General features: G+C 44.5%; 2 protein-coding genes across 7 annotated transcripts; one reads left to right on the forward strand and one right to left on the reverse strand.

Annotated features, from left to right (window-relative positions):
• Nucleotides 1–27,942: 27,942 nt before the first annotated feature.
• Nucleotides 27,943–48,114, reverse strand: LOC138645029 (uncharacterized). 5 transcript variants are annotated; one of them, XM_069734031.1, is made up of 7 exons: nt 47,932–48,075; nt 36,436–36,510; nt 36,172–36,259; nt 30,377–30,579; nt 30,141–30,297; nt 29,824–30,017; nt 27,943–28,330 (listed from the first exon to the last, which is right to left on the reverse strand). In XM_069734031.1, the coding sequence occupies exons 4-7, from the start codon at nt 30,459–30,461 to the stop codon at nt 28,092–28,094; spliced, it is 675 nt and encodes a 224-aa protein (XP_069590132.1). In that variant the 5' UTR covers nt 30,462–30,579; nt 36,172–36,259; nt 36,436–36,510; nt 47,932–48,075; the 3' UTR covers nt 27,943–28,091. The 5 variants fall into 5 exon arrangements, with proteins under 5 accessions (XP_069590132.1, XP_069590129.1, XP_069590128.1 ...); XM_069734028.1 differs by lacking the exon at nt 47,932–48,075 and adding an exon at nt 48,084–48,114 and having other exon boundaries at nt 27,943–30,017; XM_069734027.1 differs by having other exon boundaries at nt 27,943–30,017; nt 47,932–48,086.
• Nucleotides 48,115–48,186: 72 nt separating this feature from the next.
• On the forward strand, nt 48,187–107,914 carry ATF7IP2 (activating transcription factor 7 interacting protein 2). 2 transcript variants are annotated; one of them, XM_069734032.1, is made up of 12 exons: nt 48,187–48,301; nt 78,908–79,712; nt 81,312–81,400; nt 84,198–84,332; nt 86,520–86,627; nt 87,464–87,615; nt 89,330–89,391; nt 90,393–90,454; nt 90,614–90,674; nt 92,272–92,477; nt 93,115–93,285; nt 105,554–106,231. In XM_069734032.1, the coding sequence occupies exons 1-12, from the start codon at nt 48,272–48,274 to the stop codon at nt 105,953–105,955; spliced, it is 2,283 nt and encodes a 760-aa protein (XP_069590133.1). In that variant the 5' UTR covers nt 48,187–48,271; the 3' UTR covers nt 105,956–106,231. The 2 variants fall into 2 exon arrangements, with proteins under 2 accessions (XP_069590133.1, XP_069590134.1); XM_069734033.1 differs by lacking the exon at nt 93,115–93,285 and having other exon boundaries at nt 105,554–107,914.
• The last annotated feature ends 10,497 nt before the right edge of the window (nt 107,915–118,411 follow it).

The following is a 118,411-nucleotide window of genomic DNA, read 5'->3' on the forward strand; positions in this document are numbered from 1 at the left end:
CCACCAATTTTCTGTTTCCTTTTTGGGCACAAGTACAACAGTTTAACACTGATTCAGTGCAGTTATGTATTAATATTATGCTGTATTGCAATTAAAGTGTACTAATATCATTGCCTGTGGGCTTTGGTGTCACATAATTTCCATTTCTCAGATATGCAAATACACTAAGGCATCATACAGCATCCCTGCTCAAAGAGCAATGTGCTGAGGAGGCTTTGTATATATTTGTAGAGTCCTTGCACAAAGTAACATAAAGCCATAGCCACTGTGTATTGTTATTATAATTATTATTTATTATTATAGCGCCATTTATTCCATGGCGCTTTACATCTGAGGAGGGGTATACATAATAAAAACAAGTACAATAATCTTAAACAATACAAGTCATAACTGGTACCGGAGGAGTGAGGACCCTGCCCGCGAGGGCTCACAATCTACAAGGGATGGGTGAGGATACAGTAGGTAAGGATAGAGCTGGTCGTGCATTGGTTTGGTCGATCGGTGGTTACTGCAGGTTGTAGGCTTGCCGGAAGAGGTGGGTCTTCAGGCTCTTTTTGAAGGTTTCGATGGTAGGTGAAAGTCTGATATGTTGTAGTAAAGAGTTCCAGAGAAAGAGTGATGTGCGAGAAAAATCTTGTATGCGACTGTGGGAAGAGGAGATAAGAGGGGAGTAGAGAAGGAGATCTTGTGAGGATCGGAGGTTGCGTGCAGGTAAGTACTGGGAGGCAAGGTCACAGATGTATGGAGGAGACAGGTTGTGGATGGCTTTGTATGTCATGGTTAGGGTTTTAAACTGGAGTCTCTTGGCATTGGGGAGCCAGTGAAGGGATTGACAGAGGGGAGAGGCCGGGGAATAGCGGGGGCACAGGTGGATTAGTCGGGCAGCAGTTTAGAATAGATTGGAGGGGTGCGAGAGTGTTAGAGGGGAGGCCACAGAGGAGGAGGTTGCAGTAGTCAAGGTGAGAGATGATGAGAGCATGGACTAGGGATTTTGCAGATTCTTGGTTTAGGAATGTACGGATCCGTGAAATATTTTTGAGTTGTAGGCGGCAGGAAGTGGAAAGGGCTTGGATATGTGGTTTGAAGGAGAGATCAGTGTTAAGGATTACCCCGAGGCAGCGAGCTTGTGGGACTGGGGAGAGTGGGCAGACATTTACTGTAATTGATAGGTTAGTTGGGGGGATCGTGTGAGATGGGGGAAAGATGATGAATTCTGTTTTGTCCATATTAAGTTTTAGAAATCTAGCAGAGAAGGATGAAATAGTGGACAGACTTTGAGGGATTCTGGTTAGTAGGGAGGTGATATCTGGTCCAGAGATGTAGATCTGTGTGTCGTCAGCATAGAGATGATACTGAAAGCTGTGAGATTCTATGAGCTGTATATGGTGTTCATGATATTGGAGGTTTACCGGAGCACAAGGGGTCTTTGTTAATCCTTGAGCTATTTTGCTGCCCGTTCCATTATACACAGTTGAGTACCACCAATAGCAGCAGACTATGGGGCCTGTCAGTTTAGGGTCCCCGTGCCGAGCAACACCAAATTCCTAACAGTTTTCTCAATTTCAGTGCATCTACATCCTCATGATGCAGATACAGTTGAATCAAGTGGTGGAACATGCAACTGTCAGCTCCCTGCTCCACTAATCTGCTTATGGACCTGAGCCTCAGCGTATCAGGTGTGATGATGTGACTAGATTGCGCCTGCTGTTCGGAGTCTCATTTGTCACAGAACACAGACCAGAGCAGCACATCTGACTAGGCATTAGTTTTACTTTATCAGTCAGAACTTGTGATGGCGGCCAGGCACTTTGCTGCCTTATAACGTTTGTGGGAGATCCATGTGGGCATTATACTGTGGGGGGATATGTACTGTTGGAGCATTATACTGTATACTGTTTAGAGTGTCACTGTTTGGTCATCATGGTATGTAGAGAGTTTGGGGGCACCACGGTCAGTGGGATACACACCAAGACCTATAAAATAACCAATAGTAGAACACAGAGAAACAGAATAGGTCATAGAAATGGGGATCACCACTAATTCGGATATGGCAAAAATTAGACACAGTTTTATTTATGTAGAAATGTACAAACACAAGGCAAAACACACACATTAAAAACATTTAAAAAGGGAACATATTTATGCCCTATACAAAACAACCCCTGATAAGGCTAGAGCCTGCACATGACACAGAGGTACAATGGAACCATAACCTCCAATAAGGTGCCTATATAGACCGCATGGCCAAAGTGTGGATGTAATGTATAAAAACAGCCCATATATACAATGACGTTGTGGTAGCTTGAAAGTACAATAACTATATACCTAAAGAGGTATATCAATAGAACCGTGCAGCATAATACCAAATCCACCAGTGGTATGATGGGCTACTAATAGAAAACCAAGATGCAACGCATAATAGAAAAGCAGGACTGCTTATTGCACATAATATATCGACCACACACCCAAATAGATCTGGGGACTAGAGAAGGGAATATCAAAGCAGCATGCCTGCCTCCGAGAATGCCCCCTCAATAAACAACCACATGTAATGCCATGAAGAAACCAAAGACCTCACAGAGTCAAGTGCGGGCAGTGTGGATACCCAACACGTGTCGCCACCATCTGGGAATTATACTGTGTGGGGGACATTGTGGGGGTATCATACTGCAGTGGAAGCACTGTGGGGAAATTATACTGTGTAGAGGGGCATTGTGGGGGCATCATACTGCATGGGAAGCACCTTTGGGGAATTATACTGTGTGGGGGACATTGTGAGGTTATCATACTGCATGGGAAGCACTGTAGGGGAATTATACTGTGTGGGGGGCATTGTGGGGGCATCATACTGCATGGGAAGCACTGTGGGAGGATTATACTTTTCTTGGGTCAAATTATGTAGAGGAAATTTCTGTGGTGCTATCATACAGTGTGTGTAGTGGTATCATACTCATGGGAGAAGCAACACACTGTATTGGGGCAGTGAAAGGAGTATCGGACTGGGTGAGAACACCAAGGCACTTCAGTATGGGCACAATTTCTATGTGTGTAGCGCAGTACACGTCCCTCTCCCTGTTTGTAAAACTTGGGAGTTAAGCCATTCTATGGCTCCACTTATGCACCCTGACCTGGTCTACGCAGTTGAATAATTTTTTAAATTACTTTTGGTGAGGGCTCACTTTGAACTATTGCTATAGAACCCCATGATTTCTATGTTAGTTCCTGGCTACATAGTATCCGAAAAAAAAATCACAATTATTATTCTTGCATTAAAATGAAAAAAAAAAAGGATTCTGTAATCCATAGAAGCAATTAAGATTTACAGTTGATAAGTCAGTAAAAGCAAATCCCTAATTGGTTAACACAGGCATCTACATACATTATGCCATAAGAAGTCTAGGTAGAGTCCTTTAAGAACACACAGCACAGTGTAGTTATAATGGAATTTGCACTTAGCCTTGCAAAAGCGATGGATCGTTAGGATTTACATTCGGTTCTCCTAGGTGACACTATTACAAGCTTCACTGCATACACATATGCCAGCTAAGATTTGTCCAAAACGAAAACAAATAAATGTCAGTCATTCTGTTCAAATTGAGTCTCTCTTAATAATCATTGACATTTCCCATCCAAATATGTGTTATCTTTCTAAAGTATCTATTAGCCAGAAAATACTTGGCTTCTGCTGTTTTTTCATTAAAAAAATATACAAGTGAATTTTTCTAAAAAATTTTAACATTAATGGCACTGGCTTGCAATCACGGGAAAATAATAGTATCATAAAGTGAATTGCTCTTTCAGCCTGCTGCTCGCGCTACAGTACTTTAGTATATGCGCTGCTTGTGCTGAAGGTCATTGGTGCAGCACCTGAAGGTGAGCCAAGCAAACAGCTGTTATATCCCAAGTCCTCTGAGAGTAAGTATTAAAAAAAAATAAAAAACATTTGGAATAGAAAGCAGACTCGGAACTATCAATGGGCATCGAGTGTTAATTACATCCAAAATTCATGCTTTCTGAAAACCCTGAAGTGGAGCAGTCTGTCAATATCATATCATAACCTAAGCTAATTTGAGTGGTAGAACAGGCAAGCTGCACACATTATCATTAAAAAAATATTTAACAAAATTGGAAAAAAAATGTAATACTTAATTTATGCAGTTATTAAAAATGATCTCTATATACAAAGAACATCAAGTTCTTAAAGATAAGTTGTCAGCTTGATTGTGTTGCCCTGTCTGCTGGCAGTACATAACACAGCAGAAGGAGCTGAACAGATTGACATAGTTTTATAGGAAAATAGGCAGTAAAACTTGTCATTTATTCAATAAAATTCCAGTTATTCTGGGCTTAGGAGTCCAGTGGGTGGTCCTCATGGGCGGGCTGGCAAATTTTACCATGGGATGGGACCCATGAGTTGTGGCAGTCCATTTTTAACCTGTATAAAACAGCAGAGGTAGCAAGGCTTTAAAAAAAACAGCGGTTGATGTTGTTTTCATACTGGAATCACATACAAGTGCAATCCTAGATACATTGTCAAGCTGTTAGTAATATCACGAATCACGATCATATAGAAGAATTATTATTGTCATTTATTTTGCATTAAACATAGTTGGTGTAGTGTAGTTCAGTGACAGAAGACCAAAATAACATTATGATATAACTAATTGTGTCAGACATGCAACATCGCCAATCCAAATACAAATCTTGTAGTCCACTACACCAAAGTCATTATTGAGTGTACTAGCTATATCACAATCTATATAGAAATATTTTCACTATGGATGCAACATACAGGTATACAATACAGGAACAGAACGAGCTTAACAACATAGATACAAGAACAGAACCAAGATTACTACATAGATACAGGAAGAGAATTGAACTTACTACAAAGATACAGGAACAAAACTGAGCTTACTACATAGATACAAGAACAGAACCTTACTACATAAATACTGCGACGACAGTAGATGTGGATCCCCTGCACCACTGGCTGCGTTGGTTTTACCTGGAGGGACATAACTATGTGGTTGCCTTACCTTAACTAAAACTTCTGATGGTGAAGTTAGGCTTGGGACCAAAGGGTAGCCACTGGGTACCACTCCAGGCCAGTGCCCTGACCTGCAGCATCTGACCAACAGGTCAAGGCAATTATATGAGGTACAAAGGATGTAGGCAGAGTAAGGAAGTTCAAGGTCTGTGCAAGCAGGACAGGTTCAAAATACATAGCCTGGGTCTGGAAAGGAGAGCTCAGACAAAACAAAAAGACAAGTGTGGTTGGTAACAGGAGGAACAAACAACTAAACACTTTGACTGGGAACTAGATGCAAACTGCAAACTGGAACCAAAGCTCAGACAAGGAGTAAGGGGAGAGCTGCCTGATATTTCCCATTCTGGCAGGGAATATGCAAGGTAAGCTAACTTCTGCAGGACACAGCAGGGTTAAATGCCTGAAAAGTCTGTCCAGTGTCGGACTGGCCCACCGGGAGATCGGAGAATCCTCTGGTGGGCCTGCCTCCCAGTGGGCCCTCCCCCTCACCAGCAACAGACTCTGAGTCCTGCCTCATTCATTAGTGCATTCTCTGCCCTGTATTAGGATTGAGTGCACCCAGTGGTGAGTTCATTATTCCATACCCGGTGCCAGCAGTCTGCACTGCTCAGCAACAAGTGATGTGAGCGCTTTCTCATCATTTGCTGTGGCTTCTACTGATCTCGTGGCGCTCACCGCTCTATCAGCTGTGGCGTGCTGAATGAGATCAATAGAAGTGGCAGCAGCAGGTGATGAGAAAGCGCTCACTTCACATCAATTGTTGCTGAACAGTGCAGACAGCCGGCACCGGGTGTGGAATAACAGACCACGCACAGCACAGAGCTACAGGCTGTGAGACTGCACACAGCACAGAGCCTCTCTAGAGCGGAGTTGATTTTTTGAGGGCAATGGCATGATGTCAGCGGAAGGGGCGGGGCCTCCATCAGACCAGTGACCAGGAAGCAGCGTTGTTCTGAGGCTGCTGGAGAGGAATGAAATGAGAGGCTGCACAATGGAACTGTGTGAGGAGAGGACTGAGGGGCTGCACAATGGACCCTTGAACAAATAGGAATGAAGACCCAGGATTCAGTGACAGTGGTGAAAGGATGTATTTTGGAAAGGGTTGATGTAACTTGAGTGGGGCTTGTATAGAGAAGATGATGAGGGGCTGTGTGGAGAAGGGGAGATGATATTGACTGGCTGCATGGAAAAAGGGTCATGATGAGGGGCTGTGTGAAAAGGGGGATGATGATGGGGCTGTATGGAAAAGGAGGGATGATGAGGGGCTGTGTGGAAAAGGGGGGGTGATGAGAGGACTGTGTGGAGAAGGAGGGATGATGAGGAGCTGTGTGGAGAAGGAGGGATGATGAGGGGCTGTGCACAGAAGGAGGAATGATGAGGGGCTGTGTGCAGGAGGGATGATGAGGAGGGTGTGTGGAGCAGGAGGGATGATGAGGAGCTGTGTGCAGAAGGAGGGATGATGAGGAGCTGTGTGGAGGAGGGATGATGAGGAGGCTGTGGAGAAGAAGGGATGATGAGGGGCTGTGTGCAGAAGGAGGGATGATGAGGAGGCTGTGGAGAAGGAGGGATGATGAGGGGCTGTGTGCAGAAGGAGGGATGCTGAGGGGCTGTGTGCAGAAGGAGGGATGATGAGGGGCTGTGTGCAGAAGGAGGGATGATGAGGAGGGTGTGTGGAGAAGGAGGGATGAAGAGGAGGCTGTGGAGAAGGAGGGATGATGAGGAGCTGTGTGCAGAAGGAGGGATGATGAGGGGCTGTGTGCAGAAGGAGGGATGATGAGGAGCTGTGTGGAGAAGGGGGGATGGTGAGGAGGCTGTGGAGGAGGGATGATGAGGGGCTGTGTGCAGAAGGAGGGATGATGAGGAGCTGTGTGGAGAAGGAGGGATGATGAGGGGCTGTGTGCAGAAGGAGGGATGATGAGGAGCTGTGTGGAGAAGGAGGGATGATGAGGAGCTGTGTGGAGAAGGAGGGATGATGAGGGGCTGTGTGCAGAAGGAGGGATGATAAGGAGCTGTGTGGAGAAGGGGGGATGATGAGGGGCTGTGTGGAAAAGGGAGGGTGATGACGGGTTGTGTGGAAAAGGGAGGGTGATGATGAGGGGCTGTGTGGAGGAGGGATGATGAGGCTGTGTGGAGGAGGGATGATGAGGCTGTGTGGAGGAGGGATGATGAGGGGCTGTGTGGAGAAGGGGGGATGATGAGGGGGCTGTGTGGAGAAGGGGAGATGATGATCTTTGTGGAAAAGGAGGGTGATCACGGGCTGTGTGGAGAATGGGGGAGTGAGAAAAAGCATCTTGGTACATTGCTGAGTTTGCCAATAGAAATTACTCAAAGTGAACTGCTGTGAACTCACCTCTGCACTGTGGGACTTTCTCACTGTGCTAGTGGGGATCTCACCAAGGTCACCGCAGTTCAAGGGCCCAGCTGGGAACACAGCCTCAGTGACCTGCTGTAACCTCGATGAGGTTAGCCGACGCCAGTGACCAGAGGTAAACTTTATACCTCCGATAACAGCTGCGGGCTCACATCATTTGACATCATGTGGACCTCAGCTGGTCTAACTGACGGGGATGATTTTACCGCCGATCAGCAGCCGTGTTTGCCGCACTGTCTTGCACCTCACAGAGTGGTAAACACAGGATGTTTGGGCCCCCCATTCAAGTGAATGGGGTGCGGGTACTGTTCTGTACCCGAACCAGGACTTTTTTTTAACTGTTCGGCCGGACCTGAACATCCAAGGGTTTGCTCATCTCTAATCCTGTGTCTAGTGTGTGACTGGTGTTTGTATGCTGCGTGAGTGTGTCATGTGTCTAACGTGTGACTGGTGTGTGTCACGTGTATGTATCCTGTGTCTAGCGTGTGACTCGTGCGTATGTGTCATGTCTAGTGTGTGTATGTGGCACATGTCTAAATAATAAAATCTTTCTGTTCTTATAGAATATCATTGTTCTCGGCAGCACTTGTCTTGTTTACCCAAAATTATCTGCTGTAGATAAGGGTGCTTGACTAGATGGAAGCTAAGGGAAAACTCTGCAGCTAGTACCCCTTAAAGGGAACCTGTCACCCCGTTTTTTAAAGATTAGATAAAAATAGTGTGAAATAGGGGCAGAGCTGGGCTTTACATTAGTGCCTTTTTGGAGCCTTTATTCCCCCTGTTAGGCTCCCGAAATACCTTTGTGAACTGGCCGTTCTGTCCTGTCACTCACGTTGGTCAGGTCGGATGGGCGTGGTCAAATAGCGGTTCCTCCCCCACCTCTTGCGTTTCCCTGCGCAATTTAGTCCCGCCGTTGGCGTTGTGTTTAGCACCTGCGCAGTAACGTCTAATTTGGCGCCTGCGTATTATGCTTTGCCCAACTGTGGGCATAGCATAATTTACATCACTGCGCATGCGCGGGTCGTAACTAGTGTTGAGCATTCCGATACCGCAAGTATCGGGTATCGGCCGATACTTGCGGTATCGGAATTCCGATACCGAGTTCCGATACTTTTGTGGTATCGGGAATCGGTATCGGATCCATATTAATGTGTAAAATAAAGAATTAAAATAAAAAATATTGATATGCTCACCTCTCCGGAGGCCCCTGGACATCGCCGCTGGTAACCGGCAGCCTTCTTTGCTTAAAATGAGCGCGTTTAGAGCCTTCCATGACGTCACGGCTTCTGATTGGTCGTGTGCCGCTCATGTGACCGCCACGCGACCAATCACAAGCCGCGACGTCATTCTCAGGTCCTAAACTTCTCATTCTAGGAATTTAGGACCTGAGAATGACGTCGCGGCTTGTGATTGGTCGCGTGGCGGTCACATGAGCGGCACGCGACCAATCAGAAGCCGTGACATCATGGAAGTCCCTAAACGCGCTCATTTTAAGCAAAGAAGGCTGCCAGTTACCAGCGGTGATGTCCAGGGGCCTCCGGAGAGGTAAGTATATCAATATTTTTTATTTTAATTCTTTATTTTACACATTAATATGGACTGGGTGCCCCGGAAGTGATCATATGGGCATAGTGTTTATCTGGATGCCGGTAAAATTTTCTCAGCCCGAACTGCGAGCGTAATTTTGGCACCAAACTTACGCTCGCAGTTCGGGCTGAGAAAATTTTACCGGCATCCAGATAAACACTATGCCCATATGATCACTTCCGGGGCACCCAGGCTAAAGTTACGACCCGCGCATGCGCAGCGATGTAAATTATGCTATGCCCACAGTTGGGCAAAGCATAATGCGCAGGCGCCAGAGGCGAATTCACTGCGCAACTGCTAAGAAAGAGCGCGATCTGTGCGATTCACAGATCGCGTTTACGACAGACACGCCAAGAAGCAGGGGGGAGGAACCGCTATTTGACCACGGCCATCCGACCTGACCAACTTGAGTGACAGGACAAAACGGCCAGTTCACAAAGGTATTTCGGCAGCCTAACGGGGTAATTATGGCACCAAAAAGGCACTAATGTAAAGCCCAGCTCTGCCCCTATTTCACACTATTTTTATCTAATCTTTAAAAAACGGGGTGACAGGTTCCCTTTAAGCATGGTGGGCTCTTAGAATGATGTTCTCTGATGGGCCCAAGCTACTCCAGTCCGACGCTGAGTCTGTCTGTGTCTCCCTATAGCCAGGAGGGAACAGCAGGAGGAAGCAGCAATGCTTAGAAGTGCTACAAGAGGCAACTGAGCGAGACAGCCTGACACAAGGAGAAGCAGAGTGGTGATCATAGTGAGTGGGACAATGCTGAGAAGCAGTGCAAGTTACCGACGTGACAGACACAGGAACAGAACTGGTTTCAGAAACATAGGTATGTGGTCTGCATTTTATCCTCATAGTTTATATCATATTCAAACTGCTTGTTTTCTCACTACTCTTGTCACATGACCACACCATATGTAATGTATACTTACAATAAAGAGTCAACCTCTTTTTATTCTATTTCGCTCAGAGGTTAATACAATTGTAGGTTCCTGATCAGCTACATGCAAACTGAAAAAAAACATGTGACGGCAGCAGAGAGAGTGAAAACAATGGTATGCTAACAGAATGTTACAAATTGTTAGCATTCTGCATGTAAGGCCGGTTCACACATTCAGCATTTGGTATTTCACATCAGTATTTGTAAGCCAAAATCAGGAGTGGAACAATCAGTGGAAAATTATAATAGAAACACGTCACCACTTCTGTATTTTTCAGCCTCTCCTAGCTTTGGTTTACGAATACTGATGTAAAATACTGAAAAAATAATGAACATGTGAACGTGGCCTTGTAGTCAGTGACGCATCCGATAAATGTCTCAGACACAATATTTCACAACAAAATTGCACCACCATTGTAAAACATAAATGCAAATTATCTGAAACAGCCTATAGTTTACATACAGTGCATATCATTGTTTGTAAGAAACTCTGATACAGTTAAAAACATTGTAAGAATCCAGAATAGAGGATTCTCTACATTAGAATCGTAGCAGAAAACAAGTGAATTTATTTGTGAAAATTCACATAACAGAATTCACTCTGCATAATGAATCAATCACTTCAATAATGCTTACATCCAACTATCTTTTTGTCAAGTATACTTTTAGCAGTAGTGTATATGCTGTGCTATGCTATACTTTAAAAAATAAGTGTTTATCTGGAATAAAAAAGGTCAAACGTAAGTACGGATGTATAATGTCGAGCCATCGACTGTTATAGTCAAAGGGTGACTGATTACCTTATTTGTATTTTTCTTAAACGCACAAGCGCAGCCGAAGATAGATGATAATGTCCTTACTATTTTAGGAACTGACAGGTAGAACTGATGTGCAAAACAAAGGACCCCTATGCTTGAACTTGTGTCAGTAAGAACTCATTCACACATCCATGTTGCACATTGCTAAATCTATTTTTTTCACAAACACATTCCCATTCTAATGTATGGTGCTTTCTCAAATGTCCGTGTTTTTTCATGGACCGTGTGTCCATGCAAAAAACTTCAAAATTCACAGAGGTGTCTGTTTTTCTCCATTATCAGGAATGAAAAGTGACAAAACAAGTCTAGCAGTCTGTGAAAAATGTGTATGGATGGCTATTATTAAAGGGAACCTGTCACCCCGAAAATCGCGGGTGAGGTAAGCCCACCGGCATCAGGGGCTTATCTACAGCATTCTGTAATGCTGTAGATAAGCCCCTGATGTTACCTGAAAGAGGAGAAAAAGACGTTATATTATACTCACCCAGGGGCGGTCCCGCCGCTGGTCAGGTCAGATGGGCGTCTCTGGTCCGCTGCGGCGCTTCCCATCTTCATTCCAAGACGTCCTCTTCTGATCTTCAGCCACGGCTCCGGCACAGGTGTACTTTGTCTGCCCTGTTGAGGGCAGAACAAAGTACTGCAGTGCGCAGGCGCCGGAAAGGTCAGAGAGGCCAAGCGCCTGCGCAATGCAGTACTTTGCTCTGCCCTCAACAGGGCAGACAAAGTACGCCTGCGCCTGAGCCGTGGCTGAAGATCAGAAGAGGACGTCTTGGAATGAAGATGGGAGGCGCCGCAGCGGACCAGAGACACCCATCCGACCGGACCAGCAGCAGGACCGCCCCTGGGTGAGTATAATCTAATGTCTTTTTCTCATCTTTCAGGTAACATCGGGGGCTTATCTACAGCAATACACCCGCAATTTTCGGGGTGACAGGTTCCCTTTAATGCTCAGGGTTGTAGCATTCAATCACTATGTGATCTGGTCATGATGTTGTAGTATTTTTGCCTTGTATGTGGTATTGTTTGTTCATTTTGTGGTGGTAATATGTGGTTCGGTCATGTTGTGGCAGAATTTATTCCTTGTTTGTGGTATTATTTTGTCACTATTTGGTCCGGTCATGGTGTGATGGTATTTATCCCTTGTATGTGGCATTATTTTGTCACTACGTGGTGGTAATATGTGGTCCGGTCATGTTGTGGTGGTATTTGTCCCTTGTATGTGGTGTTATTCAGTCACTATGTGGTCTAGTAATGGTGTGGCGGTATTTGTCCTGGTATGTGGTCTGGTCATGGTGTGGCAGTATTTGTCCTTGTATTTGGTCTTATTCCGTCACTAGGTGGTCTGGTCATGGTATGGTGGTGTTCGTCTCATACGTGTTAATATTCATTCACTATGTACAGGTAATATGTGATCCGATCATGGCAAGGTGAAGGTGGCATTTGTTTTTATATATTCGTTCACTATGTGGTCCTGTCATGTGTTGCAAAATTTATCTTGTATGTAGCATCTTGTATGATGTGCAAATTTGGCTGCCATTGTAATATAGCCTTTTTTTGAGCTGTGCCATTTTATATAGCATTTACCATGCATGCTAGAGTAAGCCTCAAAACCCCAAAAACAAAAAAAGTTTGAATTGCTATATTGCTACAGCAGTGACATTTTATAAGGCATTTATTGTACCTGTCACCCTGCACCTGTCATTGCACACTTGCAACCACCGTCAGTAACCACGTCCACATCCTTGTCCCAGCGCAGCGTTCAATTGTCCCTACTCCAGTCCTTGGAACGCAGGCATAAATACGCAGCCAACCACCCACATGCTACATTGCTAAATAGCCACATTTCCAGTCTGCTTGCCTTGCAATTGTTGCTGTTTAGGCTTGTGGAGACGGAACCTTTTCGCAATCTCATGATGGCGGCCGTCCCTCGGGAATTGGTCTCCAGCTGCCACTATTTCTCCCGGTGTGCCATCCCCGCCTTACACAAGAAAGTGTCCCATAGAATCAGCCGTGACCTGACTGTGAAGGACCAATTAACCACGGACACTTGGAGAAGCGCTTGTGGTCAGGGACATTACATTTCTCTAATGACACACCGAGTGAACATTGTGAAAGCTGGGACCCAGTCAGACCCTAGGATCGAACACGTACCATCGGCACTGAGGATTGCGGGCACTGGTTCAATGAGGGTTACCTCATACCTTCTACTACAGTTCCGGCATCTCCTCCTCACCCTCCCTCTCACAAATGTCAACATTAAAGTTGAGCGACTTTAACTGTTAATCTTCCTTCCCTAACTATATTTCCTTCTTCTGATGAAGCTGCAGCAACCTCTCCCTATGCTAAGATCGGCAGAAGTAAGATGGTGGTCGGCGTGCACGCCCCTTTATAGCCCCTGTGACGCCGCAGAAAGCAAGCCAATAACTGTCATGCCATTCTCTAAGATGGTGGGGACTGAGACCTATGTCATCACGCTGCCCACACTCTGCGTCCTCATTCATTGGCTGAAAAATGGCGCTGAAATCGTCATACGAAATGCAACTTTTGCGCGCAGATCGCCGACCTCATGGCTGATCCCACACTAGGATTGGGTCGGGTTTCATGAAACCCGACTTTGCCGAAAGTCGGCGATTTTTGAATTTGTCCGATCTGTTTCGCTCAACCCTAGTCAATATCAGTCGCAAGCAGAAAGCACTGCAGCACTGACTCGGCCAAACGGCAATAAGCTGTACTGAAGCTAATCTGCTTAGGTGACAAACTGCACACCACCATGGAGTTGGTATAACAGACCAGAATTCTGGTCTGCCTCTGCACATAAGAGCTGATGAGTGGGCATGGATGTTTGACATATGTGTGGTTCTGCAAAACTTTGAGGACTCAACGCCATATTCAGCGTCACCATCCCACTTCTCTATTTACTGAAATGTTCGCTTCTCACAATTAAACAGGAGCCTTTGCAGGCAGAGCAAGATGAGATGGAGCAAGAAGCTATACTGGGTGATGCTATAATAATCCAGCCTCATCTCATCTTCTCAACGCGGATTATGTAACAATGAGGAGGAGGAACAGGAGCTGGTTGCCTGTGCTACAGATGGTAGTACCCACACAGCCTTCATCTTGTATGTCCAGTGTCCAGCGTGGATGGCCTGAAGACGAGGAGAGGGAGGATGAGGAGGACAACATGAACAGGCGCCCTCTTGGTGGGAACAGTGAAGTCTTGGCTGCTGGCAGTATGGCACATATGGCTGAGTTTATGTTCCGCTTCCATTCACGTGATCCTCACGTTGTATTCGTTTTGGCAAACACTAGTTACTGGTTGGTCACCCTTCTAGACCCACGCTACAAGGAAAACTTTACACCTCTCCATCCGGTGATGGATAGGTCTAATAAAATGTTGCAGTACCAGAAGCCTTGACGCATCTGAGGAGAGATATTCTCTGTTAATGTTTGGCGTCTGTGCCACCAAACGCAGCTCGCATTGAGGCCAGGAGAATCAGCTCCTGTGCGACTACATATCACATGAACCAGTAAAAACCTCCTGATGTACTCACAGAAATAAATGGGCGAAACGTGTTGAGGTGTAGGGGGTTCATCATCAAGTCCCAGACCGCTACAAGCAGCTGTGAGTTTATCTAGGGATTCTATGCAGCCAACTTTTGCAAAATTATCAGCGGCCTTGTGACCTAACTAATATTATGTAGAGATTCTAGGCAGGCAGTGTCACGAGTCATTTTGGATTGGTGGCAGTTCTGGCTCTGCAATAATTTAAATGTAGCTTTTTTCCTTTCAGGCCAGCAGGGGTTAACTGTCAGTTTCCTTACTGGCAGCTGCTTTGATTGCTAGTCAGCTGATGTGGGTGGTTACCACTTCTACCATCCTTTAAAAAGTCACATGACGCATCAGCTGTCGGTGATAGAACAATCTATGTTGTCCAAGCCTGGAGTAAGAAGCTCTCTAGATGCAGTGGTGCTTCCTCTGTGTTCTTGGAGTTCATGGTCCTGCTGCCTTTCCTCTGCTGTGCGGTGCTTTGCAGCACAGACAGTTGTTAAGTTCCCCTTTTACTGTCTGACTTGTTGTTGTCCCTCTCCCTGTGTTATTCACCATCTGCAGTGCTGAGGCTAGCATCCTTGCCGGCCAGTGCACTAGCCAGGGAAAAGTGAGGAGACAAACAGGGTTTAGGCACGAGACGGCACCAGGGAAAAGGACCCGCTTAGCGCATTAAGGGAGTTTAGGGACAGGCACAGGTTGGAGTTTAGGAGGTGCCCCTTTCCTTGTTCCCTACGGTGAGGGACTTCCTCTCCCCATTCCATCAGGTTGTTTGGTACGTTGTGTTGTCCTCTAGACTTAACTGTATTGGTTCATGACATGCAGCTTTTGCTCAATTATCAGCTGCCCTGTGACCTGGCTAATGTCTAAACTGGGAGCTAATGTGAAAGCAGTTCCATACTGACTGAGCTACAAAGTGACTAGAAATGGTGTTATATGCACTGAATTGCTCTGATATCATGGCCATAGTGCAATATAGATGACATAGTGGGCAACGTTCAATACATTTTGAGATACAGCTAGAGGCTGGAGAATGATACTTGGTAGCCTTACAGCATTAGTGATGCAATAAATTGGTATGCATGGTGTTTTTATTTTAAATTAATCTATTATCAGTATCCATATCTGATTTAAATGGACGGATCGGATTAGACTTCTAAATAGTATTGTGGAATTAATATATTTTTTTTGCGTTGTTAATAAAAGTTACATTTTAAATTAGTGAGTCCACCAAAGTCAGTGATTCCTTTAAAACACGTGGACTCCAGCATATTGGAGTCTTAAGGTCCCCATTAAGTGATTTTTTTTGTATCCGCACCATATCCTCACTCACCATACTGTGTATGCACCCATCCCCCCACTTAGCATACTGTGTCCTCACCCATACCCCATACCGTTTCCTCATACATGCTCCATCTACACTCTTGCTCCCCATATTATGTCTGCACCTATCCCTTCCTTGCTCTTCAAACTGTGTCCTCAAATCTCCCCCACACTTAATACCCCCATCCCCACACTAAATATCCCACACACACTAAATACCCACATCCTAAGTCTCCACACACATTAAATAACCCCACTCCTGCACTAAATCTCCCCCATTACACTTAATCTTTGGAGAACTTAACACTGATGTTCTTCACATGCCTCTGCGCACCGGCGAGTGATGTCATACGACCTGGTCACACTGCTGATGTTGCTCTGATCCAGTGGTCAGAGTTTCAATTGTACTGGCGTCTTTAAGATGCAAGTATAATTGTTCACTGAGAGCCGGCATGCTGCATCTTCAATTAGCCGGCTGTCAACTTGACAGCCGTCTTAGAGAATGGCCGACTCCTGCCCCGTGTCTCCATCCTGCCCCGTGTTTCCATCCTGCCCCCGTGCCTCCATCCTGCCCCGTGTTTCCATCCTGCCCCCGTGCCTCCATTCTGCCTCAGGCTTCCTGCTTTCAGAAAAAATAAAAAAACATTTTCTCCTTACCTGGCTGCGCTCCAGCGCCGACGTTCCACCACAAGCATTTCAAGCGCGTACTCATCGGAAAATGACAATGATGTCATATGCTGGTGACGTGCACGCTGATGTCAGCTGCCAGCCTCTGATTGGCTGGCGGCTTTTAACTATTGCCGTGTGGACCAGCATGGCAATAGAGTTTAACTGAACCTGCATCTGCGATGTGGGCCCCCTCTGCTCACTGGGCCCCATAAGCAAGTCAGGGCAGTAATTCACTGATTACAAGCACTTTCTACTATTGTGTCCCCCTATTTCCTTATAGATTGTAAGCTTGCGAGCAGGGCCCTCACCCATCCTGCAACTATTGAACTGTGTTACTTTGTATTGTCTTTATTGTTTGTACATGTCCTCGCTTAATTGTAAAGTCTTGTGGAATTTGCTGGAGCTACATAAATAAACTTATTATTATTATTATTATTATGGTTACACACAGGAAAATTAAAGAGGCATTTGCAAACAGTATCTTGCTTGCAGAAGTGCGCTTAAAACAGGAATAGAAGAGATGTATAGGCAAACTGGAACATGAAAATTTGGTTTTCCATAGGAATTTCAGGGATACATAGGTATTCTGCTGTCTTGTAGAAGTTATGCAAATACACACAGGAATAGCAGAGTTGTAAGTATAGAACCAGAAAAAAATGGATTGATCTTGGAAGTAGGTACTGTTTTCTGGATTACAGTCAGGAGTATCTGAGAAAAGATGTTTATCTAGTACATTGATAGCTGAGATGGTTTGTAACAATGTAACTCAACACAACTGAGCTGAGACCGCAATAACACCAGGATTATCCAAACTGAACTTGGAAATACACAATGATTGCTGTAAGAGTAGCTGAAAAGATAATTAGACACAAGTTTAGAGATCAATCAAGTGACGGGGAGGCAAACTCCTGAAAAAGCACATGGTAGCATGTTTTACTTCCTGAACACTCAGGTGGCTCACAGCCACCTGAGCTGGCCTTAAAAGCCCTTGGTTAATAATATTAGAGCTGTTTTCCAGATTAACAAAGTAACCCTGTATGGACTAGCACAAAGTGAGCTGGTCATAAGGGAAGGAAAGAACGCCGGCACTGGATTCAGGACAGGTGAGTAATACATTTAAGGTAACTGGACGTACAACTGAAATAATTTCTTGGAAGAAAATTAAAACTGGAATAAATGTGAATGTTATTTGTTTTAAAGGTATCTTAAATTACTTAAATATCCAAGACTCTCCCTTCCAATCCCCTATTCAGGAACAAGTTTTCAACCTATGGCACAGCGAATATTAATTGCAGGGTCACAAATAAGCTTTTTTTCAAACTGACATATTTCCTGAAGTATTTAAAATATTATTCCATTATATATACTGTATATACAGTATATACTATATATATATATGTATATTATTCCATATTTCCATATCCATATTTTAAAATATTATTCCGTATATCCTGTGGTACTTATTATTTATTACGGCGCAATTTATTCCATGGCGCTTTTCGTGTGAAAAGGGGTATACATAATTAGAGATGGACAAACCCAAATTGGAAAGTTCGGGGTCCGTAAGAAACGCCTAGAGCATTTTGGCACCCAGATTAGCTTTGGCAGAGCCTGTTGCCGCTTGGCAGAGGCAGTGCTTCCAGCTTGCGAGTGATGTTGAAGTTTCAGAGATGGAGGGTGAGAAGGGGATGCAGGAACTGCTGTAGAAGGTGGGTGAAACCCTGATTGAATCAAGGCGCGCAATCCTCGGTATCAGTTGCACGTGTTCTGTCCCAGGGTCCTACTGGGTCCTGACTTCCACTATGTTGAGCCAGTGTGCCATTAGGGAAATGTAGCGTCCCTGGCCACAAGCACTTGTCCATGTGTCCGTGGTTAAGTGGATCTTCCCAGTAACAGCATTGGTCAGGGCACGGCTGATGTTATGGGACACGTGCTTGTGTAAAGAGGGGACAGCACACCGGGAGAAATAGTGGTGGTTGGGGACCAACTAACAAGAGATGGCTGCCGCCTACAGATGTGAAAAGAAATGTCTGCCTTTGTGAGGTTGCGGAAAGCTTCCGTCTTCACAAGTCTAAATGGCAGCAATTCCATGGCAAGCAGTCGTGAAACAGTATGTTGCTATTTTGTATTGTGCGCTCAAGGGCCTGCTTTGATATTTATTATAAGATACTTGCTATGCCGCAAATATATTCCCTGCCTTTTTAACAGGGAGCACAGTATTCACTGTGAATATTATCAATACCATCATGTTGCGTCTTTGTATAGTTTACTGAATGTATTTAATTATTCATGTGTCCTTCATATATATAATGTATAAATATGACCAAATTGCACCTCTACTGACACCGGCAGCAATATATATCTTAAAGCTTTTTGTCTAGTTAATGAATGTATCTCTGCTCTGTGATATAAGCAGGTTGCGCTACACTACGTTCTGGTACACAGAGCGGGTACATAGTGAAGATATACGGTCTCCAGACATGCGCAGTCATGTGATGGGGTTGCTTGTGCCCCTAGCGATGCAAGGGCCGGCCGTGTCTCCTATCACATGGAGCGTGGGCATCAGCTTGTTTAGCATCGTGGGCTGACATGCGCAGTAATGTCTCCATTCCGACATCACGTGGTGTATTCGCGCACTTCTGGACATGCGCAATGACATTGGCACCTTCATCTGCAGTCCAGCTGACACGCACGCTGACTGCATATCCGATACAGCGGCGTGCTAGAGGTATGTTCATTCAAAAACAGCAGTCAGCGTTTGGACTGGTGTATATGCTAACTGACTGCTGTATGAGTCTGGGGTGAAGTGAAGAGTACTGAAAACATGGGGTAAAGAGGCCAAAGTACTTGGCAGGTTTGATATAATCTGATTGTGATGGCTCCGCTTTAATGGCTTTTAGAAATCTGCCTCTACTGTTTGTAGGAAGCACCGTCCCCTGTATCTAAGGCAATGTATATATAGGGGCACATGTTCTGATTTCGTGTAGCATCCACATATCACTGCCTCCTGATGATCCGTTTAGGTGAAACACGTTGAGGCGTGTTAACCAGCATATACGATGAGTATCTGTCCTCACTTTCTGTTATCATCTATACATATGTAATGTCAGCTATTAGGGCTGAATATTACTTTTGATTTTTTCTGCCTTACACTTATGACATGGCTACCAGATTGGAGCTCATCATTTAAACATTTTCCATGGGAAAATAGGTACTTATAGGGTCTCCAAGGGTCAGCCGCCTTGGAGTAGGGGCGCCATATCCTCTGACCAGTAGGGCGCCAACCCCCACAACTAGGTACGCCTTGATATCAGCAGGGAACAGAGATAGTGAGGTTGTTTTTATTCACAAGCACTTTTGCACTTTGTTGTTGTCAGTGTCTTCCACCCTGCCACAATTTGTATTTTAGTCAACAGCGGCTTTTTTACAATTCTCTAACTTTCCTGTTATGCATATTTGATGGCCCAAACGAGACACTAAATTAGGGCACATATAGGAGATTTAGGGTCAGCTGATGTTGAGCGGGGGCGTCAATCTCGTGGTTATATACAGGGTGCCAACCTCCGCTGACAGGTAGTGTTTATTAGGTTTCTGTGGTAGGGATTATCTAGGTTGCACAGTTGTGTGTTTAGTTGTTTATGGCTGTTAAATGGTCTTAAAGTATAAATTAAAGGTTGATTTTAATCTAGGTTATCAATAGTTTACAAGGTTGAATTTTTTTGTTTAGTATTGTGGCCTATGGGTGGGTGGCTGTGTATTTACGCTTATGTTTCAAGGTCTGGGGAAGGGACAACTGAATGCTAAGCTGGTTCAAGGATGTGGATGTGGTTGTTGACAGTGGTTGCAAGTGTGCAACAACAGGTGCAGGGTGGGAGGCATCTTTTCCTGTGCCATGGACAGGGGAATAGCATGCAAGTAGAACAGGAGAAGAGGCAGTGGTGTCACCTGCAGACACTGTTTCTGGATCCTGGGGTTTGGTCTAGGTAGTCGGGTGCTTTGTTGTCATGTGCCTAAGCATGCTGGTGGTGGTCAGGTTGGTAGTTGTTGTGCTGAACCTGCTGATGTTGGCATGGCAGATGATGCAAATGGACTTTTTGGAGTTCACTGGACTGTGTTCAAAAAAGCACCAGACTCTGGACCACCTAACCCTAGGCATGGCAACTTCACTTGTATTGATGCTCTGGGTAACAGTTGCTTGCCTTGTGTCTCTGGCCACCTCACTGCCTCTTCCTGCCTGTTGTGGTGCTGTGGATCCCTTCCCCTGTGTGCTGCTGTACTCGCTCAACATGTCACCTTCCTAGGTTGGGTCAATGACTTCATTGTCCACCACCCTCTCTTCCACTTCCACACCCTGGTCCTCCTCCTGACTTGTTGACACAACATCAGTTGTTGGCATTTGTGTCTCATTAGTATACACCACTTGCAACAGTAATTGTAGTTTCCCACAGTCGCCTTCTTGAGCATCACTAGATGTGATCTCCTCATGTCCCGCTTGAAACAAGCAGGGTGAGAGGCCATAATCTATAAAAGGAAATGTGAACAGCTCTTCGGAGTGTCCAAGTGTGGGATAACTTGTCTCTAGGCACTCGGCATGGTGGGAGGAAGTAGGATCAGGATGAGGATTATGCGGTCCAGAATCACGGATACCGAGACTGGACCATGTGGAAGAAAGGGTGGTGCTGGCAAAGTGAGTGGAAGCATTATCTGCTACCCATCCAACAACCTTTTCACACTGGTCTGGCTTCAAGAGTGATGTTCCACACCCCCCTATAAAGTTGGACAGGAAGCTAAATTGACATGATTTGTGTTTGTTGTGCTTCCGTAGCAGGCACAGTTTTACCTTACCCACGTCCATGGCCTCTGTGCTCACCATCAGCATCACGTCCACGTCCCTGTCTCTTACCACACGCCTTGCCTATTTTAAATTACGTATGATATATTCCTGATGAAAAAACTTTGCAGGAATATAGCAGGAAAATTTGCCCACCTCAGATGGACTTGTTACAGTGCAGTAGCAATATAGCAATGCTATTGCTAACCAACCATGTCTGGCTGTATGCTTTTGATGCACAACTGACACAGTATCAATGGCATATAACATTTTCCTGTTTAAAAAACTTTATAGGATTACTATCACAGGAAAATTTGCCCACCTCAGATGAACTTGAAGTGCTTTTGGTATGAGTTGCAGGAGAAACGGCGTACGATTTACCCTATCCAGTCCTAAACTATCCCTTTAGCAAAATCTCTCCCAATATTTATATTGATTATAATTAGTCCTAATAAGGGCTGTTGTTGCAGTTGAAAAAAATATTACCGTTGTCTAATCCCTACCTAAATGAAAAACTCTGTCCCTAGCTCAGGAGCGCAGTACCTCTCCCTGCTCTGCCTGTGTCCGTTGCTACACTTATATAGACCTAATGATGCTATGCGGCCAGCCAATCACAGTAATGCCACAACCAAGATGGCTTCTGCATTACAGTGACTAGCAGGCAATGCCCACATGTTTATCGGCTGTATAAAAAGCGGCAAACATGCGGGGCGGGGACTCAAACTTGCAAGCGAGCATTCAAAAATACTCGCTGAGCAACGAGCATCTCGATCACACTGATGATCGAGCGAGTAACGAACAGTGATGAGATGAGTATGCTCACTTATCACTATTGATTAGTTAACACCTGTGGCATGCATCTGATGAACAGGAAATCTAATCAGACTAGCTGATGTATTAATATGTGCAAATATATAAAACCAAGCTTAAGAAATATGTAATACTTCATTAGAATAAAAATAATACCAAGAAATAACACAGAACATGACATATAAAAAGTGCACCAATCCAAGTTCTTTTTAAATATTCAATATTCATACCCTGCATTGTCTATGCACTCATTTAAACCATCTGGTTCAAGTATGGATAGTTTGGAAATCAATAGGATTCTCTGTTGATAAGTCTTTGCAGTCTATTTGGTATATGTTCGGGAATATGTTCAAGGATGATGAGTTTCAGGTTAGTGTTTATTTTTAATATTCTGTTAAAAAATGCCTGGACAGACTATGGCATATGATGCTCTTTCTTATGTTATACTGTGCGCATTAATATTATTATGTATTGCTTGGGACGTACATCCTGCATATTGCAAATTGCACTCGCACTCCAGTAAATAGATTGCAAAATCATTGTTGCAATTGACAAACTGATAGGGATCACTCCTTCTGTGGAAATGGAGAAGAACTTGCGTCCATTTACAATCATTTTGCAACAAAGACAGTTTTTAGTATTGCAACGGGAGGACCCTATAATTGGGGATGGCACAGATAAAAAGGATGAATGAGATCTCTGCGGTATGTTTGATCTTATTCTGCTCGGGCAGTGTGATTTTTGGGTTCATGTTCCTCTGAAAAATGATATTTGGCTGGATGGTGATATTCCCCGATGATATAAGGTCATTGGTAAGGAGCGCCCAATATTTCGAAAGAGTATGTCTTATTACTTTATGGGATTGATTGTAGGTTGTTATGAAACTGTATTTAATTTTGTTTTCTTTCATGAATCTCCACGTGAGGTCACTAACGTCACAATTCTAGACAAACTAGAAAAAGCAAATACAGCAAATAGTGGAATCCAAAAATGCTAGTAAATTATATATCGTTCTGGATTAAAACTCAACCTTTACTTTAAACCCTGTTAAAATGGTAAATCCGAAAATATAAAAAGTGCAAGGTGCATAAGACAGACGACACTTAAAGTCTATGCGGGGTATGCACTATATCAATGGGGTAGTTTAATCCCCAATAATATGTTCCTTAAATCTCCAACCCCTATCTTGGCTGTTTGTACAGAGATTCACTCGTATGGGGTATAAAAAATTATTTCATGGAACAGAATAATAAGGGAATGTCCATCCAGGGTCATACCCCTTCAGTGCAACCTCCACACATTGAGATAGTCAAACTCCTGTACTCTATACATCAATACTCAAGAAACCTGAGTCCACAGAATACTTGTACTCCAATGGGAGTGACCTCCATATATGTAAGGGCCCTATAACCACATTTGGGTCCGAGTATCATCCACAAATAAGACCTTCATCAAAAACCCCATATATTGTCCCTTAGGGTCAAACAGATGATAAGGTCATCAATATCAAATGTGTCAAGAAACATGTGGTGTTACCTTATGATACAACTACCAAACAAAATGAGTGCATACTCAAAGATTTATAGTCACCACTTTCTCCTTTAAACATATTAGGAGATTGACACCGTTGAGACAGTAGGCATATAATAAAACTGGAAAGGTCTCACCCGCATTGATGCCACTCAGGACATAACCTTCATTCAAAAACAGGTGGTGGATCCTATCAAACCCCTCTCTGACGCAATTCGCTCTGCTCATCAGTGGATGTACGTGGGGCCAGCATAGTAGTGTCGTTACCAAGCTGCTGTCAGTGTGTGTGATGCACGATGCACGATACCATCTTAAAATGGTTTAAATTTAAGGTTGAGTTTTAATCCAGAATGATACAAACTAGAAAAAGCAAGGTAGGTACTAACAACACTTCTATATCAGAAATACCTTCAGTATCAGAACAGACATTTATTTTATGATCATGCATGTGATCAAGTGTGACAATTCCCTCTTCTACTTACTCCATCTCCATTAGTCCTTTATTTCCTGAAATCTAACACACTGAGCGGGCACCAATGACCCTGCAGAAAGTCTTCTGCTCTCGTTACGCAAATCTTTGGGATATTGAATGTCAATTTGGGGGTATAAGCAATTTTAACATAAACTGTTGTGAATTCTGTTGTCGAACTCCCTCCTGTGGTTGTGAATGGTACTTCGGCGAGTTCTGTCTATGGGCTCCCTCTGGTGGCTATGAATGAAGCTGCTGCTTCTGAGGTTCCTTACACAGGTGACGTGGGTTATCCTTTGGTTGACTTCTCTATTTAACTCCACTCAGATCGTTACTCCATGCCAGCTGTCAATGTTTTAGCATTGGTTCAGTTCGCTCCTGGATCTGCCTGGTGACCTGTCTTCTCCTGCAGAAGCTAAATTCCTTATTGTTATTTTTGCTCATTGTTTCTTTGTCCAGCTGGTTATCCTGATTTTGTCTTGCTAGCTGGAAGCTCTGGGATGCAGAGTGGCACCCACCGCACCGTGAGTCGGTGCGGAGGACCCTTTTGCACACTCTGCGTGGTCTTTTCTAGGTTTTTGTGCTGACCGCAAAGATTCCTTTTTATCCTCTGTCTATTTAGTAAGTCTGGCCTCCCTTTGCTGAAACCTATTTCATTTCTGCGTTTGTGACTTTCATCTTTACTCACAGTCATTATATGTGGGGGGCTGCCTATTCCTTTGGGGAATTTCTCTGAGGCAAGTTAGGCTTTATTTTCTTCTCTAGGGCTAGCTAGCTCTGAGGCTGTGACGAGGCGCCTAGGGAGCGTCAGGAGCGCTCCACGGCTATTTTTAGTGTGTGCGATAGGATTAGGGCTTGCGGTCAGCAGAGCTCCCACATCCCAGAGCTCGTCCTGTATGAGTTTAACTATCAGGTCGGGTGCTCCTAACCACCAGGTCATAACAGTAAACTATACTAAGACCAAACCCCTAATATATCTCTACCAAGCCCTGATGTTGAATATGCTAAGAAATATTTTCCATTCAAATAGCAATCTAGATGCCTCAAGTCAATGGGAGTCAATGTTGCCCCGACAGAAAACAAAAACCTGACCAACACCTCCATGCAATATGAATAGGTGCAAGCTGCAATGACTGCACAATATGCAAAAAGAGAGCACAGCATAACTCTATAAGGGCCAAAGTATATGCAAACACTAAATACCGTATATGAAATCTAAAATGTATTGTTGCTAAATAAAATGTACTTACAAAAATGAACTAGCAAAAATGAAGGTTCTTAGCGCATAAATTAGCCAATTCATGTGTGGCCATCAACCACGGCAAGGTGACACTTCTCTGATGGGCAACTACTCTGATACTTATCAGAGAATACTTCTTCCAGCTTATTCACTTCTGTGGCCCTCGTCCTGTACTTCCTTCTTCTTCCTTGTCGGCGGCTGACCGGGGTGCGTGCACGACGTGCATATCCTCGGGCACTGTGCACGTGCATACTTCCTCGTTCTTAAAGGGACCGTATGTGCTGTCCTAAAATGTTCCCCAGCTATTGGCTTGGGTACACTTACTATTTAAGGCACCTCCTCCTGCATTGAGTTGCCTGAACAACATGGTGAGTCCTTAGCACGCTTGCTAGTGGTCAGGCACCCCAGTGCCCCATCAGCATAAAGATGGTCCTAGAAACTACTGTAAATCTGGTGATGGTTTGTCCAATGGGAGCAGTGTAGAGAGAGATGAAGAGGGCGCCTATTACTGAAGCCTGAGGAATCCCGACAGTAAGGCTACTTTCACACATCAGGTTTTTGGCACCTTGCCGATTCCGGCGTCGCACCGCAGAGCCGGCGTAATTTGTGAAAACCGTATGGAACGGATCCGGTTTACCGCCGGATCTGATACTCGGATCCGGCGGTAAACCGGATCCGTTCCTTACGGTTGGCATCTGTTTCTTCATCCGGTTTTTAACAGATCTGGTTTTTAAAAACATCCCTGGGAGGCTCCAAAATGTGATTGGCCCCCTGAAAACTATATATACAGTGTTGCTTCAGCCCATCTGTGACAGGTTGTAGAGGAGCAAGTGTTTGGAGAGCAAGATGGATGTCGTTATTTTGCGAATATTCTGAAGATCAACGTGGATTTTACTGTGGAGGCGAATCGCTTGAAAACAATTGCTCTGGAGAAGGAGCGAGAGAGACAATGCATCATGTGTTTGTGGATCCACCCCATCACTGCACAGAGAATGACATGTAGGGTGTTTTCTGCACTGTACATGGAGCTACGAGGAGACCCAGAGAAATTTTTCTCATATGTGCGGATGAAAGCGGAGAACTTCGATCTATTGGTGAACCCAATTGAACATCTCATCCGAAGGAGTGATACGTATTGCCGATTCTCTATTTCACCAGCGGAGCACCTGATGGTCACTTTTCGGTATGCCATTATTATTGTATCTCATCCTGTAAAGCAGAGGTGTCAAACTGCATTCCTCGAGGGCCGCAAACAGGTCATGTTTTCAGGATTTCCTTGTATTGCACAGGTGATAATTTAATCACCTGCACAGAATGATTCCAGCACCTTGTGCAATACAAGGAAATCCTGAAAACATGACCTGTTTGCGGCCCTCGAGGAATGCAGTTTGACACCTCTGCTGTAAAGCATACTTTAATGTTGTTGCTGGTATTTTTTTTTAGAATAGTTTTTAGTGATTTTTTTAAGTATCTCCTACGGTTTAATGCTGCCTTATAACTGTAATGTTATTGCTGGTATTTTGTAATAATGTTTGTCTTGCTTTTATTCACAGATTCCTTGCAACTGGAGAATCCCTTTCATCACTACATTTCCAGTTCAGACTTGGGATTTCCACCATCTCTGGAATTGTCAAGCACACCTGCCGTGCACTGTGGGACAGTTTTGCACAGTGAATTTATACCACATCCCACAATGGAGAGTTGGTTGGAAGTAGCCGAGAAATTCCAGCAAGTGTGTCAGTTTCCCAATTGTGTGGGCGCAATGGACGAGAAACATATCCGCACCTTGAAACCGGCTGGTTCTGGCTCGGAATATTTCAACTCTAAAAAATACTTCTCCATTGTGCTGATGGCCATCGCCGATGCGGAGTAAAAATTTATAGCGGTAGATATTGGGGCGTATGGCCACTCCAATGATTCCCAAGTTTTCAAACTGTCTGCAATGGGGCGTCATCTGTATGGAAACACCTTCCAATCCCCCCCCCTCTCCCCCCCCCCCCCCAAAACCACTGCCTCAAACCTTTGGGCCAATTCCTTTTGTTTGTGTTGGGGATGAAGCTTTCCAGCTGTTGGAACACCTGCTGAAACCCTACTCTAGTAGTGCATTAACGCAAACTAAAAGAATTTTTAACTACCACCTCACAAGAGCACGGAGAATGGTGGAGTGCGCTTTTGGGATTTGGATTTTGACCGCCAAATGGCAAGTTCTATTGACAGCTATAAACTTGCAGACTGACACTGTTGATGAGGTGGTGAAAGTGTGTGTTGTCCTGCACAATTATGTGATATGCAAGGAACATATTTCCATTGAAGACCACTCTGAAGAAACCACCTTGGCTGATTATAACAACATTACGTATAGAAGTTCTGTGGCAGTTTCCCGAATGAGGGACCAATTCGCAGAATACTTTATTTCACGAAAGGATGAGAGAGTTTGAACAATTTTTCTTGGACCTTGTAACCGTATTTTACCTTATTGTACTCAAGTTGTGTACCTGTTTGTGTTGCCCCCAAAGTATTTAACCTTTAACCTTATATTACCAAAGTTTGGTACCTGTTTGGGTTGTACCCAAAGTATTTTACCTTCTTTTACCAAAGTTGTGTACCTGTTTGGGTTGTACCCAAACTATTTTATCTTCTTTTGCCCAAGTTATGTACTGTAACGCCCACAGGGTGGGACAAGGTATAGTGGACTCACTAGACCACTGATGGTGCAGTGGCGGCTATATACCCGATACTCAAAAGACAGGAGAGTGGATCTCATAAACCAAAAGCTATTTATTAACATAGTAAAAACAAAAAGGAAAACTGAGTCAGAGGGAAAGAACCTCTGGATCATAACACTGTACCACGTAGTGGAGCACCGGGCTAGGTCTACCCCTATACAGGGATTCCCCCGTCACAACATCAGGTGCCCTGAATACCACGAAACCAAGACCAGAGGACGACCCGTACTGACAATCTAGCAACACAGTAGAATACTTGGGCCTGCTGGTGGAGAGAATCCCCGGAGCTCCATGAAGTCCAGAAATGTTGATCCCACCGGTAGCAGGGACAGGAAGGTTCCGTGAGAAGAGGCAAGACAACTTGGAGTGGGAACCGGAGAGACCAGAGGAGTCCAGGATGGGAATCGCCAGAAGAGGACTCTGTGAAAATAGAGGTATCATTAAGGTGCAGAGCACAGCAGAGTGTGGCCTGAAGCTGGGGCAACTATCCAGAGAATGAACACGTTGCCTGAGCACGTCCCTTAAGGGGAGGGTGCTTTTTATGCACAGAGCATCATGACACAGACAGCCCTAATAGCAAACAGGTGTCCTGCTGTTTTAAGTATGTGCAGGAAGCGGGGCGCACCTCCTAAGAGCATTTCCAGGCTACCTGCCAAGAGGATGCAGGTTCTTAGCAGAGAAAGGAGCTGCTGAACGTCTGGAGCCATGGACAGGGTGAGCAAAGCTGTGTAATAGGCGCCGGCCTCCCTGCGCAGCAGAGACCGGACCTGCGGCTGAGGGCATGACATGTACCTGTTTTGGTTGTACCCAAAGTATTTTTCCCTCTTTTACCCAAGTTATGTACCTGTTTGAAGTATTTAACCTCTAACCACATTCTTAAATGTATTACTATATATTAAAATACAAATTTTGTTTTAACAAAAGAGTTTTATTAAACATATTTTTTTAACAAAAATAACTTTCATAAGTTAGCATAATTTGGGGTGGATATTGCTGGAGGGGCTGTCAGATTGGGACACTTCTACAGTGGGAGTGTTGAGAGAGGAATGTGGTGGTGGTGAAGGATCAGTAGGTAGCGGTGAAGGGGTGGAGAAAGAAAGTGAACAGGAAACTGGGAGTTGGATTTGGAATGATGGAGGGGTGTAGTTGATAGATTGGGAGGCAGAAGAGGTTATGGGTGAAGAGGGTTGGGATAGTGACATGATGTGTGAAGGAGACTGATGGTAGTGGGCAGGGAGAGGAGGCGCGGAAGATGTTGTTGGGAACTGGTATGGGGCGGGATGTTGGTAGGGGTCAGGATGCTGGGACGGGGCACGAGCAGAATGTTGGCACGAGTCAGGATGCTGGGACCGGGTACGATGCTGGTACAGGTCAGGATGCTGGGACCGAGTACGATGCTGGTACGGGTCAGGATGTTGGGACGGGGTATGGACAGGATGTTGGTACGGGGAAGGATGTTGGTATGGGTCAGGATGATGGTAGTGGCTGGAGTGAGGGACAGTGGCTGGAGGGGGGCAGGTGGAGGAGGGGGGCAGGTGTGGTGGCTTGAGAGGTAACAAGTGCTAGAGTAGACTGGCACAATTGCATTACTTGCATCTGCTGTTCAGGAGATAGCTTATCCATGCGCTAGAGTACCGACCGGAAAAAAGTGTGGTTCGGTGAGTGACTTGCTTCTGAATGCATCCGTAGCAGAAGTGTATACAACTCGAGAATGCTTTTATTTACCAAATTGAAACCTGCGGCCATTTGCTCGGAAAAAACTTTCAGACAGCTCTGGAAGGATGTGTTCAGGTGCAAGAACTCGGGCGCATAGCTCTGTCCCTGACCCCTCTGCCACTGACAACCCGAAGCCACAGGTGTAGTAGAGGTGGCAGCATCAGAGGGGTCGGTTACAGGAAAAGCTATATCCTCACCAGCAGATTCATGCAATGCAGGCGGCCAGGATGCTCCAGCGCTGGTAGATGGGACCAAGGCATCAGATGCGAGGGAAGGCTGGGAAGGTGCGGAGGGGCCGGGACTGTCGAAGTGTCCCGCGGTGGCGGACTCCTGAGGGATCGCCCCAGAAGGGTTCAACTCTGCTGCAGGCTCCCGAGTGCTCCCGACAGTGCTGTGGAACAAAGAGAATAAAATATATAATTAATATACTGATATTGCATGGCCCTGGCTGAAACAACAAAAGCCGGTTAGACATGTAAAACATTGGTTTTTAAATGTGGTGGGTAATATTTACCTTCGGCTCACCATCGTTGACCTGAGGAACAACAGGGCTTGGGCATATTTATATCTGCTACTGCGTCCTCCAGATCCACTCGGGGCCTGCATCTCTTTGTTGAACTCCTTCTTGAAGCGATCCCTGATCGACCGCCACCGCTTGACAATCCTCTCACCTAAAAAAAAAAGAAAACACAAATTGGTTTGGATACAACACTTTAAATCCATCAACATAACTGAACTGTGTATACTTACGTGCTTGATTCTGGGCCCAAACATCGAGATCCTCCCAGTTGTCTACCAGCTGTTTGCAGACTTGCTCCCAGAGCCGACGTGTCATCAGCGTGGCGGTGGTCACCCATGTTCCACAGCGGCTCCCTCTCTCGGATGAGATCGATGAGGAGGTCGATATTTAGCCCGACCTCCTCACCGCCCGACTCAGGAGCACGATGTGAAGCCTGTTAAAAAAGAAAAAAAAATTAGATTCACAACAACATAAAGTTTAACCCCTTTACCCCCAAAGGTGGTTTGCACATTAACCCCTAAATAACCAATACGTCTTTTAACTGACCTGAGATATAAGAGAATAGCCTCCCCATGCAGGTGACAATCCAGCAGCTGTCGGCTGTACACTATAGCTGACAACTTGTTGCATCACCAACGATCAGTGTTTGCACCGTCCAAATCTGTTTAACCCCTTAGATGCTGCTGTCATTAGTGACTACATCATTACAAATGGTAAACAGAGTGTGGGGGCTTCCTCTGTATCCCAATCAGTGCCCTCAGATCATCATTTTGTGGTCCTGATGTTTGCCATGGCAATTCATGACCAAATAGTGGCCTTAGAGTCGGCCGGCTGTAGTAATCTGTTCAGAAGTTAGCGGCATTTAGGTGATAAAAATACACATTTTCATTTCTGTCATACCACTTTGCATTAATTCCTGTAAAGCACCTGAAGGGTTAATAAACTACCTGACTGCAGTTTTCAATATGTCAGGAGGTGCTGTTTTTAAAATGGTATCACATTTGGGGGTTTCCCAATATATGGGACCCCTAAAGCCACTTGAAACATGGATAGGTCCCTAAAAATAAATTTTGTATATTTCCTTGAAAAAATGAAAAATTACTGCTACATTTTTAAACCTCCTAAAATGCTAACAAAATAAAATAACATTTTACAAATGGTTCTGATGTAAAGCAGACATGTGGGAAATGTTATTTATTAATGGTTTGCTATCGTATGACTATCTGGATTAAAGGAATAATCATTCAAAGTTTGAAAATTGTTAATTTTTAACTTTTTTCTCACATTTCTGATATTTTTTATAAATAAATACAAATCATATCGACCTAAATTTACCATTATCATAAAGTATAATGTGTAATGAAAAAAACATCTCAAAATCACTGGGATTTGTTGAAGAATTCCAGATTTATTGTCACATAAAGTGACACTGGTCAGATTTTAAAAATTTGGCTCCGTCACTAAGGGGTTAATGACCGGGCAAATTTTTACAATTCTGACCACTGTCCCTTTATGAGGTTATAACTCTGGAACGCTTCAACGGATCCCGGTGATTCTGACAATGTTTTCTCGTGACATATTGTACTTCATGATAGTGGTAAAATTTCTTTGATATTACCTGCGTTTATTTGTGAAAAAAACGTAAAATTTGGTGAAAATTTTGAAAATTTCCCAATTTTCCAACTTTGAATTTTTATGCAATTAAATCGCAGAGATATGTCACACAAAATACTTAATAAGTAACATTTCCCACATGTCTACTTTACATCAGCACAATTTTGGAATCAAAAATTTTTTTTGTTAGGGAGTTATAAGGGTTAAAAGTTGACCAGCAATTTCTCATTTTTACAACACCATTTTTTTTTTTAGGGACCACATCTCATTTGAAGTCATTTTGAGGGGTCTATATGATAGAAAATACCCAAGTGTGACACCATTCTAAAAACTACACCCCTCAAGGTGCTCAAAACCACATTCAAGAAGTTTATTAACCCTTCAGGTGTTTCACAGGAATTTTGGGAATTTTTAAATAAAAATGAACATTTAACTTTTTTCACAAAAAATTTACTTCAGCTCCAATTTGTTTTATTTTATCAAGGGTAACAGGAAAAAAAATGGAGAACTTTGAACCCCCAAGTGTTTCACTACAGTTTATAATGCAGAGTCGTGAAAATAAAAAATATTTTTTTTCCACAAAAATTATTTTTTAGCCCCCAGTTTTGTATTTTTCCAAGGGTAACAGTTGAAATTGAACCCCAAAAGTTGTTGTCCAATATGTCCTGAGTACGCTGATACCCAATATGTGGGAGGGAACCACCGTTTGGGCGCATGGCAGAGCTCGGAAGGGGAGGAGCGCTATTTGGAATGCAGACTTTGGCTGCCGTCACACTAGCAGTATTTGGTCAGTATTTTACATCAGTATTTGTAGCCAAAACCAGGAGTGGAACAATCAGAGGAAAAGTATAATAGAAACATGTCAACACTTCTGTATTTATCACCCACTCCTGGTTTTGGCTACAAATACTGATTTAAAATACTGACCAAATACTGCTAGTGTGAAGGCAGCCTTAGATGGATTGGTCTGCAGGCGTCACGTTGCATTTGCAGAGCCCCTCATGTAACTAAACAGTAGAAACCCCCCACAAGTGACCCCATATTAGAAACTAGACCCCCCCAAAGAACTTATCTAGAGGTGTTGTGAGAACTTTGAACCCCCAAGTGTTTCACTAAAATTTATAACGCAGAGCCATGAAAATAAAAAATCCTTTTTTTTCCCACAAAAATTAATTTTAGCCCCCAGTTTTGTATTTTCCCAAGGGTAACAGGAGAAATTAGACTGCAAAAGTTGTTGTCCAATATGTCCTGAGTACGCTGATACCCCATATGTTGGGGTAAACCCCTGTTTGGGCACACTGGAGAGCTCGGAAGGGAAGGAGCACTGTTTTACTTTTTCAACGCAGAATTGGCTGGAATTGAGATCGGACGCCATGTCGCGTTTGGAGAGCCCCTGATGTGCCTAAACAGTGGAAACCCCCCAAATCTAACTGAAACTCTAATCCAAACACACCCCTAACCCTAATCTCAACAGTAACCCTAACCACACCCCTAACCCTGGCACACCCCTAACCATAATCCCAACCCTATTCCCAACCGTAAATGTAACCCAAACCCTAACCCTAACTTTAGCCCCAACCCTAACTGTAGCCTTAACCCTAGCCCTAACCCTAGCCCTAACCCTAGCCCTAACCCGAAAATGGAAATAAATACATTTTTTAAATTTTTTTATTTTTCCCTAACTAAGGGGGTGATGAAGGGGGGGTTTGATTTACTTTTATAGCGGGTTTTTTAGCGGATTTTTATGATTGGCAGCCGTCACACACTAAAAGACGCTTTTTATTGCAAAAAATATTTTTTGCGTTACCACATTTTGAGAGCTATAATTTTTCAATATTTTGGTCCACAGAGTCATGTGAGGTCTTGTTTTTTGCGGGACGAGTTGACGTTTTTATTGGTAACATTTTTGGGCACGTGACATTTTTTGATCGCTTTTTATTACGATTTTTGTGAGGCTGAATGACCAAAAACCATCTATTCATGAATTTCTTTTGGGGGAGGCGTTTATACCGTTCCGCATTTGGTAAAATTGATGAAGCAGTTTTATTCTTCGGGTCAGTACGATTACAGCGATACCTCATTTGTATCATTTTTTTATGTTTTGGCGCTTTTATACGATATAAACTATTTTATAGAAAAAATAATTATTTTTGCATTGCTTTATTTTGAGGACTATAACTTTTTTATTTTTTCGCTGATGATGCTGTATTGTGGCTCATTTTTTGCGGGACAAGTTTTTCAGCAGTACTATAGTTATTTATATCCGTCTTTTTGATCGCGTGTTATTCCACTTTTTGTTCGGCGGTATGATAATAAAGCGTTGTTTTTTGCCTTGTTTTTTTTTTTACGGTGTTCACTGAAGGGGTTAACTAGTGAGACAGTTTTATAAGTCGGGTCGTTACGGACGCGGCGATACTAAATATGTGTACTTTTATTGTTTTTTTTTATTTAGATAAAGGAATGTATTTATTGGAACAATATTTTTTTTAACCCCTTCATGACCTTGGGATTTTTCGTTTTTCCGTGTTCGTTTTTCACTCCCCTCCTTCCCAGAGCCATAACTTTTGTATTTTTCCGTCAATTTGGCCAAGTGAGGGCTTATTTTTTGCGGGACGAGTTGTACTTTTGAAAGACATCATTGGTTTTAGCATGTTGTGTACTAGAAAACGGGAAAAAAATTCCAACTGCGGTGAAATTGCAAAAAAAGTGCAATCCCACACTTGATTTTTGTTTGGCTCTTTTGCTAGGTTCACTAAATGCTAAAACTGACCTGCCATTATGATTCTCCAGGTCAGTACGAGTTCATAGACACCTAACATGACTAGGTTATTTTTTACCTAAGTGATGAAAAAAATTCCAAACTTTGCTAAAAAAAAAAAAAAAAAAAAAAAATTGCGCCATTTTCCGATACTCGTAGCGTCTCGATTTTTCATGATCTGGGGTCAGTTGAGAGCTTATTTTTTGCGTGCCGAGATTACGTTTTTAATGATAGCATTTTGGTGCAGATACGTTCTTTTGATCGCCCGTTATTGCATTTAATGCAATGTCAAGGCAACCAAAAAAACGTAATGCTGGCGTTTCAAATTTTTTTCTCACTACGCCGTTTAGCGATCAGGTTAATGCTTTGTTTAATTGAAAGATCGGGCGATTCTGAACGCAGCGATACCAAATATGTGTAGATTTGATTTTTTTTTATTGATTTATTTTGATTGGGACGAAAGGGGGGTGATTCAAACTTTTATATTTTTTTTATTTTTTTTTAACTTTTATTTTTACTTTTGCCATGCTTCAATAGTCTCCATGGGAGGCTAGAAGCTGGCACAGCACGATCGCCTCTGCTACATAGCATTGATCTGCTGTTCGCTGCTATGTAACAGAAAATCAGGTGTGCTGTGAGCGCCGACCACAGGGTGGCGCTCACAGCCACCGGTCATCAGTAACCATAGAGGTCTCAAGGACCTCTATGGTAACAATGGAGAAGCATCGCCGACCCCCGATCATGTGACGGGGGTCGGCGATGACGTCATTTCCGGTCGCCTGGCCGGATGCGGTAGTTAAATGCTGCTGTCTGCGTTTGACAGCGGCATTTAACTAGTTAATAGGTGCGGGCAGATCGCGATTCTGCCCGCGCCTACAACGGGCACATGTCAGCTGTTCAAAACAGCTGACATGTCCCGGCTTTGATGCGGGCTCACCGCCGGAGCCCGCATCAAAGTGGGGCTTCTGACCTCGGACGTACTATCCCGTCCGAGGTCAGAAAAGGGTTAATTATTTATTTAGGAATTTTTTTATTTTTTTTTTCACACATGTAATTTTTTGTTTCTTTAACTTTTTTACTTTGCCCCAGGGGGGCACATCACAGTAAAGTGACAGATCGCTGATGTGACACTTTGCTGTGCACTGTGTCAGATCAGCGATCTGACATGCACAGCAGGGAGGCTTCCCGGCGCCTGCTCTGAGCAGGCGCTGGTAAGCCACCTCCCTGCAGGACCCAGATGCAGACCCGCGGCCATTTTGGATCCGGGCCTGCTGCAGGGTGGAGGAGGTAAGAGACCCTCGCATCAACGCGATCACATTGCGTTGCTGCGAGGGTCTCAGGGAAGCACGCAGGGAGCCCCCTCCCTGCACGATGCTTCCCTATACCGCCGGAACACTGCGATCATGTTTGATCGCAGTGTGTCGGGGGTTAATGTGCTGGGGCCGTGACCGCTCCTGGCACATAGTTCTGGATGTCAGCTGCGATAGTCAGCTGACACCCGGCTGCGATCGGCCGTGCTTCCCCCGTGAGCGCGGCTGATCGCTCTGGACGCACTATTCCATCCTTGGGAAGTAGGGCCCACCCCACATGGACGGAATAGTATGTCTAATGACAGAAAGGGGTTATAATAACATTAAAAAAAAAAAGACGTGCCTATAGGATGATGGCCGCCCTGAGTCTCACGCCGACGACCCTGGGAACCGCTGTGAAAACCTCTGGATCGAGCACTGGATTCAGAAGACTATGGAAAAACAAAAATTGTGCTTGTATGTTGCCTTTTTATGTGTTGTGTGCAGTGTGATGTCTATAATGATCATTTTGTATGTGTTGTATATTGTGTGAAGTCTGTAATCATCAGTTTGTATGTGTTGGGTGTAGTATGAGGTTGTGGTTCCGGGATGCATGCAAGAAACTTACCAACTGCGATCCCGCTCCAGGTCTCTCTCCATCCCTTCGGTCTTCGTCTGGAAGCACCTCTTCTGCTGCAGCTTCCTACAAAAATGAGAGATTGATAAATACATTAATAATATATATATACAGTACAGACCAAAAGTTTGGACACACCTTCTCATTTACAGATTTTTCTGTATTTTCATGACTATGAAAATTGTACGTTCACAATGAAGTCATCAAAACTATGAATTAACACATGTGGAATTATAGACTTAACAAAAAAGTGTGAAACAACTGACAATATGTCTTATATTCTAGGTTCTTCAAAGCAGCCACTGTTTGCTTTGAGGACTGCTTTGCACACTCTTGGCATTTTCTTGATGAGCTTCAAGAGGTAGTCACCGGGAATAGTCTTCCAACAATCCTGAAGGAGGTCCCAGAGATGCTTAGCACTTGTTGGCCCGTTTGCCTTCACTCTGCAGTCCAGCTCACCCCAAACTATCTCGATTGGGTTCAGGTCTGGTGACTGTGGAGGCCAGGTCATCTAGCATAGCACCCCATCACTCTCCTTCTTGGTCAAATAGCCCTTACACAGCTTGGAGGTGTGTTTGGGGTCATTGTCCTGTTGAAAAATAAATGATGGTCCAACTAAGCGCAAACCGGACGGAATAGCATGCCGCTGCAAGATGCTGTGGTAGCTATGCTGGTTCAGAATGCCTTCAATTTTGAATAAATCCCCAACAGTGTCACCAGCAAAGCACCCCCACACCATCACACCTCCTCCACCATGCTTCACGGTGGGAACCAGGCATGTAGAGTCCATCCGTTCACCTTTCTGCGTCGCACAAAGACACGGTGGTTGGAACCAAAGATCTCAAATTTGGACTCATCAGACCAAAGCACAGATTTCCACTGGTCTAATGTCCATTCCTTGTGTTCTTTAGCCCAATCAAGTCTCTTCTGCCTGTTGCCTGTCCTTAGCAGTGGTTTCCTAGCAGCTATTTTACCATGAAGGCCTGCTGCACAAAGTCTCCTCTTAACAGTTGTTGTAGAGATGTGTCTGCTGCTAGAACTCTGTGTGGCATTGACCTGGTCTCTAATCTGAGCTGCTGTTAACCTGTGATTTCTGAGGCTGGTGACTCGGATAAACTTATCCTCAGAAGCAGAGGTGACTCTTGGTCTTCCTTTCCTGGGACGGTCCTCATGTGAGCCAGTTTCTTTGTAGCACTTGATGGTTTTTGCAACTGCACTTGGGGACACTTTCAAAGTTTTCCCAATTTTTCGGACTGACTGGCCTTCATTTTTTAAAGTAATGATGGCCACTCATTTTTCTTTACTTAGCTGCTTTTTTCTTGCCATAATACAAATTCTAACAGTCTATTCAGTAGGACTATCAGCTGTGTATCCACCAGACTTCTGCACAACACAACTGATCGTCTTAACCCCATTTATAAGGCAAGAAATCCCACTTATTAAACCTGAAAGGGCACACCTGTGAAGTGAAAACCATTTCCGGTGACTACCTCTTGAAGCTCATCAAGAGAATGCCAAGAGTGTGCAAAGCAGTCATCAAAGCGAAAGGTGGCTACTTTGAAGAACCTAGCATATAAGACATAATTTCAGTTGTTTCACACTTTTTTGTTAAGTATGTATTTCCACATGTGTTAATTCATAGTTTTGATGCCTTCAGTGTGAATGTACAATTTTCATAGTCATGAAAATACAGAAAAATCTTTAAATGAGAAGGTGTGTCCAAACTTTTGGTCTGTTCTGTATAAATATATATATATATATATATATATATATATATATACAATAGATAGATATGGGACAGATAGATAGGGCTGCCGATGCCGGGGAGGGCTCCCAGAAGAAGACATGGCTGATGGCTGGCTGATGGCTGAGATGCTCTCTGGCTGGCAGGCTCTTTGCCTGGCAGGCTAGGCTCTCTGCTGGCAGGCTCTTAGCTCTCTGGCTGGCAGGCTAGGCTCTCTGCTTGCAGGCTCTTGCTCTCTGGCTGGCAGGCTAGGCTCCCTGCTGGCAGGCTCTTGCTCTCTGGCTGGCAGGCTAGGCTCTCTGCTGGCAGGCTCATGCTCTCTGGCTGGCAGGCTAGGCTCCCTGCAGGCAGGCTCTTGCTCTCTGGCTGGCAGGCTAGGCTCTCTGCTGGCAGGCTCATGCTCTCTGGCTGGCAGGCTAGGCTCTCTGCTGGCAGGCTCTTAGCTCTCTGGCTGTCAGGCTAGGCTCTCTGCTGGCAGGCTCTTAGCTCTCTGGCTGGCAGGCTAGGCTCTCTGCTGGCAGGCTCTTGCTCTCTGGCTGGCAGGCTAGGCTCTCTGCTGGCAGGCTCTTGGCTCTCTGGCTGGCAGGCTCTTTATGGCTGGAAATGAGTGAGGGCCTCACTGGCATTGCTTGTATATGTGTCCTGGGGTCAGGCCAATAGGTTCTGAGCATGCTCAGATTAAAAAGCCAGATCAGGTCGCCGGATCCGGCTTTTTGCGGCATCCATAGACATGCATTGTAGCAAAAAGCCGGAAACGCCGGATCCGGCCTTTCTGGCTTTTTCGCCTCAGACAAAAAATGTTACTGTAGACGTTTTTCCCAGACGCCGGAATCGAAATTTTCACCGGATCCGGAAAAAAACCGTCGTAAAATAGCGGTCCGTCGTGCAGAGAAAACGTTCATTAGAACATTTTGTGGACGTCGGTAAATCAGTCAGCGACGCATCCTGCGCTGCCCATCGTCGGCTCCAATGGAAGCCTATGGGCGCAGGATCTGTCGCTGACCGTCACACGCAGGAATCCAGCGACGGATCCAGTTTTTCCCTTCTGAGCATGCCTGGAAGGTTTTTCAAGCACGGGAAAAAGTGTCTCTCTCTCTCTCTCGTCCCCGGACATTTAATTGCCGGAATTACTCTATGACGGATCTGTCATTACACTTGATTCGTCGCACACGCTTTTCCCTATTTTCATGACGTCTGTCTACACGTCATTTTGCTGCACCACGACGGACCCCTGGAAAACAGAAGTGTGAAAGTAGCCTAAAGGTACCTTCACACATAACGATATCGTTGCAACGTCACAATTTTTAAGACGTAGCAACGATCCCGCTAACGATCTCGTTATGTGTGACAGCGACCAACGATCAGGCCCCTGCTGGGAGATCGTTGGTCGTTGGGGAATGATCAGGACCTTTTTTTGGTCGCTGATCACCCGCTGTCATCGCTGAATTGGCGTGTGTGACGCCGATCCAGAGATGTGTTCACTGGTAACCAGGGTAAATATCGGGTTACTAAGCGCAGGGCCGCGCTTAGTAACCCGATATTTACCCTGGTTGCCATTGTAAAAGTGAAAAAAAAAACACTACATACTCACATTCCGATGTCTGTCACGTCCCCCGCCGTCAGCTTCCCTGCACTGACTGTCAGCGCCGGCCGTAAAGCAGAGCACAGCCGTGACGTCACCGTTGTGCTCTACTTTACAGCCGGTGCTTACACAGTCAGTGCTGGAAGCTGACGGCGGGGGACGTGACAGACATCGGAATGTGAGTATGTAGTGTTTTTTGTTTTCACTTTTACAATGGTAACCAGGGTAAATATCGGGTTACTAAGCGCGGCCCTGCACTTAGTAACCCAATATTTACCCTAGTTACCCGGGGACTTCGGCATCGTTGAAGACAGTTTCAACGATGCCGAAATCTTTCCCCTGATCGTTGGTCGCTGGAGAGAGCTGTCTGTGTGACAGCTCCCCAGCGACCACACAACGACTTACCAACGATGACGGCCAGGTCGTATCGCTGGTCGTGATCATTGGTAAGTCGTTTAGTGTAATGGTACCTTAAGGGCAAGAGGAGGTGAAGAATTCAATTCAATTCAATTGATACATTGAAGGAACGCTTAGAGATGTAGGAGAACAAGAGAGAATGGTGTCCTTGAAGCTGGGAGAGCGGAGCTTAGTGAGGAGGAGGTGTTTGTCAAGAGTATAAAATGTTGCAAAGTGATCCAGGCAAATCAGCCAGAAGTAGTGGCCATTAGTTTTAGCTGTTAGTGGATCCTTAGTGTCATGATCCCAATGGCAGGGGATCACAAAAGGACAAGCACAAAAAATAAAACAAGCTCTAGGGTGATGGAAACTGAGCTGACAGCGATCCTGAACCGCAACACACAACTAGCTGTAGCCGGGGAACGTGCCTACGATGATTCTAGACATCTCGCGCCAGCCGAAGAACTAACTTTCCCTATTAGAAGAAACACAGACCTCTCTTGCCTCCAGAGAAACACCCCACAGAAATAGCAGCCCCCCACATGTAATGACGGTGAAATGAGAGGAAAGCACATACGTAGTTATGAAAACAGATTCAGCAAAATGAGGCCCGCTAAAGCTAGATAGCAGAGGATACAAAAGTGAACTGCGCGGTCAGTGAAAAACCCTACAAAAAACCATCCTGAAATTACTAGAACTCATGTTCCAACTCATGGAACATGAGGAGTAATATCAGCCCACTAGAGCAACCAGCAAAAAGGAATCACATATCTGCAAGCTGGACTAAGACAAAAATTAAGCAAAACGTGGAACAGGAAAATCAAAAACTTAGCTTGTCCTGAAGAATACAGAAGCGGGAAGCAGAGGTAACAAGACACACTGATTACATTGATAGCCGGTGAGGAAATGACAAGAAAGCCAGGTTAAATAGGAAACTCCCATATCCTGATAGAACAGGTGGACACCAGAGACCGCAGAGAACACAAGTCACCCAGTACCATCTGTAACCACCAGAGGGAGCCCAAAAACAGAATCCACAACAGTACCCCCCCCTTGAGGAGGGGTCACCGAACCCTCACGAGAACCACCAGGGCGACCAGGATGAGCCCTATGAAATGCACGGACCAAATCAGCAGCATGAACATCAGAGGCAACCACCCAAGAATTATCCTCCTGACCATAACCCTTCCACTTGACCAAATATTGGAGTTTCCGTCTGGAAACACGAGAATCCAAGATCTTCTCCACAACATACTCCAATTCTCCCTCCACCAGCACCGGAGCAGGAGGCTCAAGCGAAGGAACAACAGGTACCTCATACTTCCGCAACAACGACCGATGGAACACATTATGAATAGCAAACGATGCCGGGAGATCCAAACGAAACGACACAGGGTTAAGAATTTCCAAGATCCTATAGGGACCGATGAACCGAGGCTTGAACTTAGGAGAAGAGACCTTCATAGGAACAAAAGGAGAAGACAACCACACCAAGTCCCCAACACGAAGTCGAGGACCCACGCGGCGACGGCGATTAGCAAACTGCTGAGCCCTCTCCTGGGACAACTTCAAATTGTCCACCACATGACTCCAAATCTGATGCAACCTATCCACCACCATGTCCACTCCAGGACAATCAGAAGGCTCCACCTGACCAGAGGAAAAACGAGGATGAAACCCCGAATTACAAAAGAAAGGAGAAACCAAGGTAGCAGAACTAGCCCGATTATTAAGGGCAAATTCGGCAAGCGGCAAAAAGGTAACCCAGTCATCTTGATCAGCAGAAACAAAACACCTTAAATAAGTTTCCAAGGTCTGATTAGTTCGTTCCGTCTGGCCATTCGTCTGAGGATGGAATGCAGACGAAAAGGACAAATCAATGCCCATCTTAGCACAGAACGTCCGCCAAAATCTAGACACAAACTGGGATCCCCTGTCAGAAACGATGTTCTCCGGAATCCCATGCAAACGAACCACGTTCTGAAAAAACAGAGGGACCAACTCAGAGGAGGAAGGCAACTTAGGCAAGGGTACCAGATGAACCATCTTAGAAAAGCGGTCACACACAACCCAGATGACGGATATTCTCTGAGAGACAGGGAGATCCGAAATAAAGTCCATGGAAATGTGCGTCCAAGGCCTCTTCGGAATAGGCAAAGGTGACAACAATCCACTGGCCCGAGAACAGCAAGGCTTAGCCCGAGCGCAAACTCCACAAGACTGCACAAAAGAACGCACATCCCTCGACAAGGAAGGCCACCAAAAAGACCTGGCCACCAAGTCTCTAGTACCAAATATTCCAGGATGACCTGCCAACGCAGAAGAATGGACCTCGGAGATGACTCTACTGGTCCAATTATCCGGAACAAACAGTCTTTCAGGCGGACAACGATCAGGTTTATCCGCCTGAAACTCCTGCAAAGCACGTCGCAAGTCTGGGGAGACAGCTGACAAAATCACCCCATCCCTAAGGATACCAGTGGGCTCAGAATTTCCAGGGGAGTCAGGCACAAAACTCCTAGAAAGAGCATCCGCCTTCACATTCTTTGAACCTGGCAGGTATGAAACCACAAAATCGAAACGGGAGAAAAACAGTGACCAACGAGCCTGTCTAGGATTCAGACGCTTGGCAGACTCAAGGTAAATCAGATTTTTGTGATCAGTCAAGACCACCACACGATGTCTAGCACCCTCAAGCCAATGACGCCACTCCTCAAATGCCCACTTCATGGCCAAAAGGTCCCGATTACCAACATCATAATTCCGCTCAGTGGGCGAAAACTTTCTAGAAAAGAACGCACATGGCTTCATCACTGAGCAATCGGAGCTTCTCTGTGACAAAACCGCCCCCGCTCCAATCTCGGAAGCATCAACCTCAACCTGAAAAGGAAGCGAAACATCTGGCTGACACAACACAGGAGCAGAAGAAAACCGGCGCTTAAGTTCCTGAAAGGCCTCCACAGCCGCAGGAGACCAATCAGCAACATCAGCACCCTTCTTAGTCAAATCCGTCAAAGGCTTAACAACACTAGAAAAATTAGTTATGAAACGACGATAAAAATTAGCAAAGCCCAAGAACTTCTGTAGACTCTTAAGAGAAGTAGGCTGCGTCCAGTCACAAATAGCCTGAACCTTGACGGGATCCATCTCAATAGTAGAAGGGGAAAAAATATACCCCAAAAAAGAAATCTTCTGGACTCCAAAGAGACACTTTGAACCTTTTACAAACAAAGAATTGGCCCGCAGGACCTGAAACACCTTCCTGACCTGCTGAACATGGGACTCCCAGTCATCCGAAAAAAACAAAACATCATCCAAATACACAATCATAAATTTATCCAGATATTCACGGAAAATATCGTGCATAAAGGACTGGAAGACAGAAGGAGCATTAGAAAGTCCAAAAGGCATCACCAAATACTCAAAATGGCCCTCAGGCGTATTAAATGCGGTTTTCCACTCATCACCCTGCTTTATCCGCACAAGATTATACGCACCCCGAAGATCAATCTTAGTGAACCATTTAGCCCCCTTAATGCGAGCGAACAAATCAGTCAACAATGGCAAAGGATACTGATATTTAACTGTAATCTTATTCAAAAGACGGTAATCTATACAAGGCCTCAAGGAACCATCTTTTTTGGCCACAAAAAAAAAACCTGCTCCCAAAGGGGACGAAGATGGACGGATACGTCCCTTTTCCAAGGACTCCTTAACATAATCCCGCATAGCAGTATGCTCTGGCACTGACAGATTGAACAAACGACCTTTAGGAAATTTACTGCCAGGAATCAAATCTATAGCACAATCGCAATCCCTGTGAGGAGGAAGCGAACTGAGCTTAGGCTCCTCAAAAACATCCCGATAATCAGACAAAAATACCAGAACCTCAGAAGGAGTAGATGAAGCGATAGAAATCGGAGGTGCATCATCATGAACCCCCTGACATCCCCAGCTTAACACAGACATTGTTTTCCAGTCCAGGACTGGGTTATGAGTTTGTAACCATGGCAGACCAAGCACTAAGACATCATGTAAATTATACAGTACCAGGAAGCAAATCACCTCCTGATGAACGGGAGTCATACGCATGGTCACTTGTGTCCAGTACTGAGGTTTATTCATAGCCAAAGGTGTAGAGTCAATTCCCTTCAAAGGAATAGGGACTTCCAGAGGCTCCAGACTAAACCCACAGCGATTGGCAAATGACCAATCCATAAGACTCAGGGCAGCGCCTGAATCCACATAGGCATCGACGGAAATGGATGATAATGAACAAATCAGCGTCACAGACAGAATGAACTTAGACTGTAAAGTACCAATGGCAACAGACTTATCAACCTTTTTTGTGCGTTTAGAGCATGCTGATATAACATGAGCTGAATCACCACAATAAAAACACAACCCATTTTTCCGCCTATAGTTTTGCCGTTCACTTCTGGACTGAATTCTATCACATTGCATTGTCTCAGGTGCCTGTTCAGAAGACACCGCCAAATGGTGCACAGGTTTGCGCTCCCGTAAACGCCGATCAATCTGAATAGCCATAGTCATAGACTCATTCAGACCTGTAGGCGCAGGGAACCCCACCATGACATCTCTAATGGCCTCAGAAAGGCCATCTCTGAATCTTGCAGCCAGGGCGCACTCATTCCACTGAGTAAGCACCGACCATTTCCGAAATTTCTGACAATATATTTCTGCTTCCTCTTGCCCCTGAGAGAGAGCCAATAAAGCTTTTTCAGCCTGAATCTCTAGGTTAGGTTCCTCATAGAGCAAACCCAATGCCAGAAAAAACGCATCCACATTGAGCAACGCAGGATCCCCTGGTGCCAATGCAAATGCCCAATTCTGAGGGTCACCCCGCAGGAAAGATATAACAATCTTGACTTGCTGAGCAGGGTCTCCACAAGAGCGAGATTTCAAAGAAAGAAACAACTTGCAATTGTTCCTAAAATTCAGAAAACTAGATCTATCTCCAGAAAAAAACTCTGGGATAGGAATTCTAGGTTCAGACATAGGAGCATGTACAACAAAATCTTGTATATTTTGAACCTTAGCAGCAAGATTATTCAGGCTGGAAGCCAAACTCTGGACGTCCATGATAAACAGCTGAGGTCATAGCCATTCAAGGATTAAGAGGAGGTAAGACGCAGCCAGGCTGCAATTAAGGCTAGGCAGCAAACTCTGAGGGGAAAAAAAAAAAAACTTCCTCAGACTACTTTTCCTCCTACTTCAGCCAATACGATTACCACTTTTAGTCCGGCTATACTGTCATGATCCCAATGGCAGGGGATCACAAAAGGACAAGCACAAAAAATAAAACAAGCTCTAGGGTGATGGAAACTGAGCTGACCGCGATCCTGAACCTCAACACACAACTAGCTGTAGCCGGGGAACGTGCCTACGATGATTCTAGACGTCTCGCGCCAGCCGAAGAACTAACTTTCCCTATTAGAAGAAACACAGACCTCTCTTGCCTCCAGAGAAACACCCCACAGAAATAGCAGCCCCCCACATGTAATGACGGTGAAATGAGAGGAAAGCACATACGTAGTTATGAAAACAGATTCAGCAAAATGAGGCCCGCTAAAGCTAGATAGCAGAGGATACAAAAGTGAACTGCGCGGTCAGCGAAAAACCCTACAAAAAACCATCCTCAAATTACTTGAACTCATGTTCCAACTCATGGAACATGAGGAGTAATATCAGCCCACTAGAGCAACCAGCAAAAAGGAATCACATATCTGCAAGCTGGACTAAGACAAAAATTAAGCAAAACGTGGAACAGGAAAATCAAAAACTTAGCTTGTCCTGAAGAATACAGAAGCGGGAAGCAGAGGTAACAAGACACACTGATTACATTGATAGCCGGCGAGGAAATGACAAGAAAGCCAGGTTAAATAGGAAACTCCCATATCCTGATAGAACAGGTGGACACCAGAGACCGCAGAGAACACAAGTCACCCAGTACCATCTGTAACCACCAGAGGGAGCCCAAAAACAGAATCCACAACACCTTAGAGACTGTAGTAAGGGTAGTTTCAGTAAAGTGTAAAGAGCGGAAATCAGATATTAAAGGTTCACAAAGAGGGTTATCTAAGTGAGGATTAGATAAACGTGGATCAAATGTTCCAGGAGTTTAGAGATAAAGGAAAGAATAGAGACAGTTCTGTAGTTGACAGTGCAGTTCTGATTGAGGGACTTTTCTTAGTAATGAGTTAATGATGGCATGTTTGAAGGAGAAGGGAAAGTTACTGGAAGAGAGATGTTAAATATTTTAGTTAGGTAGTTAGTGACAGCTGGGGAGAGAGATTGAAGAAGTTCAGAAGGAATATGGTCACTGATGCAGGTAGTAGTGTGAGAAGATCTCCATCAAAACAGATAGAAGTAGACAAATATGGTGCTGGTCACCAAGATGCTCATCCCAGTTAAGAGTTAGACTGTGGCAGAAGTTCAGAAGTGAGAGGTGAAACTGCAGGATTTGAGGCATTGCAGGCCTATGGGCTGAAAGGTCACAAATTGCCTTGATAAGCCTACGTTGGCCCACAAGAAGTTGCATAACCAGTCCATATAAGTTGTCCATAGCCAACAATGGCAACAGAGCTGATGCCAATGCACCTTTGGAATCCATGGTCTGAGTATTCTGATGTAGACTCACCTGATGACGTGGATTCTCTAAGCCATAAGTCAGGCTAAGCAACATATGCCGAATGCGATGGCACAGAGGGCAGGGCTTGCTAGATACCATGTGGATCAACAAAGACCAGGACAGCAGGGTATGCAGGATGACAGGCAGTCAAACAGAGCAGGAAACACCAGAAGACAGAGGCAGGTGTGTATATTAGAGAATCTGCAAATTTATAAACAGTCCAGAACATGCTGCAAACAAACGGTTAATAGCAGAGTTGAATGCTATCAGCAGACAAATGGTCAATGCCAGAGAAGTATGTAACCAGCAAACCATTTTTGCTCATTGCAAAGAAGCAATCGAATGGTTAAGCATAAGTGATAAAGAGGCAAAATTAATTATTGCATGCAGAAAAGATGACACTCAATTGCAACAGCGTTGTAGCATGACCAGCAGTATAAGAGAGAAGAGTTTTTATACTTAAAGCAGACTAATGGTTAAGGGCAGATGTGCACAGGCTTGTAGGGATGATTACATACTGTGTCAGAGACCTCCCAGAACTTTCCGGAAGGCAGACGTCCCCTAACCCTTCCTGTGCGTGGCGCCATACTTCTTCACCATCTGATGGAGCCCAAGCTCGAGGATCCAGAAAAGAAACCATGTTCCTGTATGGCAGAACTGAGCCAACAGATCATCACCTTTCATCCCATGAGATCATCTCATCAATAGCGATCACCCCATGAGGAAGGGGCTCTCCTTGTCTCTCTGTTATCAGCCAGGGCATTACGACCTCCAGGGTTGATGTTCTCATAGGAACAGCCATGGGCCTAACACAAGCCCCAGGACGGCCTAAATAACGATCAACTCCAATATACTACTATTAAATAGCTCAGATTTCCTAGTGGGACAAATACATTTAAATAAAAGTTTATGAAAATTCATGTAATGGAAAAAGTTCTGATAAAAACTTTAACTCGTAACATAGAAAAGCGTTCTATGGATTTGGCGATGCCGTCATTGTAAAAATCATTGTAATAAGGGGTTAAAATATCCTCGCAGAAAGTCGCAACAAATGTCATGTGACAACAATTCTTACATTAAAAAACTAAAAAATGTGAAAAAAATAGCAGTGACCTAAGTTAAGTGACGTTAGGGAAACTCAGCCTGGTGCCGACAGGGGGAGCTCTTCCACAAAACATCTCCTCCTGCCATACAGCGTCAGGTCTGGGAGCAGCGCGCACTCGCTGTCGGCTTTTTTCTGTGTCGTGCGTGTCTTGCTCACTTACGGCACATTATTATTACCCACAATCCCACGGCTGGAGAGTTGGATCCGATCACGTGACTCGCGAGGCGGACACGCCCTTCTGCTCGTGACGCACAGCTGAGGGGCGTGGCTTTAACTGTTGACTAAGTTTGGCACCAAACGGATACTGTCCGCCACGTGATCTGATTACCGGAGCGGCTGAGGCGAGGCATGGAGGCGGCGGTGTCGAGTAATGACGAGGTGAGGGGAGGACATGCGGGGCGGTGTGTGTCTGTGTGTGTGCAGAGAACGGAACTTGCCCTACTTTACATGAGCGCCTTGTTCTGCGCGCCCAGCGGCCCTTGTCATAAGCCGGGCTTTGTAAATAAAGATTTTTAGAGTCAAAGTTATCACGAGGCTGTGGTAGTAGGCTCCGGATAGAGAGGGCTGAGCTCTGGGGGCGCTCTGCACCGTCCACTCATCTCTATGCTCCTCTCTGTACCGTCCACTCATCTCTATGCTCCTCTCTGTACCGTCCACTCATCTCTATGCTCCTCTCTGTACCGTCCACTCATCTCTATGCTCCTCTCTGTACCGTCCACTCATCTCTATGCTCCTCTCTGTACCGTCCACTCATCTCTATGCTCCTCTCTGTACCGTCCACTCATCTCTATGCTCCTCTCTGTACCGTCCACTCATCTCTATGCTCCTCTCTGTACCGTCCACTCATCTCTATGCTCCTCTCTGTACCGTCCACTCATCTCTATGCTCCTCTCTGTACCGTCCACTCATCTCTATGCTCCTCTCTGTACCGTCCACTCATCTCTATGCTCCTCTCTGTACCGTCCACTCATCTCTATGGTCCTTTATGTGAATTTAATGCATCTTCTCTTTTGTCCTCCATTATTCTCAGCCCAGTGCAGATGGAGTATGCCATGGTGGGGCTCTGTGCGTTTCCTCTGTCTGCTGGTTCCGCTCATCGGCATGGTTCTGATTCTCGGGGGCGTGCGTTTGTTGGTCTTGCACCCGGGCACCTTACTATGCCGTTCGGGCCCTGTAGTGTCATGCACAGTAGCTGGCAGCGCTGTGAGGGCCCTTTGACGCATTCGGTGGCCCCATCGGGATTCGGACTTGTGCACCGATGGGACCATTGACTATAATGATGCAGAAGGAGTCACCGTGTGCGCTGTCATGCATCATCTTCAGTCATATGCGCCTATTGGAGGCGGTGACTCCATCTGCACCTTTAACCCCTTCAAGACCCAGCCTATTTTGACCTTAAAGACCTTGCCGTTTTTTGCAATTCTGACCAGTGTCCCTTTATGAGGTAATAACTCAGGAACGCTTCAACGGATCCTAGCGGTTCTGAGATTGTTTTTTCGTGACATATTGGGCTTCATGTTAGTGGTAAATTTAGGTCAATAAATTCTGCATTTATTTGTGATAAACACGGAAATTTGGCGAAAATTTTGAAAATTTCGCAATTTTCACATTTTGAATTTTTATTCTGTTAAACCAGAGAGATATGTGACACAAAATAGTTAATAAATAACATTTCCCACATGTTTACTTTACATCAGCACAATTTTGGAAACAAAATTTTTTTTTGTTAGGAAGTTATAAGGGTTAAAATTTGACCAGCGATTTGTCATTTTTACAACGAAATTTACAAAACCATTTTTTTTAGGGACCACCTCACATTTGAAGTCAGTTTGAGGGGTCTATATGGCTGAAAATACCCAAAAGTGACACCATTCTAAAAACTGCACCCCTCAAGGTACTCAAAACCACATTCAAGAAGTTTATTAACCCTTCAGGTGCTTCACAGCAGCAGAAGCAACATGGAAGGAAAAAATGAACATTTAACTTTTTAGTCACAAAAATTATCTTTTAGCAACAATTTTTTTATTTTCCCAATGGTAAAAGGAGAAACTGAACCACGAAAGTTGTTGTCCAATTTGTCCTGAGTACGCTGATACCTCATATGTGGGGGTTAACAACTGTTTGGGCGCACGGCAGGGCTTGGAAGGGAAGGAGCGCCATTTGACTTTTTGAATCAAAAATTGGCTCCACTCTTTAGCGGACACCATGTCACGTTTGGAGAGCCCCCGTGTGCCTAAAAATTGGAGCTCCCCCACAAGTGACCCCATTTTGGAAACTAGACGCCCCAAGGAACTTATCTAGATGCATAGTGAGCACTTTGAACCCCCAGGTGCTTCACAAATTGATCCGTAAAAATGAAAAAGTACTTTTTTTTCACAAAAAAATTCTTTTAGCCTCAATTTTTTCATTTTCACATGGGCAACAGGATAAAATGGATCCTAAAATGTGTTGGGCAATTTCTCCTGAGTACACCAATACCTCACATGTGGGGGTAAACCACTGTTTGGGCACATGGTAAGGCTCGGAAGGGAAGGAGCGCCATTTGACTTTTTGAATGAAAAATTATTTCCATCGTTAGCGGACACCATGTCGCGTTTGGATAGCTCCTGTGTGCCTAAACATTGGCGCTCCCCCACAAGTGACCCCATTTTGGAAACTAGACCCCCCAAGGAACTTATTTAGATGCCTAGTGAGCACTTTAAACCCTCAGGTGCTTCACAAATTGATCTGTAAAAATGAAAAAGTACTTTTTTTTCACAAAAAAATTATTTTCGCCTCAATTTTTTCATTTTCACATGGGCAGTAGGATAAAATGGATCATAAAATTTGTTGGGCAATTTCTCCCGAGTACGCCGATACCTCATATGTGGGGGTAAACCACTGTTTGGGCACACGGCAGGGCTCGGAAGGGAAGGCGCGCCATTTGACTTTTTGAATGGAAAATTAGCTCCAATTGTTAGCGGACACCATGTCGCGTTTGGAGAGCCCCCTGTGTGCCTAAACATTGGAGCTCCCCCACAAGTGACCCCATTTTGGAAACTAGACCCCCCAAGGAACTTATCTAGATGCATATTGAGCACTTTAAACCCCCAGGTGCTTCACAGAAGTTTATAACGCAGAGCCATGAAAATAAAAAATAATTTTTCTTTCCTCAAAAATGATTTTTTAGCCTGGAATTTCCTATTTTGCCAAGGATAATGGGAGAAATTGGACCACAAATATTGTTGTCCAGTTTGTCCTGAGTACGCTGATACCCCATATGTGGGGGTAAACCACTGTTTGGGCGCACGGCAGGGCTCGGAAGGGATGGCACGCCATTTGGCTTTTTAAATGGAAAATTAGCTCCAATCATTAGCGGACACCATGTCACGTTTGGAGAGCCCCTGTGTGCTTAAACATTGGAGATCCCCCAGAAATGACACCATTTTGGAAACTAGACCCCCAAAGGAACTAATCTAGATGTGTGGTGAGGACTTTGAACCCCCAAGTGCTTCACAGAAGTTTATAACGCAGAGCCATGAAAATAAAAAAAAAAATTATTTTCTCAAAAATGATCTTTTAGCCTGCAATTTTTTATTTTCCCAAGGGTAACAGGAGAAATTTGACCCCAAAAGTTGTTGTCCAGTTTCTCCTGAGTACGCTGATACCCCATGAGTGGGGGTAAATCACTGTTTGGGCACATGCCGGGGCTCGGAAGTGAAGTAGTGACGTTTTGAAATGCAGACTTTGATGGAATGCTCTGTGGGCGTCACGTTGCGTTTGCAGAGCCCCTGATGTGGCTTAACAGTAGAAACCCCCCACAAGTGACCCCATTTTGGAAACTAGACCCCCAAAGGAACTTATCTAGATGTGTGGTGAGCACTTTGAACCCCCAAGTGCTTCATAGAAGTTTATAATGCAGAGCCGTGAAAATAATAAATACGTTTTCTTTCCTCAAAAATAATTATTTAGCCCAGAATTTTTTAATTTTCCCAAGGGTAACAGGAGAAATTTGACCCCAAAAGTTGTTGTCCAGTTTCTCCTGAGTACGGTGATACCCCATATGTGGGGGTAAACTACTGTTTGGGCACATGCCGGGGCTTGGAATTGAAGTAGTGACGTTTTGAAATGCAGACTTTGATGGAATGCTCTGCGGGCGTCACGTTGCGTTTGCAGAGCCCCTGATGTGCCTAAACAGTAGAAACCCCCCACAAGTGACCCCATTTTGGAAACTAGACCCTGAAAGGAACTTATCTAGATGTGTGGTGAGCACTTTGAACCCCCAAGTGCTTCATAGAAGTTTATAATGCAGAGCCGTGAAAATAATAAATACGTTTTCTTTCCTCAAAAATAATTATTTAGCCCAGAATTTTTTATTTTCCCAAGGGTTACAGGAGAAATTGGACCCCAAAAGTTGTTGTCCAGTTTCTCCTGAGTACGCTGATACCCCATATGTGGGGGTAAACCACTGTTTGGGCACACGTCGGGGCTCAGAAGGGAAGTAGTGACTTTTGAAATGCAGACTTTGATGGAATGGTCTGCGGGTGTCACGTTGCGTTTGCAGAGCCCCTGGTGTGCCTAAACAGTAGAGACCCCCCACAAGTGACCCCATTTTAGAAACTAGACCCCCCAAGGAACTTATCTAGATATGTGGTGAGCACTTTGAACCCCCAAGTGCTTCACAGACGTTTACAACGCAGAGCCGTGAAAATAAAAAATCATTTTTCTTTCCTCAAAAATTATGTTTTAGCAAGCATTTTTTTAGATTCACAAGGGTAACAGGAGAAATTGGACCCCAGTAATTGTTGCGCAGTTTGTCCTGAGTATGCTGGTACCCCATATGTGGGGGTAAACCACTGTTTGGGCACACGTCAGGGCTCGGAAGTGAGGGAGCACCATTTGACTTTTTGAATACGAGATTGGCTGGAATCAATGGTGGCGCCATGTTGCGTTTGGAGACCCCTGATGTGCCTAAACAGTGGTAACCCCTCAATTCTAACTCCAACACTAACCCCAACACACCCCTAACCCTAATCCCAACTGTAGCCATAATCCTAATCACAACCCTAACCCCAACACACCCCTAACCACAACACTAACCCCAACACACCCCTAACCCTAACCACAACCCTAATTCCAACCCTAACCCTAAGGCTATGTGCCCACGTTGCGGATTCGTGTGAGATATTTCCGCACCATTTTTGAAAAATCTGCGGGTAAAAGGCACTGTGTTTTACCTGCGGATTTTCCGCGGATTTCCAGTGTTTTTTGTGCGGATTTCACCTGCGGATTCCTATTGAGGAACAGGTGTAAAACGCTGCGGAATCCGCACTAAGAATTGACATGCTGCGGAAAATACAACGCAGCGTTCCCGCGCGGTATTTTCCGCACCATGGGCACAGCGGATTTGGTTTTTCATATGTTTACATGGTACTGTAAACGTGATGGAAAACTGCTACGAATCCTCAGCCAAATCCGCACCATGTGCACATAGCCTAATTCTAAAGGTATGTGCACACGCTGCGGATCCGCAGCAGTTTCCCATGAGTGTACAGTTCAATGTAAACCTATGGGAAACAAAAATCGCTGCACACATGCTGCGGAAAAACTGCACGGAAACGCAGCGGTTTACATTCCGCAGCATGTCACTTCTTTGTGCGGATTCCGCAGCGGTTTTACAACTGCTCCAATAGAAAATCGCAATTGTAAAACCGCAGTGAAATGCGCAGAAAAAAACGCGGTAAATCCGCCATAAATCCGCAGCGGTTTAGCACTGCGGATTTATCAAATCCGCAGCGGAAAAATCCGCAGAGGACCAGAATACGTGTGCACATTCCTAACCCTAACCCTAGCCCTAACCCTAGCCCTACCCCTAACCCTACCCCTAACCCTACCCCTAACCCTACCCCTAACCCTAACTCTACCCCTACCCCTACCCCTAGCCCTAACCTTAACCCTAACCCTACCCCTAACCCTACCCCTAACCCTAACCCTATTCTAACATTAGTGGAAAAAAAAAAAATTCTTTATTTTTTTATTGTCCCTATGGGGGTGACAAAGGGGGGGGGGGTCATTTATTATTTTTTTTATTTTGATCACTGAGATAGATTATATCTCAGTGATCAAAATGCACTTTGGAACGAATCTGCCGGCCGGCAGATTCGGCGGGCGCACTGCGCATGCGCCCGCCATTTTGGAAGATGGCGGCGCCCGGGAGAAGACGGACGGGACCACGGCTGGATCGGTAAGTATGATAGGGTGGGGGGGGACCACGGGGGGGGGGGATCGGAGCACGGGGGGGGGAATCGGAGCGCGGGAGGGGTGGAACGGAGCGCTGGGGGCGTGGAACGGAGCACGGGGGGGCTGGAATGGAGCACGGGGGGGTTGAACGGAGCACGGGGGGGGTGGATCGGAGTGCAGGGGGGGTGATTGGAGCACGGGGGGTGATTGGAGCACGGGGGGAGCGGACACGAGCACGGGGGGAGCGGAGCACTGGACGGAGGGGAGCCGGAGCAGTGTACCGGCCAGATCGGGGGGGTGGGGGGGTGATCGGAGGGGTGGGGTGGGGTCACACTAGTATTTCCAGCCATGGCCGATGATATTTCAGCATCGGCCATGGCTGGATTGTAATATTTCACCCGTTATAATGGGTGAAATATTACAAATCGCTCTGATTGGCAGTTTCACTTTCAACAGCCAATCAGAGCGATCGTAGCCACGAGGAGGTGAAGCCACCCCCCCTGGGCTAAACTACCACTCCCCCTGTCCCTGCAGATCGGGTGAAATGGGAGTTAACCCTTTCACCCGATCTGCAGGGACGCGATCTTTCCATGACGCCGCATAGGCGTCATGGGTCGGAATGGCACCGACTTTCATGACGCCTACGTGGCGTCAAAGGTCGGGAAGGGGTTAAGGCTATATTTCCACGGTCAGTATTGGCAGCGCTTTGGACGCACCTCCGTCCAGAGCGCTGCCAGGTTTTGTACACACAGTGATTCCACATGTGTTCATTTAACCCCCGCGTCCTATACATTGGATGGTGATATTGATCTTGTGGAGACTGAGCGTCTCTGCAAGATAAATAGCCATGCTGCAGTCTAGAAAGACGCGCCGCATGCGCGTATACGCAGGGAAGCCGGAGGCGTCCCTGTACACATAGTGGAGATGAGATTTCATAAAATCCCCTCCACTATGCTGTAACATCTGGCCACTGCGGGTTGAACGCTGAGGCTGTATGCAGCATCCAACCCGCAGCTTTTACTGTCCATGGCCCCATCGGCGCATACGTTCGAATCCTGTTTTTTGGGGGTTTAGACGTAAGCCTTAAAGTGGGGTCACTGAACATGGGAGAAAACGCTGTGTGAAAGCACCCTTAGGCTACCATCACATGGGTCTGTACCTGTACTTTTTTCATTCAAATATCCAGAAATTCTTCCCGACATAATTGACCTGTGGTGCCGATTATTCGGCTGGAGAGATACAGATCACACGGCCGAGAATCACTGTGTGCTGTTGCTATATCACAAAATAATGATGGCATCACATTGCGATCAGCAGGGTGATGCCACCGCACCCAGCAAGGGAAGAAGTTCAGCCGTTCTTAGTTTTTGTACCTTGTGCAGCACACTGTCACCCCATTCACTTGCATTATGCTGCAATTTAGCAGCGGCGTACAGCGTCCTTTGGCCACTCATTACAAGCCTTTAAGCACCACTCCAGCAGTTTTTCTTTAATGTCCATGTTGGAGTAATGCCAGTAATGTAAGTTCCCTGTCCCTAGTCTTATACCTACCAAGCGCTGTTTCCAGCTGTTCCCTTTACCGCTCCAGTCCCTTGGTGCCATCTTCTGACCGAAACTTCTGAATGACCATCAGAGGTAAGTCACAATCTCTGAATGTAAGACCGAGCTGCATTTTGACCTCCTTCTGCCTTTGATAGACTTATATTGAGTAGTGACATCCGGTTGACCCTTTAAATACTGGAGTCATCCAGCAGGTCACATACTGTAGAAGACAACAGGAGGAGCACTAAGAAGATGGCGCTGGTATGTATGAGACTAGAGAATTTTGATTAGTAGCACCACTCCAGCCCTCCAGTGAAAAAAAAAAAAAACCCCACTGGAGTGGTGCTTTAGAGCAGGGGTCCCCAACTCCAGTCCTCAAGGCCCACCAACATGTCATGTTTTCAGGATTTCCTTAGTCTTGCCCAGGTAATAATTGCATCACCTGTGCAATGCAAAGGAAATCCTGAAAACATGACCTGTTGGTGGGCCTTGAGGACTGGAGTTGGGGACCTCTGCTTTAGAGGACATGTCACTAGTAGTGATGAGTGAACGTGTGCGGATATGGTACTATGTGAGCATGCTCGGGTGCTAACCGAGTGTCTTCGGCGTGCTGATGTCTCACAGCTGTTAGAAATCAGCTACACATGCAAGGATTGCCTAACAAACAGACAATCCATGCAGGACATAATTGTCCTAGAGATCAACTTCTGGAAGCCCTGCCTACGATTCAGAAGGCAGCAGAGTTTCTGGCAGATGCGTCTTTGGATAGCATTAGGTTGGCTGCCCTCTCTTGTGCTCTTTCTAATTCCGCACGTAGAGCTTTGGATTAAACACTGGTAGGTGGATTTTCATTCCAAAATGAAACTTTGTGCTAGGCCCTGTCAGAGGGGTTACTTGTTTGGCCCTGCTCTGGATGAAATTTTAGAGAAAGCAGCATATAAAAAAAGAATTTCCCTACGTTTTTTCCTAGATTCAAAAGAGTCTTTCAGGGCTCTGGGTGAAACCAGAGGAATGAGAGCAGGAGGGACAGACGTATCTGGATAAAGAACGAAATGTAGGGCACAAGATTCTTGTTCAGTAAACCGAACTCTAATAATGGGAGACCTGTGCAACCATGATTCCAGGGTCAGTGTTGGGAGAAGGCGAAAGCGCTTTTCAGATCAGTGGGCCTACTTCCCGATGGGTCATTGATACTGTCTCCCAGGATCTTGGGCTTTTTTTTTCCTCCACCCCATCAAGAGGAATGGTCGTAACGTGGATACGGACAAAGGACCAGTGTTCGTTGGAATTTGAAGTTCAAAAGCTTTTGAAAGTCAGGTACTAGTCAAAGTACGAGAATCAGAAATCACAACAGGATTTGACAGCAATCTGTTCTCAGCAAACTATCTAGGAGCTTTAAATTACTATTTAACGACTACAGAATTCAAAATGGTAACCCTGAAATCCACCATAAGGCTGTTTTATACCTATTTTATTCATTGGGTTTGATAGACCTAAAAGCTGCATATTACCACATCCTGATTCATCAGATCATCAATAATTCCTTAGGGTAGCTGTGGAAATTGGAGAGAACTTGCTCCATCTGCAATACCAGTGTCTTCCCTTCAGGATTTCCACAGCAGCCAGAGTTTTCACCAAGATTGAAGCAGAAAGGTCCTACATAAGGAAAAACACGTTTTGATAGTGCCTTACTCAAGTTTTTCTAGGAATCTCTCTAGATTAAACTTGTCAATAATGTTTTCTTCCGCAGGAGAAGGTTTTGAAAATCGGGGGCAAAATCCTGGAAGTTCAGGCAAATCGGGACATTTTGATAATGAGAGCATTGTCCCTATTATGCACTATAATAGCCACAATTCCACCATTATATTGTGCCCAAATTGATGCGAGACTCCTTCAGTGGGAGATTCTGGCAGTGCAGATTGGGATGACGGATCGTTTAGACCAAAAAAATCTATCTGCAGAAGTTCTGGACTCCATAATTTGGTGGTTAGACAAATGGAACCTCCTGAGAGGAGTTCTATGGTTAGTTCAGGAACCAGTGGTAATTACCATGGACACAAGTCCAAAGTGGTGGGGAGCCCACCTAGGTGGTGACAGTTTTCAGGGTCCATGGGGCATCACAATGAAGAAAAAGTCATCAAATCTAGAGAAACCAACAGCAGTAATAAAGCGTTGCTGGTTTCACTAAAGTGGAGATCGGATATTGGCCTACATAAACCATCAAGGGGAACCAGATCTGGCCCACTGATGGACGAAGTGATGAAGACCTTCCAGTTAGCAGAACAGAATCTTTCTTCCCTTTCTGTTCGCCACCTAAAAGGGACAGAAAATGTCATAGCCGACTACCTAAACCATGATGCACTCAGCCAAGGGGAATGGTCGTTGAATCGAGGAATCTTCAGCCATGTCGGCATTGTGGGACTTCCCAGAACTAGACTTGTTCGCCACAAGGAAGTGGAATTTTTTTTCCCCTGAATCTAGGGGGAATGCCCAAGTGGGGTGGATGCTTTTTTTTTTTTTTTATTATATAGAAGTGGGACTTTCGTCCGGCCTACGCATTTACACCTTTCCCTTTAGTTCCAGTGGTATTGAAGATACAGTAAGGGAGAGCCAGGGTCATAGTAACCAACCGCTTTTGGCCCAGAAGGGCTTCTCTTGGCTGAGAATTATGTCCATCTCTGACCCCTGTATATTGCCCAACGGTCCCGATCTCCTATCACAGGGGCCAATCCTCCACCCTCAGCTTCACAATCTATATCTCATGGCTTGGAACTTAGAGTGATCATAAGCCTGGGGGTTCTCACGGAAGTTAGTTTCTACTCTCCTTTTAAGTAGAAGAAAAAGTTACCTCCATTAAAATATTTCTAAAGTGTGGGATAAACTTTAGAATTTCACGGCCGAAGTCTAGCAATGCAGCAGGAGATTTCCCCTTAGATAAGCGTTAGTTTTGTCTAGCAGTGCACTAAAGGTTCATGTTCCTGCCTTAGGAGCTTTATTTGATCAAAAAATCACTGAACACCAGTAGTTCTGCAGATTTATCAAGGCTTCCTCTACGTCCAGACCAGTAAGGGGGGTCCTAGAGTATCTCTTGACAACTGAATCTTGTATTAAATGCTCTTATGCAGGATCCCTTTGAGCCAGGTTTAGTTACCACTCTTGGTACTCGCCCTGAAAACAGTCCTCTTTGTGGCACTATCCTCAGGTAGGCGGCTGGGTGAGCTACATGCAATCTTGATTAATACTTCCTGGAGTATAGGTTGATCATAAAACCCTGTCCAGTTTTTCTCCCGACAGCAGTGTCCAGTTTTTCTAGATTCAAGGAGAGAGTTCTGAAGAACTGTCTGTGACCATGCAAAATCTCAGGATGAGCTGGTTTTTCATTCTTTATATGTCAGGAAGTCATGATCCCCTGGCGTAAGTCCTCAACAATGTATTATTTCACAGTTCCAATAAAGGTAAGGGGGCAACCACCGTAGCTAGGTGGGTTAGAACAGCCATAACCATAGCTTTCTCAGCATCCGGTCAGTATCCTACCTTGGAGGGAGGCTGATCCCACAAGAGCCATGGCTATCTCTTGGGCAGATGGGGCTAATGCTTCCATTGATCAGATCTGCAAAGCCACAGTCTGATCCTCTCCCTCGACTTTCTTTAAACCAAGGGCTGTGGAGTCCATTTTGGTGGACTCGGTATAAAATGGACCGACTCCTATAATACAGTAGTACAATGCAGGATGTTTGAATATTTTTTCGTAAAAATTTGGGAAAGTGATGAAATGTCCTATAAATGTCTGTTCTGTTCCTGATCTAAGGATTTTAGTGGAGATGAATCTGTTCTACACTTTATGTACAGGCTCAGTAGTGAAGAATGGATGAGGGAGTCGGAGGTTTGACTTACCGACTTCACAGCCCTGCCTTAAACACGACAGGTTGGACCTGTTTTAGGCTGCGTGCACACGTTGAAGATTTTTCGCAATTTTTTTTGCGTTTTTTTTTCCGCTATAAAAACGCGAAAAAACGCATACATGATTCATCCCATCATTTAGAATGCATTCTGCAATTTTTGTGCACATGATGCGTTTTTCCGCGAAAAAACGCAGCATGTTCATTAATTTTGCGGATTTCCCACTATATTATTGCATTGGGAACCTCCAGAAAAATCCGCAAAAAAAAAAGCGACAAAAAATGCATGCGGATTTCTTGCAGAAAATGTCCTGTTTTGCTTAGGAAATTTCTGCAAGAAATCCTGAACGAGTGCACATAGCCTTACGCTAATCTTTCCTTTAGAAGAAATATTTTTTTTCTGCGGTTGTACGTCCCGAGGGATTTCTTCTAGTTTAGTCTCAGTACAGTGCTGTCAGGGTGTAGGGAAAAGATAATTGCTCCGCAGTAATTGGATTTGAATGAATGGTGCATATCTTTGAGCGCTGTGGTATGTGAAGTATGAGTCTGCTGTGGGAAATCTCCCTGCGTCACGGCTGTATCTGACGTCATCAGACTACTTATGTAAATGACGCACCGTGTCACGATTATCCGTGGTTGACTTTGGAGATGGCGACTGCTCAGTGCCAGGTAGTGGTACACCTCTCTGTGCACGGAGTTCAGCGTTCTCGTCAGCTTGTTGTGACCGCCAGTGCCTGCACTGTTATTACATCCCTCCATAGAGATTTCTTGTTGCTCACAGCTGGCGCACCTTTGAAAAATGCTCAGAAGCCGGAATGAAGGACAGTTGAAGATGGATATATATTAGATATTATAGTCCTTGTGCATGAGCAGATGACCGTGACACGTGCATGATGTAGGCATGCAGGAGCACGTTTTTGTCTAATATTCTGCGTTCTTGCTTCAAATTGCATGCATTGGTACGGCCTTCCCAGAGGGAGAGTTCTGGAGAGGGGTGACTTATTGGCCATGCAATGCCCTCACTCTGCCAACCAGCATCTTGCCATACACAGGGAAGAACCCTCAAAACGTCGGTCTGACATGTAGCAAGGCTCATTTATAGGCGACCTTGACTTATAGGGCGAATAGTTAAGGTAGCATTCTTCTCCTGAATGCAATGCTCTTTAGAAACTAATAAAGCTATCATGTGGGCATTGGTAGCCAGGGGCTTCCCGCTGGTGCCAGTTGCATGGAGTTAAATATATTTTCACATTGTAAAGTGATACGCCATCCCTTTATGATTGAGGGGTACAACTTCTTCAACCAAATGAAAACATTTCAACAATTGGTTCTCTATGCACAACTGTTTGTACAAGTATGGCCTCATTCATGTGAATAGGGCGGGCTGCTGTTCCCAGAACAGATAGGTAATGGCAGATTGGCCATCACTCTTTTAAATTGGAAACATTGCAGAACCTAGGTATACCTTTTCCAGCAGTATCAACCACAGACCACCACTACTGGGCAGATATCACTCACATGATGGGTTTGCTGGAAGGAAATGAGACATACAGCAGCCCAAATAAGTCACTGTATCTAGTAGGGAAGCAGTTGCTGTAACTGCTAGGGTCTAGGCAAAATGCTATGACTACAGGTAAAGAAGAGTACTACTTTAAGTAAACTGTATTTTGCATTGGTTCCCTGATCAGTCTGTCCAAATAGTCCCTTGGCCCCTTCTTTAACCCCTTCATGACCCCGCCTATTTTGACCTTAAAGGGAACCTGTCACCCCCCAAAATCGACGGTGAGCTAAGCCCACTGGCATCAGGGGCTTATCTACAGCATTCTGGAATGCTGTAGATAAGCCCCCGATGTATCCTGAAAGATGAGAAAAAAATGGTTATATTATACTCACCTGGGCGGGCGGTCCGATCCCATAGGCGTCGCGGTCTGGTCCGGGGCCTCCCATCTTCATAGGATTACGTCCTCTTCTGGTCTTCACGCTCCAGTGCAGGCGTACTTTGTCTGCCCTGTTGAGGGCAGAGCAAAGTACTGCAGTGCGCAGGCGCTGGGCCTCTCTGACCTTTCCCGGCGCCTTCGCACTGCAGTACTTTGCTCTGCCCTCAACAGGGCAGACAAAGTGCGCCGGAGCCGCAGCTCGAAGGCAAGAAGAGGACGTCATCTGACGAAGATAGGAGGCGCCACACGCAATACCCATCGGACCGGGACCACCCCTGGGTGAGTATAATCTAACCTCTTTTTCTCATCTTCTAGGATACATCGGGGGCTTATCTGCAGCATTACAGAATGCTGTAGATAAGCCCCTGATGCTGGTGGGCTTGCCTCACCCTCGATTTTGGGGGGGGGGGCGACTGGTTCCCTTTAATTAATAGTAAGAGACCTAGCACTCAACTTTGGGTAAGACGCAGCAGGAAAAATTTATTGTAGTAAATACATGAAAACGTTTTGGTCAATTGTGACCTTCATCAGTTACAGGAGGTTATTAAATAAAAGCCGGTATCGAGAATTATAATCGCTGCACGATCATATATCAAAATTAGTTCAGCGTGGTTGTTGTAGGCAAACCTGCTATGAGTAAATAGGAAGATTCCTGGAGCTGCCGTGCTCTCCGACGTGGAATCCATCGCTTGTCTCGGACTTGTCTTAGGATAGATAAGTATCTCATTGGTGAGGGTCTGACACCCATCACCCTTGCCGATCTGTTCTTGGAGCCAGCTGTCCGAAGTGGTTTATTGCAGTGTGGAACTACACAGCTCTGTCAAATGCGTTTTGGCCATAGCCGGGTACTGCGTACCCACCCCTATACAAATGAATAAGCGTGTATGTGCAATACCCGGAAGCAACCATTATACAGTTGATAGAGCTCTGTAGTTCCACACTGCAGCTGATAACTTATGTCCCCCACTGAGAAAATCTGATCAGCAGGGGTGCCAGCTGTCACCTCCTGACCAATCTGATATGGATGACATACAGCCCCTTTAAGATTGGAGTTCACTTTTAACAATCCTTTTTATATTAGATGACCCATGAAAGTACCGTATTTTCCGCTTTGTAAGACGCACTTTATTTCCCCCAAATTTGGGGGGGAAATGTGGGTGCGTCTAACAAAGCGGATATACCGCTTACAATTACAGGCTGGGATGAGGGGCTGTCCGCCGCCTCTGCCGGGGTTGTCCACTGCTGTCCCGGGTGATGCTGGAGGCTCCGGTGTTGCGGGGGGCTCTGGCGACATTTTGTGAAAGGCTAGAGCCCCCCGGCAATTCATCCATGCGTTCCAGTATGACTAATTCCGGGAAAATGGCCGCCGGAATCTCGGGAGATGAGATTTCAGCGCTGAGATCTCATCTCTCGAGATTCCGGCGGCCATTTTCCCGGAGTCAGTCATACAGGAACGCATGGACGAACTGCCGGGGGCTCTGGCCTTTCACAAATTGTCGCCAGAGCCCCCCGCAGCATCGGAGACAGCCCTGCAGCACAGGAGCCCCCTGCAGACCCCTCATCCCATCTTGCAGCACAGGAGCCCCACTGCAGACCCCTCATCCCCGCCTGCAGCACAGGAGCCCCCCTGAAGCACAGGAGCCCCCTGCAGACCCCCTCATCCCAGCCTGCAGCAATGCTCCACTCCTGCCTCCAGCAACGCCCCTGGGACCCTGATCCACCACAGCCACAACCCCTGGTAAGTAATAAGACGCATGGATTATAAGACGCCCCACCAATTTATTAAAAACATTTTTTCCTATTTTCCTCCTCAAAATTTGGGGTGCGTTTTATAATCTGGAGCGTCTTACAAAGCGAAAAATACGGTAATCTTATCCTAGTGTTCTACTGCTGAATCATCAATCATCTTAAAGGGAACCTGTCACCACAAAAAAAAATGCTATTGACCTGCATATACAGTGGGGGAAAATAAGTATTTGATACACTGCCAATTTTGCAAGGTTTCCCACCTACAAAGAATGGAGAGGTTGATAATTTTTATCATAGGTACACTTCACCTGTAAGACAGAATCTAAAAATACAAACCAGAAAATCACATTGTATGATTTTTACATAATTAATTTGCATTTTATTGCATGGAATAAGTATTTGATACAATAGAAAAGCAGAACTTAATATTTGGTACAAAAACCTTTGTTTGCAATTAGAGGTCAGACGTTTCCTGTACTTTTGTCCAAGTTTGCACACACTGCAGCAGGGATTTTGGCCCACTCCTCCATACAGGTCTACTCCAGATCTTTAAGGGTTTTGATGCTGTTGCTGGGGAACATTGAGTTTCACCTCCCTCCAAAGATTTTCTATTGGGTTCAGGTCTGGAGACTGGCTAGGCCACTCCAGGACCTTGAAATGCTTCTTACGGAGCCACTTAGTTACCCTGGCTGTGTGTTTTGAGTCATTGTCTTTCTGGAAGACCCAGACACGACCCATCAGCAATGATCTTACTGAGGGAAGGAAGTTGTTGGCTAAAATCTCCAGATACATGACCCCATCCATCCTCCACTTATCCTGTCCCCTTTCCAGAAACGCACCCCCAAAGTATGATGTTTCCCCCCACCATGCTTCAAGGTTGGGACAGTGTTTTTGGGGTTGTACTCATCCTCCTTCCTCCAAACACAGCTAGTGGAGTTGATACCAAAAAGCTGTAATTTGGTCTCATCTGACCACATGACCTTCTCCCAGGCTTCCTGTGGATCATCCAGATGGTCATTGGCAAACTTCAAATGAGCCTGGATGTGTGCTGGTGTGAGCAGGGGAACCTTGCGTGCCCTGCAGTATTTAAATCCATGACGTCGTAGTGTGTTACTATTGGTAGTGTTTGAGACTGTGGTCCCAGCTCTCTTGAGATCATTGACCAGGTTCTCCTGTGTAGGTCTGGGCCGATTTCTGACCTTTCTCAGAATCCCCACGAGGCGAGATCTTGCATGAACCTCCAGATTGAGGACGATTGACAGCCATTTTCTAATTGTGCCAACAGTTGTTGCCTTCTCACCAAGCCGCTTGCCTATTGTCCTGTAGCCAATCCCAGCTTTGTGCAGTCTACAATTTTGTCTCTGGTGTCCTTAGACAGCTCTTTGGTTTTGACCTGGGTGGAGAGGTTGGAGTGTGTGAACAGGTGTCTTTTATAGAGGTAATGAGTAGAGTTGAATGGACTTGTTCGGAAAACTTTAGCCAATCTCAAATTCTATATGAACTTAGCGCATTAAGGTTCATGTTTAGATTCCCAAGTATTTTTCCTCAAAGTTGGCTAAATTCGGGTGCAGTTCGTTAAATGATCCCTTTTCCAAGAATGCTTTTTGTTATGACTTAGGATAGTGGTGCTATATGATGAGCTGGGGGGTATGTGTCTTCTGAGGGGAGTTAGTGAGTATAGGTCAGATTAGATGCAGACTGTAACTTTTTATTTTTCAATTAACTTAGTATGTACATTGCAGCAGCCAATCAGGGTGCAGAAACCATCCACAACGTCCAGACACAAGGGTTTCTGTCATTAGCTGACAAAGTCACATTTCCCTCTACATATAAAAAGCGGACATGTTGTTTTGCTGGCCCCATTTTGTCAGTGTAACAGTGTAGAGAGGCTGCTGCTTCAACTTGTCATATAGTTTGATAAGATCCTGTGTTAAATTGACCTTCCAGCATCTAACTAATTTGTGCTAATAGTGTTGTTCAGGCAGGAGTCCACATTTCCTAATCAAAATCGTTTGGGCTGATATTGGGGTGCAGACACGAGCTCCATTACCTAAGCAAAATCGATTGGGCTAATATTGGGGTGCAGGCACCAGGCCACATTTCCTAATCAAAATCGTTTGAGCTAATATTGTTTTGCAGGCACACTATCTCAGCAAATAAATACCTATTGTTAATTGAGTTACAGGTGACAGAGGGGTCTGGGCCTACAGTTATGGAAGAGCTTGTTTAAAAAAGGGGAAGGGTACATCCAAAATGATTGAGGAAAAAAGCAATGTCGTGATGGAAAGGGGAATAGGCTTGGTGTTCGACGCGTACGTGGGTTAGATGGTAATGTTACTTTAAGCTCTACTGAACAAATAGCATCTCATCCTATCCAAAGATAACTGACAACATCTGTTACTGGATGGGCTACGCGACTCCCTTTCTTTAGCAGCTGCAGAGCGGTACGCTTTGTAAATGAGAGCCAGAAAGACCATGTTCTCCAGTGGATGGCATCAAATGGCGTCTCCTCTTCCTCCACCTTAACATCACACAGTACAATCTTCAGAGCAGGCACCCCAGTTACCCTTGTTTCCCCCTGTGTCGCAACTCTCCAACCGGCCAACTGACTGTGATGAACTACAGATGGTTGCGTTTGCAGATGATGACAATCAGGTTGTAGATCCCACTTGGTGTGAACCCAGAGGCATGCTGCTGAGTAACTCAGCAGAGGAGGAGGTTATATTAAAGCTTGCTGCACAGACACAGAGTGATGCAACCACCACAAGCACTGCGTTCTCAGCCACAATGTTGACTTTGGCCAGCATCGGTCGCGAGTCTGCAGTTTGCAGGGGCGGCAAGAGTTGCCTGGCCTGGGACTTTTTTGAGACCGCAAAGGCTGACCCAACTCACGTTAAATATCTGCTTTGAAGAAAACGACCCAGTAGAGTAAAAATTGCAGTAATTTGACTACTAAATGCATGAAGCGACACGTGCGCGATCAACATGCATCTGGGAATAATAACACTGGTCAACAGCATTTTTGGTGCCAAAGATATTTCATCGAATTTAGGGTAACTTTGGGGTGCTGATTCTGAATATGTCATCAGTTTTGCCAGATTGGCTCAAGTTTTTGAGATTTTTCGTAAAATGTGTAAAAAAAAAAAAAAAAAAGACGTAATTTGCTACACGCGCATTAACTTTATTGATATTGTCATGAATACAATAAATTTAACAAAGTAAATGTTGATTTTAGTTTATTTTAACTAGTTTTAGAAAGTAATCTTCAAAAATTAACAAGACATGAAAGATAGGAGACATTTAATCGCTGGAAAAGCGCTTTTTATATGATTTTCTTCTATGTGAGCTATTCGGGCAGTCACACTGTAGATTCCAGCAGTAATCAGCCATCATATATCTGTCCCATCTGCCTTGGTACCTTTCCTCCATCACCATAATATCCTGATGAAATCTCTCCCCTTGTTCTTCGCTAAAATCTCCAAGGTTTTCTGGAAATCTGTCCAAGTGACTGTGAAGATAATGCAATTTAATGCTCATGTGTACACCCAGATTTCTAAATCTCAATAGCATGTTTTGTACCAGTTCTTCATACCGTATATACTCGAGTATAAGCCGAGATTTTCAGCCCAAATTTTTGGGCTGAAAGTGCCCCTCTCGGCTTATACTCGAGTCAATGTGGGTGGCAGGGTCGGCGGGTGAGGGGGTGAGGGCGCTGAGGCATACTTACCTAGTCCCAGCGATCCTCGCGCTGTCCCTGCCTTCCTCCCCGTCTTCTGTGCTGCAGCTTCTTCCTCTCTTCAGCGGTCACGTGGGACCGCTCATTAGAGATATGAATAAGCGGCTCCACCTCCCATAGGGGCGGAGCCGCCTATTCATTCCTCTAATCGGCGGTGCCGGTGACCGCTGACAGGAAGAGCTGCGGCACCGAAGACCAGGCAGAGGGACAGCGCGAGGATCGCCAGGACTAGGTGAGTATGTCATATTCACCTGTCCTCGTTCCAGCCGCCGGGCGTCGCTCCATCTTCCCGGCCGGCGCCTCCATCTTCCCGACGTCTGCGCTCTGACTGTTCAGGCAGAGGGCGCGATGACGCATATAGTGTGCGCGGCGCCCTCTGCCTGATCAGTCAGAGCGGAGACGCCGGGAAGATGGAGGCGCCGGAACGAGACGCCGGGAGCTGCAATCAAGGGAGGTGAGTATGTGTTTTTTTTTTTTTTTATTGCAGCAGCGGCGGCGGCAGAGATTTCTATGGGGCACAATGAACGGTGCAGGGAGCAGAGCTGTGTATATATGTGGGACATGCAGGGAGCAGAGCTGTGTATATATGTGGGACATGCAGGGAGCAGAGCTGTGTATATATGTGGGACATGCAGGGAGCAGAGCTGTGTATATATGTGGGACATGCAGGGAGCAGAGCTGTGTATATATGTGGGACATGCAGGGAGCAGAGCTGTGTATATATGTGGGACATGCAGGGAGCAGAGCTGTGTATATATGTGGGACATGCAGGCGGCAGAGCTGTGTATATATGTGGGACATGCAGGGAGCAGAGCTGTGTATATATGTGGGACATGCAGGCGGCAGAGCTGTGTATATATGTGGGACATGCAGGGAGCAGAGCTGTGTATATATGTGGGACATGCAGGGAGCAGAGCTGTGTATATATGAGGGACATGCAGGCGGCAGAGCTGTGTATATATGTGAGACATGCAGGCGGCAGAGCTGTGTATATATGTGGGACATGCAGGGAGCATATGGCACCGTATATGGCACAGCAATGGGGCACAATGAACGGTGCAGAGCACCGTATATGGCACAGCAATGGGGCACAATGAACGGTGCAGAGCACCGTATATGGCACAGCAATGGGGCACAATGAACGGTGCAGAGCACCGTATATGGCACAGCAATGGGGCACAATGAACGGTGCAGAGCACTATATGGGGCACAGCTATGGGGAAATAATGAACGGTGCAGAGCACTATATGGCACAGCTATGGGGAAATAATGATCTATTTTTATTTTTGAAATTCACCGGTAAATGCTGCATTTCCACCCTAGGCTTATACTCGAGTCAATAAGTTTTCCCAGTTTTTTTGTGGCAAAATTAGGGGGGTCGGCTTATACTCGGGTCGGCTTATACTCGAGTATATACGGTAATTGTCTGCCTTTTGATTTCCCAAGAAGTTCTTCACTACCAACACAAAACTACACCATGCAGCAGCTTCAATGTCATTCATTTCCTTAGGAAAATTTGAATCTTTAATGAGTTTCCGAATTTGAGGACCATCAAAGATTCCTGCCTTCAGTTTTTCGCTACTAAGACCAGGGAAAGATCTGCAGATGTACATGAAGCAATTACCATCTTTGTCTAATGCCTTGACGAACTGCTTCATTAATCCTAACTTTATGTGAAGTGGTGGTAGAATGATTTTTTCCCTGTCCACCAAAGGTTCGTTCACTATGTTTGATGCTCCTACTGTCAAGGTGTCCCTTGAAGGCCAATTCAGTTTCTCCCAGTGCTGATGTTTTGCTCTACTATCCCACATGCAGATGAAGCAAGGATACTTTGTGTATCCACTTTGCTGTCCAAGTAAAAAGTTGACCATTTTTAAATCAACACATATCAGCCACGAATGTTCATGGTAGCACAGTTTCTCCAAGACCATTTTGACATTTTTGTATTGTTCTGCAAGTTTAGTTGAGTGAGCTACTGGAAGAGATGCACACTGATTGCCATTGTTCAACAAAACACATTTCAAACTCCTTTTAGAACTATCTATGAAAAGCTTAGAACTATCTATGAAAAGCCTCCAGTCTTCAGGACGATATACTTGTAAACCCATTTGCAGCATCAGGCCAGGAATATCCTTACAATATACAAGTAGGTCATCTTCACAGAAAAATTGAAGAAGTGCTTCTTCTCTGGTCCTGTAAGATGTAATTTTAGTTCCAGGCGTCAGACAATTTTTTTCACTTAGCCTTGAAGCTAAAAGTTCGGATGCACTTTTTGAGAGGTTGAGGTCTCTTATTAGATCGTTGAGCTCTCCTTGGGTAAATTGCGTAGGTGTTCTGAAACTTCCTTCATATTCTAGTTCACTTCCAGAACTGATGTTTAGCTCCATACCCTGCATTTCATCATCATCAGGTGGGGGAAGGTCAGGTAACATGGTAAACACAGGTACAGGCACATCTTCACAATGAGGGACAGGCCTTCTTGCAGATTCCATGTTAGGATGCTCCCATTTTCGTTTCTTATGCTTATTGAATCCTTGCACTTGCACTGCACAGAAATAACAGTCATCATGATGATTTTTTTGCTCTCTCCACACCATTGGAACACCAAATTTGAAGCTTTTTCTTTGTCCTTTGCTCCATTTTCGTAATAATTCGATACATGCTTTGCACACTATGTGTGGTGCCCAAAACTTGTCTTGGTCCCCAAGCATAACCCCAAAATCGGCAAAATACCCTTTTTTTTACGAAATCTGTTATGTTTCTTCTATGTTTTGGCAGTGTGTATTCACCACAAATGTAACAGAATGAGTCTGGATCGTTAAGACAATTTCTTCTTGATGAGTTCATGCTTTTCACTGGAAAACAGACAACAACATAAAGTTAGTGCAAAAATCAAGCTATGAACAAACTTTTAGAACACTAATTAACACAAAACTATATTGAGAACTGCTCAGTTCAAGTACTAATCCAAAGAAATTGAGATGATGCGTTGCATTTACCAACAAGTGCTATAAATAAGATACCAAAAATCTCAAAAACTTGAGCCAATCTGGCAAAACTGATAGCATATTCAGAATCAGCACCCCAAAAATACCCCAAATTCATTAAAATATTTTGGACACCAGAAAAAAAAATTTTTTTTGTTGACCTGTGTAATCTTTATTTTTATATAGTCTCACTGAGCAAAAATGCAGAGTAGTGGGTCTCGCTAATCACCGACTGTCCCATCAACCACATCTGCTGCTTCTTCCTCCATCACCGTGGCAAGTGTTCTCACACAGGTCTCTGGCCGCAGAACCTCCACTTGTTTACTCTCTATAGTCGTGGTGGTTGAGAGCTCGTCAGATGTTACAAAAGTGGAGATGCCTGTTGTTTTTGTTTTACTGAGCACACCAAATCTTTCTCAATGCACAATAACATCTCCACCTGCACCGCACTCAGTCCAGCAGTTTGTCTTGTTTACCCTACTTTCTCTCTCAGCACAGCAGCCAGCCCTCGGTCCCACATTTGTGGTCATATAAAATAGTGTTTCCTCCTACACATGCCAAAGCTAAGAGCTTGCACTCAACCATCTCCAATCTGTTGGCCTTGGAAATGCTGCCTTTCCGCCTAGTGGATATAGACTGTTTCTGAAAGCTGATGGCGGTCGCAGTCCCCCAGTACCAGTTGCCCAGTCGCCATTACCTCTTTAAGAAATCTTTGCCTGCGCTACACCGTCATGTTGCAGACAACATTACCCGTTCCTTGAAAAATTTCTGTGTCTGCTAAGGTGCATTTCACAACTGACCCCTGGACCAGCAAACATGGCCAGGGGCATTACATCTCGCTGACTGGGCACTGGGTGACTGGTGGTTGTGGGGGCAAAGGGCTGCTCCACAAGTCTTGGAATCACCAAAGCTTGTGGGACAAACCTCTGTATCCAATACTTCCTCCACTGCTTCTAATGCCACCTCTATGACCTCTACCTGCGCCTTCAGCCTCTCCCTTAATGAGACACGCGTTCCAATAATGCAGAGAGAATCCCCCCACCTCCATACTGCACACCCAGGGCTCACTGCAATCAGGCAGTGTTTAAATTAGTATGCCTGCGAGATCGCAGTCACACAGCTTAATAGTTGTGAACAGCTATGCTATCCAGGCCAACTTTTCTGCCTCCACTGAACCTGGAGGCAGGGAGGCCTTGTGTAATAACCATGCGAACTTGGTGGTGGCCCTACTTCTGGGCAACCTCACATACGTGCCTCGCATGGTTCATATCCTTAACCTGGTGGTACAGCAATTTCTCCACCACTATTCCTGCCTGTATGCACTGCTGCAGAATGCACAGTTGCTGTGCGTTCACTTCCGTCGTTTGCAGCCCGCTGGTTATCGACTTGCATCACTACGGAGGTCTTTCGCCTACTGGTTAACAGTTTACTATGTGATATGCCAACAAAGTGGAATTCTACTCTCCACATGTTGCAGCGACTGTGGCAGCAGCGACGAGTCCTGGTACAATTTGTCCTTTTGCATAGCCTGTGCCAACGTAATACAGACGTGGTGCAAGTCACACTTGTGGAGTGAGCACAGATGAAGGACCTCTGCACCCTTCTGCTGTTTTGAAATAGCTACTAGGTTGGTTAGTGTTGAAGATGCCATCATCCACATCACTATTCTGGTCAGCTTCATGCTGTAGCACACTTTGAATAGTCTGTGGGAGGAAATGTTGTCCCAGAGAAAGAGGATGCAGAAGGGATAACATTATCTTCTAAGTTCCGGACTGTTGTCACACAGGTGGATGGCATGGGAGGATGGATTATAGCAATTAAGGTGGGCTCATGGTACCAGACAAACTGTTAATGATGGTGCAGGAGCCGAGGAACAAATTGAGGAGGAAGAGGTCATGGATGGGCAACAGTTAGGAGATGAAGGGGATAATGATCCCCTCTCTGTTCGTGGTTGGTGGGAAGGTTTGAAGGAAGGAAGCTTGTGTGTTACCCCACCAGTGACACACCATGGATTTGGACCTCATGTAAGCGACCTACACAGGAGCGCTTTCTTGCTGCACTATCTGCAACATGATGCCCTATTGTTAGGATTAGAAATGTTGCTGACTACTGGGTTGCCACTCTGTTAGTTCCACAGTGCAAGAGTAAATTTTGCCATATGCTTCTCAAAGACAGCAGTGAGGCACACCGCGTGCATCGCCGTTATAGACTTCCAACCCCTCGAACCTGGAGTCATCAATGCAAAAACATTAGCAGCAGCAGTGTAAGTAGCAAAAGCAATTTCTGTGAGTCGTTGTACACATTTTTTAGACTAGCCTGTGCATCAGCAAAACAGAGTACAAGTCTGATACATTTTGAACAACTGGAGAGGATGGTGCAGGAGTATCTCAAGCTCTATATCAATGCCATCTGGGAATTTCTACGCTTTTGCATTTTGGTCTTCAAAAATGGAAGAGTGACCTGAGCTCACCTGTTATGCCCTGAAGGTTTTGTCTTGCCCGGCAGCCAGCGTTCTCTCAGAACGTTTCTTCAGCGCTGCTGTTGGTGTCCTGACGGATAAGCGAATCTGACTGTCCCCTGAAATTGTAGACCGCCTAACTTTCAGCAAGATGAACAAGTCATGGATCTCTAATGACTTTTGCACCCCAGTCGCAGACTGGGCGATGGTGTAATTTTTAGTGTGCTGTATTGATCTGACGTTTTTGCAGTCTGTGACACCTTTGTCGTGGCTTCTTTGCCTGCTGTTGCTACTGCTGCTTTTGTTAACAATTTTTTTTTTTTAAATGTGGAGACTCCAAGTTGGGTCTCCATATTTTGGGTTGCCTGGTAGCAGCAGGGACCTGAGCAAATTCGCTCAACTCTAATTAAGACGAGGTATGTGAAGAACTGGTGTAAGCCTGCTGTGCTGGGATTCCCTGATACCTCATGCAACTGCTCAAACGGCCTGTTTATTGGGCTCTCCATGCATGTGTCGTGACTGTCACACAGCCACAACACATGCCACTGCGGACCTGAACAGCTGATCAGCCTGAGCAATCCAGATAGCCTGGTTCCCTCTGCAGCTTATTCGGTAAGCGCTATAGCTTGCCAAATAAGCAGGGACCCGAGCAAATTCGCTCAACTCCAGTCTTAATGTAAACTTAAAGTCAGAGCTGTAAATGTTGGACCAGACCCCGATACCTCATGCATGGCCCATGGCTGACTGCTGCTGTGCCATTATCAAATTTCTACTGTGGGTCAATTGATGCCAGTTTTCCTTCCTTTTGGGAATGTTTTTGTACTCCCAAGTTGGGTCTCCTTCATGTGTGTAGCCTGAATTTGGCAGGGCTCTCCAAGCATCGGGCCTACACCTGACAGTCATCCTGTTACTCATCAATATTTCAGCTAGAAATGCTGGTCCAAACCCTGTCCCAGGCCCTGTCTCATGCATCCATGCGGCGCAATTATAGTATTTGTACTCTGGGTCAATTGATGCCATTTTTCATCGTGTGTGCCCCTAATTTGAGCTGTTTGGGAGGCTTTTTGTCTCCCCCTTAAGGTGTTGCGTATGCGTTCAGTTTTGCCTCCCATTGAATTCATTAGGGTTCGGGGATAACGGCAGCAGTGCAGAATTTTAAAAATTTGAAAGGTTACTGAATAATGAGTGACCTGCACAAGAAATGGAGGAAGCGGGCGAGGGGGCGAAGAATGAGATAACCCAACCCCTAGGTCCCACCCCGAAGCACACAAGACCTAATTTTCTAAATACTTCATAAGCTGAATATTCAGCAACCACTGAGCGAATCCCTTCACATCAGGTATATTAGTCAGCATCACAGAGCCAATATGGCCACCACGGCTTTAGTTTATAGGGCTAAATCCTGCTGACAGGTTCTCTTTAAGTGTCCCATCATATTATAGGGGTCACTTGGTATATACATCAGTGAGCTTTCTGCAATGGATAAATGTGCAGGGAAATGAGTGAATTGATGACTCAGCTTTGGTGCTGTCTTTGTGATCATTGCACACAGTGGCGTTGTATGAGCTATAGGCCGTAAGACAGGAATAAAAAGCCTTTTGTAGATTCTTGCTTTTGAGAATGGGGAAGTGGATTTGATGAAGCTTCTATCAGGGTTTCTGCTTGCGTGGAGCTGTAAATTGCCACATCGGCTCGATACGTGTGTAATATCATGGGCATTTACAATAGGCGCCTATATCTCTTGTCAGGTACGTCAATAAGCCTCCATGACATTAGCCATGGAGAAGCCTTCAGACGTAAATTTCATTCTAGAGTTCCCTCCTTCATCATAATTCTCTTTATTTACTACTCTGTCCTTTTTGATTTTATTTTTTAGGATTTTTTTAAAGATTGGTCGGAAATGTACCTATTATTTAAAGCAGGTGCTCATGTTAAATATATTTCTATACGATCGGGTGTTATATTTATATATTATACCTATAAATATATTATGCATATTTGTTATGCATATTTAAAAAACGTAGTTTTCTGGCTTCTGAGAGTCATGATAGACTGGTGCTATCTATCTGCTCTGTCCAGATCACTTTTCAGCTCACTATCATCACAGGCACACTTACCATGACAGATAACGCTGGATCCATCATCAGAGGGTGTCCATTACTTTTACATTGATGGCCTATCCTTAGTATAGGTCATCAATATCTGATCGGCCGGTGTCCGATATCTGGCACCCCCACCTATCAGCTGATATCTGTGCAGGCGACCGTGGCCGCCGGCCTGAAGTAATCCCACTACAAGTAGACTGCCAGGTCCGCAAATAAGTACTCCCGTCCAGCAGCCGTCGTTGCCTACACTGATAACAGCTGATTAGCCGGGGTGCTGGGTTTCGGACCCAGGCCGATCAGACATTGATAACCTATCCTACAGAGAGGTCATCAGTGTTAAAGTAGTGGACAACCTCTTTAACAATAGTCGATGGTCACAGCTCAACTAGCTAAGTGTGAAGAACAGCAACTCGCCACGCAAAAAAAAAAAACAATTCCTCCATCACAGAAGTAAAAATAAACTTCCGAGTTTCAGAAAAGTGGCACCACAAGCCAAAACTTTTTTTGTTGTTACTCAGTTCTGAGGTTATTTAAATTCTGACCAAAATATAAGTAACAGATACAGGTGCTTCACACAATATTAAAATTCCATCAAAAAGTTAGTTTATTTCAGTTCTTCAGTAAAAAAAGTGAAACTCATATATTATATCTACTATATAAAGCTGAATGTGTGTGTGTGTGTGTGTCCGGGATTGGCATCTGCACCGTCGCAGCTACAGCCACAAAATTTTGCACAGTCACACGTCTGGACCCCGAGAGCGTCATAGGCTACGTTGTGAGGTGAAATATTAACCCCGCGCTTTCCAATTCACCAAACAATTTTGCCCCTATCTACATAATGGGGAAAAATGAAAGGAAAAGTGTAGGAGGCAAATTGACAGCTGCCAGATGTGAACAAGGGGAACTTAAAGAATGAGAGCGATGGCGCCAAAGAGTATATACCGTACAGTTGCTAAGGTGGGGCCTCGACATGGGATACTCACCACACACGGGGATATTAACACACACAAAATGCGCCACACACTACCACGTGCTTGAACACATATTACCCTCAGCACACATTTCACCACAAATACACCAACCTCGCCACATAACAGTCAAAACACAAAAGTCGCCACTCAAAACTCGCCACGCGCAGAACTCGCCACATGCAAAAACTAGGCTCTTGCAAAACTCGCCACAAGTGCAAAATTCTCCTCATGAAAAACTCGCCACACGCAAAACTTGCACACGCGGAAAAATTGCCACATGCACAAAAGTTGCAACACATGCAAAAGTTGCCTCACACAAAACTTGCACATACTCAAAAGGCACCACACATAATACTCGCAACGCGCAAAACTCGCCATGCGCAAAACTTGCTGCACACAACTTGCTACACTAACCTGTGACATGTAACTCGACACACAAAAAGTTGCTACACGCATGTTGCTACACAAAACTCATCTCACAAAAGTCGCTACATGCATGTCGCCACACGCAACTCAACACACACAACTTGACAAACGAAACTCGCCCTAAAACACACACAAGTCTGGTATTATCCTTCAAAAATAAAAATCTGATTAATAAGCAGACAAACTACAACAATTTTACCATATAGGAAATACGGCAGCTGTCAGTCACATGACCTGTCTATTATGTGTATGTGTGAGCTAATATATACTGCCAGGGGGAGGGCTTCCTGTTGGCTGGGGATTTATCAGGCTGCCAATTTAGCTTACAAATACTGAGGTAAAAATACTGAGCAAATAACGTGTGAACGAGGTCTAATACAGGAGGAGATGACACACAGGTATATACTATATACAGGGGAGATGACACACAGGTATATACTATATACAGGGGAGATGACACACAGATATATACTATATAGAGGAGGAGATGACATATAGGTACATATATATATATACAGGAGGAGATGACATACAGGTATATACTATAAACAGGAGGAGATGACATACAGGTATATGCTATATATAGAAGATGACATGCAGGTATATACTATATGCAGGAGGAGATGACACTCAGATATATACTATATACAGGGGAGATGACACACAGGTATATACTATATACAGGAGGAGATGACATACAGGTATATACTATATATAGAAGGAGATGACTTTCAGGTATATACTATATATAGGGGAGATGACACACAGCAGGTATATACTATATACAGGGGAGATGACATACAGGTATATACTATATACAGGAGATGACATACAGATGTATACTATATATAAGGGAGATGACAAACATGTATATACTGAGGTGTGAGGTGAAAATGAGGTGTGAGGTGAAAATGAAAAGGTGTGAGTGCAAAATGAGAGAAGTGAGGAAAAATAGTGGAGTGATCAGAAAATGACAGATGTGAGGTTGAAATGACAAGTGTTAGGGGGGAATGAGAGGAGTGAGGGAGAAAATGAGAGGTGTGAGGGAGAAAATGAGAGATGTGAGGGGGAAAATGAGAGGCGTGATGGGAAAATAAGAGAAGTGAGGTGCTATAACTAACCACAGATATTTACTATGCCCAGGCAACGCCGGGCTCTTCAGCTAGTAGTCATTACAAACAGAGTGATCTATCTCAAGTGTTTATTTCTGTTAATGTTGATGATTATGGCTTACACCGGCCAGCCTGGTGTAACATCTTCGTTGTGGCTTGATGTACATGTGAAGTCATGCCAAGCTGGCTAATCAAGAGCCATGGACACCGTTAGTAATAGTACACCCGGTCCTGTCCAGTGACCACAGACCATTTTCATGGCAGATTGATTGGGACGTGCGTGATTTTCCCCAACGCTAGTCTTCAGCATAACATTGCATCTGACATGTTCTCATCATCAGAAATAGACTTGATGCAAATTTATTCAAGTATCCCATTTTGCTGGCCACAACATTGGTCTATAGCTGCTGGAAAGGGAGAGGGTCTACTGTCTCTTAACTGATGGCGTCCGCGGCTCTTCTTATGATTATCTGGCCTGAAGTTCTGCCAGGTCAGCTAATCAACGTATGAACCGCAGATGGCCATTCCAGTGGCCACAGACCATTATCATGGCAGATTGATTGGGACGTGCGTATCGATTTGCCCCAACGCTAGTCTTCAGCATAACATGTTGTCATCATCAGAATTGGACTTGATGCAAATTTATTCACGTATCCCATTCCATCCCATTCATTGGTCTATGGCTGCTGGAATGGGAGAGGGTCTACTGTCTCTTAAGTGATGGCGTCCGCGGCTTCTTATGATTATCTGGCCTAAAGTTCTGCCAGGTCAGCTAATCAACGTATGAACCACAGATAGCCATTCCAGTGGCCACAGACCATTATCATGGCAAATGGAATGAGACTTGCAAACTGATTTGCACCAACTATTTAGTGCGAACTTCAGCGGTTTAGTGGCTATTACTTTGCTGGGGTCCTCTGTTCTAATTCGTCCATGGATAACACCGGCATAATCTTTGCACATTCTCCCTACATTTGTCTGGGTTTTTATTTAGTTCTCCAGTTTTTCCTCACAATTTAAAAATCTACTGATCAATTAACTGGGAATTTAGATTAAGTCAGGGACCGATGTGACTGATTATACAGTCTGTACGACACTGCGGAGTATGTCGGCACTACGTAACTGAATAAAATAAATCTTGCTGGTTCTGGGTAGCCTTTCTTCCTGGGCTTGTTGCAGTTTGCTGACCATTCCCATATGTGTTGTCGTATATCAATTGCTTGTGATGCTACATGGCCTGTTTTGCAGTCTGTGAAATCTAATTATTGATTTCATGGCACCTGTCCTCTTCCATAGTAAGATATAAGTATGTATAGATCTGGATGGCCATTGCTGGTGCTGTACACACAGTGGGTGCATTGGACCAGAGCAGAGAAGCTTCTGAAGTGTAAGACCCCCACAGATCATGACGCATGGCCTATTGTAGTTTCTGAATACCCTTTAAATGTTAACCTCATTATTTTTTATTATATTTCTCAGACAGCAGCCAGTTGTCTAAAATAACAAAATTAGCTAAATTAACCTTAGCCATCCTCTTCCAATCTTGTGCCAATGATTCCCCGGTCCCCATCCAGTCTATGGCTAAAGCCGCAATGTGGTGACATGAAATGTGTGGGGATGACGCACCACTTCATCCTTGAGACCATGGCAAAGCATCGGGAGAAGGAGATGACGTAGGGTGACTATTACTCCTTTTGTTATTTTAACCCGTTGGCTGCAATTTTTAAAAATGTAAAGGGTTGGTCAAGCCCTTTAAATTGTGCTTTGACTTTGCGAAACTGAGCTCTAAATATGTTGATTTTGACTCTGAAACCTATTCAGATATTTCTTTTCTTCCTACTAGGCTTTCCTGGTTTCACCTTCAAATGGGCCAGCACGAAAAAAATTCCGAGCCAGAAAAACTATGACGGCAAGCTGTCGGCAGCAACTGGCCACACTCAAACTGAAAAACTCTTCCAACAGTGAGACCACCAATAAAAGTGAGAGCGCCGTTACAGAAGAAGCCCCTGTAAAAACAGTGCAGCAGCCAGAAATAATCTGTGAGACGAACTTTACTGCACAGGATAACCCTGCGCCAGGAATCAATAAAAGCCAGGGAGTCTTCCATAACGGACTGAAGGTTTCTATAGAGGTGTCGCAAGTGGACTCTGGGATTAACATCGGGTGTTCTTATAATGAAACCTGGGAAGGGGTCTCCAAACAGTCTGAAGATGTCCCTTTTTCTCACACGGCGCATTTCCTAGTTCATGATTTCAATACCGATGCCACTGAAAATCATATTACTGCCATACAGCAAGTCACTGCCTCCACAAATACCGAAAGTCAGGGGTTCGATGAGGATGTGAAGACCGAGGGTGAACAGACAAACTCTACATGCAGCGCCATTCCTGAGAATCTGAATGCATCCATAACGGTACAAATAATTGATGAAGACAAGAGCCTTAAGACGACATCGTCCATTGACGTGACCCCAGCAGAACCCCCAGATCCAGACAGTTCTTCAGTTCCCAAAGAGGAGGTTGATCCCTCTAATTCCACTGCTGGTGGTTCTAGAGCATTGACTCCTCCATCGACCTTCGATGCAGTTTCTGATTGTGACCAGCCCACGCCCGGATCTGATGCGGCTGCCGATGACTCTGGGTTGGAGGGTATGTACACACCAAATTCTTCTCTTCCCGAGATCATCTGTCAGGGCAGGGGGGCTTAAGATATCCACATACGCGCAAAATATTATTCCGCTCCCTCCAAAACTGATGGCTTCGAACAACTTTCTTTTAGGGTATGTGCACACGTCAGGATTTCTTGCAGAAATTTTCCTGACAAAAACCGGACATTTCTGCCAGAAATCCACATGCGTTTTTACCGCGATTTTACCGCGATTTTGACACGTTTTTTTGTGCGTTTTTTCCCAAATGCATAGAATTGCGGGAAAAACGCAGAAAATCCGCAAAAATAATGAACATGCTAATTTTTTTACCGCGATGCGTTTTTTTCACGGAAAAAAACGCATCCATGTGCACAAAACATGCAGAATGCATTCTAAATGATAGAATGCATAATGTATGCGTTTTTAATGAGTTTTATAGCGTTTTTAGCGCAAAAAAAACGCGAAAAAACCTGTACGTATGCCTCCAGTGGGAATTTTCCAACCAGACTTTTGATACAAATGTTATCTATCTGTTATTGTTGCAAATTTGTCTTGAAGTTATCCCTAGGTTATTTCTGCAAAGTTTCACCAGAAATCTGCAAAAATATAGGGCGACTTGCAGATTTGGAAATCTGTACGATCTCTTTTTTTTTTTTTTCTGTATACTTTTATTTTTTATTTTTTTTTATGTTGGTGTATTTGTTTCCGCATTATTTATTTTTTTATAAAATTATTAAAAATGCCACACGGGATTTGTTTGTTTTTTTGCAGAGTCAAAAATCATCATTTTTTTTTTTTTTCCTTTTTAAGCTCTTTTGTGCATTTTTAGAACAAAATTTCACAATTATTTCAGGCATACATAAAATTATTCCAAGGGGATTTTACACAAACATTTAGTAACTTTTTACAAAGTTGCATTTGATGAATCAGTCTAATCTGGACAAACTACGTTGATGTAAAAATCCAGAAAATTAACTAAACCACAAAAGACAAGTTTAAGAAAAGGAGCAAATCGTTTGATGAATTTATCGCAAATCAAAAAGTCAGAGAGTTGTTCATGCAGAAATCTGGCAAAAATTCAGTAATGAATCTGGACCATAATGTTGTTGTCATCAGGACTAATGGCCATCTAATATGTATGGCGGCTTACAGCACCTACACCATATGGACATCTTTATTCATTTTTTCGCCACACTGAGTTATTGACCTCATCATCTGTGATTGTACTGGTATTGCACCCATATATACATATTGCTTATTTGCTGCCTATGTAGTTGCTGAAAGGTCTGTCCCATTCATCAGAATCCACCCTATTCGGATACATTTCTGCAGTATTGGAAATCGCCCATAGAGAGCATTGAGACGTCCATGCAAATCGTGGAGATTGGACCGCAATGTACAGACTGCCCGCTGGTCTCCTGATCCGAGCGGGACAGCTTCATATACTTCTAGACCCGCTGCCAGTCCATGCATTGCAGTCCGATCTCGGACCGATTTGCACCGAAATGTGAATGCCTCCTTAGACTTCTGGAAGGAATTGTTGAGGATCTTCTCATTGGGTGTCTATTATAATGTCCATTCCTTTTTCTTCTTTATTAAGGTGGCTGTCAAAAGAAACGGACCTGTTCAGAAAGCAGTCACGTTCCCGACTCAAAGCGAGCGAAAACGTCTGCTAACACTTTAGATGAGGTACGCAAGTATGTGATACGGAAATGTTTTGAGACCCGTCGCATCTCCGGTTTTCGTGATCTGGGGCTGGGTGAGGGCTTATCTTTTGTGTGCTGAACTGATGCTTTAATTTACACCATTTTGGGGTAGATACGATATTGTTATTGCATTTAATTGCCATGTTGCGGCAATAAAAAAAAAATGTAATTTTGGGATTTTGATTTTTTTTTTTTATTACGCCGTTTACCGATCAGATTAATTCTTTTCATATTTTTAGATCAGGCGTTTCGGAACCTGGAGATACCAAATATGCAGGCTTTTTTTTTTTATTTGAATGTGGCAAATGGGTGATTTGAACGTTTACATTTTAATTTTTTAAATATTTTCAAAAACTTTTTTTTTTTTTTTTTACTTTTCACTTGCTTCAATAGTCTTCATGGGAGACTCGAAGCTGCGATCATCCAATCACCTGTACTACGCAGGGCTGCAGTCCTGCTATGTGTAGCTAAAATGGCTAATCTGCTATAAGCGCCGGCCACAGGGTGGCGCTCATTGCAATCAGGCAGTGACAACCACAGGGGTGTCTTGCAGACCCCGGGTTGTCATGCCAACTCATCGTCGCCTCACTGTCATGTGACACGGGTGCCGATAAGCGGAGTTTGTGACACGCTTCCAGCGCGGCCATGTTAAATGCCGCAGTTTGAGATTGACTGTGGCATTTAACAAGTTAACAGCCCTGTGTGGATCGCGATTCCACCTTCTACTGTTGGCGGCACATGTCAGCTGATTAAAATCAGCTGACACGTGCTGGAAAACATGCAGGCTCAGCAGCGGAGCCCGCATGGAATGCAGGGACTAAAGTACCGTATATACTCGAGTATAAGCAGAGATTTTCAGCCCAAAATTTTGGGCTGAAAGTGCCCCTCTCGGCTTATACTCGAGTCAAGGTGGGTGGCAGGGTCGGCGGGTGAGGGCGCTGAGGCATACTTACCTAGTCCCAGCGATCCTCGCGCTGTCCCTGCCGTCCCACGGTCTTCTGTGCTGCAGCTTCTTCCCCTCTTCAGCAGTCACGTGGGACCGCTCATTACAGAAATGAATAAGCGGCTCCACCTCCCATAGGGGTGGAGCCGCGTATTCATTTCTCTAATCAGCGGTGCCGGTGACCGCTGATTAGAGAAAGAAGCTGCGGCACCGAAGACCAGGCAGAGGGACAGCGCGAGGATCGCCAGGACTAGGTAAGTATAGCATATTCACCTGTCCGCGTTCCAGCCGCCGGGCGTCGCTCCATCTTCCCGGCCGGCGCCTCCATCTTCCCGGCGTCTGCGCTCTGACTGTTCAGGCAGAGGGCGCGATGACGCATATAGTGTGCACGGCGCCCTCTGCCTGATCAGTCAGAGCAGAGACGCCGGGAAGATGGAGGCGCCGGAACGAGACGCCGGGAGCTGCAATCAAGGGAGGTGAGTATGTTTTTTTTTTTTTTTTATTGCAGCAGCAGCGGCGGCGGCAGAGATTTATGTGGAGCATCTATGGGGCACAGTGAACGGTGCAGAGCACCGTATATGGCACATCTATGGGGCACAGTGAACGGTGCGGAGCACTGTATATGGCACATCTATGGGGCACAGTGAACGGTGCAGAGCACCGTATATGGCACATCTATGGGGCACAGTGAATGGTGCAGAGCACCGTATATGGCACATCTATGGGGCACAGTGAACGGTGCAGGGCACCGTATATGGCACATCTATGGGGCACAGTGAACGGTGCAGAGCACCGTATATGGCACATCTATGGGGCACAATGAACGGTGCAGAGCACCGTATATGGCACATCTATGGGGCACAGTGAACGGTGCAGAGCACCGTATATGGCACATCTATGGGGCACAGTGAACGGTGCAGAGCACTATATGGGGCACATCTATGGGGCACAATGAACGGTGCAGAGCACCGTATATGGCACATCTATGGGGCACAGTGAACGGTGCAGAGCACCGTATATGGCACATCTATGGGGCACAGTGAACGGTGCAGAGCACTATATGGGGCACATCTATGGGGCACAATGAACGGTGCAGAGCACCGTATATGGCACAGCTATGGGGAAATATGAACGGTGCAGAGCACCGTATATGGCACAGCTATGGGGAAATATGAACGGTGCAGAGCACTATATGGCACAGTTATGGGGAAATAATGAACGGTGCAGAGCACTATATGGCACAGTTATGGGGAAATAATGATCTATTTTTATTTTTGAAATTCACCGGTAAATGCTGCATTTCCACCCTAGGCTTATACTCGAGTCAATAAGTTTTCCAAGTTTTTTGTGGCAAAATTAGGGGGGTCGGCTTATACTCGGGTCGGCTTATACTCGAGTATATACGGTAATACAGCAAAAAAAAAAAAGTCCCTAGAAGTGGCCCTGGGAGGGATGGAGTTTGATCTCGTCATGGATACCTTCCTTCATCGTGCTTTCAGAACATTTTCAAAGTATCTGGATGCCACATATATGGAGTAAGCAACACCTGTTCGTAGACAGTCAGCCTTCTGACATGACCTGTAGGATTGACGGTCCTGCACCAGACATCGACAGGTTACTGAATGAGAGAGGGAACCGAACCGTCATCAAACCAAGATGCAAAAATTCCCCCTCTGAATCCTGTCTTCTGTTTCCCTGCACTCAGCGCTGTCCTTGCTGTCATCTCATGGAGCAGATGATGGCTGTTATTTTTTTTTTTTTCCGTTGTTTTGCTTATTATAGTGAAAAATAAAGGCTCTTCTTGTAACAATACTTTTTTTTTTTTTTTTATCAACAGATTCAGTGTCTAATTGACAGCCGGGTAAATAAAATATTTGAGGATGCTTTTGACCAACGAATGCAAGCTTTAACGCGTCAAGCCGATCTGATCCGAAGAAATATGAATCACACTGATGACATTACTAGGCATCTGGTAGGTTTTCAGCTTCAGATTTACCTTTGTAGCTTTTTGATTTTTGAGAAAGTAATAAAAGCACATCTTTCATCTGTGTGCCAAAATTACAGACCAGAAACACTGTGCTGAAGTTTGCAGGACATGCCTAAAAAGCAAAAAAAATAAAAAAATAAAAATATATAGATAGATAGATAGATAGATAGAGAGAGAGATATGTATGTATGTATAGCCAAAAAGCATTTACTTAAATGGGCTGTTCAGTCTTATGGTACAAGTTTGTAGTGACACGTCCTAGGTCGTTACGGGGTTAATCGTTATAAAGAATATAACTCAGCCACTCTCCCCAATCCCCCCCCTTCCACCACATAACATACTAGAACCAACTATGTACATGTTTCAATAAACCACATATATCCTGAATTGACAGACATTGAAGAGTCGGCCCTGAACTTCCCGACCTTCACAATCCCTCTGACGGCTACTCTGGGATACTGTAACCTTCTAACCTGTAATGATTAACGGCCATAACCTTCCATAGCCGATCTCTCATGAATGCACCAGAGGGCAGACCTGGAACTTTCATCCAGTGTCCCCACTTATTTTCACATTTCTTTATTGCTTATCTCCTTCTATATACCCCCAACAACTATATGTTGTTATTTAGTTTACTTATTTATTTGATTTATTCATTGATTAATGGAGGCTTAGCCTCCAGATATATGGACACACCAGCTCCGTTGATGGTTAAAGCTTTGCGATCTCTTGCTTTTGTATAGGATCATATGTTCCAAAAATGAGTTTCATTATAATAGGGTCAGGTGGTGCTCCAGGTGGGCCTGGGTGTGCAGGGACACTGTGGGCGCGCTCTATAGCAAAGAAAGGGGACACCACTCTTGCCAAACCTGTCCACAAGATAGGATTATAAAGAAATGACTGGGTCTTGGCCCTCTGCCTTTTCAGGCACCCCCTTTTCTCCACTTCATGCTCTCATTGATTATATGCATGTCTTATCTGAAATGATTGATGTCCTCTATATTTTCACCAACTTGTATTCTGAGACCATCTATAGTGGAGCTGCAGCCGCCAGTAGGAGTGTAATTTCTCTGAGAGAGGGCTTCTTATCTCCCTCCTGTGTCAGACATGGGACCCCTCTTGGGATCGGTCTTTCCCTCAACTGCCGCTTAGGAAGTGGTGCTGTTACCTCCTACTGTAACTCCATAATGCCCTCCTCACCGTCCAAGACCTCCGGTTCCTGAGCTGCTGTGTAAGGTGAGCCGGGAGACGTCCACCAGCTTGGCGATTCTCCTAAGTTCTTTGCCATCCTGACAATGTCAGGGCTGTTGTGAGGAGGTGCCGTCTTGGATGCCGAGCTGTCATGGTTCTTCACCTTCTGAGGCTTATTGAGCGTCATCCTCGCTGTACCAGAGCCTGTTCCTTCTGCATCGGACACCTTCCCACTGCTCTGGGGTCTTCTATGCACGCTGTGCTCTGGGCCAATGGTGGTATATTACCAGGATAATGTCAGCTCCACACGTCTGTCTTACATGGCCGCCAGGACCCGACCTCGCCAGATTCTCATTTAAAGGGTTATTCCAAACCAATAAGTAATGGCTAGATGATGACGTTCTGATCACTGTGGGTCCGAGCACTGCACTCAGCAGTCCCAGAGACAATAAATGGAGCGGAGGCCTTGTACGCGCACCTCTTCTCCATTCAGCTCATACTATAGAGCCCAATTCTCAGGGTTCTGAAGTCCGATCTTGGGGTCCTGACGGTCAGACTCTAGCGGATATCAAAATATGAAGGGTCAAACTGCACCCCGAATAAATTTCCAAGTCTATTGAGACAAAGAGGCACACGTCCTAACCAGGGAGTCCATCCCAGAATACATTTCATCATAATAAGCCAAATGACAGCTCCTCAAACAATGGTGAAAAGCAAGTCTTAAGTTTTATTCTGCCTCCTGTGGCGACGTTTCGGTCCGAAGACCTTTTTCAAGCGGTCATGAAATGATCCTTTATCCTATGTAAAAGGAATATTTTGGGGTTCATTTGGAAATAACCCTTTTAAGTGATTGTGCAGGGAAATAGTGGAAAGTCTGCAGTGGCCTAGGGCAGCACCATATGTTAGATAAGCTTATAATGTTTTGAGGTCTATTGGAAATAAAAACTAATTGTTTTTGTTTTTTTTAATTGTGCGCGATAGAGAAGCATTAGAAGACTGGAAAGACACCTGAAGTATGCCGTAAACTTTCAGAAACAAATAAGCAGCGGCTCCACTAAAGTGACACCCATCAGCTCTTCATCTGAGGAGGTAATACATAGATAGCATTCATCATCTGTGTACCTGGCAGAATGCTACCAGACCAACTAGGGTTGTCTAGTTCAGAAGTTAAGAAGTGTATTAAAGGTGAGGATTATGGGTAAATTGGGGGAAAAACACTTTTCAACTGGAGTACCCCTTTATCAACTGTCTAAATTATATAGCTTCTAGATAGGTGGGGTCCAACTATTGGCCAGAGTGGGGCACTTTTATCCCCATTAGTATGGAGCAGTCAGGTGCATGTGCATGGTTAACTTCTTCCTATGGGGTTTCCGAAGAGAGCCATAGAGAATAACAGGGATAAAAGTGCACCTTTTCGCAATCTGTGGGGGTCACAAAATGAGGAACCCCACCGATGTAGCAGTTATCACCTATCCTGTGAACAACAGCTTTTAAGGGTTCATTCAGACATATTTTTAGTCCATGTACTAGCCATGCGCCAAGCAGACTTCATGCTCATAGGCCAATGCAAGTAAATGGGCTTGTTCACGTGACTGTGTTTCTACTTGGACCATGCATTTACCAGCTCATGTACCCACAGCGGTGTGAAGATCGGGCTTTCCCGGTGGAAGGTGTTGACCATTCCCTTGCTGTATGAGCTATTGACATTCCCATCTGTGCCCAGCAGGCCGGACTCTGTAGTCGTCTGTCGTATGCCCGGCCTGTTGCAGTGGGATGTGGGTTTTAGCTGCAGTGAGCGATGGACGTGGATTTTTATAGCAGTGATTAGGGCAAAATTAATTTTTACTTGTTTAAATTTATTTTTTTTAAGTCTAATGTTGGAGACACATTGTGGGCAGGTAAATTTGCAGCAGTTCTCTTTCCAGCTTTGCAGCACAGTTGAGGCACCCAGATCTTCTACAGTTCTTCCACCGCCAGAAGTTGCAGAGTCCCATCCAAGAACACCGCCTGCACAAGATCCAACCGCAAGCAGCACCGAACTTGTTGTACTTAGTGATAATGAGTCGGAGGAGCCGAGGTGAGACTCTACTGCAATGCCAACACAACTCTTGAAATAGTAATACACTTATTCCTACAGAATTAAAGGGATTGTCTCCTACACGTTTATGGACAATATGTTGTACTTACCCTCCCTTGATCCTGCTCAGTGACTGTGCCGCTTCACCCGTGTCCATTGCTTGACCACAGTGATGACTTAACATCGACGGTGCTGCAGCTAATCACTGAGCCCAGCTGTTCTGCCAATGTAGACAGGACGAGCCGCTGAGCTTGGTGGTTGAATACAGCGTTGTCGGTGTGACCTCGCCACTGCAGCCAAACGACGGAGACAGGGGACAATGGAAAAGACACCACAGGACCCAGGGAGGGTAAGTAGAGATCAGTTTGTTTTTAAACAAACAACTATGGATATAGAGAAACCTTTTGTGAAATGATACAAAGGACAATGCCCTTTAGTTTATTCTTCCCTTCTACAGGATAATAGTCCTATGCAAAACATTTGGCACCTCTTATCAACTTGCATGATTTTCTAAGTAAAAACCATAACAGTGGTTTCCTACAATTAGAAGCATACTGATTGATGGGCATCAGACAAACCGGGCCCCTGGTAATTCTGCAGAGCCTTGTCTGAATGGAGTGAGGGTCGAGCATGCCCAACAACGGTCTGTTCATTGTCTACGGGAGTGCTCCAAGTATCCGGGAGCAGGACTCTACTGTTTTCCCTGATCTCCTGGACAATGAATAGACTGGAGGTTGGCATGCTCAATCCTTGCGCCATTCGTACAGAAAATCTATTGTCAGGATTGTTGAGGATCCCAGTGATCAGTAAGCCTATCCTTGCCAATCTTGAGGAAAACTCGTACAATGAATAAAATGAACAAATGTGAATATATTGTAACTTGTATCTTAGTGGAAGCAGTGAATGGTGGCATGGACATTTGCATTCGTTTGGGCACCATTTTAGATTGTCCCAATGCCTATAGTGACCGTTTTAAAACTGAGCAAAACGTGTTTGACAGGCGGGTTTTCCATTAAACCAAAAAAACACACACAGCATGGGACCTATAACCTGCGTGTAATATTTAGGTGTGTTTCCTCCAGTCTGCCGTACATTTCCATGCCTTGCCCACTGACTTGCATAGTAAGGAAACTTACTTTCCTTCTTTCAGGAAACTCTGATATTGAAAAGTGTGTTCAGTACCAAAAATGTATATTGCAGAATAGAAGCTACACGGTTTCTTCTTTGCTGAAAGCCAGGCCATTATACTTCATGGACCTTTGTGTTGAGCACTTTGGTAGAATTTCCTGGCATACCTATGTATGTTGGGGGCATTCAATCTTTTGCTTAAAAGGGTTGACCAGGCTTGGGATGTACGCACCAAACACTGTAAGGATTCTCTGATATGGTCTGTGAGGCAGTTTGGGCAACATGACCGCAAGGATGCAATTTGCACTCTTCTTGCCGCATTCCGACTAGACTTGTTTGGTCTCGCATTCTGTGGACAGAGGGCGAGCACGTCTAGTTGACACTTGACTGCAAGTATGTAAATCTCATACATGCGGCCCGTTTCACCAGCAACAGCGGAGAATTCTGACATTGTGACAGTCACACGCGGTCCGGATTCAGAAGTGTACCGACTTTCATCCCAAGCCTGGACAACCCCTTCTAAAACAGAATGGTGACATCTGGACATTAGGAGCATTGCCTTTTCTAGCAAGTTTTTCTTTTTCAGCAATCCAAAGCAATCCCAAAAAGAACATCGAAAAAGTTCTTCAAAAAAAGTGGACCCCGCAGGTATGAAGCCCTTCAACATAAATATTCACCGGTCACTATGTGTTTTCTAGGGACATGATGGAGGTCCAGCTAACGTCTGTGCTGTCAGATGACATTGTGTAATACAATGATGGTGAATAAATGGCCTCTTTTGTTGTAGTATAAAACTAATGCAGCCTTACCAGGCAATACTAGAGTCACTCTGCCATTTCTGAGGCTTTTTAACGTATTTGGTTGAAAAGGATGCTGCCCGTGGTTTCAAAGCTCATGACTTATTTGTGTTTATTACTGGCAGCCCTCATCCGAAGGGTCCTGTTAAAAAAGAAAAAATGAAGTATACTGCTCAATATGTTTCTGTCTTCATTTTAAAATTTTAAAGGCCTCCTACAGTGTCCTTATTGCTATATTGGGTCTAGAAATGGTTAATATCTGTGTATGCTGTCATCTGAGATTGTACCTCTGATTAGCAGGTTGCCATGGCAGCCTGAGTCGCCACAGCTCAGTACGCCATATAGTGGCCATTCTCAGGTAGTGCAGCTCAGATAATGAGGACGGCCGCTGCAGTGTACGGAGCTGCGGTGGCTCTGCCTTTTATATACCATTTAGCTCAAGACTCTGATTGCGGCCGTGTCGGGTGTCTGACTCCCAACTATATGATACTGATATAGGCTAGCCTTATCAAAATCCAGGATAACCCATGTGATTATTTAAAGGGGCTGGTCACATTGCATTCACTTTTCTAAAATTGCCTGTGTTACGGCTGTGGTTACATTATTTACCCCGGCTGCATACCCTTCTGCAGTGAACTCTTTTAGCCATTGTCTGCATGAGGTGGTCACAAAGGTAAATCACACCATCACCGCCGTTTAGGGTGCTATGAATTATGAATGGGCTGCATTTACCTCTGTTTCCATTGATTTAGGGGCAGAATAAGCCAAGGTTTGGGATACTGCTGTAGATTATGTAGCTTCTTCGGTTATATTTCTAAGGTGTATATATGTATATATTTTTTTTTTTATTAGCTATGCAAAAAATTATGGAATCCATCAAGGAGCATAGAAAGAAGGCGCATTCGTCACGGGCAGTAAGGATCCTTTTACTGTTTGTCTTTATTAGAAGTTAATGTAGAAGTTATCCGTTTGTGCTCTCCACCGTCTGTGTATCTGCTTTCATTGTGCTGTATGATAGCCATCATTAATTAGTACCAGAACAATCCTAATAATATGCTTTCCTGTATCAACAGAATAAACCGGTCAAAGCAGTAATTGATCTGACGGACGATGAGGGGCAAAAAAGTGATAAAGGTACCATCATCTGATAGATTGTTTCAGCTCCTCAGGATTGTGAGGCTATGTCTACATCTGAAGCCTTCGAAAGCATCCAAAATCCACGTGTACTAATTGGGTTGTCTAGTGAACAAAACCTTCCATGCAGGGTCCTTCCGTGCGGGGTCCTCTGTTCAGGAGACTTCTTGACTAGTGTGCAGAGTGATTACAGAGAGCGTCTCTTAAAGCTCCATGCACATTAAATTTGTTCCAACCCCCTGATATCCACGATAGACGAATGTCAGACAAACTCTTTTTTGGTGGGATTGAAGCGCCGTCTGTTGTGTATAGTGTCTGGACTCTTCCCGATCGCACATGCTGAAATACGACATGCCTGATCCTGCATCCTCTCAGGACAGATGTCATCACTTATTCCGCTTTTTTTTTTATTGAGAATAAATACCGAGCTGATCATGCACATGTATGAGATCTGGAGCAATCGCTGGTGGCTGATTCCTTTACACCTGTCACCGCCATTCCCCAGAGCTCATTCCTGGAGATCACAGCAGGGAGACCTTTAATCGGAATAAAGTGCAATTGTCAAAAACTGAGCCCCCCTGTAACGTTTTGAAGCAGTTTTCTCCCATTAATATACAGTTCGGGAAACTAATTTCTGCAAGATTTTTGATAACAAGTCTACCGTAACTTCATGCCCTCATATTTGCAATACCAGCTTTCTGATGGTTATAAAGCGCCACTCCAGCGCTTTTTTTTTTTTTTTTTCCCGTAGGAGTGGTGATATCAATCTAAGTTCCCTTGACCTTACTCTTCTGCTTGCCTGCCCTGTCTTCATGTTTTATCACCGCCTCTCATCGGTTTCTGGCAGTTTGTGACCTTCCGGACCGCTCCAGTGTTTTATGGAGCGAGCCGGAGGTCACAACTCAATACAAGTTTATGAGAACCTCGTTCTGGCTGGTGACGTAGCTTCTAACTTCTAGACAGTCAGAAATCTGGGTCACAAGATGGCGCCGCGGGACCACTGTTGCGCCAGCGAAAAAAAGGGGAAATTGCCGGAGGATGGGTGTAAGACCAGGGTTAGGGAGCTTACATTAGAACCACCACTCCAGGCACACCAGGGAAATACGGGACCGCTGCTGAGGAGAGGGGGCGCCGCTATCATTTACCAAGTGTGCAAACCTCCACTGGTAGGCAGGAAATCCGGAAAGGACATGCAATAGCGGTAATCCAGGAATATCTATTTTTATTACATTTTTTACATTTTAATTTGGGGTCTTCCTATGTTGGCTAACATTCCCAGACCCTGATCCCCTTTGATCATATTAATTCTAGTGATATTCGCCTGGCTGTTACCAAAATCTTGATGGAAACGGCTAATTTAAAGTGATGCTGGGTCCTGACTTCTATGAACCCCACCACTCCTGGGAAGAACTGTTTTATTACATTTTTGTTTGTTTGTTTTTTTAGAATTACCTGACTGCTGAGAACTACTAATTTTACATGACTTCTGATATAAAAAAAAAAAAAGAGCGTTTTCTAGATTTCAGTTAAATATCCAAAGGTGTCCTTGAAATATTTGCCCAAAATTTATAGAAATATAAACACTTTTTTTCCCCAGACTCCACATTGGTTAGCGGACCTTGTATCCCAAATGGTGATCTGGCTGCGTTGGCGACATCGTCTAAGGAGAGTAGTGTTGAGAACGTTTTTAATAAATATTCCGTCGAGAAAGGCCCTCCATCGAGTAATCGTAACGAAGCGTCAAGTTCTGATGTGACTGCAGACAGACAGTCTGCCACCATCCCCGACTCTTCTAAGTCAAAGGTAAGAGACCAGCTAGTTATTAAGATTACTATTTTTTTTTAATGACCTGCAACTTCTAGAAGCACATGTACAATTGACCAGCAAATCTGCAGATTAAACTTCTGCCATAAGTGGGCAGAGCTGCGCATCTCCATGGTAATGCATTTAAATTACACCCCTTATATAATCTGATTCTGCACTCAAACTTTATCCCATCTTCTCTCCAACTCATTATTATTTGCCACATATAAGTTTAGCAAAAAGTATGCGAGAAAATGGGTAAACGTACGACTGCCGGATCAGACTACGAAGGATTTGTTTGTAGTCTGTTTCCATGGAAACAACAAACTTCATAAGAGCTGTAGACACAGAAAAGTAATCTGTTTTTTCATGGAGACAATTTAAAAAAGTTTCATTTTAGATGCATTGGAAAAGTAAAATATAATGGTTAAGGTGTATGTAAAAAACCCCAAAATTGAGCTTGGTTTGAGTTGGTATACATGCAACACACAAACGCATATTCACATTGGCCAGAAAACATACAAAACCTACAAGAAACAAAATGAGCAAAAACCCTGCTGTAACTAAATAAGTAAAAAGCAAAAGTGCATTTAAATAACACAGGGTTCTTAGTAATACTGTTTTTGATCAAAAATAGCATAAAAGCCATCCCACCGCGACATCGTCTAAGGAGAGTAGTGTTGAGAACATTTTTGATAAATATTCTGTCGGGAAAGGCCCTCCATCGAGTAATCATAATGAAGCGTCAAGTTCTGATGTGACTGAAGTCAGACAGTCTGCCACCATCCCCGACTCTTCTAAGTCAAAGGTAGGAGACCAGCTAGTTATTAGGAGGACTAATTTATTTTAATGACTTGCAACTTCTAGAACCACATGTACAAGTGACCCGCAAATTAAACTTCTGCTGTAAGTGGGCAGAGCTACGCATCTCCATGATAATGCATTTTAAATATACCCCTTATATAATCTGATTTTGCAGTCCTACTTTATCCCATCTTCTCTCCAATGTATTATTTACCACATATATGTTAGCAAAAAGTAGGAGAGAAAATGGGTAAATGTACGACTGCCGGATCAGACTACGAAGGATTTGTTTGTAGTCTGTTTCCATGGAGACAACAAACTTCATAAGAGCTGTAGACTCAAAAAAGTAACCTGTTTTTTTATGGAGACTATTTATTTAAAAAAGTTTCATTTTAGATGCATTGGAAAAGTAAAATATAATAGTTAAGGTGTATGTAGTATTAAATTAGTGGAGAGTCCATCTCCCAACACCCAAATGATCAGATGTGTGTGGTGCCATAGTTCTTGTGTGGTAGAATAGATGAAGAGCTAACACTCAACTGTAGATGGGATGTAGGCGGTGCAAGTGAACGGAGTCGGATGACCCCCAATACTTGAAGAAAACGAATCACTGCACACGTCCGAACAAGTCAATTTTGCTGAAGTGAAAGTTTTATTCAAGGTGCAAAAAAAAAAAAATTGAAGACTTAACAAGGCAACAATTCAAATTCTCTGACGTTTCGGCCACACAGTGGCCTTGATCACAGAGTAGTGCTGAAAAGATGGAAAACAGCGTATCAATATACAATATATACAATAGTAGATAAAACTTATATACAAAATATTTACAAATTACAAGGCTCAGTGTGGAACGACGGACCACATCCTGAGTCCTAAGGGCGGTGGAACACATGTCAGTAGAATTAATGAGATCAGCAGGATAAGGAAAACCACGCCCTGTATGTAACGTTCTCGAGTAAGGAAAAAAAAGGGCATTCTCGAGTAAGGAAAAAAGACAAGGAGATGGGTCCTATAGGAATTAATATAGACAGGGATCAACAGGATGTATGGATAAAGTCTAAAAACAGGAGGACAAGATACAAACACATACCCTCAGTGGTCGTCCAAATCGAATAATATGGTCAATGGTGAATTCAACAATGAGTACGGTTCCGTGGTCCCCTAGTGACGCAAAAAGGGAAGCAAGAAAAGGTATTGGAATATGAATGGGATATGTGATAGGAAACGCATGTGGGTATGTACACCCTTTTAAGGGAAATGGAGGCTGAAACGGTATATGCAATAGGTACCTTAGAAGAAAAGAAGGGTGATAAACAGATATGGAGGAGGTATTTACCCAGATGGATGCCAATGGATGCTTAATGATTAAATTGTGAATAGTACAATGATCCAGTGTGGGCTTCGGCTGAAAAAAAGCATATGTAGATGCATACATAAATGCATACATGTATATAAAAGCCCCACCTCATGTGTGTGGTTCTATACTTGACAACAAAGTAACGAAATGTACTCCATATTAAGAGAAAAAAAACTACCTAAGGTCCTAATGTAGCAAAGGTTCCAGAGAACTACATAGAAGGAGTGAAGGAGGCAGGGGCATACAGCATAGATATGTTCGTCTAGGTAGACCCGTCAGGCTCTGTAGAGAGATGCATATTAAAGAGTGTGTGGTAGTCATCCACAGGAGGGGTTAAGTTAAAGGTATATGTGCATATGCCATGGAACTGCCTACCTAGGGTCCCAGTACAGTGAGAGTAGTTGAAGGTTTGCCGGACAATTAGCCTATAAGTGAAATACTGGTATAGCGTGGGTTCATCTGTATAGCATCTAGAAAAAGGGGATGCATGGTAAATGAACGGCGGAATGAACAAACAAGGAGTACTTATCTGGGATTGGTATCTCACTACCATCGGTGGTGCAGGGGTCACGTCCGCAAGGATGATCCGGGGTCGGGTGCCGACACACAACAGTGTCCTGGCGAGGAGGCGGATGTGGTGTAAAGCCGACGGAGCTCCGTTATAAAGGGAGCCGGCCGGAAGTGCGGGGAGCAAGCCGGCGCCTGCGCAGAGCAAGCAAGACACAGGAACCGGCCATCGGAGAACCGCGCTTGCGCAGTGTCCCCCATGTGCTGGCGGGCAGCCAGGAAGGGCGGCGTACGCGCCGTAGGCGGGAGCGGCATAAGAATCGGCGCTTGCGCACTAACGCCAAATCGTGTTGGCGTAGGGGGCATGCGCAGAGGAAAACCGGACCAGATGGAGTGAATTTGTGTAATGCTATAACAAGAGACTGTGTGCCAGGCATAGATCAAGAAATAGCATAAGGGGACAGTTGTAAATGATTACAAAGTGTAATGCAAAGCACAATCAAGCTCATATAGAAAGAAAAGGCATCTAAACCATGTATACAAATATAAATGTAAGGGGATCAAGAGATAGCGCAAGGGGACAGTTGTAACTGACCACATAGTGTATTGTAAATCCCAATCAACCCCACATATGGGAAGGAAAAGACAACTACAACACGTGTATGTGTATATATATATATATATATATATATATATATATATATATATATATATATATATATATATATATATATATATATATATATATATATATATATATATATATATATATATATAATGTAGGGCGTATCTGTAGGTACAGTTTAGGTTTCTTTGGTGTAAGGCCTTGTATGTGCAATACAATTAACGAGTGTTCAACCAAACACTTGTTGCACAGCCTTTGAATTGCACAATAGATTTATCTTTAATATACGTGCAATATTATCTTTTTTCTCCTAGTCCTAGTGTTATTTTGTTTGTCTTGTCTGTCTGTATGGTCTGCTGAGTGGTACCCTATTTTCCACACGATAGGGCTTATTAGGGTCAGATTGGGCTAGTCTACGTTGAGCGGGGGCGCCAATGCGCAGGTTCTATAGAGTGCCAACCTCCGCTGCAAGGTAGGGTACAGATAGTTGGCCCTATAGGGTTTTTGTGCACTCTGTATCTTTATTAGCAGCCATATGTGTTTTTATAGGTCGTGTATGTTGTATTGTTTTAATATTTGAATTAGTAAATGTTAAGTTTTTATTGGTGTCATTTACTGTACCTTAATGGTGTCATATGTCGGTGAACTGCTCAAAATAGGACACTTCATTTGATTCTCTGTGAGGTATTCAGGACCAGCAAAAGAAATATTATAACCGTAGATCCGTACAGAATCACCTGGTCGCATTAGGTGATTGACAGTAGGACTATTAAAATAGAGCAATATTTCTTGGGGTGTTAAATCTCGCTTAACTAGGCGTAAACGGCGAAGATGGTTTTTATTTTGAGATATTTGGACACTGGTAGAAAATATGAGCTAGGGAACCCACAGAGTTTGAGCACCTCCAACAGAGAGGTGGAGCAATCGTTCCGGGGTTCTATACCATCGTCAGAGAATTTTAAATGCATTATCTTTTATATTTTTAAGAGCAAGTTAATAAATTCTGATTTTAAAAATATTTCTTCGCAGTTGCTGGAAATCGATTCTTCTTGGCTAGATACAAGATTATAATAAATGTTCAGTTGCCTGAAGGAGTATGATGTCAGAGTAATATGCAGTTTGCTGATGTAATTTGTAAAGCGCTGCGGAATATGTTGGCGCTATATAAATAAAAATTATTATTATGTCCTTTTTGAGAGTGCTGAATGTGACAAGTGTAGTAGATATTTGTCAATTTTAAGAAGCCCTCTTGTCATGTACCTGCTTTTCAGCATGTGACCTGGGGGTTGCGCCTGCAAGGATTAATCTATCTCCTCTCTCAGTACAGCATTCAGCCTCTGTCCTATACTGCAATGGGAGCATAAATCACACCCCGACACAGACCATGGACCCCACTCACACACGCTGGCACCACTCACCAAACACACGGGAGATGAGTCCTGGAAATATTACTACTAATGTCTGCCAATCGCCAGGATCACACACCCTAAGACTATGGATTCTGTTAGAGCATACAAGGTTCAAACTTATTAAAGTTTTAAGCTTTAATAGGAAAGGTACAGTGCTTACAATAAAAGGATATAAAAAGAATATGGAAAGAAAAAGTAACATTCAAATATGCAAAACAGTTTTCTCCTTTGCCTCATTGGGAGACACAGACCCTGGGTGTATGCTGCTGCCACTAGGAGGCTGCCACTAAGTAATACAAAGAAAGTTAGCTCCTCCTCTGCAGTATACACCCTCCTGCTGGCTCTCAGCTAACCAGTTCTTGCTTAGTGTCTGTAGGAGGCACATGGGTCTGGTTCAGACCCCAACGTTTTTATTTTACTTTTTACTTTTCTGTATATTTTTATTTTTTAATTAACGGAGTGAAGGGTGCGACGGATTCCTTTCTAGGGTCCACTCGCTCCTGAACCATCAACAGGCGAGCACGGCGAGTAAACCTCCCCATACCTCTCCTGCGACGACTGGGGCACGCCTAATCTACGCTAGGGCGACTGTTCCTATACGGTCCCGATCTCCCCCCTGTAAGATGGCGAGCACATAAGTATAGCTCTTATGTGCATCTCCCGGACTCCACCGCACTCAAGCCCTCTCCTGTTGGCGTCATGTAGTCCCCACAATAGCCGTAAGTCCCCTGTGGCAGGCACAGCCGTAAGTCCCATGCGGCAGGCACATATGAAGATGCACAGACGCTCTCCTTCCCCCGGCAAAGGGAGGATCGATTGAGCTTACTCCCTCGCAATGGAGGCTGCATCTCTGCTCAGTGGCGGTGAGTAGTTTCCTTCCTCACGCTGCCTGCGTGGGAAGGTGCGGTCCGGGTCACTGGGGAGAGGCGCCACTGGCTAGACGCCAGCGGCGATCACTCGGCGGTACGTCGCGGCCGCCGGCTCGCTACGCTGGCAGGCTCCATAAATTTAGTCCCCGGCTTTTTCATCCTGACTAGGCTTCAGTTAAAATCCCCGCCCACTACTCAGGCGCTTCTCGCTCTGAACGAGAAGAGCCCTGCAAATCTCGGGTGCCATCTTGGGACTCCTCTTCTGCGCGGAGGGGGCGACGGATCCTTACAAGGCTCCAATCTCCTCCGAATCATCAACAGGTGAGCACGGCGAGTATACCTCCCCATACCATCTCCTGCGACTTGGGAAACCATGCATGAGCTCACTTCCGGGGCGACGGTTCCTTCAGGTCCCGATCTCCCCACACCAGCAGCAGGCGACCACATGGAGTGTCACCTCCATGTATCCTCTCCTGGAGCCAGGCCTATTGCCGGACAACTGGCCCTGTCCACCCGGACTAAATTCCATGGATGTACTGAGGCCCTCTCTATGGCATCCGAGCAGCCCCCACTGTCCCACCACTGTGAAAGCGGATGGCACAAGGAGGCGGACGGTTCCTCTCCACCTCCTTCTAAACAGCAAGAGCATAAGAAGAGGATTCAGAGATCCTCCAAAAATTGGAAAAAACTGCAAAACGAGGCAGACATGCTTACCTGCCTAGGCCTCTAAACAAATGCACTATCAGGATGCAGTGGACCCATGTGGTTAAGATGGAGACTACACAGGTGCAGCATAACCGATGAGGCAGCCACTCTCAACCTACCAAACTAATGGAGGGGGTGGCTGCTTGGCACATTGCTGCACATAAAAGACTTGCATGTGGCGCTGTTCACACAATGGAGATGCACAGCATCCAGGCAAGCCTAGTAGTGACACCCTTCTATTAGATCAAATGTAAAAACTGGTAGAAAAACGAGCACTCACCGATCGTGCAAAATTATCCTCTCTTTATTAAGGCTTCATGATAAAACAGCAGGATATGGCAGGGAGAACCTGTGGATCCTAGTGACGACGGCCGTTTCGCTCACATGAGCTTCTACGGGTGAGACCCGTAGAAGCTCATGTGCTCGTTTTTCTACCAGTTTTTACATTTAACAGTATTGTTTTTTTCTAACGAGCACCCGGATTTCGTTGTGGCTTGCTTCACGCCATTTGGGTCCACAGAAGGTGAACAAGGGGTATACAGAAGGGCTGATTGTGCAATACATCTTTTCTTCCTTTTTCTTTTGATTGCTTCTATTAGATCAGGCGGGCCCGTCCAGCGCTATCCAAATGCACCCCATGTGAACAGACACCACAGTTTAAAAGACAAAAATGGGCCCAACTGCATTCCGAAAAAAAGTGCAAAAAACACAAAAAAATTAAAAAATTTTGTGAGATATTAGTTTATACTTTGGCCAAAATACGCAAGCTCGTAACCCGCGTCAAGGGTCCCTACGCTTACGAGTCCTAATTCTAAACAGCAAGAGCACAAGAAAAGGATTCAGAGATCCTCCAAAAATTAGAAAAAACAGCAAAACGAGGCAGAGATGCTTACCTGCCTAGGCCTCTAAACAAATGCACTAACAGGATGCAGTGGACCCATGTGGTTAAGATGGAGACAACACAGGTGCAGCATAACCGATGAGGCAGCCACTCTCAACCTACCAAACTAATGGAGGGGGTGGCTGCCAAAGGGATGATGGATTGAGGTTTGTTACTGCACCGTCTATGCTGCACAGAACAGCGCTGAAACCCACATCCGCGGTGGCTCCATGCCGGGATGCGCACCGATGGTGAGTGGATCCATCTTCAGAGGGATATCTACATGCCGACAGGCAGCCTCAGCCACTTCCCTGTGGCCCACCTCTCTGAGGTAACGCTCCGGCCGGCTGCAAAAATTTAGCCCCCGGCTTCGGCCGATGTGTAGGCCGCATTCCAGGAAGCCGCGCCCTAAGGCGGCTCCGCCCGCTTTTCTGGCGCTTCTTGCCTGGCACTACATCAGTACCTAAAGCCACTCTGGTCTTAAAGTATTCCCTGGTCTTAAAGGCACACAAACAGTATTCCCTGGTCTTAAATGCACACGACCAGTATTCTCTGGTCTTAAAGGCACATGACCAGTATTCCCTGGTCTTAAATGCACACGACCAGTATTCCCTGGTCTTAAAGGCACATGACCAGTATTCCCTGGTCTTAAAGGCACATGACCAGTATTCCCTGGTCTTAAATGCACACGACCAGTATTCTCTGGTCTTAAAGGCACACGACCAGTATCCCCTGGTCTTAAAGGCGTATGACCAGTATTCCCTGGTCTTAAAGGCACAAGACCAGTATTCTCTGTTCTTAATGGCGCATGACCAGTATTCCCTGGTCTTAAAGGCACACGACCAGTATTCCCTGGTCTTAAAGGCACATGACCAGTATTCCCTGGTCTTAAAGGCGCATGATAAATCTGAGGAGCCCTCCGCCCCGACCCCAGCTTATTCCTAGTTTCCTCTCAGTGGACTTCGTCACTGACCGCAATCCATGGTTCTCTGACCAAGAGATTGAATCCCTCCGGGTACCCTCTGTGGCTCGGAGTGCTCGCAGGACCGATATACATGGTCCCTATCCTACATGGGAGCCGTCGGCTAGCAGGGGCCGCAAGTATTCTAGAATCGTACAGGCTTCTGGAAACATACAGGCACAGGGTGGACGGTTTTTGCATTAAAGGGGCACCTAGAAAACAAACGTTTTTCGTTTCCTGTTCCCTCACCAATGATTTGATGACAACAAGGCACTGAATATGGATTGGATATTGCGACTTGCCAGAGCTTCAGAGAAGGAACCATCAACCGATCTTGGTACATTGACGAGGACTCTGGTTCTGCTCTAGATTACCAGTGTCCCTCATAAGGAGACTAATCTCCCTCGTAGAGCATTTGCCATTCAGTCCGGATAAGCGATTCACTGGATAGAAGCCTCTACGTGGGATGCCATGCCTGGTCTGATTGTTAATGGCGATGGGTCCTTTAAAAGGCTCCAATCTCCCTACATCATCAACAGATGAGCACATGGAGTCGCCTCCATGTATCCTCTTCTGCATCCAGGCCTAACACCAGACAACCTGTCCTGTCCACCTGGAGACCTGAACTCTGTGGATGTACAGAGCCACCCCTTTTTGGCGTACGAGCGCCCCCCTCAGCATCACCACTATTTAGCGGATGATGCAAGAAGGCGGACAATTCCTCTCCACTTCCCTGTTAAGAGGTTGATGGATCGAGGGTTCCTAATTTTTTTTTTTTTTTATCTCTGCACCGTCAAAAGAGCGGTGATGGCAAGAGACTATGACCTGCTGGATGCAGCCGCGCATTCTACCACTTGGCAGATTAACCGGGTAGAATCTCCTGTGGTATACCTACCAGTATCCCTGCCCGATGTATCATCAGTTAAAAATACCACGGACTGTCAGATAACTGACTGGCTGGAGACCTTAACTACCTTGGTTCACACTTTTCCCGAAGACAGTACAACTGGCCAATCAAATCTTTTGAGCGGGAGACTGACAAAGGATTGTATAGTAACATAGTTAGTAAGGCCGAAAAAAGACATTTGTCCATCCAGTTCAGCCTATATTCCATCATCATAAATCCCCAGATCTACGTCCTTCTACAGAACCTAATTGTATGATACAATATTGTTCTGCTCCAGGAAGACATCCAGGCCTCTCTTGAACCCCTCGACTGAGTTCGCCATCACCACCTCCTCAGGCATAAGGGTTGTCCAGGACAGTCTAGATCTAAGGGATCTTGGTTCCAAAAAAAAAAAGGGGAACGAAAAGTAAGACCGATCCTGGACCTCAAGCTTCTAACAACCTTTGACATGGTCCTCCTTCTGGAGTGCCTCCGCTCAGCCGTTACTTCAACAGAAAAAGGTATAGTTTCTGGCTTCTTACCCTTTTCCAAAATTCCTTCGCTTTTCCATTCGTGAACAGTATTTAAGTCACGACCTTGTCCTTTAGCCTTGCTGTTGCTCCCAGAGTGTTCGCAAGGGTCATGGCGGATGTCATGTTTCTCTTGCACCCTAGAGGCGTGCTCGTCCTGCCCTGTTTGGTCGACTGTCTAGCCGCCCTTCCAGGACTACGCGGAGTCGTCTATATCACTTGCGATACCCTCTCACCTGGGCTGGCAGCTAAACTTAGACAAGTTCTCCTCATTTCCAGCCCAGCAGATATCTCTTTTGAGGATGATTCTGCACTCTTCCAGAATGATGGTAATTGTCCCTCGAGACAAGGTCATGGCCCTTCAACACGTAGCTCGCGCACTTAATTACTCATCCCCCTCATTTCATTCGATTTGCTAGCAGGGTTCTGAGGAATGAGACGACAATGGAGCGGTTTCCTTCGTTCCGCTCGTTTTCAGCAAGTCAAACAGACGATAGTCTCTGAGCTCCTTCTTCATCCAGGGCCTTTCTCCAGGTTCAATGGTTATTAGTAACTACCAATGCTGTCTTCTTCTCCCTATCATTGCTCTGGAGATCCGAATGGTAGTCCTACAGCAGGTCCACTGCCTTCTGGCGGGTTACCCCATCCAAATTCAAATGTATAATGCCTCTGCTGTGCCATACGTCAATCATCTAGCAGGTACCCACGGTCAGGCGCCATGACCGAGGTACATCACATTCTCTGATGAGCCGAGATCTATCATTCAGTGATCTTGGCAGTATATATCCCAGGAGTAGAACTCTGGACGGCAAACAAATTCAGCCGTCAGGGTTCCGCCTCAAGTCAGTGGGAACTTCACCCCGAAGTCTTCCATCAGATCTGTCCTCACTGGATCTCTCCAGATGTAAATCGGATGGCATCCAGACTGAACGCCAATGTAATCGAGTTCGTGGTTCGGCCTCAAGATCCTAGAGCCATCACTGCACGCTCTGGTTCTGCCGTGGTACCAGTTTCCATAACTCCCCTTCCACTACTTCGGAAAGCCTTTCGGGAGCAGAAAGGGCCCCAGTGATCCTCCGAGATCTGCACTGACCACGTCAGTTTTTGTTTGCGGAGCTAGTATCTTCCCGCCTTATTGCAGTAAAACTGCAAGTAGGGACTTTCTCACAGAGAGTTTTCACACATAGTCCTTCTCTATCGCATACCGTTAGCTCATTGGGACCTTAATTGTCCTAGGAGTCTTACAGTAGACTCTATTTCATCTGGGCAGCCTTTACTATCAGGGAAGGTCGCCCTTTTTTCTCTGCGATATCCTCACTCTAACGAGTCTTCGGAGCTAGCTGCTCTGCTCTTTCAGACCTTTTCTTTCCCTTATTGCCTTCAAGGCAAGGTTGTCCTCAGGCCATCCCCATCCCTTGTCACCAAGGTGGTATTGTATTACCACTGTTCTGAGGGCTTAGTTCTTCCCTCATCTTTCGGCACCAGTCCACAAAATGGAATGAGTTCCCCATATTCCGGATGAAGTGAGTGCTCTGAGTAGGTACGTCTCGAGGACGGCGTCCTTCCGAAGGTTGGACGCTTTATTTGGGCTTCCTGACGGTAAGAGGAAGGCTTCCTGACGTTTTCAGGAAGGGTTTGGCCATTTCATCGGCCATGATAGCCTGGTGGATTCGTTTCACCATCCAGGAGTCCTTCCGTACTAGATGTCAGCCTATCTCCCGGTCTATTGAGGGTTCTAGGCACCAGGTGTCGGCAAGGCATGCCTGCAAGTTTGCGGATTCGTCCAGTCCGCATGCATTCTTGAGGCACTATAATTCCCACACTTCCACAGATGTGAGTCTGGGCAGGCGGACTCTGCAGGCCGCGGTGGCGCACTTGTAAGTAGCGGTTACACAGGGCCTAATCTGATGTTGTCCCCACCCAGGGACTGCTTTGGGACGTCCCACGGTCTGTGTCCCCCAATGAGGCGAAGGAGAAAGAGGGATTTTTGTGTACTCACCGTGAAATCCTTTTCTCCGAGCCAATCATTGGGGACACAGCTCCCACCCTGTTATTAGCTTATGCTTGTTTTTATAATATGACATGCTATACGCTCATACGTTGTTATTGATCTACTGCTTTTCCACCGAACTGGTTAGCTGAGAGCCAGCAGGAAGGTGTATACTGCAGAGGAGGAGCTAACTTTCTTTGTATTACTTAGTGTCAGCCTCCTAGTGGCAGCAGCATACACCCATGGTCTGTGTCCCCCAATGATTGGCTCGGAGAAAAGGATTTTACAGTGCGTACACAAAAATCCCTCTATAAAAATAAAAAGGAGAAAACTTTCAGAAATATCTAAATTTTGCAATCTGGCATTCTGCTCCCTGAGGGGGGGGATGAGTATGAAATGGATCACATCAGCTTGGCTGCCCCTCAATCTGTGAACAGGTTTCTAAGTGTAAAGGCCTAATTTATAGAGTTAACCTGGAGGTCAGATTTCTAGACCAGCCTCTCAGGTTATTCTAATCCTTGGTTTGTGACTGGATCCTGGCTATTTTACTAATGAATACATTATTTTTCTGTGAACACTTTTTGTGTGACCTTTCTCATAGTAAATAGTGTGGGGCTGCAGTTGGCGTCTCTCTTCAAAAGAGTCAGAAGGTGTGAAATGTTTCCACTAGTGTCTTCTCAGGAAATCCCCCCTGGGTTGACTGGAAACCAGAAGACTGCCTGCTCAGGATAACATAGGTCAAGACCTTTGTGAGAGCTGCAGTCTAAGGACAGATGTTAATTTACTGCTGGTCATACATCCATACATACACATATTTCACTACACCTCCCCTAAAGATTTGTTTTAATAAATGTGTGCATGTAGAGTGTATTAATATACTCGCCTGTATAAACCTAATATATATGCTGCCATGAGAAATAGTGAGTTATCCTTCAATGGAAGTCTTCAAACAGACATTTGTCTGAGATGGTTCCGTGACTTCTAGATTGAGCAGGGGGTTGGACATGACCCTGGAGGTCCCTTCCAACTCTATTATTCTAAGCGCCATTCTGCTCCTCTTCTCAGTGACGTTGACTCTCTTCCGATTCTACAGGTCACTCTATGAATGATCCATAAGTCTCTTTTACAGTGTAAGTCTTTGGAACCTTGTTCTGATATTCCACAGACTTACATTGCAAAAGCCACTTCCCGGTTCACAGATCAGTGCTTGACCAGGAAAGTCTGCAGAGTTGTGATGTGACTGAGAAGAGGAGCGGAACGGCCCTGGATCCCCGGAGATGGCGATAGTAGGTGAGTATATTGACATACCGTACACGCCACACTACATAGACGTCTGCACAGATTTATTTAAAACAAATTTTCATGGGAGAGCTTCTATATCAAGACTATGTCCAAAACAAAAAATACTAATCGATTTTTATTTTATTTTTTTTCTCCTTGCCCTCCCTTTTGCACCATTTGTTTTTTTTGTCTCCATTACATCATTGCACCACTTGTTCGTAAGTTTTGTTTGTTTTTTTTATCACTGTTTCTCCATTTTTATTTTTCCTCAGAAGCCACCAGAGGCCGTGACCGCAGAACAGACTTCATCAATCCCTGAGCCAGCCGGTCTAAAGCCGCCACAAAAGCCTCACCTGCGACTTGCTCAAGTCCAAAATCCCAAAGGCATTGCCCTGTCGTGGAATGTCGCCAGTGTTGATCTCAGCTGCGCCCCTGCTAAAGTCTACTGTCTGTACGTCCACCAGGGAGATCCAACCAACCCCAAAAAGCTGTGGAAAAAAATTGGTGAGATCAAGGCCTTACCGTTACCCATGGCTTGTACTCTCACACAGTTTGTTGACGACGCCACGTATTCTTTTGCCATGAGAGCCAAAGATGCCGACGGCCGCTTCGGACCACTGTGCGATATCCAGTCTACTACGCTAAAGCCTGCAAGCTCCTCCAAGAAATCATAGCTAGTCTGTTTTACCTCTATTACCTAAAGTACACCAATAGCTTTCACTCATATTGAGTCATGCAACGTTGTTTTCTTTTATGTTTCTCCCATTTTAAGCCGTTTTTGTTTGTAGTTATCGTTTTACTGTTGCTTTTGAGCTGTACCTATGAGTTATGCCATCCAGACACAGGGTTGTTTTCTTTTGTGTTTTATTTTCTCTCTCTCTCTGTTTGCATGGTATGCTTTTATAATAAATTAAAAAATCCACAAATATTATTAAAAGGGATTTAAACCATTGCTGGCCTGTCTTTAGGATCTCAAAGACCGTAAGAGGATATCCATACCCGGCGCTGCGGCTGGAACAGCAAGTCCGCTACGTTCAAGTGAATCAAAACCAGACACGGCTTTTTGTTTTGTTGATCCATAAGTGCTTACAAGCGATCGGATGATCGCAGCACCAAGTCCCCAAAGGGGACTATTCTATACAATAGAAAATGTTTTTAAAAATAAGAAAAATAAAATACAAAAGTTCAAATTGCCCATCTTTTGCCCCATAAAAAAGCACTTTATTTGGTATCACAGCATTTGTAAAAGTTCGATCTATCAAAATATGAAATAAATTAATCTGATCAGTAAAAAATGTAACAAAAAAATGCCAGCATTGGGTTGTTTTTTTTTTTTGGGGGGGGACGCTGCAATATTGCAGTAAGAGGTGATCAAAACGTTGTATCTAACCCAAAAGGGTGTCAGTAAAACGTCAGATCGGGACCAAAAAAAAATAGATCCTCACACAGCCACATATCCCGAAAACGAGCCTCATACGACTATGGGGATGGAAAAATAAAAAGGTTGTTATGGCTTTTGGAAGAAGGGGAGGAAAAAAAACAAACCGCAAAATTGCCTGATCATGAAAGAGTTAAAATGTGACCGCCATTTAAATTTTTATTTCACAATTCAATACTACCGATAAAAATATGCAACTTTGTAATAAAAAATAAAAAAAATCTGCTGCTTTCTTCTCCTGGATTGAATTTTCACTTTTAATTCATGGGTAAAATCTGTAAGCTGTGACACTTTTAAAGGGGTCTCCAAGTAGGTGTAATAATATTAGCAAATACCTCCATTTAGAAATATAGTATAGTTCTTCTGATTCGCTATGTTAGGGCATTTCCCGCAGTATAGGTATTCATGGTTACGACCACTCATATAGTGACATTTAGTTGTTAGTGGTCGTAACCACGGATAACCAAGCTACTGCAATGCCCTGTACAAGGGGTAAGTGACATAGCGAATCAGAAGAACTATACTATATTTCTAATTGCAGGTATTTGTTAATATTATTACACCTACTTACATATTGGGATAGGAGATGGGAATACCCCTATATTTGCTGAGATGGGAGATGGCAATTGGTCCATTTAACAGTATGGAGGGAGAAATGACTTGTCGCTGCAAGTTCTCCTGAGGCAACAGTTGCAGTTCTCCATAGCATCTGATCAGTAGCATCTGCTTTCTCCTGTCTTAGTAATGGAAAAATCTGTATACACTGAAGACAGATTTTACCTGTTCATTGTGAATTTTGAGATCGATCAGTCCTGGTGGAGAAAGAAGCAGATTTCTATAGTAAGATCTATTATGACAATTACTTTTTTTTTTTTATATATGGATGAAATTCCGTACTAAACAAGGCTCGTGGACGAGAATGGTGTGGGGAAAATAAAGCAGATCCTTTTTTTTAATCCCAGACAGCCCCTTTAAAACGCAGCTCACCTTACTACACCTACTCCATACCTCATTCTTTCCTAATTGCCTTTCCATTGAAAACTTTAGAGCTCAGCATATTTTATAATTGTTTTGGCGTATAATAATTTTCTTGTAAAATGTCACATGTTTGCACTCGACGTGTGCAGTGCCGGAGGCTATCTTTTACAGGACTTTATGTAGTTATTAAAGGTGGTTATTACCTTTTAGACCTTTTTTCTATGTCTATGTTCGTTTTCTTTGTTGTCGAAAATGCAGATGCCATTACTTGAAGCAAGGATCCTAGTAAATTACTGCGTAAAGGGAGGACCTTGCAAAAGTTCAGAACCGGGGCAATAGCCATGGCTTGGTGATTCATCCATGTGCTTCAGAAGAGGACACTCATGGGTGTGTGTGTGGGGGGGTTCACACCTTTTTGTATGCAAATTGTATCTTCAGAGAGGAAGACGACTTGAACTCCAGTGTGACCTCCAGAGACAATATTCAGATTTAATTTCCCGGATTTACACTGCATGGCCTGTAAGTCTCCTTACACGTCAGCTTGGTGTTATCCACAAGGGGAAACGTTACCCCTTTAAGGTCACTTTTTTAGCATGGCACATTGCGCCCACGTTTTACAGCAAATTTTGTATGCAGTGACTGCAAGTTGATCTTCAGGGTTTTTTTTATTATTATTACTTTTAAAAGGTAACAATGACAGTCTGTAACTTCTCAACATGCCGTCTCTGTTGGTATTTCTGGGCTGTCTACACAGATGTGATTTTTTTTATTTTTTTCTTGTAAATATGTGTAATAAAATCGATAGGTGGAAAAATAATCGTTAATGGAGCAGAGATTAATTAAAAGGGATACTACTCGTACATCCAAAAGTATTAGGATGGGGTAGCAGCATGACCTCGGTGTGCACCTTGGTCTGTTCTGCTCACATTGTGGCTTCCGCTGTTTTCAGACGGGTCCGTTTGCTAACAATTCCTGACGGGGCCCATTGACACTTGGATTCAACAAGAATAGAGACCATGCAGACGATGCTAATCTTGGCAAAAAAACAGACCATTGTTTTATGCGCAAGCAGCTCACCAGACAACAATAAACCGTTTTTTACTGAACAGTAACTTGGTGGGAATTATGTATAATAGATGGCGGGTGCATAACTTCACAAAAGCGGAGCATCTTCCAGCATTACTTCCAGCACAGTACTGCAGCCCAGTAAGTGAGAGTCCTGCCCTCAACTCGCGGTCACACATCCTCTTTCCCCCTACGGTTACTAGTTTGCTACTATGGCCGTTGCTTAGCTTCTTTGCTTCCTGACTCTACTGCCCGGGGCACTCTCTTCATTTCACGCTTACTGTTCCATCCTGGCCCATTACCTCTCCAAGTTGCAAACTCAGGGCCGTACTTCTAGGTGTCTTGACCCAGGACCTGTTTCCAGTGCATCCCTGTCTTTTTCTGGCACTTTTACTCGTCTCTACTCTGGATCCTGCTATCCATTCCCTCTTGTCTCCACTCTCGTCAGGGAGACCCACGTCATGTGGCTCTGACGACTAGTTAGACCTTAGGTCTGCTTCCACTGCAGGCTCAGCCCTATCTGATTGCCTGATAAGAAACTGTCCCTTCACTTTATCCCCTCCCTCTCTGGGCTTGTCCCAACTATTAACCCCAACTGTTCCTATTAATAATAATAATTTTATTTCTATAGTGCCAACACGAGAGGTGGATGGTAACAATTGCTTTCGTTGTTCGGACCAGCCATAATGTAAGAAATCGGGTGTTGATTTAATGCTGCATGAACCAGTTACCAGCCTAAGTATGTAACAGTACAGACACAGTCTACTTACAAGAGTGTGGGAAAAAAAGAGCTAGAAATCAGCTTGTAAGCATTGTGAATGTTCAGAGGTCTAGCAGCGGGGGGTCGGTCAACGATCATCAGTAGTGATGAGTGAATAGCATTGTTGCTTGGGTCTCCCTGAACAACAATCCTATTCGCTCATCACTAATCATCAGTAAACAAAAGAAAAGTGTAAGTATCTCAAGAATGGCTGATTATTTTAACCCCTTTCTGACCTCGGACGGGATAGTACGTCCGAGGTCAGATCCCCTGCTTTGATGTGGGCTTCGGCGGTGAGCCCACATCAAAGCCACGACAGGTCAGCTGTTTTAAATCGCGATCCACCCGCAGCTATTAACTAGTTAAATGCCGCTGTCAAACGCTGACAGCGGCGTTTATCTACCGTCACATGATTGGGGGTCAGCGATGTGTCGGCATAGTAACCAGAGGTTTCCTTGAGACCTCTATGGTTCCTGATGCCAGCTTGCTGTGAGTGCCACCCTGTGGTTGGCGCTCATAGCAAGCCTGTAATTCAGCTTCATAGGAGCGATCTGATGATCGCTCCTATGTAGCGGAGCCGATCAGGCTATGCCAGCTTCTAGCCTCCCATGGAGACTATTGAAGCATGGAAAAAGTAAAAAAAAAAAAAAAAAATTCTTAAAAATATGAAATATACAGTTAGGTCCATATATATTTGGACAGACAACATTTTTCTAATTTTGGTTACAGACATTACCGCAATGAATTTTAAACAAAACAATTCAGATGCAGTTGAAGTTCAGACTTCCAGCTTTCATTTGAGGGTATCCACATTAAAATTGGATGAAGGGTTTAGGAGTTTCAGCTCCTTAACATGTGCCACTGTTTTTATAGGGACAAAAAGTAATTGGACAGATTCAATAATTTTTAAATAAAATGTTCATTTCTAGTACTTGATTGAAAACCCTTTGTTGGCAATGACTGCCGGAAGTCTTGAACTCATGGACATCACCAGACGCTGTGTTTCCTCCTTTTTGATACTCTGCCAGGCCTTCACTGTGGTGGTTTTCAGTTGCAAAATGGAATGTTTTTACACCACTTAGATAAAAAATAACTTGGACATGTTTGGTGTGTTTGTACTTGTAATGACCTGGAGAATCATAATGGCAGGTCAGTTTTAGCATTTCTTTCGTATTGAAGCATCTAATGAGCGTGTTCAAAGGCCTTTGTGAAGGTGGGAGAAGCAGGATCATCTGTGACATCAACTATTGTGATTGGTGGATCCTGAGTTATCTCCTGTGCTTAGAGGTGCTACCGGTCATTGTAAACCTGCCTGTGATGGTAAAAAAAACTCCTGTAAACATCCTGAAAACACTGGAAGTGTGAGTCTAAGGCTACGTTCACACTAGCGTTGTGCGCCGCTGCGTCGGCGACACAACGCACGCAAAAACGCTGCGTTTTGCGACGCATGCGTCGTTTTTTGCCGAAAATCAGACGCAAGAAAAATGCAACTTGTTGCGTTTTCTTGGTCCGAAGCTTGCGGCAAAAAAGACGCATGCGTCGCACAGCGCAACTAACAAAAACGCATGCGTCCCCCATGTTAAGTATAGGGGCGCATGACGCGTGCGTCGCCGCTGCGTAACCCGACGCACACTAGCATAACGCTAGTGTGAACGTTACCTAACATAATGCCCTAGTGGCCAGTGTGAAAACTGAAAAAGATTACTTATGTTGCTTTAGCTTGTTTTTTTAAATTGCTTTTCTTGCCTTTTTCAGTTCAATATTCATGTCGGCTGTTGGTGAATGAAAATCTTGTTTATCACATGTATTGGAGCCCACACTGATATATATATATTTTTTTTAACTGATGGGAGCATTGCCTCCACTGAATACGAGTGTAGCAAACACTCAGCTGTGAAAAGTATTACGTTTGTCCCATTTTGTTTCATGTTTGGAAGCTTTCTTGTTCACGTGCATTTGTTTAACATCATGTAATGACCGGAAAAACCTCCCGAATATGTAAAATACCTTTTATAGTAGAGTATGTGTATATGTTTATTAAAAGCTAGATAAACCTGGTGATGCTGAAAAGGTTTATTTTTTTAATAAAAAAGCTATTGCTTGTGGTTTGACTGACCATACTCAAGATATGGATGCTGGCAAAATACTTTAGACTAAGTATCTTTCCGTGTGCCATTTTGGAAAATTTTGGCCCAAAACAACAGTGAATATCGCAAGACAAAAGAAAAGTTACTCCAATAAAACCCAAATGATGAAATGGAACCTATGATCTTCTGAGAATGTTCTATCCAAGAAAAGATGCCCCAACAGTAGTGATGAGCGAGTATACTCGTTGCTCGGGTTTTCCTGAGCACACTCGGGTGGTCTCCGAGTATTTGTGACTGCTCAGTGATTTAGTTTTCCTTGCCGCAGCTGCATGATTTACGGCCGCTAGACTACTTGATTACATGTGGGGATTCCCTAGCTACCCGGCAACCACCACATGTACTCAGGCTGGCTAGTAGCTGTAAATCATGCAGCTGTGTCAACAAAAACTAAATCTCCGAGCAGTCACAAATACTCAGAGACCACCCGAGCGTGCTCAGGAAAACCATAGCAACGAGTATACTCGCACATCACTACCTAACACTAAACGCTTATTTTCTGGACAGCAAGCTATGAAGGTGCAGGTAAGCAGTGCCAAAATGAGAGTAAGGGGCATGGGGAGGATATCAAACCCGCACATGGGCTGTGATGAGCCGTGGTCAAGGGGCTACTTTATGCAGGGCACAATCGCAAGCCATGCCTAGAAGGGAGGACAAACCGCAGTAGTAAAATCACATGGAGCTACATATAGGGGCGGGAAGAAGGATATGAGCCTGTATAGTTTTAGCCAAAATGTTGATTGAAATTTTTATTTTTGCAGAATACCCCTTAAATTTTACGTCTTATGTGGGTGTAGCCTGAAGCTGCAGCTAGTCCATACAGTGGCTTGTGAAAGTATTCACCCCTTGACTTTTTACCTATTTTGTTACATAAACTGTGTTTTAAATATTTTTATAATCCGATTTGTGTGTGACGTATCAGCACCAAATTGTCTAATTCAGGGGTCCCCAACTCCAGGCCTCGAGGGCCGCCAACAGTGCAGGTTTTCTTTAGTATTGCATCGGTGGTAATGTGATCATCTGCACAGGTGATGATTCCAACCACTGTGCAATACTAAGGAAATCCTGAAAACCTGCACTGTTGGTGGCCCTCGAGGCCTGGAGTTGGGGACCACTGGTCTAATTGATGAAGTGAGAAAAATATATGCATTTATGGGATCAAATTGCTAAAAATTGTCATGTGCATAATTTCTGGTGCAAGCAGTTACCTTCATAAGTCAAATGTGTGCAATCTATGTTTCCCACGGTTGATCAGTATACACTTTACCTTTTCTGAAAGGCCACAAACGCAGCAACACCAGTAAGCAAGAGGCACCACTAACCAAACACCATGTAGACTAAGGAGATCTCCAAACAAGTCCGGGACAATGATGTTTTTGAGATATAGAAATCAGGGTTGGGTCATGATGATACAATATCCCAATCTCTGACGATCCCTGGAGCACCATCAAATCCATTTTCAAATGGAAAGAACTTGGTGCCACAACAAACTTGCAAAGAGAGGGTCACTCACCAATACTCTCCGCCCGGGCAAGGAGGTCATTAATCAAAGAGGCAGCACAGAGACAAAAGGTAACCCTGAAGGAGCTGCAGAGTTCCCAAGCAGAGACTGGAGTATCGGTCCACACGATCACAATAAGCCATATATTCCATAGAGGTGGCTTGTATGGAATAATGGGCAGTAAAAAGCTTTTACTTACAATATTTGTTTCTAAGGCTCCTTTTGAGTTTGCCAAGAGACATGTAGAAGACTCCCCAAATGTATGGAGGAAGGCGTTGTGGTCAGAGTAGAACAAAATTGAGCTTTTTGGCCACCATGGTAAACGCTATGTCTGGCGTCAAACCAACACAGATCACCCCAAGAACACCATCACCACAGTGAAACATGGTAGTAGCAGCATCATGCTGTGGGGTTGTTTTTCAGCAGCAGAGACAGGGAACATGGACCAAGTCGAGGGGAAGATGAATGGTATGGAATGCAGGGATATTGTTGAGCAAAACCTGTTTGTCAGTGATTTGAGACTGGGAGGTTCACCTTCCAACAAGACAATGACCCAAAGCATACTGCTAAATCAACACTTGAGTGGTTTTAAGGGAAATGTGTAAATGTTCTGGGAGTGGCCTAGCCAAAGCCCAGACATTAATTCAATTGAGAATCTCTGGTCGGACTTGAGGATTGCTGTTCACCAGAAGAAACCATCTTAACTTCAAGGAGCTGGAACAGTTTTGACTTGAGGAATGGGCAACAATCCCAGAGGAAAGATCATAGAGACTTATCCAAAGTGACTTGCCGCTGTAAATGACGTAAAAGGAGGTACTGACTTTAGGGGAGTGAATAGTTATGCACTGTAAAGTTTTCAGTTATTTTGTCCTTTATGTGGTTTGCTTCACACAAAAAAAAAGAGAAAACCAAATGTTCACAGTTTTAGGCATATTCGTTATATCAACTGATGCAAACCCTCAAAAAAGCAGTAAATACTTTTATAAGCCACTGTATGCTAGAAATCCTCACTTGTGATACCCTTTAAAGGAATTATATCAGGTTTTTGCCTTGTGATCTGATAGTTGCATGTTGTAGTGGCAGAAAGACTGATTCCAGGGAAATGTCACTTGCTCTGCAGCTCGCTGTAGGTTCACTACAAATCAATGTTTTATCGGCAGGAGATTATCACTAGAGGACTATGTGTCCTGTGCCACGAGATCCAGCTAATTTGTTTAACCCCATCCCTACCACTATTTGGCAGTTGCTGGCAATGCTCAGTGTACACAGGAAGCTGTCAATCAAGGGTGTGGGGGGGGGGGGTTAACACACCTAAATACTATACAAGGGAATTATAAATTACTCCTGTTCAGATGTGGATGGTGTGAATGATGTCCTAAATATACTGTACATTTTTCTTCAACAAGTGATGTTAAGAGGAGCTGTCCCTTGCACATGATATGCCATTGTTTTATCTGATCTCCGTGCCGCTGTTCTCATGAACCTGACATTGTTGCTTTGTTCTTGAGCCGGTCTGTTCCTGAGGTATAGCTATCTATATCCAGGATCCAGGGCTGTGGAGTCGGTATGCCAAACCTCTGACTCCACCAAAATGGGCTCCGACTCCACAGCCCTGCTAGGATCAACCTTCCTCTCACTTGGCTAATACAACTAGATTTACCTACAAGGAAGAAATTTTTAAAGGGAATCTGTCAGTCGGATCAACCCTCATAAGCCGTCTATATTGGAACGCAGGTCATAGGAAGCTGAATACAATGATACCTTGATATTGGCGGTAAGAGGTCTTATTCCAGATAAATCCACTTTTTTCTTGTATGTAAACGAGCTGTTAAGATCTATGGGGGCCGGACATAGATCTCTGAGACTCTGCCTCCAGAGATTATTTTAAAATGAAAGGCGTTACCTGTGTGAGACATGTAATGACTGACAGTCTGCTCTCATCATCTACATGTCTCACACTGGTAACGCCTCCTTTCATTTTAAAATAAGCTCTGGAGGCAGATTCTCAGGGAGATCTATGTCCGGGCCATAGATCTTAACTAATTTACATATAAGAAAAACAAAGATTTCTCTGAAATAAGATCGGATCACAGATATCAAGGTATTATTTTATTCAGCTTCCTATGACCTATATGTCCTATTCACAGATTCCCTTTACCATAACTTTTCATTATGAAAAGCTTAATTTGTTTCTTCGTTTTCTCATAACAAAAAAAAATGTTTTTGATACCTCGTTAGTCAGTTGAAAAAGATTGATTGTTCTCAGTGGGAGAAACAAAATAATAATCTTGTTATATCTTTTAATAGCTAACCAAAATAAAATAAGTGATGTCACGAAGCTAGCTTTCCAGACATCTTTGGTCTCTTCGTCAGGCATGGTATCGGAGAATGAATCCTTCATTAGCTTAGATAAGTGATGTGAAAGTTTTATGGTCCCAGACCTGATGCCCCTACAGTCTCTGAAGCAGATTCTTCAGATTTTGTAGAAAAATATTTTTTAATTTAAGCTTCCTCAGTGGTTGATACCTTTTTAAGGGCTAGTTGAAAAGATGGTAACATATTGTGAGCTTTTGAGACTTCTCCGGTCTCTTCATCAGGCAGAGAATAATGCAAAATCTGATTTGTTTCCGATCTGTGGTCATTATGTGAGTGTAGGTTTTGCCAGGAGAGGTTCCTCTTGGTGCATCAGAGGGCGTTGAGCGCAGACCCTGCAGTGATGACGTACCAGTCATGAAATGGTGACAGACAGCCCATCACTATCCTCAGTGGTGATGCCTGCATGTAGGGCACAAGACCGATAAATGGGTACTTGGTTGCGCGTGATGGGGACATCACAACTGCAGTACAATTAACCCGTTATCTACCAATGTCCTTTTTTTTGGGACGCCTAATCTTTAGCTTCTAGCAACTAAGATTTTATAACTAGGTCCAATTTTTTGTGTTGTGTTTGTAAAATGAATGTTTTCAAAATAGGAAATCGTGTCATTGTCATTTTTAATTGAATATTGGGACGCCCTTTTCTGAAAAATCCGTACTTGAAAAAATTTTGCAAATTATGTTTCTGATTCATTAGGACCCAAATCATTAAAAATCTGTCATTAAAAAAAAAAAAAATGAAAATTGCTAATTTGGCAAGTAATGGGTTAACAGGCCGGCGGAATTACTGGCGGTGTAGGGATTCATCAGTTGAGTCATTTCATTTTTTGACAACCCTTTTAAAAACAGGGCTGCTTGCAGCCAACAGTAGAGTTGAGGCATAAGAGGATTTTCCCACAAAATATGTTTATCACCTATCCACAGGAAAGATAATAAAATGTGCAATTCCTGGGGTATCAACAACTGGCACGAGAACAGGACAGAGATCCCTTCTGTATGAGTAGAGCAGTATGGTGCACATGCATAAATATAACCTATGCAGACTGAATAAAGCTATAAGGTATTTAGTGGGAAAACTCCTTAAAGGGAATCTGCCAGCAGGTTTTTACTATTTAATCTGACAGCAGCATAATATAGGCCATGAGCCTGATTCCAGGGATGTATCACTAGGCTATGTGCTGTAATTTCAATCAGTATTTTATCAGCAGAATAATAACACTACAAGACTACACCTCAGGTGCCAGGCAGTCCAGCTAATCTGTGTAACCCCGCCCCACTTCTGATTGGCAGCCTACTCACAGTGTACACAGAGCAGAAGTCTTAGCTGTACTACATCAAACAAACAAGGATGCTATCTTTTCCACACCAAACAGCCCAGGAAGTGATACATCGCTGAAATCAGGCTTTATTGCCCTATGTTATGCCTTACTCAGATTGTATAGATAGATCCTGCTGACAGATTCCCTTTAAATGGCATTCTTTGGTAAAGTAAAACTTTTGTCTAATCTCGGACAACCCCTGTAAATAAATTGCCTGTATAAATATTTTATTGATGCATAAAAGAATAAAAAACACAGGACACATTCAGTTTTAAAGCAATATTTTTCTTTCGTAACAATAAAATGACCAATTTCCATACCTAGATTTTAAAATTACATGCAAAACAGATCTAGGAACAAATCTGCATTTTTGTATATATGTACAGACACCGTTCAAGGTTGTAGGGGTAAAATCTGACTATAACAAAGCAAAACTTCCAATAATAATGATAAAGCAACAATACATATCTGTAAATTGCAAGACAGGGTTTAAATTCTAGAAAGTCCAATGAATTGTAGCACGACTAGTTCATTTCTTTCTTTTTTTTAGTTTTCCTCCTTTGCATTATGGGAAATATAAATCATTCCTGCTGCTGTATGAATTTTACTGTGGATTATTGGTAAACATTAATAGGTTTCTAAGGGAGTCTGTCACCCCCCCAAACACCAAATAAACCACTTATACAGATGTTAAGGGGGCTTAAATGGTTTAGTTGGCAAAAAAACAATTTTTTATGCAAATAAGGGGGCATCAGGTGCACTGTCATACTCTACTCAATTTGCATACGGAGCACTGTCATATTTTGATTGACGGTGCACTTTACAGCCGCGCTCACATAGTGTTATTGACAACTCCTGTCTGCAGCATAGTGTCGATGCAGCCGCAACACGAGCCAGTGATCAGAGCCGGCAATGACACTGTGAGCTTGGCTACACTGTCCTAGTGGAGGTGCACACCTGCTGACTGAGTTCATCACTGTTAATCAAGAGATGTCAATCATCAGCTTTACACCTCCGCACTGACACCGTTCCCCTCTCGCCACCGCCTCTTTTCTGCCACCACCTCTTGTTATGATATTGAGGACCGGAGTCAGCAATAACCCTATGTGAGCACAGCTACTGAGTTCACTGTCAATCAAGACATGACTGTGCCCAGTATGCAACTTTAAAGGGCATATTGGTGCAAAGAAGCTTTGGCCATGCCAAGGGTCCCAAAAAGACACCTGAATTGCATATAATATAAAAATGTATGTTAACCTAAAATCTAAACTTAACCTCAAAAGATTTTAGCTTAAGTCCCATACGTACTATATACAGTAGCTGGTTTAGTTAGTGATTTGGAGGTAACAGACTCCCATTATTATAAGTTCATCTATTCAGAGAAATATAAAAGTAAGCATTTTGTAATATGTTTTTAGCTCTTGTTGCTTGGTACTTTATAGCAAGGAAAGAAATCCTTGTAGGTCTCTTTTCACACCTGCATTTGAGGCTCTGCTATTTTTTTCCCATAGAATGCCTGAATTTAATTAACCCCATTTTAAGTCAATGT

This window comes from Ranitomeya imitator, chromosome 7 (assembly GCF_032444005.1).
Source record: "Ranitomeya imitator isolate aRanImi1 chromosome 7, aRanImi1.pri, whole genome shotgun sequence".
Classification (NCBI taxonomy): domain Eukaryota; kingdom Metazoa; phylum Chordata; class Amphibia; order Anura; family Dendrobatidae; genus Ranitomeya; species Ranitomeya imitator.

What these genes read in the sequence shown, in the direction of transcription:
- LOC138645029 (XM_069734030.1), bottom strand. Translation starts at nt 30,461, where the DNA reads ATGACACGTCGGCTCTGGGAGCAAGTCTGCAAACAGCTGGTAGACAAC. An exon ending in TTGGGCCCAGAATCAAGCAC is followed by an intron (nt 30,298 to 30,376) that starts GTAAGTATACAC and finishes TTTTTTTTTTAG; the next exon opens with GTGAGAGGATTGTCAAGCGG. An exon ending in TCAACGATGGTGAGCCGAAG is followed by an intron (nt 30,018 to 30,140) that starts GTAAATATTACC and finishes TTTGTTCCACAG; the next exon opens with CACTGTCGGGAGCACTCGGG.
- ATF7IP2 (XM_069734032.1), top strand. Translation starts at nt 48,272, where the DNA reads ATGGAGGCGGCGGTGTCGAGTAATGACGAG. An exon ending in CGGTGTCGAGTAATGACGAG is followed by an intron (nt 48,302 to 78,907) that starts GTGAGGGGAGGA and finishes TCTTCCTACTAG; the next exon opens with GCTTTCCTGGTTTCACCTTC. An exon ending in TCAGCTCTTCATCTGAGGAG is followed by an intron (nt 86,628 to 87,463) that starts GTAATACATAGA and finishes TTCTCTTTCCAG; the next exon opens with CTTTGCAGCACAGTTGAGGC.